Below are 121,896 nucleotides of genomic sequence, written 5' to 3' on the forward strand. Positions count from 1 at the left end.
GGGTTTTGTTCTCTACTATTATTTTTTTGACTATCTCATTTGCATGATGTCCTTTCTCTTCTCTGGTGTTCTTCGAAATTATTTAATGTTTTTCCTATTCCCAAACATACTTTCACAGTTCATTCTGTGGTTATCATAGAAACTACAATGTACAACCTCTAATGATTCAACTTTACTATACATGACATGAATACTTTTATCATTTCTCAAAGAATGCAAGGTCCTTGGAATCTTTTACCCATTTGCAACTTACTAGCAAATTTGTACTATTACTGACATGAATTTAATTCTACAAGACGTTTTATAGTTTCATAGATTTAGTAATTTAGCATTCACTCATATTTGTCACATTTAATTTTCATGGTGCTTTCTGTTACTTTTCATACTTTTATATGAAATCATTTTCATTATGCAGGAATAATTCCTTTTAATATTTCCTTTAGTGCACATCTCCCAATAATAAAACCTCAAATTTCAACAATCTGAACACAATATTTTCAGACATTTTTTAAGGATATTTTTACTAGATAAAATTGACAGCTATGTTCTTCTACACTTTCATATTGTTTGGTCTGCTGAATTTCATAATTTCTGTTAAAAAGTCATAGATCACTCTTGTTGCAACTGAATGTAAGGTATCTTTTTCCCTCTGATAATTTTATTTTTGCATTTTTGTCTTTGTTTTTAAAAGATTTATCAGACTTAGGGAGCTTTTCTTGATATATGTTCTATTCCAGGTATGCTGAACTTCTTGAAACTGTGGGTTGATGTTTTTCATCAATTTTCAAAAATTATTGACACTATCTCTTCAGATGTTGCTGTGCATCACTGTCTATTTCCACTTCTTCTACGACACAAATTATACACATATCAGATCTTTTCTCAATGTGTCATATGCTTACCATTCCTTATGTATTTTACTCTATCTCTCACTCCATGCATTTGCTTGAATATTTTTTTCTGAGCTATCTTTGGGTCCACTAAGCTTTCTTCAGTTATATTTAATTTGTATACTTAATTTTTGTTGGAGTTCTTCAGTTCTATTATTGCATTTCATTCTTTTGAGTACATTCTTATTCTCTCATGAAATTCTTCATCTTGATATAACATAAACATATATATGTATATGTATACATATACATAAACATAATCAGTTATTTTAAAGTCTGTGTCTAGGGCTGGGTATGTGGCTCAGTAGCCTACTTGAGCTTACCTAGCAAGTATGAGGCCCTGGGTTTGATACTCATCACAGAAAAAATAAGAAAATAAAATTTGTGCCAACTTCAATATACAACTATTTTGGGGTTTTTGTATTGTCTGATTTTCCTTTGGTTCCCAATCACTTGGACAGATTTCCTGGTCATTCATAATAAAATGATAGAATTTATGTATGGAGTGTTGTACAAAGAATGTGAAGCAGATTGTAATCTTCCTCCAGTGAGGATTTTCTTTTGTTTCTGTGATGAAGTTGAGCTAAAGGAAAGACCATCTTAATCCTATTTTGGATTGAGATGATTTTAAAGTGGTTTCTTTCATTGCTCTTTCATTCTTCTTGCTCCTAAGAAGTTGCTTTTCAACAATTAAAACAGAAGGTCCTTCTTCCATGAATCTTAAGCTCTACTTTATATCTCTGAAGCCTGAAGAGAGAATTGAAAGTTCACTTCAGTGTTTTTCTTTTTTCCTGTGTGTGTATGTGTGTGTGTCTGCTCCAACTTACACTTCAGCATAAGTCTCAATGGGAAAACTGAGTGAAGATAGTCTCTTCTGCACTTCCCTTTTCTCTGGGATCCTGTCCCCTCATATTCATGCTGCCTTGGTTGCTCTGCAATTACTTCAGAAACATTTTTCCCATTTTACTCAACATTTAGTAAATGTTGAGTAAAATTTACCAGAATTTCAGACTTAAAGAAAATGTTCAAATATGTTACACTGAATAGTCATATACTATACACACAGACCAGATTCTATAAATTAAATTATGATAGACATTATATATCTCTCCATCTATCTATTCTTCTGTCCATCCATCAATTCATCTAATTTTTTTTTAGATTCATTTCGAAATACATTAAGCAAATCAGGACACTTCCCTTTAAATATTTCAGTATGCATTTAGCTAATTAGAGTTCAGTATCATTGAGCAGATATTTTTCATTAGACACAAAATGTATATAAAATGAATTATACAAATCTTAGATGAATATATACTGTTTTGACAAATGTATAAGCTGTATAATCCAGTATTTATCACTCCAGGAAAGTCCCTAATACTTCTTCCCAGTCATTTCTCACTTCCCACCACAGATATAGCTGCTATTTTGATTTTTCACCCAACAGATTAGTTTTTCCTTTTGTAAAATTTTCTAAAAATGGAATAACCTAAAATATATTATTTTGTTTAAGGTTTCTTTAATTCAACATATTTTTTGTAATTCATGGGTATCACTGTCTGTATTGACAGTTTGTTCCTATATCTTGCTAAGGAGCTGCTCCATTTATGAAAAAACAGATTGTTTATTTATTCTCCTTTTGAGGCATACCTAAGCTATTTGTATTCTTTGACTTATTCCTCATCTTAGAGAGAATACATTTCACCAGTACATATTATATCAGTTTTAGGTATTTTGTAGATTCCCTTTATTAGATTGTGAAAGTTCCCTTTGGTTCTTAATTTGCTGTGTGTGTGTGTGTGCATGTGTGTGTGTTTGTCATGAATAGGTGTTGAATATTGTCAAATCTTCCTGAATCTAGTGAAAATATCTTATGGTTTTGCTCCATCAATCTATTAACAGAATGAATTAGGCTGACTGATTTTCAAATGTTAACTGACCCTGAGGAGACAGAACTTACAGGTCTTAAAATATATTATTTTCTTATGTTGCCAAATTATACTTGTCATTACTTTGCTAAGAATTTTCACATCTATAGTTACAAGAGATAGTGCTCTGTAATTTTCTTTCTTTTACCATTTTTATTGGGTGGGGGAGTCCTGCAGTTGCCACCCTTTGGCATTGGGATTATACTAACCATGTATAACAACATGAGAAGTACTTTAAGCCTAATGCTATTTTTTCCTTAATTTTTGATAGAATTCATTGATGAAACCATATTTGTCAAATGTTTAAGAGGTCAGAAAGTTTTGAGGAGCCAGCGCAGGGAACTCTGGCCCGCAGGTTGCTTCAGGGACCAGGACAGGGCAGCCAGGGACTTCCCCATGCAGCAGCCCGGCTCCTTCTGGTGGAAGCGCCTTTCTAGGCTAGCTTCTCGGAGCAGACCGCCCAGTGAGAGCCTTTCTACACAGAGCCAGCCACAAGTCCCCAAGCCAGCAGAGAGCTCAGACCCGCAAACAGCCTCTGGGACCAGGGCAGAGACCTCTCCAGGCGGCCTGGCCCCCACCGGCCGCAGGCTTTTTCCACGGGGCAATCCAAGATGGTGGACTAGAGGGTGACTGCATCTCCAGTCGCTCCAGAACCCAGGATTCAAGAAGGGGAGGCATTAAGAGACTTGGACTAAAACAGAGCCACCGGGTGAGTCTCCCCCATCTGGTGAAGCTCCGCCCGGGCGGCAGGCCCAGATTCGGGTGGCTTATTAGAGTAGGGCAGGGCAGCTAGAGTCTTCCCCAGGCAACCCTGCACACTCCGGCGGTGGGCTTCTCCCACATGGCCAGCTTCTCGGAGCAGGCCCCCCAGGGAGAGCCTTTCCACACAGAGCCAGTTCCAAGCCCTGGAACCAGTAGCGGGCTAGTGGCAGCTTTCATCGGAAGCACTGCGTTATCAAGTTACTCCAAGACTTCAGGCTACTGAAGGCTGGGAGGTGATACACTGGAAAACTACAGGGACACTATAAGCCAATAGAGGAAATCTGCAGTATCACAGAGTTCCACTGACATCTAACCAATATGAGAAAACAAGGGAAGAAAATGTCCCAAACAAACCTAGATACTATATCAATAAAACCCAATGACAGCACAGCAGAAAAATGTCAGAAAGGGAGTTCAGAATGTACATAATTAAAACAATCAGGGAAGCAAACAAGGAGATGAAAGAGCAAATGCAGGCATTGAAGGAGGAGATGAAAGAGCAAATGCAGGCATTAAAGGAGGAGATGGAAGAGCAAATGCAGGCATTAAATGAGCACACCAATCAACAGTTAAAAGAGCAAATATGGGAAGCAAGAGATCATATCAATTAAGAGTTAGAGATACTGAAAAAAAAAAAAAAAAACCAAACAGAAATCCTTGAAATGAAGGAAACAATAAACCAAGTTAAAAATTCCATAGAAAGCATAACCAATAGGATAGAACACCTGGAAGACAGAACACCAGATATTGAAGACAAAATATTTAATCTTGAAAACAAAGTTGACCAAAGAGAAAAGATGGTAAGAAATCATGAACAGAATCTCCAAGAATTATGGGATATCATGAAAAGGCCAAATTTAAGAATTATTGGGATTGAGGAAGGCTTAGAGAAAGAAACCAAAGGAATGAACAATCTATTCAATGAAATAATATCAGAAAATTTCCCAAATCTGAAGAATGAAATGGAAAACCAAGTACAAGAGGCTTATAGGACTCCAAATATACAAAATTACAACAGACCCACACCAAGGCACATTATTATGAAAATACCTAACATACAAAATAAAGACAGAATTTTAAAGGCTGTGAGAGAAAAGAATCAAATTACATTCAGGGGGAAACCAATAAGAATATCAGCAGATTTTTCGATCCAGACCCTAAAAGCTAGAAGGGCCTGGAACAACATTTACCAAGCCCTGAAAGAAAACGGATGCCAACCAAGAATCTTATACCAAGCAAAACTTACTTTCAGATTTGACAATGAAATAAGATCCTTCCATGATAAACAAAAGCTAAAGGAATTTACAAAAAGAAAGCCGGCATTACAGAACATTCTCAGCAAAATATTCCATGAGGAAGAGATGAAAACCAACGATGCAAATCAGCAAGGGAGGAACTAGCCTAAAGGAATAGCCAAATAAAGGAGAAACCAAATCATGTCAAAAAACAAAAATGAGTCAAATGACTGAGAATACAAATCATATCTCAATAATAATCCTGAATGTTAAAGGCCTGAACTCATCAATCAAAAGACATAGACTGGCAGATTGGATTAAAAAGAAAAATCCAACAATATGCTTCCTGCAAGAGACTCATGTCATAGAAAGAGATACCCATAGACTAAAAGTGAAAGGCTGGGAAAAAAACATACCATGCACACGGACACAGCAAAAAAGGTGGAGTATCCATCCTCATTTCAGATAATGTGGACTTCAAGCCAAAACTACTCAGAAGGGATAAAGAAGGACATTACGTACTGCTTAAGGGAAGCATAAATCAGCAAGACATAACAATCACAAATATCTATGCCCTGAACATTGGCTCATCCATGTACGTCAAACAAATCCTTCTCAATTCCAGAAATCAAATAGACCACAACACAATAATACTAGGCGATTTTAACACACCTCTCTCACCACTGGATAGATCTTCCAAACAAAAATTGAATAAAGAAACCATAGATCTTAATAACACAATCAACAATTTAGACTTAACCGACTTATATAGAATATACCATCCAACAAAGAATGAATACACTTTCTTCTCAGCAGCACATGGATCCGTCTCTAAAATAGACCATGTTTTATGCCACAAAACTACTGTTAGCAAATACATGAAGATACTACCTTGTACTCTATAAGTTCATAATGGATTGAAATTAGAAATAAATGACAGAATAAAAAACAGAAACTTCTCCAATACTTGGAGATAAAATAACACACCATTATATGATGAATGGATAACAGAAGACATCAGGAGGGAAATAAAAAAATTCTTAGAAGTAAACGAGAACAAAGACACATCATATCAAAATCTCTGGGACACTATGAAAGCAGTACTTAGAGGAAGATTTACTTCATGGGGCGCATTCAACAAAAGAAGTAGAAATCAACAAATAAACGACTTAACACTACAGCTCAAAGCCCTAGAAAAAGAAGAGCAGACCAACACCAAAAGTAGTAGAAGACAGGAAATAGTTAAAATCAGAGCCGAAATCAATGAAATTGAAACAAAAGAAACAATCGGGAAAATCAACAAAATAAATAGTTGGTTCTTTGAAAAAATAAACAAAATTGATAAACCCTTAGCCACACTAACAAAGAGAAAGAGGGAGAAAGCTCAAATTACTAAAATTCGGAATGAACAAGGAAATATCACAACAGAAACGAGTGAAATACAAAATATAATTAGAAGCTATTTTGAAAATCTATACTCCAACAAAACAGAAAACCTCGAAGACATCAACAAGTTTCTAGAGACATATGAATTACCTAAACTGAACGAGGAGGACATACACAACTTAAATAAATCAATTTCAAGAATGAAATAGAAGAGGTCATCAAAAGCCTCAAAGAAAAGAAAAGGTCAAAGCAAAGTCCGGGACCAGATGGGTTCTCAGCCGAGTTCTATAAAACCTTTAAAGAAGAGCTCATTCCAATACTTCTCAAAGTATTCCATGAAATAGAAGAGGAGGAAACCCTCCCAAACTCATTCTATGAAGCCATTATCACTCTGATACCTAAACCAGACAGAGACACATCGAGGAAAGAAAATTTCAGACCAATATCCTTAATGAACATTGATTCAAAAATTCTCAAAATTTTAGCAAATCGCATACAAAAATATATTAAAAAGATAGATCAAGTGGGTTTTATCCCAGGGATGCAAGGTTGGTTCAACATCCGAAAATCAATAAATGTCATTCACCATATCAACAGACTAAAAGTTAAGAATCATATGATTATTTCAATACATGCAGAAAAAGCATTCGATAAAATACAGCATCCCTTCATGCTCAAAACACTAGAAAAAATTGGGGTAGTGGGAACATTCCTTAACATTTTAAAGGCCATCTACGCTAAGCCCATGGCCAATAACATTCTAAATGGTGAAAAACTGAAAGCATTCCCCCTAAAAACTGGAACAAGGCAGGGATGCCCTCTTTCACCACTTCTATTCAACATCGTTCTTGAGACTCTAGCCAGAGCAATTAGACAAACCAAAGAAATTAAAGGGATACGAATTGGAAAAGAAGAACTCAAACTATCCCTGTTTGTTGATGACATGATTATATATTTAGAGGAACCTGGAAATTCCACCAGAAAACTCTTAGAACTCATAAGTGAATTCAGTAAAGTAGCAGGTTACAAGATCAATGCTCATAAATCCAATGCATTTTTATACATAAGTGATGAATCTTCAGAAAGAGAAATTAGAAAAACTTACCCCATTCACAATAGCATTGAAAAAAATAAAATACTTGGGAATCAATCTAACCAAAGAAGTGAAAGACCTCTACAATGAGAACTACAGAACACTAAAGAAAGAAATTAAAGAAAACCTTAGAAGATGGAAAGATCTCCCATGTTCTTGGATAGGAAGAATTAATATTGTCAAAATGGCCATACTACCTAAAGTGCTATACAGATGCAATGCAATTCCAATTAAAATCCCAATGATGTACCTCACAGAAATAGAGCAAGCAATCATGAAATTCCTCTGGAAGAATAGAAACCCAGAATAGCTAAAGCAATCCTCAGTAGAAAGAGCGAAGCAGGGGGTATCGCAATACCAGATCTTCAACTCTACTACAAAGCAATAGTAACAAAAACGGCATGGTATTGGTACCAAAATAGACAGGTAGATCAATGGTACAGAATAGAGGGCATGGACACAAACCCAAATAAATACAATTTTCTCATACTAGATAAAGGTGCCAAAAATATGCAATGGAGAAAAGACAGTCTCTTCAACAAATGGTGCTGGGAAAACTGGAAAACCATATGCAACAGAATGAAATTAAACCCCTATCTCTCACCCTGCACAAAACTCAACTCAAAATGGATCAAGGACCTCGGAATCAGACCAGAGACCCTGCATCTTATAGAAGAAAAAGTAGGTCCAAACCTTCAACTTGTTGGCTTAGGATAAGACTTCCTTAACAGGACTCCCATAGCACAAGAAATAAAAGCAAGAATCAACAACTGGGATAGATTCAAACTAAAAAGCTTTCTCTCAGCAAAGGAAACTATCAGTAATGTGAAGAGAGAACCTACAGAGTGGAAGAATATCTTTGCCACTCATACTTCAGATAGAGCACTAATTTCCAGAATCTATAAAGAACTCAAAAAACTCTACACCAAGAATACAAATAATCCAATCAACAAGAGGGCTAAGGAAATGAACAGACACTTCACAGAAGAAGATGTACAAGCAATCAACAGATATATGAAAAAATGTTCAACATCTCTAGTAATAAGAGAAATGCAAATCAAAACTACCTTAAGATTTCATCTCACCCCAATTAGAATGGCGATTATCAAGAACACAAGCAACAATAGGTGTTGGCGAGGATGTGGGGAAAAAGGTACACTCATACATTGCTGGTGGGGTTGCAAATAAGTGCAGCCACTCTGGAAAGCAGTATGGATATTCCTCAGAAAGCTTGGAATGGAACCACCATTTGATCCAGCTATCCCACTCCTTGGCCTATACCCAAAGGACTTAAAATCAGCATACTACAGAGATACAGCCACATCAATGTTCATAGCTGCTCAATTACCATAGCCAGATTGGGGAACCAACCTAGATGCCCTTCAGTTGATGAATGGATAAAGAAACTGTGGCATATATATATACAATGGAATATTACTCCACCATGAAGAATGATAAAATTATGGCATTTGCAGGCAAATGGATGAAATTGGAGAATATCATGCTAAGTGAGATAAGCCAATCTCAAAAAACTAAAGGACGAATGATCTCGCTGGTAAGTGGATGAGGACATATAATGGGGGGTAGGAGGGGTTAGCGTTAGGGTTAGGGTTAGGTTTAGGGTTAGGGATAAGGAGGGTGGTAAGAATGGAGGAAGGAAGGACTGTATAGAGGGAAAAGAGGGGTGGGAGGGGTGGGGGGGAGGGAAAAATAACAGAATGAATCAATCAACATTGCCCTATGTAAATTTATGATTTTTCATAAAAAAAATGGAAAAAAATGAAGAATATGCAATAGAGACCATAGTCAGCTTGCAACACTTTAAAAAAAGAAGTATAAGTACTGATGGAGATGTAGATATATATATATAGATAGATAGATAGATAGATAGATAGATAGATAGATAGATAGATAGATATGCATGTGTGTTCTGGTATGCATATGCGTACTGGTACCTAGTCTTATAATCATCATCATTATTATTTACTATCATCTGTGAATAAAGTCCCTACCTACTAACATTCCTTCCTGAGCTAAGAGATTAAGGTTCTATGGGACCCCAGCTTGGGTACTCTTCTTTGCTTGGACATTATTTGCATTCTGAACGCGGCCACACGTACAGTATGCTCTTAGGCAGAGACAGGAGCATAACTGACTGGTAAATATAGAACATTGGAGGAGCTGGATGCATGGGGTATGACTGTCTTATGTGCTCTTGTGCATTGGGGGTAATAGTGGTATAAAAGCCAATTTAATTTGAACTCAGTTTTCTTTACCCTCAAGAACTAATACCTCTATTTAGGGTTTCATAGGAACTCTGGACACAGCTTTTTCTTTCTTTTAAGAGGATTTTTTTTTTTTTTTTTTTTTTTTTTTGGTACCAGGGTTTGGACAGAACTCAGGGGCACTTGACCACTGAGCCACTTCCCCAGCCCTATTTTGTATTTTATTTAGAGACAGGGTCTCATTGAGTTGCTTAGAGCCTCACTTTTGTTGAGGGTGGCTCTGAACTCCAGATCCTCCTGCCTCAGCCTCCAGAGCTACTGGAATTACAGGTGTGTGCCACTTTACCTGGCAAGGTGACTTTTTTTTATTGGTTCTTTTTAGTGATACATGACAGAATTCATTTTGATATAGTTATACAAGCATGGAATACATTCTATTCTAATGAGGACCCATTCTTGGGGATGTACATGATGGATCTTTAAAGACTCAGTGATTGGGACTGGGGAGATAGCTCAGTCGGTAGAGTTCTTGCCTTGCAAGCACAAGGCCCTGGGTTTGATCCCCAGCACTCAAAAAAAAAAAAAAAAAAAAACCACTCAGTGATTCATTTTCTTTCTTCAGTGTTCATGGACCACTGGAATGGAGAGAAGACTCTATTTAAAGAGAAGTGGATGAACTTCCTTGCTACCCACCCACCCCAACCACTTTTTACTTGACCTCTCAGAGGAAGTAAGTGTTGATCTCAGGGCCAGGAGGATGGTGAAGTGAACTTTTGCAGGACCCGTGGCCTCAGATTCTAAGAAGGGGTGTGCAGAAGGTTGCTCAGAGTGTGTGGCCCTGTGCAGAGCTACCCTGGAAGGGCTCCTAACAAAGAGAAAGGAGTCTGGGCTCCCATCCTTCTTTGTCTTAAATCCCTGGCAAGGCTTTACCATTAGATGGCTGTATGACTGCCCCTCACTCCAATAAGGGTGAGACTGTGAATGGAGGGATGGCACTATGGCCATTCCATGTCCCTAAGAGGTGAGCCCTAAAAGGACTTCCACACCCAGAGGAAGGAGCTGTGTGCAGTAAATAGCACTGGTTTTCTACTCAGCCAGTCATCTGTGAACTTACACGCTGTGTCCTTTCTCCAGCAGGCTTCACTCCCCTGACTCCTGGACAGTGATGGACAGGGCACAGGAGCCATGGGAATCAGCAGGGAAACGTGTTGTGCTTTGTATGGAGAAGCAGTTTGAGTCACAATCCCAAAAGACATATTCCTAATGCCCATAATCTCCAAATGTCGAAAGTCCCAAAGACCAAATCTCTAAATTCTAAAATTTCTAGACTCTAAAAAAATCCCAAAATATTGAAACTTCAAAAATATAATTCTGAAAAAAATGTACAAAATTCTTTGAAAGACATTTATTTATATTTTTAAAGGGGGATTGTCTGATATCCCCCTTTATGACATATGACAGAACACTTCACAGGTCACTTTCCACAATAAAATAGGCAATACAAACATGCTTTTGCAAGCATACACACTCAAGTATACTAACAATAGTCATTCTGATATAAGCAGGCAATCCATATTCATACAGAAATAAGTCACAAAGTTATATATACAAATGCACATCACTATTTTAATAATCATGTGAGCTCAGCTTTATAACTGGTCATGTGAAATATTGTGTGGGACAAACTAATTCTTTTACTAAGATGGAACAAAAACCTCAATGGATTGACACTGTAGATAGTCACCCGAAAAACTTAGATCTAACAAATGCAGATGTACAAAAATGACATCTCCTCAGTTACTAAGGAAGTTTGAATGTTTTTAAAGGGGGATGTACAATGCTGACACTCAATGTCAACGCTGTGATAATCCCCTCCCCAGAATTTGACTTTCTACTCCTCTTATAACCTCTCCTCCAATGGGAATTTATATTCTCAGGAAGTCAGCTTTCAGTATCTTAATATTCAAGACTTTAATTTCTCAGAATTGTGATTCTAGAGATTTTTTTTTTTTTTTTTTGTGGTGCTGGGGATTGAACCCAGGGCCTTGCACTCGCAAGGCAAGCACTCTACCAACTGAGCTATATCCCCAGCCCTCTACAGATTTTAGACATTAGGAATTTCACACTTTAGAAATTTTATTTTTCACAATTTCAACATTTCAGCATTATGATCAGCTCTGTAAAGAAGTCACCTGGTTGTGTCTTGTAAACAGTGGGGGATTTCATTCACAGATATCACTCTGGGGCTATTGGAGAAAGAGGAGAGCAGATAATATGAACACCCAACTGTGTTCAGATTAGTGTGTTCTTTATTTTCTTATTTATATTCCTTGTTATAAAACAAAATCCTTTCCACAGTGTCAAAACCAAAGAACTGAATAGCTCAGCAATGTCTCCTTGCTCACAAAGCAGTAACAAGGCTGGTTCTCAATTCTGTCTCCCAGTCTCTAGGTAAGTAATAATTCTTGGAATTACGTTGTCTTATCAGAATTGCTGTTTTCTTAGAGCATCAATTTAAGCCTGAAGTTCCACCTTCAAACTTCCATGCTCCTCCTAAGCATTCAAGATGTTCTTGAGCATAGATCCTTGCCCAGGTAAAGAAAGCCACAGTGAAAAGACTACTAGATTGGGGATTTGGAAACCAGCCTTGGACTCCACCAATTTAATCGTCAGGCACTGGTCTTTTACTGAGGCTACCAGACCAAGGTGCTCAGAGTTTACAGTGATCCAAAGCACCTGCATGTTTTGAAACATCCACACTGACCCTATTTTCTCCATTCATCTTTACATTTGGTGATGTCTAAAAGCAACTGTGAAGGGCTCCAGACTCAGGTGGTTTGTGAGTGGACAAGGCTTAGTAGAGGAATAGAAGGATTGGTCCCACTTGACATTTGTAAAACTGAACCTGAAATGCTGGCATCTGTGATGAGATGAGAGTCTATGAAGTATTTTATTGCCCAAAGATGGAATTAATGGCAATGCCATATCTATGTCAAACACACATAATAAAACTTTATGGTTCTTCCCCATGAAATATTTTGTTTATGTCACATGGGTCTGATCTAATGTTTTTTTTCTTTCTCTTCCCTCCCCATCCCCCACCCTTTCCCTGCCCTCTTTGTCTCCTGAGGCCTATTCCCTCTGGAAATGCATTAGTTACCTAGGAAACCTTAATGTCATTTTTTTATGAGTGGAGTTTGGTGCAGCATAAAGTTAATTTATGGGGCGGTTTAGAAATTCATGTCATGACTGGTGAAACAGGAGACTTTATTAGGACTTCTATATCCACCTGTGTGGTAGGCATACATACCTTTACTCTGTCATGACGAGTAATTTCTTGAAACATAATTATGAATATGCATTCTATTTCACAAAATGAGTTGATTCATCATTGTTCAATGTAATTCATTATATTGTTCAATGTAAGCCCTAGAACATAATTAGCAATAACAACAGAGCATAATATACCAGGCAATCTGCTAACAGTAGAAGTATATGGTGGAATTTCCTTTGGAATGAGAGGTGTTTCTGTCTCAGAGGCAGGGAATGAATAAGATGAGATTCTGAAATCCTTCAACTCTGTCTCTCATGCTCTTTGAAGTTCACATTAGGGTATTAAATAAATTCTAAATAAGTCTACCACTTCATTTGGCTAATTTCTTGCTGTCTTTGTCCAGAGGGAGGAATATACATCCATGAAGTTATACTGATTAAATGTAGATGGCAAACAAAAAACAAATGGGCCACTGCAGAGTCAAGCTTCTGAGATCACCTGATAGTGAGGTGGCAGTATGAGGGCCGTCAGACTGGGAACGGGTGTTATCATTATACTAGGTAGTGTGATTTTAAATTAATCACTTCATTTAGTCTTCATAGCAATCTTATGATATTGGCATTATTTTTATCAATTCCAGATAGGTTCTGACAAGTTAAGGAACCTGTCCAAAGACACAGCTACTAGATACATGCAGCATGAATCTTAGATTTGTTTGTCTGCAAAACCAACTCTTGATGAATTTTATTCCTGATCTGTTATTATGTTTTCTGGATCCATGTTGGATTGTTTTGCCTATTTTTCCCCCTATTACCCCGAGGAAAGTCACTGGAAGGCTGGGGACTCAGTTTCCTTAATTTTTAAATGCAGGGTGGGGACAGGGAGGCTAACAGAATTTCACCTCTAATATCCCTGCTCTGTTAGAGAGATCGAGGCTGGTCCTTTGAGCAAAAGCTGTGCTTTCTTAGGATGACAGAGATTTTAGAGAAGACCTGGGATTGCTGAATAAACTCAGACAAGTCCCTCAGTTTCCATGGACAACTGATTTCACTTTGTGGTGGGGAGGAGCGAGCGGGGGGAGTCTCACACGTGATTCCAGAGATTTAAAAAGAGTTCTAATTGGCGTGATAGCTGGTTTGACCATTGATTAATAATTCTGTAGTTAGTATGGAGGCAGTAAGGGGTGGGCGGTCAGGAATTTTCTAAGTGATAGGAGTCAAGGTAGCATGAAGCAACCTTCCCTGACCCTTAAACTCCCATTTCTAGTGCAAACACCTTTTGCATTTACTTTAATTGTTTCAGAAATGTAGACTTTCTGGCTCCATAAGCTCCAGCAGCTGTCTGGGTGAGTGGGGGTGGGGATGGTTGGGGTAGGGCAAAAGAAAACAGAGTAGCTGCAGTCATTCTGGGAAAGCTCTCTATAGCGCCCTCCAGCAGCAGAAGATGCAATTTGCAAACATTTTAGGATCAGTGAAGGTGTGGAGAAATTTCATAGGATACGGGAAAAAGCAATGGAAGAGGACAGACATTCAGGCTTACTACATGATCAGGGGAAGGGGAGGGGTAGAATCCATGCATGGTTATAGAGGAAAAGGTCCTTGGAAGCCATTTGGTCCAATTCTTTCATTTCCTGGGTAAATATGCCACAATGAATTAACCACATACTGCTGCTTCATGAGATCCCCTCCTCCACCCTATGCTGAGCCCTCTCAACCCCAGACCTGCACACAGACCACTGAACTAAAACAGAGTAGGTAGTTGCAGTTTTTCACAAGGTAAAGCCCTAATTCATTCTAACATTTCCATTTTATTTCTGTTCAGTGTTTCAACCACAGAGTGGCGCTATTGCAAAAGATAAGGGTGGGCCGAAGGCACACTCTAGATATTTGCAAGAGGAGTTTTAAAGGGGTCTTTCAAGAGCTAGATCTGGTTCCTGCTCTCACAAACCTCTTTTAGAAATCAGGGCATTAGACTCAATATAGCAGAGAGAAAAAGAGTCCAACAACCTAAAAATACAGTCAACAGATGGGTGGCCAAGGCCATGACTAGAGTCAGCTAGGAGAAAGGCAATTACCTAGCTAATCAAAAAAGAGCTACTCTGGATGGGCTTCCACTCCCAGGGCTGTCCATGGTGCATGATCTCCCCAGCTTCCCTCTAATTCTGCTGTTCCATTTAGCTGTCCATACCACTCCCATCTTTCTATAAAAAAGAAAAGCCTCTTTGTAGAAACAGAGATACTTAGAAGTCACTGTGTTTTTCACTTCCAAAATAGCTCTGCATTGCATTAATAGTCTTTTGTCTTTAAATACACCTTCTTATTTATTTTTCCACCCCCCCACCCTCTTTTATCACCTTGCTACATTCTGCTCTTGAAAATCAAAAGTAAGACCTAAGGGTCAGCCTTTAGCCTGCTATAGAGAACGAAGAAGAGGTAGCCTTGAACTCTGAAGTGGAAAGAAATACAGGAAAGGAAAAAGCAGGTTGCCTGTTCAAGGAAACCAGTCCTCTGGTGAAAAGGGCATCTTTCACTCTCTGCTCCTGCCTGAGTCTTTCACTCTTCGTCTCTCCTTCTTTAGTCCATTCCTCCATCTCCCCGCGAAAGACACCACACATATTTGGCAAGATTAAGGTGTCACCTCTCATATTACAAGGACTGTTGATTGCACACACCGAGACAGACCCAACAGCTTCCCAGAGAAGGGAAACATTGCAAACTCCTCTTGAGATTGCCTGGGTCCTGGCAAAGGGACGCGACCAACTAGTACAAGGCATCTGCAGAACAAATCCAAATCTAAAACTCACTGCTGCTTTTTCTTCTTTTCTTCTGATTTTTTTTTTTTTTTTTTTTTTTTTTTTTCATATTTAAGCTTGCCCCTCTTCCCCTCCTCCCTCCAGACTGCCAGTGACCGGGGAGCTGCTGGCTGATCAGCCCTCACGTGTACTTAACCCATTCCTCACTGTAATAGGAGCCAAGCATTTCTTTTTCTCCTTGCAATCCAGAATCCCAGCCCACCTGGAGCTTGAGAAAAGAGCCACTGCCGCTGAAACTGGGGCCTGAACCCCTCCTTTGATAACAGCAAGAAGGAAGGTCCAAGACCAGGCAGTGGGGGAGGGCAAGGAGAACGGCCAGAGGGGAGGCAGAAAACCAGAACGCCACTGAACACCCAATTTGAACCTTTATGGTGTTGTGTGGAGGGGTGGAAGAAAAAACCTTCCTTCCTGACCAGGAGGAAGACATTGGTAATTTGGCACATGGAGAGCCACTGAAGGAGGATCCTATCCTTCCTTCCCAGGCATTGCGGGGGAGGTGAAGCCCCTGGGCCTTGGTGGGCGCTTCTGGGCGAATTCGATGTGGCAACCCCCATCAGCCAGGATAATGATGAGGCAGGTACAATCTATCTAATACGTAGCCTCCAAACGCCCTCTCCTTTCCCGCCTCCCTTCCAATCTACTCCTCAGCTTCTCTCTGTTTTAGGCTCAGCCTCAACTAATAGATGCGGTAGGAGTGTGTCCTGGTGTTTGACCAAACTCAGACAATAACCAGGAATTGTGAATTTCTAACCTGAACCCTCGCTGAAATACAGAGTGCATTGCTTATAAGTCGCCTCGAACAGTAGGGCAGAAGATGTGATACTAATTCCCCTCCCCCAAAACCGTGAGTCAAAGGTCCTGGCAAGAGGTGAGGGGAGGAGTGGCTGAGATGGAAGGGAGGAAGTAGTGGGGAGTTTGGAGATGAGGTCCACCACGCAAGAATCCAGGGAGGGGGCAAAAGAGCAAAACCCTACTTCCAGGCTCTCCATTCCTCTTTGGCCCCTGGGTAATATTTTCTCCCATTTCTCTCCGACGACTAAAGTGCAAACACAAGATGAATTACCTTGGCCAATTGAGAGAGAATAAGCTCGGAACAAGTGGGGTCTAGTGAATTACTACTATTATCTCCAAACAAGAGAAGCTGTCCCCTCCCTCCGATTTTTCCTCAAGTGAATCTACCGGTGGGGAAGTGAGCGTCGCTACTTTTGGGAAGTCTGCAAGAGGTTTGTTTGTTGCTTGCCTTTTCTGCTTCCCGCGCTGTTCCCGCGTGCAGAATGGTGGTGCTGGGCGGGTGCTCAGCTTCAGGGCCCGATCCTAGTTTGGAAAGAAGGGGCTTATAAGTTGGAGGTTGAATGAAATGGGAGGCTCCGATCCATCCCCCTCTTTCTTCCACACTCGCGCGCCTGCGCGCGCGGAAACACACACAGACACGCAGACACACACACACACACACACACACACACACACACACACACACACACACACAGCCGCCCCCCACTTGGTCGCTCTGACCCCCTCCCCCATACCTCTCGAACTTAACCTCCCTTGACTGCCTGCACAGCGCCCTGGGTGCTGGTCGCCAGCAGTGGCGAGTTGCGGGGGAGCAACTGTCCTTGGGCTTATTCGTGTAGTTGGGTGGGGGAGGAGTGACGGGTGGGCTTGGTAGGGGGTGGGGAGAGATCTGGAGTTGGAAGGGTCTGAGGTTTGGAGGAGGAGTTTATGGTTCAGACCCAACCCGCCAGAGCAAAGGGGCAAGAAAGGCCCTTCAACCTTGTAAAGAATATCCGAAAGACCGAAAAGAAAATTTTCAAGAAAAAAAAAAAAAAAAGGCTGAAGTATTAACATGTAAAATATAGTAATAAGTCGAATGTTTCGCTTTTTTCCTGGATCGCTAAGAGAGAAATCAAGGGTAGTAGGTACTGAAGAATACTACTAATTTGGAAGTTCTTTTTGTTTTGTTTTGTTTTAAGAGGGACTTGGAAAAATGACATGGTCCTCGCACTTGTAGCGGGAGCGAAATCGGAGGGCGCTGGGGCGCGGGCCTGGGAGGCGCACGGCAAGCGGGACGCGGGGGCGGACACCGCGGCGCGCAAGGGGTTAAGGCGCTGAGCGCGGAGCCATCTGGCCGGGTTGGCTGGTTATAACCGCGCAGATTATGTTCACGGGACTCAGAGTTGAAGGCTCCTCTCCTTACCGAGCAGCTCCGCGCACCGCCCTGAGAGAGAGCCCGGCGCAACTTTCTTCCCCTCTTCTTTCTTTCTCTGGTTTTCCCCCTGCTGGGTAGTGGCTGCGGCGGGGTGGGGGAGACTTTGAATGACCCAGCTCACGTCTACCTTTCTCTTCATGTCGACGTCCCTGGAAATAGTCACACGGATGCCATGGTTACTTCTGCCACGGTAAGGGGAGGCGGAGGGCACGTTGGGTGGGCAGGTCCGGGAGTGGGTGGGGGGACACGTGTGTGGGGATTTTCCAGTGGGCCAACGCGGGGGGCCCCTAACTCTGCACCCAGCCCCACCCCCATCCTACCGCAAACACTTACTTTCTCTGGCTTGAGCCTCCCCCAAAGTTTGCGCTGGGATCTGCCCAGGCCGAGGCGCAACCACAGCCACCCCACTACACACACACGCACACACACACGTACGCACACGGGTACCCCTCTCCACCTCCTCCTTCCACTCATCCCTTGGCTGCCCAAGAAACCTCCCTCAGTCTGGGAAAGTGATCAGTTTTAAGGAACCTGACTTCAAAAACGGGGGAGAGGAGGCGAGGGGAAATGGGGACCACGGAAGGGCAGGAAAGGGATTCGGCAGGACCCCCCAACATCTCCAACCTACCCATATTCTCCTCGGAGAAGGCTCCCAGCACATCCTATAACAAAAGCCGGTAGCAGGCAGACCCGGCCCGAAAGAGACGAAGGTACCACGACAGCTCCCCCCGCCCCCGGCACGCTCCCTGCACCCTGCTAGCCACCAAGCGGGGTTTTCCGAAGGCCCAACCACCGCGCTGGCCAGGGCGTGGAGTGGGGGCACGGGGACGCAGAGCTCAAAACCTGGACTGCCCCTTCCCAGTTTGCGGAGTTGGGACTCAGCGCCCCGCACCGCCTACCTGTGTTGGAGTCCCCAGAAAGCTTTTCTCCAAAACGAGCCCTGGGCTCATCTTATTCAGCTCCCACTCAGTGGCTACCGAACCCCAGTTCTTTGCGCAGATGTTGAAGTTCCCGCTCTGCCTGCACATATGGGACCCTGCCAGGGTACGGTGGGTACCAAGACTCGGCCATTTCTGGCCACCTCGCAATTTGTCGGAGCGGGTTCTAGAAACTCGAGCGCCGCGGTGGGAAAGCTAGGAGGTTGGGGATCCTTGGAGCTAGGTCGGAGTTAAAAGAACCTACAAGGGACCAAACTACTCCGTTGTCCCCAGAGCTCTATTGGCTGGATTCTCCCAATGAAATTTGGCACGCTTGAGAACTGAAGGTGCGGAAAAGAAGGGGTGGGGTGGTCGAGGGGCTGGAATGGGGACGGGGACTCTGCTTGTTGCTCTCAAGCGCGAGTGGGTGCTGGTCCAGGAGGCGCTGCTTTTTGCGGGAATTTGCTGCTTTCCTCATCTGCGCTTCAGATGCACCTCACTGAGACCCCTGCGCGGAACAGTGTGGGCACTGTTGACTAGAAAGGGTCCCTCTCATTGAAATTGAACCGTGGTTGGGATTCTTTTTGAGAGAAACACCCAAAAAACCGCTTGATCTCGACCTCTGGCAGCGGGTGGCAGGTTCAGAGTCGGCGTGGAGGCAGCTTCTAGGGCGCAGCCCCAGTGAGCGCCGGATCGGAGCTGGAGACTGTGCGCCAGTCGACTTGTTTATGTGTGAGAAGAGGTGGGGGCGGGGGCCTGGTGGGGGAGGGGAGGGAGCCTATAAGGAGTGGGTGTTACTCCAGGAGTCTGATGTTTGTAACTTGGCCCATTACAGAATGTGCTGGAGAACCTGCATTTTTAGTAAAGAGATGCCCTCTCCCACTCTGTAAAAGCGTGTAAAGAGCCAGCGAGGAAAAGTATGTAAATGCACTCAGGAAGGAAGACACTTGTGACATAGAGGGAACTTTTCAATCGGTTCTGTTTTCACAACATTCTGAAATTCTCCAGCTTAACAGCCTGCCCCACTCCTGTCGCAGCTCTTCCCAGACGTGCTGCACAAAGAAAGTTCAGAGGTAGAATTCCCGGATAAAAATCCAACTGTTTGTGCCTGGAGCTCAAACAAACAGACGTGGGTATGGCGTTTGGAGCCGAGGGGAAGAGGAAAAGAAAAGTGGGTTCCTGTAAACAGTATGGAAGGAAACTGGAAAGTCTTTGGGCCTTTTTGCTTGGGAAAGCATGTAAGATCTTGTGTTGGTGAGGTTGAATTTGGACTTGGAGGATTTGGTTCTGGGTTTCCCCAAGTCCCTCTGCTGTATGGGGTGGTACTCCGTCCTACTCTGCAGGGACTTGGAGGTGTGTGTTAGGGGCAGGGTCTCATGAATGGGCATCTGTGTGCATAGTGGGAGATGAGAGCTTGTGGGGACATAGGTGCTGATAATTAGAAATCCGTGCCTACAAAGAGTGTCAGAGCTGGAGGAGAGGTGCAGTGTGCTGAGGACAGATGGCTTGTGCATGCCTGCACAGACACACAGAGTGGGTGTGGTGTGGGAGGGTGGCTGTGTGCGGTGCTTGAAAGGTGGACTTGTGTGGAAGAATGGATGCCTGACGATTACAAAAGGGATGTGGGGGGTGTTATTTGAGGAGAGGAAAGTGTGAACTTTATGAGCCTGGGGTGTGGAATTTGGCTGCCATGTCATTGGGAAACGTGGGGGATAGGCAAGTATGGGCTCAGACACTCTTGATGGAGAAACTAGGCATTGAAGGGAAGGATGCTGGGTTGGTCTTTGCTTTTTCCTTCTCGCTGCCTACCAGAGAAGGGAATTGGAGGTTTAGAATGAGTGACATATATTTAAGGGAAAAAGTGTGTTTTGGCACAGGGTGGGGAACAGAAAGGGATATGTATACAGGACTAGACTGAATGGAGGAATATGTTTTACATGCACTGTAGTAGGTTTACATGTTGAATAATGTCCTATAATAGCTTTCTTATTTAATAGGGGCATTCACTATCACCAATTAATATTGATTATCAATGAAGATTAATGGGATGCCTATTGGATGTTCAGGCCACTTCTGGGTACTGAGGCATGGCAAACTGCCCTGGAAAAAATTCCTTCTCAGGGCCCAACTGGCTGCTGCGTTTTTCCAGGAATGGAGAGAACTCTGTTCTTGTCAAGATTTCTTCAAGGTCTATAATTCAGTTTCTAGAGATCTTTGTGGATCATGGGGACAAAAGAAGAGCTGGCTGGAAATATATCTGAAGCTTTGTAAGAAGGGGCATACGACAAAGGATGAAATATACTTTTATGGGTTGGGAGAGAACTGGTGGATACCAGTATTTCTTGTCCTGATCCATTTGAAGATTTGAGTTTCTGAATATTTAGTGCCTCCTTGGGAATAGGAACAAGTCTTGATACTTGGAGAGGAATGAAGTGGTGCTCAGGAATGATGTGGGTATGAAGTATTTGTTCATCTTTGATGTTTAAAGCTAACGTGTGTGTTGGGGGGTTGTGTGCGCTTGCTCATGCCCACCTACAAGCACATGCAAGCTGAGGACTAAAGTAAAGGAACTTGGAGAAAAATCACCAGGAGGATGGAGGGATACATATATTGATTCTTGTAAAGGAGTTCAACGCATATTCTTGCAGAAATTCTGTGTATATGGGGAAGAGTGAAAATTGTCTTAGATGCTCAGATTGTATCTTAAGTGATAAAAGATATAGATAAAAGAGAAGCTATATGCTTTGGGGGATGAGGGGAAGTGTGAAGCTCAGTTGGGGGTCATACATTGCCATAACTGATGAGGTAACTGGGCCGAGGAAGGGGGAAGAGTATGCACATATTTGCCTTCCTAGACCAAATAATAAGGACCCTCATGTTTTTAGGTGCTGATCATGTGAGGGCAACTTTATTTGACTCATGGTATTTTTTACTCCATGCAATTATAGCTGAGATGTTTTGGGGTTCCATCTTATCTTTTAGGGAAATTCATCTCTGAAAGACAGTTGTTACAGGGTTTGACCATTGGTCAGAAGATCTAGTGGCAGATATTTCAGAGGATAGTGTGGTGGACTCTCTGCTGGGAATGCTGTGATTTTAGTCCAGTTTTGCCGCTTTGGAACTTTCCTACTTTGAAAAGCTTTTCTCTTATCTCTAACTCTCCATTTCTCTTTTTGTTGAATGGCAATGTTGATAATGACTCAGTGAGAAGGCAAGTTCACGCCCCTTTTCTCCCATCAAAACTTGATGTGTTTTGTTGTACAAAGCTGTACAGAGATGAAATCTAATTGGACCCATGTGCTAGCATTTTGTAAGTCGTTGTGAAAATGGATGCTTTACCTCTTCCCTTTAACAATGCAAGTCCATAGTCCTGATGGCCACTGCATTTCTCTTAGTCACTGAGTGTGTAAACAAAGATTTCTTTGAGTGCCTCCGTTACTTATTTTCTAACTTGGAGGCCACCAAACCTAGATTTTAGTTGATGGAAAACTGCAATGTCTTCAGTCTATTCAAAAGAAGGAATCATCTACTAATCCAGAGACAGACATTTTCCTAGTTTTGTTTTTTAACATCAGCTATGCAGATCACAATGCCAAAACAAATGTGAATTTGAGAACAGAGAAATAGTAATTGTCCTTGGCACAGCCACCATTTGAATAAAAGAGAAGCAAAGTCCAGTCATCCTGGGTTACTATCAAGGTCTGTTTTTCTCTAGACTATCAGTCCTTGGCAGGCAAGAGCTGCCTGGAAAGATGCAGGCCTGGGCTTTGGATTTGTGAAATACTCATGCAAGTTGGGTACAGCCACTTTCCCTGGAGACAAGATGGAGTCACAGAGGCACTGAAACCTCTTAGTCCTCCCAGAAGTTAGCACATGCTGTCAACTCCTGGCTCCAAGTCAAGGCTCCCATCCTTGAGTTCGGTGGCCATAAATAGTCAGGAGCTAAGCTATTTCCATGAGGCACTAAACCAATTCTGTTGCTTTTCTTGGCGAGATTGGACCAATTAAGTTGATTGGAAGAGGTCACTGCTGATGGGTCTCACATTCCCCAAGCGGGACAGACCAGCAGAGTTTAATTACATAACATTTCCCATCTCTGCAATTCCACTCGCAGATGTATCAGATGTTCAGATTTCTCATCTTCCCCTCCATCCAGGATGCCTAATTGAGCAGGCGGCTTCTGCTGCAGGCTTCCCCAGACCTTTTCCTGAGCAGTTACAGGGTTCCCACCCCAAACAGAGGGAATGTAAATCCATGTGCTGGCTGGAAGTGAGGGAAGGGATTCCGCCTGACACAGAGAACCTAAAACCCACTACCCTGCTTCCAGATCTCTCCAGCTGCTGTTGCACTCTTTAATGAGGCAGACAGTTTCTGACGTTGGGGATATTGAACTAATGACCGTTGCTAGGATTTGGGCTTTAGTTTTATTTAAAATTGATTTTGTTGGAGAAGGACCAGATCTACTGCAGACAAGTCTAAGACCTGTGTGGTGCTGTTGATAAGGTCTGTAGATGTACTTTGTGCATGGACAGGCATGGGCAGAGGAAGGAGAGACCGTGTGTGTGCGCGCGCGCGCCCGTTTGTGCCCCCACCACACACACACACACACACTGAGGGACACGTGATCCCAGGAACTGCCCTGCATGGGCATGAGGCATTTGTTGGGTGACAGGTATGGCACCTGTTTTATATTGGATTGCTACCATATTGCTTCTTGCAGGAAGGCCAGCTCATGGAAAATTTGGATACAGCCTCTTTGAGATCATTTATATATGGGGATTGTGAACTTTTAAATACAAGGCCAGTGTCAATACTACCTCCTTCTTGCCTGGACAGAGTTATGTTAAGATCAAGTCTGCAGAGGAGATTAAAAAAAAAAAAAAAAAAAGCTTTTTGAGGGCTTACTTCTGAATCTGTGGGAGCACACATAGATGGCCCAAGAGCTTTATTTTTTGTTGTCATTGATGATTTTCCCTGAAGCAGTCTTTCATTTTACCTCAAAAATACCAAGGGACTAAAGATTGCAAGTGCTCCTGTGTGTTCAGGATGCATTTGCTGCTCATACCCTGTTCTGTGCCCTAGTCTTCTTCATGATGTTGGGAACCACTAAGGTCTGGCTGGGACTCTGGGTGTCCTCAGAGGACAAGCCTCTCTGACTATGACTGCAGTTTAGCTGGAGGTTAGATTTTGAAGTGAAGTTGGGTGTGATCTGTTGTGATTGCTCATTATGTAGCAACATCTCCAGAGAAGATATTTGCCAAGCCCCAAATCTTATGAATTTGTTCACTCGGGGATTTTTGAAAGAAGTAAGGATCTTGAGCATGCTAAGGCCAGAACTTCTGGAGTCACAGCTCATAAGTGATCTCAGAAACTTCCAGGACAAGGTGACCTTAAGCAACAGGAGGCCTGCAGATGTAGAGGTGGAGCACCAGTCTGGGGACTAAGCTCTGTCACTAATTAGTTCTGTCCAAGCTGGAATTTCCCTACCCAAAAGTAAAAGGCTTCAATTAGGAGATCTCGAAATCCAATTCCAGCTCCACCATTCTAGGATTCTGTGTAGCCTCTTCCGGATTAATCAGTGCTCATATGCCTCACTTGGAGTGTGCCTTGGCATACTCTTCATTGAGCTCCTGTTTTTATCTTTGAGGAATGGATAAAGGCAGAAAGGCAGTTGAGAATTTGCTGGAATGTTTTGTTTTGGCCAAGATTATTCAGGACATTGCATAGCCTTCACAGTATGCAATGTGCAGAGCTGAAAGGGGTTAGCTTTTTGGCTTTCTGGTACACCTGGTGTTAATGATTCAGCTTCCACTCAAATATCTTTTGGTGACAGTGTTTCTGACCAAGATAAGCATACACCTTTAAGATGGCATGATTATGGTGATGATGATAGTGAATATTTGAGTACTTACTGGATACCAGGCATTATTACAAATATTACATGGCATTATCTCAATGCCCCAAATAATCCCATTTACAGGTGGGCATACTGAGGTGATGTGAGGTTAAGGGATACGTCCCTAGTCTCACAACTGAGTATACATATGCTGTCTTTCTTTCCTGAAATCTCCCAGCTGGGTTCTGTTTTTTACATTCTGTGATGTCATCCAGATGGGCCTGCTTCGATAGCCTTCTGCAAAGGTTGTCACCAGACAGGGTAACCTGCTCTACCAAAGGTTCCTTTCATGTGCAAGACAAATGTTTAGGTTTTCTAGCCACCTGCTGGCAAGCATGTGTCAGATCTGTCTTAGCTTCCATCAACCCTCCCCTTTACTTCCCCTTCTGTTGACAAGGGAATTTGCCCTTCCAGAATGTGGGTATTGATTTAAGCCACAATTGCCTCCTTGTAAACTCTATAAGATGGGAGCTGAACATCTGGTTTTGATCCACACGCCCACAAGAGGTGGTAGGTCCTAGCGTTCTTGAGCCCTTGGATGAAGATCGCACAGGATCTAAGTACAAGAGAATGTGAATGGAGAGAGAGAATTCAGAAAATGGTTTCCTTGATGGGCTAGGGAAATCACACCATTTAGACTGGGGCCAAAGTTAAATTGACTCCTTACTGGGTGGTTGCAGGGCAGGGGTTTCTGCAAAGGACTGATTCCTAGGCTGTGTTTGATACAGATCAGAGCAGCTGTAGAGTCCTCCAGTCCTGGCATTTGCTGTGCATGCCGTTTTCTGGGTAGTACCAGAAGTAGGGAAACCAAAAGTATGACTGAGGTTCTTTCTTCCTGGACTAATATTCCCACTGCCACTTACATCAAGATAATTAATGAAAGATGATTATGTTCTTCTAGTTAACTATTTGCATTATGCAAATAAATATGGAACACTGACTTAACTGTTAAATTTTTAGATTATAGATACTCAAAAAAAATTTACTTCATTTAAAAATTTGACATGTAGGGTGATACTTTTTTTTTTCCCTTAGACTGATAACCTTGTTTGTTTTGTTTTTTTAATGATAGCCACATCTGGGCCATTTCCCACACCTCCCTCTATACTAGTTTAAATCCCCAGTATTTAAAAATATTCTCCCCTTCTGGCTCCAAGTGTTCCCTTGGGGGGATATGTTTGAAGTTCTCTGTCTGGGATCACTTCCATCCTGTGCCTGGCAGACCTGCTCCTGATGCTTCATAAGGAACTTACATGGAATTCAAGAGGAAGATACAGCTCTCAAACTCACCTGATTTACAACAGGTGTGTCCCGTGGTTGGTAGGGAGCCCAGGCCACTTGACACCCAGTTGATTGCTTTGTCACACTTCCCCCTACAGAGGACTCAGACTAGCTCTGTGACTCTGAGCAGATCACTTTCCTTCCATGGGCCTCCATCCAAAAGAGTTGGATTCACTAATTGGTCAAAAGGACCCTTTGGCTTTGTGACCATTCAGAAGTCCTATGATTCTACTGCTCCACCCACCTCCATGGCCCATGCCTGGAATTTCCAGGTATTTCTGCTGGCCTGGAAGACTTGCGTATAGAAATGTGAAGGGAGTGGAGGAGGAAATTAAGTTATGTGATGCCAGATAAGTTATTGAACATATGGATGAGTGCATGTTTATAAAGTGCTGAAGAAGCAAGCTTGCCAGGTTTGTGGCGGATCTTGGATGGGGGAGTTGGGAGCATGGAGAGAGGTTTATGTGGGATAAAATTGTCTGTGGGTAGCTGAATTTGTAAGCTAGATCAGGAGCACAAACTATGAGCAGGGAGACCAGATTCCACTTCTAACTCTACCAGAGACTAACTGCACTTGGGGGACATCTTTAAGCCATACCGTCTTCCACTTTCTTCTCTATTAAATGAGAACATTAAGAGTTACTGCCTTAGATGATTGCCGACATCTTTCTTGCCATCTCATTAAATTGTGGGAATCAAGGGCTTGTAGAAAATCTGGATAGATTGGATTGAGAAGGGGATAACTTCAAATGACTTCATGTACAGAGAAAAAAAATGTCCTGCTTGCAAAATGATAGGAGTGATCAAAATAGGTGTGTATTCTTGAATTTGAGATGGCATTGAAGGATATATTGTGTATGTTGTGTTTGGAATGCTTATCTCTCCATCTTCACCAGTGATATTAAAATCATCCTTTATATCTTTTCTTAACCATTACTTTCTTTGGGAAGCCCCCCTGCACTCCCAAAGAGAACCTAGGATGCCTTCCCAGCCCCTCTGTGTAATACCACTTAGCAGCCCTGTTTTATTTGCATTCCTATCTTCTCACTAGAATATGAGCTCTGCAAAGAAAGGGATCTGTTCTTTTCATCTTTTTATCCCCCAACACTTGGACTAGTGGCTGCCACACAAATGAGTGGGTGAATAGATAAAGGAGGGGCAAGTGAGTTCCTATTATACAGCAGTAATAGGAAAGCTCCAGGGACAGGGCTCGGGAGGTGCACCCTGCTAAGAGTCAAAACTGTTTTTCTCTGTATCTCTTTTTTGGTCTGTTCCAAGGCTGAGGTGGTAATATATCACTGCCTGCTCTCAGGAAAAGCATGTTCTTGCTCTGTTTTGAGACCTCTCTCCCCATGTCTTAACCTGCCTAATTCTGTGAATTGGGTATCATTGTACATGCATTGGAGTAAATCCCTCTTAGACCTCAGAAACAGCTTTAAAACATATGTGTAAAGATGATTCAGTAATTGTCCTGTTGGTGGCCCTGTGCTAGACATTGGAGAAGATGCAAAGATGAATGAAACACTGGCCTCAAGGTCCTTAGCTGGTAGGGAGACAGGTCAGTTGTGCTCCCAGGCAGGAAAGGTGAGCACTTCTGCATGACAGTGCTTTTAGTATTCTTGGATTTCCAGGGCCAGGTCAGTGTCAGGGTGATGGATATTCAGAGCCCATTGTGTGATGAGCCTTTGGTTCCTCTTAAGGAAAGTTGGGGACAGATGTGTGCTGTGCAGATGCTGGGGCTTGGAGGACATAGAGGGGTGGCAGCTCATGGGGCACTTTTCAGAAGTGTCCCTGCTCATGATTGCAGTAGCACAGGTGGGGGAAGCTGAGTCCATCACCGGGCACTGCTGCTCCCTCCTGTCTCCCTACAGAGTGTATTAGCTCTGTGACCACTTCTGACACAGGGACAGACTGCCATCTACTGTCCACTTCTGTCCTCTGAGTCCCTCCTGTTCAGGGAGCTCCTTCTCATTTTTTTTTCAACATCCTCTTTTTAATAAGTCCAGACACCAAGGGGAAATAGATATTAGGTCCTCATTTAGTAGTTTCTTTAGAATTTAAAAAGCATAGCACATCTGTTATATGGTTTTCTTATCTATTTAACGAAAGTGTTATTTCGAAGAGACCCCTGGGCCTCTCCTGAGTTCTAAACATGCTAGAAACCACGTGGATCTAGAAAACCAAGAGGAAAGGCAAGACCCTACCTTCAGTGGCTTTGCAGTCTCCTTGGGAGTATGGAGAAGCAGACAGTAGGATGTGGCAGTTTACAGTTGATCAGTGCAGATGAGTGACAGGGACCACAGCGACTTTGGAAGTTTGAAGGAAGGTCTTGTAGGCTAGAGTGACTGGGAAAGACAAGTGTGGGCACCTTGACCTCAGTGTTTGGGAAGAGGCTACTGAAAGTTTTGTGATACCTACTATAGGTTCCGAACTGGGAGTAGGGGACCTGGAGGGCCTGGGATCTAAGGACCTGGTGCTCCTTCTCTCCAGAAGGAGGCTATTCTTGACCTCTAGGGCCTTCCCATCCCTCACCTTGCATCCTGTACCACACTTTCTTGCAGTGAGAGGTGCTTCCTGGTTTCCAGCTTATCAGGGAGCAGGGAAGCCATTTGGATCCCATACAGGGAGGGTCTTTGGATGTGCAGACCCTCGGATGACCACCCTGCGTGCAGTGAGAGAGAGAGAGAGGGTCTCCCCAGGGGAATTTCAGGAGTTGTTCAAACATGAGAGGTTGAAACATTTCATGCAGTGTGTGTGTGCTCCTTCCTCTATATCCTTTCTATACTTTTCTTCTAAGAATACATCTTCATGGTGATGGAGGTCAAAGAGAGCTCCCCTAAAATAAGTCCCATTGCTATCCTGACCAAGTTGAAGATTTCTTCATGTTAGAATTTATTCTGCCATTTTTTTTGAGTATCTGAGACTTTTCATCATTGCAAAAAGATTGTTTTTTAACAGTGTTTTTCCTCTTTTTACATACGTGTGTAAGTGTGCGCACGTGCGAGAGAGAGAGAGAGAACATTGAGGTGTATTAGCAAGTCAAGGAAAGCAAGTTGAATTTGGGTTGGATTACTGGTTGAGAGACCTTATCTCATTACTATAATCCTCTGATATTTTCTTTTCCTTTTTGGTTCTTTTATGAATCAGGAAACATCTTTCCAGTCCCTCTACCTTTGATGTTTACATATCCTTTGAGGACTACTGTATAAAGTTTCCATCTGTGTGCAGAAAGCCTCCTGAGTTCTTCAGGGGACCATTTGACAGAGGAATGGTCAGAGGGTCAGATTTTTTGACTAAAAGGGGGAAAAAAATGCAAAGGGGTTGCAGAAGGATTCCAGGTGTCCATCATGCGCCTTCCTGTGCTGTGATGATTTCTGTGACTTGTGGAGGAGTCACAGGGTCTGTGTTAAAGATGAGGAAATTCGCCCAGATCTACTGATATGGAGGGAGATAATCAGTTTCCAGTGATATACATAGAGCCAACAGCCCAAAAAAAAACTGGAAAATTTTCTGATGCTCTATAATTCCATTCATGATCTTTGATGAAAGCAGGAGAGATGAGGAAGTGAGAATTCCAGGTAGAGGAAACCTCATGGGAGGAAATCCCTTGTGAGAAGCAGCAGGAACTGAGCTAACTGCAGGAAGTCCAGATAGATGCTGCCCAGACACAGTAGCATGGGGTCACGTGCCTGCAGGAGCTTCCTTTTTACCCCAAGGGCAAAGGGAACTGAGAAAGCCTTGGAGTCAGCATGGGAAGGACACAGTCACACCCATGAGTTTAGAAGAATCCCCCCCTCCCCGCCCCTGGCTGCAATATGGAAAATGGCTCTTAATAAATAGCTATTCAATGAAAGGAAGAATGACTAATGGTGGGATAGACAGAAGAGTGAATGAATGAGTGCACAACTGGATGAAATGGAAAAAGAAAGAGAGAGAGAGAATAGTGTTCCTGATTGATCTCTCCTACTCTGACCAGTGCTGGCTCTAGAGGAGGTTTTGCCAACCCCAGATTTTAAAGCAGCAGTATATTGATTAGGGTGGTTCTGGCTTTGGGGAGACCAGGGATTTATATAGTGACTCTCAGTGCTAAGAACTGAGGATGGTTGGCAGTGGGGGAATCTCCCAACCATTTTCCTTTTATGCGTTTTTATCCTACTTTGATTTCCTTCTGGACCATAAACAAGAAGGCTTTTTGAGTTACCCCCCAGAGAATTTGAAACCATGGCAGTGACCTGCTCCAAAGGAGGCTTCTTATACTGCAAGCATTTTTCTTTTCCTATGCTCACAGTGGAATATGGACAGACACAGAAGTTTCTGGAACATCTGAAGGGCTCCCAGGTTCCTGGACATCAGGTCCACCCATAGATTATTCCTATGGGTTAAAGTCTTTATCACTCTCCCTATGTGTGAATAGTAGCAGTAGTGTAATAGAAGTGTCAAAGTCTCCTAAAAATTACCTAATCCATACAACCTTTTTTTCCAGTAGTACAGCTGTATGGAAAATTTCATGCAAGGTCACGCTGTTTAGTGTATATAAAATGAGTGTATGTGATAGTGTCCATACCATCCATCAGTCTGGGAGGTGGGAAAAAGCTCTTCTTAATATAGTCCAGTGGAGATCAAGGCTCATCTCAAAGGTCTGGTGTCATCTCAAAGGTCTTTGTTCTGGCTTTTCCATTCTCACCTTGCACTTTGAGATTTTTAAACTCTGGCTGACTGTGGTGTGGTTGCTCAACATATTTTTTAGGCCAATTACATTTGAATGTCCAGGTTTGGGAGAGAGATATCTGTAGTTTTAAAGCTCATCAGGTGATTCCACTCTGTAGCACAGGTTGAGAACCACTAGCTTATAGCACTGTAACCTACTCTGCCCCACTCCCTGTCTCTTGGCATCTGTCCCATCCTACTCTTGGTGTACTGTGAAAATCCCTCATTCAGTTAAGGATGTTCAGCTCATTTTGTTATTCTATTCCTACCTATCCAGCGCCTACCTCCAAAATTAGAGACCCAGAGTACAGGTTCTCAGCAGATTCTGAAGTGCCCACCATCCTCCATCTACTAGAGAGAGTGGTAGATGTAAGTGGTGAGGTCATAAGGGAACAAAATACATCATCATCCATAGGGCGTTAATGATGAGTAGATATTTTTATGTGTGTCATCTCAATAGGTCTCTCGACAGCCCACAGAGGCAGGTAACATACCTGGCTGGAGTACACAGTTTGCATAATGCATACCTAATGCAAAATGGCTTGTGACCTCTGAATGATCAGGTTTCCCACAATGGTTCTCCTTGAGAGTTTATATATTAGTCAAATAACTTTCTCTTGGGTTAGCTATGGATGAGGACAGCTGTTTTCTGGCACTGATGGTTCAATGGAAAAGAAAGCACCTATGTCCTCTCCCTATTCCATGGGATCCAGCCCTAAGGTTCAGTTTTAGGGTGGTCCTTCTAAAAGGTCCCCTGGAACATACATCTTAACCAAAAGGCCTCCTTGTTGAGAAATCAGTTGTTCTTATCCTTGCACTTCTCAGGGCCCCACAAGGGCTGGACAGTAGAGGTACAGGGAAAGAGGCTCAGATACAAGACCTGAAACAAGCTATTCCAACCACATACTCTCAAAGTGTAGAGTGGACCGTAGGGAATCATTGCCATCCCTGGGTTCTTCATTAACAGCTCCTAAGATATACTGTGGGTGATATCCAGTCATGTACAGGTCAGTAGTCTAGCTCATATCACTAAGTGTGTGCTTCTGCAAGAGTTTTGGAGTTGGGATTCTATGGACTGCAGTGTGGCATAAGTGTAGTACAGGAACTATCATGAGCCATGCTAACCAGTTGTGAACACTGGATGATGGTCCAAGGGAGCAGGCTGGATGGTGGTGCAGCCATGATCTCAGGTGGGCAGGAGAATAGGGCAGCACCAGGTGAACTGCTCATCACCAACTGAGACGGCTTCTTCAAGAGCAGTGAAAACGAAAGCACAAAGCTTTCTCTCTGTGCATATCATGTAGATGAAACTGAAGTCATTTTTGGCTATGTTTTATCTGCTGCCTTCTTCTCTCCTTAGACATACAGCAGTCACCTTCAGCAATGGCTTTTATTTTTTATAAGCAAGGGACAGTAATGTTTCCAGAAAAAAGGAAAGAAAGCAGCAGATGCATTCATTCTGGATTCTTGATGACTTATTTTGTTTTTTGGAGTTTTATGTAGGACATGTTGACAAGGGATCATGGATTAAATAAAAAGCTGAATATAGTGTTAAGGAATGTTAGATACAATTACTCTTAGATGAGTTAAGAGTGGTCCTCTTCCAATCATCCCCCGTAGGATTCTGTAAAGGAATTAGAGCTAATGGTGAAGGAATCAAAACCTCATTACAGTGAAATATATGGAGAACTAATACTTGATCAAGGAAGTTCTGATTCTGTTCCACTTCTTTTGATTACTGATAGTCACAGCCTCTGGGAGATGCCATTTGCTCTTTTGTAAAATAGGATAATAAACCTTACCTATTTAACTCAATTAATATGGGGGTTCAAATGAGATCATGCATAGGAAAGTGCTTTGCAAATTGTAAGTTACAGATATATGTGATGGTTTAACCTTGTATTGGAATAGCACATTGCTCTGCTTCCCTTAATTCAGGCTGGGAAAATGTTCCCTGACAAGACACCACAGTACCTAAATGCTCCTGAAACATTGAGAATCTTGGGGAAACTTGAGGTGGCACCATAAAAAATTATGGGAAGAAAATTTACAGATGTGACTTGAAAGAACAACAGTGTATTACTCTGTGTTTTCTCATGATGTCATCTAGGACATAAGATTCAGGGAGCTGTGATTTGTAAGGGGCTGCTCATGGCCAGAATGTTAAGATGGGTGTGTGCTGGGCAGGAAACATACTGTCCAGGAAATCTGAGTTTGTTTTAGTGTGGGTTGCCTGCTATATCTTCAGAGTAGGTCCCCTGCATTGTTTCCAGCTGTGCAGTTACATCTGCATCCTGCAAAACAGAACTTCCCTTTCGGCACCATAGTGGATGTGATGGCAAATCTGATAGCTGACCTATCAGATAGTTTCTCCTTTTTAATTTATTATGAAAAACCTCCTTGAAACATCCTTATTCTCATTTTTGTGGGTGCAGTGCTTTATGTCTTAGATGATTAGCTAGTCATATTCCTTTCTGATGGCCCCTTTGATGATTTCCTTGGGTTGGAAGGGTTTTTGGTGGTAGAGTTTGCTGTTTCTTTTCATGAATGCTGGCTTTTTCTGTGATAGGTTCTGCTTATTCTGATCATCAGCTGATTTCTGTGATGTCTTCCTACATACCAAAAAGATGGCTTCTGTGCTCGGCCTTCAGTCTGTGACTTTCTGAATACTTGCCTTCTTTTAGGGATTCCTCAATAGTTCTTGGCCAATGGAAGTCCTTCTTTTTAAGCCTCGGAGGTAATGAATTTAATGTATTTTCTATTGCACATACATATGTGGTCCAGGAGGGGAAGATTTGCAGTGGCTTCTCAGTCTGCCATTTTGAAACAGGAATCTCTTCTAAGATCTTAAGAATGCTCCTATCAAATGAAATGTGAAGATAATGGAGAGAAGAGCTAGACCCTTAGCACACTGTCTGCCCCATAGCAGGGTCTGGCTTTAGAGAGATAAAACTTTCTTTAGCTGTACACTCTTGTAATTTAAAATAGAGGTTCCCTAGCATCAACCTAATTTAAGTGCTGTCTCCACCTTTTCTTGGCTGTGGAACCTGGACAACATCAGTAAGACTCAGTCAATTACTGTAAATGTAAAGTGTGGTGAGCAATAGTGCTCCAGCCTTTACCATCACATTGTTTAGAGTCTTGAATAAGATAGAGAAGGTGATTCTCTTGAGTTAGAACATGGTCAATATTCAATGAATGTCAACTATTACTGTCCCAAGATTATTTGAATATTATTAATTTACTAGGGAAAAATGTAAGATACGATGACATCTTAGAAAATCCAAGAGGGGACTCCAAACAGTCTTTATAAGGGACCAAATTAGAAGCTACAAGATTATCCTTTAACTGCATAATCATGCGGGCTCTGATTTCTGTGTGTCCTCTCTGTCTTTCTCCTCCCAACTCCACTCTCTCCCTCTTCCCAGTTTTCCTTCTAGGCTTCACAACTGACTATCCTGGCAGCCCCAAACTCCAAATCCCTTAAAAGAGATTCGGATTGGCCCAACCTGAGTCCAAAGTTTGCACTAGTTCATTGAGCTGTGTACCATGGAGTCAGCTGGATCATGTCATATAGTCAAAATAACTTCAGTTTCAGAGCCCAGCCTTGCAACAGGGCTGATCTGTTCTCAGAATACAGCCCTGAGACTGAGCTTGTACCTCAAGACTAGCCATTAAAATGATCATTAAATAGTTCTATTGCTGAAAATGGCTATGGGGGCATGTGAGGATTCTCAGGTGATTGTTGATCTTGTTATCTAAAGGAGACTAATCTCTTTGATGGCAGTGTAGGGCAGACCCTCTGCTCTTAGGTGCTGCTGCTCAAGGGAGGGGGCAGTCAACATGATGCAGACGAAACAGGTGACAGATAAGCAGACCGCAAGGAGCAGCCAGTTAGAAAATGGAAAGGTTAATGTGTTCCTGTAGGACTGGTTTCTTGCTGAAACTTAGGGCATGGCCAGGGCCACTTCTGGTCTTTGTATTTGGGTGACAATTCAATTGCGATATTTACCAGAGCACACAAGCATGACATGAATTCTGCATAATAGTTTAGGAAGATGTGATAGCCTCTGAGGTTTGGTAGAGTGGGTCCTAGAATGTGCCTTCCAAGTGAAAGCCAGCCGCTCCAGATGTGCACCTTCTTTATCCATATACAGATCTTAGAATTTTCTCTAGGAAGCTCTCTAGAGAAGTTTCAAACAGTGCATACCTGAAAATCCCCAGTTTCTTTTAATTCCCTGCACTTTCCAAGCCAAACACAAGATTAAAGAATGAAGGTCTCAGGGATGTCCCAACAGTAAGATTCAGAGCCTTGAATCCTAGGTAATTAGATAACCAGTTTCTGATCCAGCATGTTGGTTTTAATGTGGTAATTTTAAAAAATCTGTTCAGGATTTGTTAGCTTATTTGTTTGCATAGTGGGGTCCTGAGCCTGGATATTATGTGTACTAGGTGCCTCATGTTCCCATAGCAACTCTGCAAGACAGACATGATTTCCCCTTTTACTGATGAGGGGGTCACTGACACTCAAAAGGGTTACACCACATGATCAGAAGTTGGAGCTCTCTAACTCTAAAACCTTGGATGCTGCCCCTTAATGCAAAACTGCCTTTTCTTCATTCAGGAGATTTGTCTGTCCAGGTTCTAGTATGTCCTTTTAAAAATGCACAGTCTCACTAGTGAGATTCTCCTTGGAACACCCTTTATCTAAATTATTAGATTAACTGTTTAGTTAACTCCTAAAGGCCTCAAGCTGTATTCTTGCCTTTCCCTTCTCTTTTGTTTCCTACATTCACTGGGACTTTTGCTGATGAACAGTTTTGTGGCTTATGAAAGAAAAGAGTGAAGACACCCAGTACTATGGAAAACTTTCATATTCAAATAACTAAGATGTGGTGGGAGACTCTGCACCTCCTGCAAAGTACATGCTGTCCAAGATCATTGAACATGACCCTCTTATACACATGATATGCTGGAGTTTCCTGCCAGTCGGAGACCTTGCTTTTGTGCATGGTGTTGCAGTACTTAGGATCCCTTGCCTGCCCACCTGTAACAGTGATAGGTGCTGTGCTTCACCAGGAAGTCCAGCACTTACCTGTAGTTTATCACTTGCTACGGCAGGCATGCTCATGTGTCTGTGAATCTGTACACTCTCTATTAGGTCCATCAAGACCTAACACAACATTCAAGCCATGTTGGTTACACTGGACTTGACCCCAAAGCTTCAACAGCCACAAAAGGTCTCAGAATTTGGCAAGATGCTTTTCAGCACTGATGGATCTGTCTTTGTTGAATTTATCTTTGAGGGAGAGTTTGCAGTTGTTTTTAAATCTTTCTTTTTTCCCATGGGAAATTTTAGCTAGATAGCTTTGGAAATGGGTAAAATCCTGATCAGGGCTCCAAAGTCATGACTTTGAGTTTTTGGTCTTTAAGATTTTCTTTTGGCATCAATATTGACATTAGGCAGAGCTTCCCTACTAGGTAATTCTTACATCAGTATCCAGAAAGATTCTTCTTTCTATTGGAAATATTTAGTAAGCTCTTGCCGCATGCCAGACGTTTTTCTGTGGACAGTAGATAGAGTGGCAAACAAGAAAGATTCACCTACCCTCTACCCTCCTGGAGATTGCATGCTGGTGGAGGCCATCCATAAACACAAGTAATCAAGCATATAAATGGAAAGATTAATTAAAAAAATTTCCTATGGGAATTAATGACATAGTGGAAAATAAACCAAGTGATGTGACAGGTAGTGGGATAGATTGTTTTAGATTGGTATAGTCGGGACACAGCCAGAAGGCTTGTGTGGCTGGGACTGATAGGGAGAGGCCAGCAGGCCAGCTAGGTGATGCAGGGCCCTTATGACCATACTCAGAATATATTTGTGTGATGAACTGAGATGTCTGATAGGAAGCCAGGTTTTTTATATTTTCTTCCTTTGAATTGTGATGGAGGTTTTTGATTTGGAGGGGGGCAAGGCATAATATCACCTGATTAACATTTGTAGAAAGTTATTCTGACTGCATTGTCAGAGACAGGCTGTGAAAGCAGTGAGTTAATCAAATGCCAGTACAATAGATAAGAGAGATTGGTGGCCTGGAGTTGGGTGGGAGCAAGGGAGGTTAAGAGGCTAGAGATTTAGGGTCTGTTTGAAAGTAGGGCTGGAAGGACTTGCTGATGGATGAATGGTAGAATGTAGAAGAAAGAAGAATGTCACAGAAGAAACAATCAAAGCCTCCAAAGGAGGAAAGATCTTTGTTCTTGTCTGGCTCCTAAGGCCTTCCAGAAGGAGCTTACTTTCCATGCCTGAGGACCATGTGTGCCATCACCAGGAGCACCAGAGAGGAAAATGTTGGAATGTTCAGTGTGCTTCATTTTTCTAATCTGAAAAAGGAACTCTGCCCACTGACCTAATGGGCATGAACTTTGGTTCATAAAATGCCAATCATCCAGTGACTAGCTTTTGAGTGCCTGATATGGTAAGTATTGTGTTCCGTGCTAATGAGGAATGTGAAAATGTATGTTCCTCACCTCCAAGAACTTAGAGTGCATATAGGGAAATGCACACTTCCAACTTAATAACACTGGAGATAGTGATGACCAGGGCCGTGGGAATGGTACACATAGATGGCTGATGAAGTTCCAAAGATTTCTGATGGGCGATTGATCGACGAGACCCTCGGATCAAGTGAGAAGATTGCAGGGGTAAGGACAACACAAGCAAGGCACAGAGGGGCAGAGTAACGTGGAGTGTGTGGCACCTGACCCACGTGCCCAGAAGAGTTTATGCAGAACATAGGCAGAAGTTACATCTCGGTCATTTTCCACTTCCCCTTCCCTCCCAGGGCATGGTGCTTTGTGGATGAAGGGTCAATATCACCCCCTCATGGCTTCTTTCACTTTTTTCTGTTTTCAGTTTGCATCATTTCCCCTAAGAGCATTCTTCGACTTTGTGGAAACTCCTTTTGGCTCTTCTTTTCTGTTCCTAGTTTAACACTGCTTCGTCTCAAATGTTCTCCTTTAAAGGTGTTAATAATATTGAGATACATCCGTCTTGAAGGATGCATTTGGTATGTGTTTGGCTCTTTTGCTGCCTTCCAATCCCATAAGAGAAAGACTTACCTGGAGTATAGAGGCAGGGCTTCAAAGAAAACCTTGTTTCTGCACTGGAAGGGAACTTAGAGATTCTGTAGGCAGCCCTTTCATCTTGCAGATGTTGAAAGGGAATCTTACAGAGGGAAAGCTCTTGGATAGATATTACATGGTAAGTCCAGATGGAGACAAGTTTAGACCTCTGCCTCCTGACCCTAGTCCAGTGCTCTTTCCATTATCCAGACAACTCATCTAAACCCAAAGTGGCACATCAGAGGAAACATTTATCAAGGGGCAACTGATTTTGTCTAAACAGTACTGAAACTATGTAATAGTTCGTAATAGTTCGGATCTGGACTGCCCCCCAAAGGTTCCTGCACTGAAGGCTTGGTCCCCAATGCAGCAATATTCAGAGGTGGGGCTTTTGGGAAATGATTGGATCATGAGGGCTCTGACTTCATTAGTGGATTAATCCATTGACAGCTGAATGAACTATTCGTTGGTGGTGGAAACTGTAGACAGTGGGGCATGGTTGGAGGAAGTAAGTCCCTGGAGATGTGCCCTAAAAGGGTATTTCTTGTGCCTGGCCCCTCCCCCTCTTTCTGCTTCCTGCTGCTATGAGGTGAGCCACTTTTCTGCCATGCCCTTCTGCCATGATGTTCTGCCTCTCCTCAGGCCCAAGCAATGAAGCCAACCATGAACTGAAACCAAAAGCCAAAATAAATCATTACTCTTCTAAGTCATTTCTCTCATGTATTTGTCAAATAGTGACTTAAAGCTGACTAATGCTAACTATAAACAATTTTACCCAGAAGCATTATAAGTAAGGAAGCTGAAAAAGAAGCAAATGCAGCTCTTGTGGATTCTGTTTAGAATGGTCCTATATCCTCTTCCATTTAATTTCCTCTAACCACCTTAGTTCCTGGCAACAGTGATAACTGCAGTTCACAAAGCACTTAGTGTATGCCATATGCTGTTTCTAAGTTCTTTCATATAATAATGCACTGGACTATACCCATATAAACCAGTACTATTTTATCATCATCATCATTTCCATTTTGTAGATATGGAAACTGAGGTCCAAAAACAGTTCAGTAGTTGTTGAAAACTTGCATAGCTGCTAAAAGGATTTGTACCCAAAATGCATTGGTTCAAAATTTGCTTTCTTTACTATTAGACAGAAATCTCCTTCTCTGAATGACTGGCCTCTTGAAAAGAGGGAACTGCCCCTGCCTTACCTGATCCAGCTCATCAAATAAACAGATATGTGCTCAAGAGCACAAATGAACTACCTTTCTATGATTCTCTCTTTTTAACAGGAGGCTTCTGGAGACTTTGCATGCACTTAATGCAACATTTTTCCAGTACGAACCCCATGAGGGAGATAGTAAAGATTTTCTCAGGATAGTTAACCTTGCCCTTCCCCTTGCTTGATGATGCCATCCACCTGATGTATGATGCATAACATACAGTGCCTGAGACATGAATACCTTGAGATCATTGTTTTTGCTCTGCATTCCCTCTAACTGAAGCAATTTCTTGGTAGGACAATGCAGAACCAACCTTTTGGTGGTGCCTATATTCCAGGCACAGTACCAAGGCTCCACCACATATGTTGTTCAATTTAATCATCATGGCAATGCATTTTACACATGAGGAAACAGCTCAGGAAGCAATTACATGTTATTAAACATCTTGCCCAAGTTCTCCAGGTAGCTTTAAATAAAAGCTGAGATTCTGAACAAGTTTGTTTGATTCTACCATCTTTGTTTCCCTCCCTCTCTCCTCTCCCCTCCTCTCCCTCCCCCTTGTCCTCTGTCACATCTATTAGCCCATTTTAGGATAAAGGTCATCCAAGAGGAAATCCTGAAGGTATTTCACTGAGCAGGATGAAGGTTTATGCTAAATTCACCAAGCTTTATTGGAATTTGATGGGAATGAAGACTATCTTGAAGATATTGGAGCTGTTACATCATTTGAAACTGCCCCTATTGCTTTGTATCTTTGCTTTTACAGTTATAGGAATTTAGGACAACTAGTACTTTTTCTAAAAATAGATACACTTCATATACATTTTCAAATATATTGATGAAATTTTGTTCACAAGTCTTTTTAAGTATCTTTGTATAAATTCTTTAGAATCTGTGATTCCCTTTTTTCACTCACAATATTGTTAATTTGTGCCTTCTATATTTTCATTAATTAGCTTTGCTAAGACCAACTATACCTAATATCAATTGTGTTAGTCATTTATAAAGTCATTTAAAAGAAACAAGTTAAAATTGATTAACTTCCTCTCCAGTGAGTTTTTCTTTCATTAATTCCTGCTCATATGTTTTATTCCTCCTTTTTGATTGATTCATTTTCTATCTTCTTGAGATAAAATTTAGTTAAATGATTTTCAGCTTTTATTCTTTGCTAATATATACATTGAAGACTGTATATTTTCTTTTAATCATGACTTTAGTTGCATTTTTTCATTACATCATATCTCATTAGCATTCAGATAAAAATAGTTTACCTACTTTCCAATTCTTTAACTTACAAGTTATGTAAAAGTAGATTGCATATGTTTGAAGATTTAGGAGTTCTTGATTTCTTAGCTTACCTTGACTACTGTAAAAGAAAATAATCCTTTGCTTTCAACATTTATGTAATTGCCCTGTTGGGTTTTTTAAACCATATTGTCTTCTTAAGAGATTTATTTAGATTACCTTATCTCATTATTAACTTAAATATAAATAACTAGCATATTTGGGTTTTGTTCTCTACTATTATTTTTTTGACTATCTCATTTGCATGATGTCCTTTCTCTTCTCTGGTGTTCTTCGAAATTATTTAATGTTTTTCCTATTCCCAAACATACTTTCACAGTTCATTCTGTGGTTATCATAGAAACTACAATGTACAACCTCTAATGATTCAACTTTACTATACATGACATGAATACTTTTATCATTTCTCAAAGAATGCAAGGTCCTTGGAATCTTTTACCCATTTGCAACTTACTAGCAAATTTGTACTATTACTGACATGAATTTAATTCTACAAGACGTTTTATAGTTTCATAGATTTAGTAATTTAGCATTCACTCATATTTGTCACATTTAATTTTCATGGTGCTTTCTGTTACTTTTCATACTTTTATATGAAATCATTTTCATTATGCAGGAATAATTCCTTTTAATATTTCCTTTAGTGCACATCTCCCAATAATAAAACCTCAAATTTCAACAATCTGAACACAATATTTTCAGACATTTTTTAAGGATATTTTTACTAGATAAAATTGACAGCTATGTTCTTCTACACTTTCATATTGTTTGGTCTGCTGAATTTCATAATTTCTGTTAAAAAGTCATAGATCACTCTTGTTGCAACTGAATGTAAGGTATCTTTTTCCCTCTGATAATTTTATTTTTGCATTTTTGTCTTTGTTTTTAAAAGATTTATCAGACTTAGGGAGCTTTTCTTGATATATGTTCTATTCCAGGTATGCTGAACTTCTTGAAACTGTGGGTTGATGTTTTTCATCAATTTTCAAAAATTATTGACACTATCTCTTCAGATGTTGCTGTGCATCACTGTCTATTTCCACTTCTTCTACGACACAAATTATACACATATCAGATCTTTTCTCAATGTGTCATATGCTTACCATTCCTTATGTATTTTACTCTATCTCTCACTCCATGCATTTGCTTGAATATTTTTTTCTGAGCTATCTTTGGGTCCACTAAGCTTTCTTCAGTTATATTTAATTTGTATACTTAATTTTTGTTGGAGTTCTTCAGTTCTATTATTGCATTTCATTCTTTTGAGTACATTCTTATTCTCTCATGAAATTCTTCATCTTGATATAACATAAACATATATGTATATGTATACATATACATAAACATAATCAGTTATTTTAAAGTCTGTGTCTAGGGCTGGGTATGTGGCTCAGTAGCCTACTTGAGCTTACCTAGCAAGTATGAGGCCCTGGGTTTGATACTCATCACAGAAAAAATAAGAAATAAAATTTGTGCCAACTTCAATATACAACTATTTTGGGGTTTTTGTATTGTCTGATTTTCCTTTGGTTCCCAATCACTTGGACAGATTTCCTGGTCATTCATAATAAAATGATAGAATTTATGTATGGAGTGTTGTACAAAGAATGTGAAGCAGATTGTAATCTTCCTCCAGTGAGGATTTTCTTTTGTTTCTGTGATGAAGTTGAGCTAAAGGAAAGACCATCTCAATCCTATTTTGGATTGAGATGATTTTAAAGTGGTTTCTTTCATTGCTCTTTCATTCTTCTTGCTCCTAAGAAGTTGCTTTTCAACAATTAAAACAGAAGGTCCTTCTTCCATGAATCTTAAGCTCTACTTTATATCTCTGAAGCCTGAAGAGAGAATTGAAAGTTCACTTCAGTGTTTTTCTTTTTTCCTGTGTGTGTATGTGTGTGTGTCTGCTCCAACTTACACTTCAGCATAAGTCTCAATGGGAAAACTGAGTGAAGATAGTCTCTTCTGCACTTCCCTTTTCTCTGGGATCCTGTCCCCTCATATTCATGCTGCCTTGGTTGCTCTGCAATTACTTCAGAAACATTTTTCCCATTTTACTCAACATTTAGTAAATGTTGAGTAAAATTTACCAGAATTTCAGACTTAAAGAAAATGTTCAAATATGTTACACTGAATAGTCATATACTATACACACAGACCAGATTCTATAAATTAAATTATGATAGACATTATATATCTCTCCATCTATCTATTCTTCTGTCCATCCATCAATTCATCTAATTTTTTTTAGATTCATTTCGAAATACATTAAGCAAATCAGGACACTTCCCTTTAAATATTTCAGTATGCATTTAGCTAATTAGAGTTCAGTATCATTGAGCAGATATTTTTCATTAGACACAAAATGTATATAAAATGAATTATACAAATCTTATGAATATATACTGTTTTGACAAATGTATAAGCTGTATAATCCAGTATTTATCACTCCAGGAAAGTCCCTAATACTTCTTCCCAGTCATTTCTCACTTCCCACCACAGATATAGCTGCTATTTTGATTTTTCACCCAACAGATTAGTTTTTCCTTTTGTAAAATTTTCTAAAAATGGAATAACCTAAAATATATTATTTTGTTTAAGGTTTCTTTAATTCAACATATTTTTTGTAATTCATGGGTATCACTGTCTGTATTGACAGTTTGTTCCTATATCTTGCTAAGGAGCTGCTCCATTTATGAAAAAACAGATTGTTTATTTATTCTCCTTTTGAGGCATACCTAAGCTATTTGTATTCTTTGACTTATTCCTCATCTTAGAGAGAATACATTTCACCAGTACATATTATATCAGTTTTAGGTATTTTGTAGATTCCCTTTATTAGATTGTGAAAGTTCCCTTTGGTTCTTAATTTGCTGTGTGTGTGTGTGTGCATGTGTGTGTGTTTGTCATGAATAGGTGTTGAATATTGTCAAATCTTCCTGAATCTAGTGAAAATATCTTATGGTTTTGCTCCATCAATCTATTAACAGAATGAATTAGGCTGACTGATTTTCAAATGTTAACTGACCCTGAGGAGACAGAACTTACAGGTCTTAAAATATATTATTTTCTTATGTTGCCAAATTATACTTGTCATTACTTTGCTAAGAATTTTCACATCTATAGTTACAAGAGATAGTGCTCTGTAATTTTCTTTCTTTTACCATTTTTATTGGGTGGGGGAGTCCTGCAGTTGCCACCCTTTGGCATTGGGATTATACTAACCATGTATAACAACATGAGAAGTACTTTAAGCCTAATGCTATTTTTTCCTTAATTTTTTGATAGAATTCATTGATGAAACCATATTTGTCAAATGTTTAAGAGGTCAGAAAGTTTTTGAGGAGCCAGCGCAGGGAACTCTGGCCCGCAGGTTGCTTCAGGGACCAGGACAGGGCAGCCAGGGACTTCCCCATGCAGCAGCCCGGCTCCTTCTGGTGGAAGCGCCTTTCTAGGCTAGCTTCTCGGAGCAGACCGCCCAGTGAGAGCCTTTCTACACAGAGCCAGCCACAAGTCCCCAAGCCAGCAGAGAGCTCAGACCCGCAAACAGCCTCTGGGACCAGGGCAGAGACCTCTCCAGGCGGCCTGGCCCCCACCGGCCGCAGGCTTTTTCCACGGGGCAATCCAAGATGGTGGACTAGAGGGTGACTGCATCTCCAGTCGCTCCAGAACCCAGGATTCAAGAAGGGGAGGCATTAAGAGACTTGGACTAAAACAGAGCCACCGGGTGAGTCTCCCCCATCTGGTGAAGCTCCGCCCGGGCGGCAGGCCCAGATTCGGGTGGCTTATTAGAGTAGGGCAGGGCAGCTAGAGTCTTCCCCAGGCAACCCTGCACACTCCGGCGGTGGGCTTCTCCCACATGGCCAGCTTCTCGGAGCAGGCCCCCCAGGGAGAGCCTTTCCACACAGAGCCAGTTCCAAGCCCTGGAACCAGTAGCGGGCTAGTGGCAGCTTTCATCGGAAGCACTGCGTTATCAAGTTACTCCAAGACTTCAGGCTACTGAAGGCTGGGAGGTGATACACTGGAAAACTACAGGGACACTATAAGCCAATAGAGGAAATCTGCAGTATCACAGAGTTCCACTGACATCTAACCAATATGAGAAAACAAGGGAAGAAAATGTCCCAAACAAACCTAGATACTATATCAATAAAACCCAATGACAGCACAGCAGAAAAATGTCAGAAAGGGAGTTCAGAATGTACATAATTAAAACAATCAGGGAAGCAAACAAGGAGATGAAAGAGCAAATGCAGGCATTGAAGGAGGAGATGAAAGAGCAAATGCAGGCATTAAAGGAGGAGATGAAAGAGCAAATGCAGGCATTAAATGATCGCACCAATCAACAGTTAAAAGAGCAAATATGGGAAGCAAGAGATCATATCAATTAAGAGTTAGAGATACTGAAAAAAAAAAAAAAAACCAAACAGAAATCCTTGAAATGAAGGAAACAATAAACCAAGTTAAAAATTCCATAGAAAGCATAACCAATAGGATAGAACACCTGGAAGACAGAACACAGATATTGAAGACAAAATATTTAATCTTGAAAACAAAGTTGACCAAAGAGAAAAGATGGTAAGAAATCATGAACAGAATCTCCAAGAATTATGGGATATCATGAAAAGGCCAAATTTAAGAATTATTGGGATTGAGGAAGGCTTAGAGAAAGAAACCAAAGGAATGAACAATCTATTCAATGAAATAATATCAGAAAATTTCCCAAATCTGAAGAATGAAATGGAAAACCAAGTACAAGAGGCTTATAGGACTCCAAATATACAAAATTACAACAGACCCACACCAAGGCACATTATTATGAAAATACCTAACATACAAAAAAGACAGAATTTTAAAGGCTGTGAGAGAAAAAATCAAATTACATTCAGGGGGAAACCAATAAGAATATCAGCAGATTTTTCGATCCAGACCCTAAAAGCTAGAAGGGCCTGGAACAACATTTACCAAGCCCTGAAAGAAAACGATGCCAACCAAGAATCTTATACCAAGCAAAACTTACTTTCAGATTTGACAATGAAATAAGATCCTTCCATGATAAACAAAAGCTAAAGGAATTTACAAAAGAAAGCCGGCATTACAGAACATTCTCAGCAAAATATTCCATGAGGAAGAGATGAAAACCAACGATGCAAATCAGCAAGGGAGGAACTAGCCTAAAGGAATAGCCAAATAAAGGAGAAACCAAATCATGTCAAAAAACAAAAATGAGTCAAATGACTGAGAATACAAATCATATCTCAATAATAATCCTGAATGTTAAAGGCCTGAACTCATCAATCAAAAGACATAGACTGGCAGATTGGATTAAAAAGAAAATCCAACAATATGCTTCCTGCAAGAGACTCATGTCATAGAAAGAGATACCCATAGACTAAAAGTGAAAGGCTGGGAAAAAACATACCATGCACACGGACACAGCAAAAAAGGTGGAGTATCCATCCTCATTTCAGATAATGTGGACTTCAAGCCAAAACTACTCAGAAGGGATAAAGAAGGACATTACGTACTGCTTAAGGGAAGCATAAATCAGCAAGACATAACAATCACAAATATCTATGCCCTGAACATTGGCTCATCCATGTACGTCAAACAAATCCTTCTCAATTCCAGAAATCAAATAGACCACAACACAATAATACTAGGCGATTTAACACACCTCTCTCACCACTGGATAGATCTTCCAAACAAAAATTGAATAAAGAAACCATAGATCTTAATAACACAATCAACAATTTAGACTTAACCGACTTATATAGAATATACCATCCAACAAAGAATGAATACACTTTCTTCTCAGCAGCACATGGATCCGTCTCTAAAATAGACCATGTTTTATGCCACAAAACTACTGTTAGCAAATACATGAAGATACTACCTTGTACTCTATAAGTTCATAATGGATTGAAATTAGAAATAAATGACAGAATAAAAAACAGAAACTTCTCCAATACTTGGAGATAAAATAACACACCATTATATGATGAATGGATAACAGAAGACATCAGGAGGGAAATAAAAAAATTCTTAGAAGTAAACGAGAACAAAGACACATCATATCAAAATCTCTGGGACACTATGAAAGCAGTACTTAGAGGAAGATTTACTTCATGGGGCGCATTCAACAAAAGAAGTAGAAATCAACAAATAAACGACTTAACACTACAGCTCAAAGCCCTAGAAAAAGAAGAGCAGACCAACACCAAAAGTAGTAGAAGACAGGAAATAGTTAAAATCAGAGCCGAAATCAATGAAATTGAGAACAGAAAAACAATCGGGAAAATCAACAAAATAAATAGTTGGTTCTTTGAAAAAATAAACAAAATTGATAAACCCTTAGCCACACTAACAAAGAGAAAGAGGGAGAAAGCTCAAATTACTAAAATTCGGAATGAACAAGGAAATATCACAACAGAAACGAGTGAAATACAAAATATAATTAGAAGCTATTTTGAAAATCTATACTCCAACAAAACAGAAAACCTCGAAGACATCAACAAGTTTCTAGAGACATATGAATTACCTAAACTGAACGAGGAGGACATACACAACTTAAATAAATCAATTTCAAGAATGAAATAGAAGAGGTCATCAAAAGCCTCAAAGAAAAGAAAAGGTCAAAGCAAAGTCCGGGACCAGATGGGTTCTCAGCCGAGTTCTATAAAACCTTTAAAGAAGAGCTCATTCCAATACTTCTCAAAGTATTCCATGAAATAGAAGAGGAGGAAACCCTCCCAAACTCATTCTATGAAGCCATTATCACTCTGATACCTAAACCAGACAGAGACACATCGAGGAAAGAAAATTTCAGACCAATATCCTTAATGAACATTGATTCAAAAATTCTCAAAATTTTAGCAAATCGCATACAAAAATATATTAAAAAGATAGATCAAGTGGGTTTTATCCCAGGGATGCAAGGTTGGTTCAACATCCGAAAATCAATAAATGTCATTCACCATATCAACAGACTAAAAGTTAAGAATCATATGATTATTTCAATACATGCAGAAAAAGCATTCGATAAAATACAGCATCCCTTCATGCTCAAAACACTAGAAAAAATTGGGGTAGTGGGAACATTCCTTAACATTTTAAAGGCCATCTACGCTAAGCCCATGGCCAATAACATTCTAAATGGTGAAAAACTGAAAGCATTCCCCCTAAAAACTGGAACAAGGCAGGGATGCCCTCTTTCACCACTTCTACTCAACATCGTTCTTGAGACTCTAGCCAGAGCAAATAGACAAACCAAAGAAATTAAAGGGATACGAATTGGAAAAGAAGAACTCAAACTATCCCTGTTGTTGATGACATGATTATATTTAGAGGAACCTGGAAATTCCACCAGAAAACTCTTAGAACTCATAAGTGAATTCAGTAAAGTAGCAGGTTACAAGATCAATGCTCATAAATCCAATGCATTTTATACATAAGTGATGAATCTTCAGAAAGAGAAATTAGAAAAACTTACCCCATTCACAATAGCATTGAAAAAAATAAAATACTTGGGAATCAATCTAACCAAAGAAGTGAAAGACCTCTACAATGAGAACTACAGAACACTAAAGAAAGAAATTAAAGAAAACCTTAGAAGATGGAAAGATCTCCCATGTTCTTGGATAGGAAGAATTAATATTGTCAAAATGGCCATACTACCTAAAGTGCTATACAGATGCAAATGCAATTCCAATTAAAATCCCAATGATGTACCTCACAGAAATAGAGCAAGCAATCATGAAATTCCTCTGGAAGAATAGAAACCCAGAATAGCTAAAGCAATCCTCAGTAGAAAGAGCGAAGCAGGGGGTAATCGCAATACCAGATCTTCAACTCTACTACAAAGCAATAGTAACAAAAACGGCATGGTATTGGTACCAAAATAGACAGGTAGATCAATGGTACAGAATAGAGGGCATGGACACAAACCCAAATAAATACAATTTTCTCATACTAGATAAAGGTGCCAAAAATATGCAATGGAGAAAAGACAGTCTCTTCAACAAATGGTGCTGGGAAAACTGGAAAACCATATGCAACAGAATGAAATTAAACCCTATCTCTCACCCTGCACAAAACTCACTCAAAATGGATCAAGGACCTCGGAATCAGACCAGAGACCCTGCATCTTATAGAAGAAAAAGTAGGTCCAAACCTTCAACTTGTTGGCTTAGGAATAGACTTCCTTAACAGGACTCCCATAGCACAAGAAATAAAAGCAAGAATCAACAACTGGGATAGATTCAAACTAAAAAGCTTTCTCTCAGCAAAGGAAACTATCAGTAATGTGAAGAGAGAACCTACAGAGTGGAAGAATATCTTTGCCACTCATACTTCAGATAGAGCACTAATTCCAGAATCTATAAAGAACTCAAAAAACTCTACACCAAGAATACAAATAATCCAATCAACAAGAGGGCTAAGAAAATGAACAGACACTTCACAGAAGAAGATGTACAAGCAATCAACAGATATATGAAAAAATGTTCAACATCTCTAGCAATAAGAGAAATGCAAATCAAAACTACCTTAAGATTTCATCTCACCCCAATTGGAATGGCGATTATCAAGAACACAAGCAACAATAGGTGTTGGCGAGGATGTGGGGAAAAAGGTACACTCATACATTGCTGTGGGGTTGCAAATAAGTGCAGCCACTCTGGAAAGCAGTATGGATATTCCTCAGAAAGCTTGGAATGGAACCACCATTTGATCCAGCTATCCCACTCCTTGGCCTATACCCAAAGGACTTAAAATCAGCATACTACAGAGATACAGCCACATCAATGTTCATAGCTGCTCAATTACCATAGCCAGATTGGGGAACCAACCTAGATGCCCTTCAGTTGATGAATGGATAAAGAAACTGTGGCATATATATATACAATGGAATATTACTCCACCATGAAGAATGATATAAAATTATGGCATTTGCAGGCAAATGGATGAAATTGGAGAATATCATGCTAAGTGAGATAAGCCAATCTCAAAAAACTAAAGGACGAATGATCTCGCTGGTAAGTGGATGAGGACATATAATGGGGGGGTAGGAGGGGTTAGCGTTAGGGTTAGGGTTAGGTTTAGGGTTAGGGATAAGGAGGGTGGTAAGAATGGAGGAAGGAAGGACTGTATAGAGGGAAAAGAGGGGTGGGAGGGGTGGGGGGGAGGGAAAAATAACAGAATGAATCAATCAACATTGCCCTATGTAAATTATGATTTTTCATAAACAAAAATGGAAAAAAATGAAGAATATGCAATAGAGACCATAGTCAGCTTGCAACACTTTAAAAAAGAAGTATAAGTACTGATGGAGATGTAGATATATATATATAGATAGACTAGATAGATAGATAGATAGATAGATAGATAGATAGATAGATATGCATGTGTGTTCTGGTATGCATATGCGTTACTGGTCCCATAGTCTTATAATCATCATCATTATTATTTACTATCATCTGTGAATAAAGGTCCCTACCTACTAACATTCCTTCCTGAGCTAAGAGATTAAGGTTCTATGGACCCCAGCTTGGGTACTCTTCTTTGCTTGGACATTATTTGCATTCTGAACGCGGCCACACGTACAGTATGCCTCTTAGGCAGAGAGACAGGAGCATAACTGACTGGTAAATATAGAACATTGGGAGGAGCTGGATGCATGGGGTATGACTGTCTTATTTGCTCTTGTGCATTGGGGGTAATAGGGTATAAAAGCCAATTTAATTTGAACTCAGTTTTCTTTACCCTCAAGAACTAATACCTCTATTTAGGGTTTCATAGGAACTCTGGACACAGCTTTTTCTTCTTTTAAGAGGATTTTTTTTTTTTTTTTTTTTTTTTTTTGGTACCAGGGTTTGGACAGAACTCAGGGGCACTTGACCACTGAGGCCACTTCCCCAGCCCTATTTTGTATTTTATTTAGAGACGGGTCTCATTGAGTTGCTTAGAGCCTCACTTTTGTTGAGGGTGGCTCTGAACTCCAGATCCTCCTGCCTCAGCCTCCAGAGCTACTAGGAATTACAGGTGTGTGCCACTTTACCTGGCAAGGTGACTTTTTTTATTGGTTCTTTTTAGTGATACATGACAGAATTCATTTTGATATAGTTATACAAGCATGGAATACATTCTATTCTAATGAGGACCCATTCTTGGGGATGTACATGATGGATCTTTAAAGACGCAGTGATTGGGACTGGGGAGATAGCTCAGTCGGTAGAGTTCTTGCCTTGCAAGCACAAGGCCCTGGGTTTGATCCCCAGCACTCAAAAAAAAAAAAAAAAAAAACCACTCAGTGATTCATTTTCTTTCTTCAGTGTTCATGGACCACTGGAATGGAGAGAAGACTCTATTTAAAGAGAAGTGGATGAACTTCCTTGCTACCCACCCACCCCAACCACTTTTTACTTGACCTCTCAGAGGAAGTAAGTGTTGATCTCAGGGCCAGGAGGATGGTGAAGTGAACTTTTGCAGGACCCGTGGCCTCAGATTCTAAGAAGGGGTGTGCAGAAGGTTTGCTCAGAGTGTGTGGCCCTGTGCAGAGCTACCCTGGAAGGGCTCCTAACAAAGAGAAAGGAGTCTGGGCTCCCATCCTTCTTGTCTTAAATCCCTGGCAAGGCTTTACCATTAGATGGCTGTATGACTGCCCCTCACTCCAATAAGGGTGAGACTGTGAATGGAGGGATGGCACTATGGCCATTCCATGTCCCTAAGAGGTGAGCCCTAAAAGGACTTCCACACCCAGAGGAAGGAGCTGTTTGCAGTAAATAGCACTGGTTTTCTACTCAGCCAGTCATCTGTGAACTTACACGCTGTGTCCTTTCTCCAGCAGGCTTCACTCCCCTGACTCCTGGACAGTGATGGACAGGGCACAGGAGCCATGGGAATCAGCAGGGAAACGTGTTGTGCTTTGTATGGAGAAGCAGTTTGAGTCACAATCCCAAAAGACATATTCCTAATGCCATAATCTCCAAATGTCGAAAGTCCCAAAGACCAAATCTCTAAATTCTAAAATTTCTAGACTCTAAAAAAATCCCAAATATTGAAACTTCAAAAATATAATTCTGAAAAAAATGTACAAAATTCTTTGAAAGACATTTATTTATATTTTTAAAGGGGGATTGTCTGATTATCCCCCTTTATGACATATGACAGAACACTTCACAGGTCACTTTCCACAATAAAATAGGCAATACAAACATGCTTTTGCAAGCATACACACTCAAGTATACTAACAATAGTCATTCTGATATAAGCCGGCAATCCAATATTCATACAGAAATAAGTCACAAAGTTATATATACAAATGCACATCACTATTTTAATAATCATGTGAGCTCAGCTTTTATAACTGGTCATGTGAAATATTGTGTGGGACAAACTAATTCTTTACCTAAGATGGAACAAAACCTCAATGGATTGACACTGTAGATAGTTCACCCGAAAAACTTAGATCTAACAAATGCAGATGTACAAAAATGACATCTCCTCAGTTACTAAGGAAGTTTGAATGTTTTTAAGGGGGATGTACAATGCTGACACGCAATGTCAACGCTGTGATAATCCCCTCCCCAGAATTTGACTTTCTACTCCTCTTATAACCTCTCCTCCAATGGGAATTTATATTCTCAGGAAGTCAGCTTTCAGTATCTTAATATTCAAGACTTTAATTTCTCAGAATTGTGATTCTAGAGATTTTTTTTTTTTTTTTTTGTGGTGCTGGGGATTGAACCAGGGCCTTGCACTCGCAAGGCAAGCACTCTACCAACTGAGCTATATCCCCAGCCCTCTACAGATTTTAGACATTAGGAATTTCACACTTTAGAAATTTTATTTTTCACAATTTCAACATTTCAGCATTATGATCAGCTCTGTAAAGAAGTCACCTGGTTGTGTCTTGTAAACAGTGGGGGATTTCATTCACAGATATCACTCTGGGGCTATTGGAGAAAGAGGAGAGCAGATAATATGAACACCCAACTGTGTTCAGATAGTGTGTTCTTTATTTTCTTATTTATATGCCTTGTTATAAAACAAAATCCTTTCCACAGTGTCAAAACCAAAGAACTGAATAGCTCAGCAATGTCTCCTTGCTCACAAAGCAGTAACAAGGCTGGTTCTCAATTCTGTCTCCCAGTCTCTAGGTAAGTAATAATTCTTGGAATTACGTTGTCTTATCAGAATTGCCTGTTTTCTTAGAGCATCAATTTAAGCCTGAAGTTCCACCTTCAAACTTCCATGCTCCTCCTAAGCATTCAAGATGTTCTTGAGCATAGATCCTTGCCCAGGTAAAGAAAGCCACAGTGAAAAGACTACTAGATTGGGGATTTGGAAACCAGCCTTGGACTCCACCAATTTAATCGTCAGGCACTGGTCTTTTACTGAGGCTACCAGACCAAGGTGCTCAGAGTTTACAGTGATCCAAAGCACCTGCATGTTTTGAAACATCCACACTGACCCTATTTTCTCCATTCATCTTTACATTTGGTGATGTCTAAAAGCAACTGTGAAGGGCTCCAGACTCAGGTGGTTTGTGAGTGGACAAGGCTTAGTAGAGGAATAGAAGGATTGGTCCCACTTGACATTTGTAAAACTGAACCTGAAATGCTGGCAATCTGTGATGAGATGAGAGTCTATGAAGTATTTTATTGCCCAAAGATGGAATTAATGGCAATGCCATATCTATGTCAAACACACATAATAAAACTTTATGGTTCTTCCCCATGAAATATTTTGTTTATGTCACATGGGTCTGATCTAATGTTTTTTTTCTTTCTCTTCCCTCCCCATCCCCCACCCTTTCCCTGCCCTCTTTGTCTCCTGAGGCCTATTCCCTCTGGAAATGCATTAGTTACCTAGGAAACCTTAATGTCATTTTTTTATGAGTGGAGTTTGGTTGCAGCATAAAGTTAATTTATGGGGCGGTTTTAGAAATTCATGTCATGACTGGTGAAACAGGAGACTTTATTAGGACTTCTATATCCACCTGTGTGGTAGGCATACATACCTTTACTCTGTCATGACGAGTAATTTCTTGAAACATAATTATGAATATGCATTCTATTTCACAAAATGAGTTGATTCCATCATTGTTCAATGTAATTCATTATATTGTTCAATGTAAGCCCTAGAACATAATTAGCAATAACAACAGAGCATAATATACCAGGCAATCTGCTAACAGTAGAAGTATATGGTGGAATTTCCTTTGAATGAGAGGTGTTTCTGTCTCAGAGGCAGGGAATGAATAAGATGAGATTCTGAAATCCTTCAACTCTGTCTCTCATTGCTCTTTGAAGTTCACATTAGGGTATTAAATAAATTCTAAATAAGTCTACCACCTTCATTGGCTAATTTCTTGCTGTCTTTGTCAGAGGGAGGAATATACATCCATGAAGTTATACTGATTAAATGTAGATGGCAAACAAAAAACAAATGGGCCACTGCAGAGTCAAGCTTCTGAGATCACCTGATAGTGAGGGTGGCAGTATGAGGGCCGTCAGACTGGGAACGGGTGTTATCATTATACTAGGTAGTGTGATTTTAAATTAATCACTTCATTTAGTCTTCATAGCAATCTTATGATATTGGCATTATTTTTATCAATTCCAGATAGGTTCTGACAAGTTAAGGAACCTGTCCAAAGACACAGCTACTAGATACATGCAGCATGAATCTTAGATTTGTTTGTCTGCAAAACCAACTCTTGATGAATTTTATTCCTGATCTGTTATTATGTTTTCTGGATCCATGTTGGATTGTTTTGCCTATTTTTCCCCCTATTACCCCGAGGAAAGTCACTGGAAGGCTGGGGACTCAGTTTCCTTAATTTTAAATGCAGGGTGGGGACAGGGAGGCTAACAGAATTTCACCTCTAATATCCCTGCTCTGTTAGAGAGATCGAGGCTGGTCCTTTGAGCAAAAGCTGTGCTTTCTTAGGATGACAGAGATTTTAGAGAAGACCTGGGATTGCTGAATAAACTCAGACAAGTCCCTCAGTTTCCATGGACAACTGATTCACTTTGTGGTGGGGAGGAGCGAGCGGGGGGAGTCTCACACGTGATTCCAGAGATTTAAAAAGAGTTCTAATTGGCGTGTGATAGCTGGTTGACCATTGATTAATAATTCTGTAGTTAGTATGGAGGCAGTAAGGGGTGGGCGGTCAGGAATTTTCTAAGTGATAGGAGTCAAGGTAGCATGAAGCAACCTTCCCTGACCCTTAAACTCCCATTTCTAGTGCAAACACCTTTTGCATTTACTTTAATTGTTTCAGAAATGTAGACTTTCTGGCTCCATAAGCTCCAGCAGCTGTCTGGGTGAGTGGGGGTGGGGATGGTTGGGGTAGGGCAAAAGAAAACAGAGTAGCTGCAGTCATTCTGGGAAAGCTCTCTATAGCGCCCTCCAGCAGCAGAAGATGCAATTTGCAAACATTTTAGGATCAGTGAAGGTGTGGAGAAATTTCATAGGGATACGGGAAAAAAGCAATGGAAAGAGGACAGACATTCAGGCTTACTACATGATCAGGGGGAAGGGGAGGGGTAGATCCATGCATGGTTATAGAGGAAAAGGTCCTTGGAAGCCATTTTGGTCCAATTCTTTCATTTCCTGGGTAAATATGCCACAATGAATTAACCACATACTGCTGCTTCATGAGATCCCCTCCTCCACCCTATGCTGAGCCCTCTCAACCCCAGACCTGCACACAGACCACTGAACTAAAACAGAGTAGGTAGTTGCAGTTTTTCACAAGGTAAAGCCCTAATTCATTCTAACATTTCCATTTTATTTCTGTTCAGTGTTCAACCACAGAGTGGCGCTATTGCAAAAGATAAGGGTGGGCCGAAGGCACACTCTAGATATTTGCAAGAGGAGTTTTAAAGGGGTCTTTCAAGAGCTAGATCTGGTTCCTGCTCTCACAAACCTCTTTTAGAAATCAGGGCATTAGACTCAATATAGCAGAGAGAAAAAGAGTCCAACAACCTAAAAATACAGTCAACAGATGGGTGGCCAAGGCCATGACTAGAGTCAGCTAGGAGAAAGGCAATTACCTAGCTAATCAAAAAAGAGCTACTCTGGATGGGCTTCCACTCCCAGGGCTGTCCATGGTGCATGATCTCCCCAGCTTCCCTCTATTCTGCTGTTCCATTTAGCTGTCCATACCACTCCCATCTTTCTATAAAAAAGAAAAGCCTCTTGTAGAAACAGAGATACTTAGAAGTCACTGTGTTTTTCACTTCCAAAATAGCTCTGCATTGCATTAATAGTCTTTTGTCTTTAAATACACCTTCTTATTTATTTTTCCACCCCCCCACCCTCTTTTATCACCTTGCTACATTCTGCTCTTGAAAATCAAAAGTAAGACCTAAGGGTCAGCCTTTAGCCTGCTATAGAGAACGAAGAAGAGGTAGCCTTGAACTCTGAAGTGGAAAGAAATCAGGAAAGGAAAAAGCAGGTTGCCTGTTCAAGGAAACCAGTCCTCTGGTGAAAAGGGCATCTTTCACTCTCTGCTCCTGCCTGAGTCTTTCACTCTTCGTCTCTCCTTCTTTAGTCCATTCCTCCATCTCCCCGCGAAAGACACCACACATATTTGGCAAGATTAAGGTGTCACCTCTCATATTACAAGGACTGTTGATTGCACACACCGAGACAGACCCAACAGCTTCCCAGAGAAGGGAAACATTGCAAACTCCTCTTGAGATTGCCTGGGTCCTGGCAAAGGGACGCGACCAACTAGTACAAGGCATCTGCAGAACAAATCCAAATCTAAAACTCACTGCTGCTTTTTCTTCTTTTCTTCTGATTTTTTTTTTTTTTTTTTTTTTCTTATTTAAGCTTGCCCCTCTTCCCCTCCTCCCTCCAGACTGCCAGTGACCGGGGAGCTGCTGGCTGATCAGCCCTCACGTGTACTTAACCCATTCCTCACTGTAATAGGAGCCAAGCATTTCTTTTCTCCTTGCAATCCAGAATCCCAGCCCACCTGGAGCTTGAGAAAAGAGCCACTGCCGCTGAAACTGGGGCCTGAACCCCTCCTTTGATAACAGCAAGAAGGAAGGTCCAAGACCAGGCAGTGGGGGAGGGCAAGGAGAACGGCCAGAGGGGAGGCAGAAAACCAGAACGCCACTGAACACCCAATTTGAACCTTTATGGTGTTGTGTGGAGGGGTGGAAGAAAAAACCTTCCTTCCTGACCAGGAGGAAGACATTGGTAATTTGGCACATGGAGAGCCACTGAAGGAGGATCCTATCCTTCCTTCCCAGGCATTGCGGGGGAGGTGAAGCCCCTGGGCCTTGGTGGGCGCTTCTGGGCGAATTCGATGTGGCAACCCCCATCAGCCAGGATAATGATGAGGCAGGTACAATCTATCTAATACGTAGCCTCCAAACGCCCTCTCCTTTCCCGCCTCCCTTCCAATCTACTCCTCAGCTTCTCTCTGTTTTAGGCTCAGCCTCAACTAATAGATGCGGTAGGAGTGTGTCCTGGTGTTTGACCAAACTCAGACAATAACCAGGAATTGTGAATTTCTAACCTGAACCCTCGCTGAAATACAGAGTGCATTGCTTATAAGTCGCCTCGAACAGTAGGGCAGAAGATGTGATACTAATTCCCCTCCCCCAAAACCGTGAGTCAAAGGTCCTGGCAAGAGGTGAGGGAGGGAGGAGTGGCTGAGATGGAAGGGAGGAAGTAGTGGGGAGTTTGGAGATGAGGTCCACCACGCAAGAATCCAGGGAGGGGGCAAAAGAGCAAAACCCTACTTCCAGGCTCTCCATTCCTCTTTGGCCCCTGGGTAATATTTTCTCCCATTTCTCTCCGACGACTAAAGTGCAAACACAAGATGAATTACCTTGGCCAATTGAGAGAGAATAAGCTCGGAACAAGTGGGGTCTAGTGAATTACTACTATTATCTCCAAACAAGAGAAGCTGTCCCCTCCCTCCGATTTTTCCTCAAGTGAATCTACCGGTGGGGAAGTGAGCGTCGCTACTTTTGGGAAGTCTGCAAGAGGTTTGTTTGTTGCTTGCCTTTTCTGCTTCCCGCGCTGTTCCCGCGTGCAGAATGGTGGTGCTGGGCGGGTGCTCAGCTTCAGGGCCCGATCCTAGTTTGGAAAGAAGGGGCTTATAAGTTGGAGGTTGAATGAAATGGGAGGCTCCGATCCATCCCCCTCTTTTTCCACACTCGCGCGCCTGCGCGCGCGGAAACACACACAGACACGCAGACACACACACACACACACACACACCACACACACACACACACACACACACAGCCGCCCCCCACTTGGTCGCTCTGACCCCCTCCCCCATACCTCTCGAACTTAACCTCCCTTGACTGCCTGCACAGCGCCCTGGGTGCTGGTCGCCAGCAGTGGCGAGTTGCGGGGGAGCAACTGTCCTTGGGCTCGTGTAGTGGGTGGGGGAGGAGTGACGGGTGGGCGGGGGGGGGGGGGGGGAGAGATCTGGAGTTGGAAGGGTCTGAGGTTTGGAGGAGGAGTTTATGGTTCAGACCCAACCCGCCAGAGCAAAGGGGCAAGAAAGGCCCTTCAACCTTGTAAAGAATATCCGAAAGACCGAAAAGAAAATTTTCAAGAAAAAAAAAAAAAAAAAGGCTGAAGTATTAACATGTAAATATAGTAATAAGTCGAATGTTTCGCTTTTTTCCTGGATCGCTAAGAGAGAAATCAAGGGTAGTAGGTACTGAAGAATACTACTAATTTGGAAGTTCTTTTTGTTTTGTTTTGTTTTAAGAGGGACTTGGAAAAATGACATGGTCCTCGCACTTGTAGCGGGAGCGAAATCGGAGGGCGCTGGGGCGCGGGCCTGGGAGGCGCACGGCAAGCGGGACGCGGGGGCGGACACCGCGGCGCGCAAGGGGTTAAGGCGCTGAGCGCGGAGCCATCTGGCCGGGTTGGCTGGTTATAACCGCGCAGATTATGTTCACGGGACTCAGAGTTGAAGGCTCCTCTCCTTACCGAGCAGCTCCGCGCACCGCCCTGAGAGAGAGCCCGGCGCAACTTTCTTCCCCTCTTCTTTCTTTCTCTGGTTTTCCCCCTGCTGGGTAGTGGCTGCGGCGGGGTGGGGGAGACTTTGAATGACCCAGCTCACGTCTACCTTTCTCTTCATGTCGACGTCCCTGGAAATAGTCACACGGATGCCATGGTTACTTCTGCCACGGTAAGGGGAGGCGGAGGGCACGTTGGGTGGGCAGGTCCGGGAGTGGGTGGGGGGACACGTGTGTGGGGATTTTCCAGTGGGCCAACGCGGGGGGCCCCTAACTCTGCACCCAGCCCCACCCCCATCCTACCGCAAACACTACTTTCTCTGGCTTGAGCCTCCCCCAAAGTTTGCGCTGGGATCTGCCCAGGCCGAGGCGCAACCACAGCCACCCCACTACACACACACGCACACACACACGTACGCACACGGGTACCCCTCTCCACCTCCTCCTTCCACTCATCCCTTGGCTGCCCAAGAAACCTCCCTCATGGGAAAGTGATCAGTTTTAAGGAACCTGACTTCAAAAACGGGGGAGAGGAGGCGAGGGGAAATGGGGACCACGGAAGGGCAGGAAAGGGATTCGGCAGGACCCCCCAACATCTCCAACCTACCCATATTCTCCTCGGAGAAGGCTCCCAGCACATCCTATAACAAAAGCCGGTAGCAGGCAGACCCGGCCCGAAAGAGACGAAGGTACCACGACAGCTCCCCCGCCCCCGGCACGCTCCCTGCACCCTGCTAGCCACCAAGCGGGGTTTTCCGAAGGCCCAACCACCGCGCTGGCCAGGGCGTGGAGTGGGGGCACGGGGACGCAGAGCTCAAAACCTGGACTGCCCCTTCCCAGTTTGCGGAGTTGGGACTCAGCGCCCCGCACCGCCTACCTGTGTTGGAGTCCCCAGAAAGCTTTTCTCCAAAACGAGCCCTGGGCTCATTTATTCAGCTCCCACTCAGTGGCTACCGAACCCTCAGTTCTTTGCGCAGATGTTTGAAGTTCCCGCTCTGCCTGCACATATGGGACCCCTGCCAGGGTACGGTGGGGGTACCAAGACTCGGCCATTTCTGGCCACCTCGCAATTTGTCGGAGCGGGTTCTAGAAACTCGAGCGCCGCGGTGGGAAAGCTAGGAGGTTGGGGATCCTTGGAGCTAGGTCGGAGTTAAAAGAACCTACAAGGGACCCAAAACTACTCCGTTGTCCCCAGAGCTCTATGGCTGGATTCTCCCAATGAAATTTGGCACGCTTGAGAACTGAAGGTGCGGAAAAGAAGGGGTTGGGGTGGTCGAGGGGCTGGAATGGGGACGGGGGACTCTGCTTGTTGCTCTCAGCGCGAGTGGGTGCTGGTCCAGGAGGCGCTGCTTTTTGCTGGGGAATTTGCTGCTTTCCTCATCTGCGCTTCAGATGCACCTCACTGAGACCCCTGCGCGGAACAGTGTGGGCACTGTTGACTAGAAAGGGTCCCCTCTCATTGAAATTGAACCGTGGTTGGGATTCTTTTTGAGAGAAACACCCAAAAAAACCGCTGATCCGACCTCTGGCAGCGGGTGGCAGGCTTCAGAGTCGGCGTGGAGGCAGCTTCTAGGGCGCAGCCCAGTGAGCGCCGGATCGGAGCTGGAGACTGTGCGCCAGTCGACTTGTTTATGTGTTGAGAAGAGGTGGGGGCGGTGGCCTGGTGGGGGAGGGGAGGGAGCCTATAAGGAGTGGGTGTTACTCCAGGAGTCTGATGTTTGTAACTTGGCCCATTACAGAATGTGCTGGAGAACCTGCATTTTTAGTAAGAGATGCCCTCTCCCACTCTGTAAAAGCGTGTAAAGAGCCAGCGAGGAAAAGTATGTAAATGCACTCAGGAAGGAAGACACTTGTGACATAGAGGGAACTTTTCAATCGGTTCTGTTTTCACAACATTCTGAAATTCTCCAGCTTAACAGCCTGCCCCACTCCTGTCGCAGCTCTTCCCAGACGTGCTGCACAAAGAAGTTCAGAGGTAGAATTCCCGGATAAAAATCCAACTGTTTGTGCCTGGAGCTCAAACAAACAGACGTGGGTATGGCGTTTGGAGCCGAGGGGAAGAGGAAAAGAAAAAGTGGGTTCCTGTAAACAGTATGGAAGGAAACTGGAAAGTCTTTGGGCCTTTTTGCTTGGGAAAGCATGTAAGATCTTGTGTTGGTGAGGTTGAATTTGGACTTGGAGGATTTGGTTCTGGGTTTCCCCAAGTCCCTCTGCTGTATGGGGTGGTACTCCGTCCTACTCTGCAGGGACTTGGAGGTGTGTGTTAGGGGCAGGGTCTCATGAATGGGCATCTGTGTGCATAGTGGGAGATGAGAGCTTGTGGGGACATAGGTGCTGATAATTAGAAATCCGTGCCTACAAAGAGTGTCAGAGCTGGAGGAGAGGTGCAGTGTGCTGAGGACAGATGGCTTGTGCATGCCTGCACAGACACACAGAGTGGGTGTGGTGTGGGAGGGTGGCTGTGTGCGGTGCTTGAAAGGTGGACTTGTGTGGAAGAATGGATGCCTGACGATTACAAAAGGGATGTGGGGGGTGTTATTTGAGGAGAGGAAAGTGTGAACTTTATGAGCCTGGGGTGTGGAATTTGGCTGCCATGTCATTGGGAAACGTGGGGGATAGGCAAGTATGGGCTCAGACACTCTTGATGGAGAAACTAGGCATTGAAGGGAAGGATGCTGGGTTGGTCTTTGCTTTTTCCTTCTCGCTGCCTACCAGAGAAGGGAATTGGAGGTTTAGAATGAGTGACATATATTTAAGGGAAAAAGTGTGTTTTGGCACAGGGTGGGGAACAGAAAGGGATATGTATACAGGACTAGACTGAATGGAGGAATATGTTTTACATGCACTGTAGTAGGTTTACATGTTGAATAATGTCCTATAATAGCTTTCTTATTTAATAGGGGCATTCACTATCACCAATTAATATTGATTATCAATGAAGATTAATGGGATGCCTATTGGATGTTCAGGCCACTTCTGGGTACTGAGGCATGGCAAACTGCCCTGGAAAAAATTCCTTCTCAGGGCCCAACTGGCTGCTGCGTTTTTCCAGGAATGGAGAGAACTCTGTTCTTGTCAAGATTTCTTCAAGGTCTATAATTCAGTTTCTAGAGATCTTTGTGGATCATGGGGACAAAAGAAGAGCTGGCTGGAAATATATCTGAGCTTTGTAAGAAGGGGCATACGACAAAGGATGAAATATACTTTTATGGGTTGGGAGAGAACTGGTGGATACCAGTATTTCTTGTCCTGATCCATTTGAAGATTTGAGTTTCTGAATATTTAGTGCCTCCTTGGGAATAGGAACAAGTCTTGATACTTGGAGAGGAATGAAGTGGTGCTCAGGATGATGTGGGTATGAAGTATTTGTTCATCTTGATGTTTAAAGCTAACGTGTGTGTTGGGGGGTTGTGTGCGCTTGCTCATGCCCACCTACAAGCACATGCAAGCTGAGGACTAAAGTAAGGAACTTGGAGAAAAATCACCAGGAGGATGGAGGGATACATATATTGATTCTTGTAAAGGAGTTCAACGCATATTCTTGCAGAAATTCTGTGTATATGGGGAAGAGTGAAATTGTCTTAGATGCTCAGATTGTATCTTAAGTGATAAAAGATATAGATAAAGAGAAGCTATATGCTTTGGGGGATGAGGGGAAGTGTGAAGCTCAGTTGGGGGTCATACATTGCCATAACTGATGAGGTAACTGGGCCGAGGAAGGGGGAAGAGTATGCACATATTTGCCTTCCTAGACCAAATAATAAGGACCCTCATGTTTTAGGTGCTGATCATGTGAGGGCAACTTTATTTGACTCATGGTATTTTTTACTCCATGCAATTATAGCTGAGATGTTTTGGGGTTCCATCTTATCTTTTAGGGAAATTCATCTCTGAAAGACAGTTGTTACAGGGTTTGACCATTGGTCAGAAGATCTAGTGGCAGATATTTCAGAGGATAGTGTGGTGGACTCTCTGCTGGGAATGCTGTGATTTTAGTCCAGTTTTGCCGCTTTGGAACTTTCCTACTTTGAAAAGCTTTTCTCTTATCTCTAACTCTCCATTTCTCTTTTTGTTGAATGGCAATGTTGATAATGACTCAGTGAGAAGGCAAGTTCACGCCCCTTTTCTCCCATCAAAACTTGATGTGTTTTGTTGTACAAAGCTGTACAGAGATGAAATCTAATTGGACCCATGTGCTAGCATTTTGTAAGTCGTTGTGAAAATGGATGCTTTACCTCTTCCCTTTAACAATGCAAGTCCATAGTCCTGATGGCCACTGCATTTCTCTTAGTCACTGAGTGTGTAAACAAAGATTTCTTTGAGTGCCTCCGTTTACTTATTTTCTAACTTGGAGGCCACCAAACCTAGATTTTAGTTGATGGAAAACTGCAATGTCTTCAGTCTATTCAAAAGAAGGAATCATCTACTAATCCAGAGACAGACATTTTCCTAGTTTTGTTTTTTAACATCAGCTATGCAGATCACAATGCCAAAACAAATGTGAATTTGAGAACAGAGAAATAGTAATTGTCCTTGGCACAGCCACCATTTGAATAAAGAGAAGCAAAGTCCAGTCATCCTGGGTTACTATCAAGGTCTGTTTTTCTCTAGACTATCAGTCCTTGGCAGGCAAGAGCTGCCTGGAAAGATGCAGGCCTGGGCTTTGGATTTGTGAAATACTCATGCAAGTTGGGTACAGCCACTTTCCCTGGAGACAAGATGGAGTCACAGAGGCACTGAAACCTCTTAGTCCTCCCAGAAGTTAGCACATGCTGTCAACTCCTGGCTCCAAGTCAAGGCTCCCATCCTTGAGTTCGGTGGCCATAAATAGTCAGGAGCTAAGCTATTTCCATGAGGCACTAAAACCAATTCTGTGCTTTTCTTGGCGAGATTGGACCAATTAAGTTGATTGGAAGAGGTCACTGCTGATGGGTCTCACATTCCCCAAGCGGGACAGACCAGCAGAGTTTAATTACATAACATTTCCCATCTCTGCAATTCCACTCGCAGATGTATCAGATGTTCAGATTTCTCATCTTCCCCTCCATCCAGGATGCCTAATTGAGCAGGCGGCTTCTGCTGCAGGCTTCCCCAGACCTTTTCCTGAGCAGTTACAGGGTTCCCACCCCAAACAGAGGGAATGTAAATCCATGTGCTGGCTGGAAGTGAGGGAAGGGATTCCGCCTGACACAGAGAACCTAAAACCCACTACCCTGCTTCCAGATCTCTCCAGCTGCTGTTGCACTCTTTAATGAGGCAGACAGTTTCTGACGTGGGGATATTGAACTAATGACCGTTGCTAGGATTTGGGCTTTAGTTTTATTTAAATTGATTTGTTGGAGAAGGACCAGATCTACTGCAGACAAGTCTAAGACCTGTGTGGTGCTGTTGATAAGGTCTGTAGATGTACTTTGTGCATGGACAGGCATGGGCAGAGGAAGGAGAGACCGTGTGTGTGCGCGCGCAGCGCCCGTTGTGCCCCCACCACACACACACACACACACTGAGGGACACGTGATCCCAGGAACTGCCCTGCATGGGCATGAGGCATTTGTTGGGTGACAGGTATGGCACCCTGTTTTATATTGGATTGCTACCATATTGCTTCTTGCAGGAAGGCCAGCTCATGGAAAATTTGGATACAGCCTCTTTGAGATCATTTAATATATGGGGATTGTGAACTTTTAATACAAGGCCAGTGTCAATACTACCTCCTTCTTGCCTGGACAGAGTATGTTAAGATCAAGTCTGCAGAGGAATTAAAAAAAAAAAAAAAAAAAGCTTTTTGAGGGCTTACTTCTGAATCTGTGGGAGCACACATAGATGGCCCAAGAGCTTTATTTTTTGTTGTCATTGATGATTTTCCCTGAAGCAGTCTTTCATTTTACCTCAAAAATACCAAGGGACTAAAGATTGCAAGTGCTCCTGTGTGTTCAGGATGCATTTGCTGCTCATACCCTGTTCTGTGCCCTAGTCTTCTTCATGATGTTGGGAACCACTAAGGTCTGGCTGGGACTCTGGGTGTCCTCAGAGGACAAGCCTCTCTGACTATGACTGCAGTTTAGCTGGAGGTTAGATTTTGAAGTGAAGTTGGGTGTGATCTGTTGTTGATTGCTCATTATGTAGCAACATCTCCAGAGAAGATATTTGCCAAGCCCCAAATCTATGAATTTGTTCACATCGGGGATTTTTGAAAGAAGTAAGGATCTTGAGCATGCTAAGGCCAGAACTTCTGGAGTCACAGCTCATAAGTGATCTCAGAAACTTCCAGGACAAGGTGACCTTAAGCAACAGGAGGCCTGCAGATGTAGAGGTGGAGCACCAGTCTGGGGACTAAGCTCTGTCACTAATTAGTTCGTGTCCAAGCTGGAATTTCCCTACCCAAAAGTAAAAGGGCTTCAATTAGGAGATCTCGAAATCCAATTCCAGCTCCACCATTCTAGGATTCTGTGTAGCCTCTTCCGGATTAATCAGTGCTCATATGCCTCACTTGGAGTGTGCCTTGGCATACTCTTCATTGAGCTCCTGTTTTTATCTTTGAGGAATGGATAAAGGCAGAAAGGCAGTTGAGAATTTGCTGGAATGTTTTGTTTTGGCCAAGATTATTCAGGACATTGCATAGCCTTCACAGTATGCAATGTGCAGAGCTGAAAGGGGTTAGCTTTTTGGCTTTCTGGTACACCTGGTGTTAATGATTCAGCTTCCACTCAAATATCTTTTTGGTGGACAGTGTTTCTGACCAAGATACGCATACACCTTAAGATGGATGATTATGGTGATGATGATAGTGAATATTTGAGTACTTACTGGATACCAGGCATTATTACAAATATTACATGGCATTATCTCAATGCCCCAATAATCCCATTTACAGGTGGGCATACTGAGGTGATGTGAGGTTAAGGGATACGTCCCTAGTCTCACAACTGAGTATACATATGCTGTCTTTCTTTCCTGAAATCTCCCAGCTGGGTTCTGTTTTTTACATTCTGTGATGTCATCCAGTGGGCCTGCTTCGATAGCCTTCTGCAAAGGTTGTCACCAGACAGGTAACCTGCTCTACCAAAGGTTCCTTTCATGTGCAAGACAAATGTTTAGGTTTTTCTAGCCACCTGCTGGCAAGCATGTGTCAGATCTGTCTTAGCTTCCATCAACCCTCCCTTTACTTCCCCTTCTGTTGACAAGGGAATTTGCCCTTCCAGAATGTGGGTATTGATTTAAGCCACAATTGCCTCCTTGTAAACTCTATAAGATGGGAGCTGAACATCTGGTTTTGATCCACACGCCCACAAGAGGTGGTAGGTCCTAGCGTTCTTGAGCCCTTGGATGAAGATCGCACAGGATCTAAGTACAAGAGAATGTGAATGGAGAGAGAGAATTCAGAAAATGGTTTCCTTGATGGGCTAGGGAAATCCACCACCATTTAGACTGGGGCCAAAGTTAAATTGACTCCTTACTGGGTGGTTGCAGGGCAGGGGTTTCTGCAAAGGACTGATTCCTAGGCTGTGTTTGATACAGATCAGAGCAGCTGTAGAGTCCTCCAGTCCTGGCATTTGCTGTGCATGCCGTTTTCTGGGTAGTACCAGAAGTAGGGAAACCAAAAGTATGACTGAGGTTCTTTCTTCCTGGACTAATATTCCCACTGCCACTTACATCAAGATAATTAATGAAGATGATTATGTTCTTCTAGTTAACTATTTGCATTATGCAAATAAATATGGAACACTGACTTAACTGTTAAATTTTTAGATTATAGATACTCAAAAAAAATTTACTTCATTTAAAAATTTGACATGTAGGGTGATACTTTTTTTTTTCCCTTAGACTGATAACCTTGTTTGTTTTGTTTTTTTTAATGATAGCCACATCTGGGCCATTTCCCACACCTCCCTCTATACTAGTTTAAATCCCCAGTATTTAAAAATATTCTCCCCTTCTGGCTCCCAAGTGTTCCCTTGGGGGGATATGTTTGAAGTTCTCTGTCTGGGATCACTTCCATCCTGTGCCTGGCAGACCTGCTCCTGATGCTTCATAAGGAACTTACATGGAATTCAAGAGGAAGATACAGCTCTCAAACTCACCTGATTTACAACAGGTGTGTCCCGTGGTTGGTAGGGAGCCCAGGCCACTTGACACCCAGTTGATTGCTTTGTCACACTTCCCCCTACAGAGGACTCAGACTAGCTCTGTGACTCTGAGCAGATCACTTTCCTTCCATGGGCCTCCATCCAAAAGAGTTGGATTCACTAATTGGTCAAAAGGACCCTTTGGCTTTGTGACCATTCAGAAGTCCTATGATTCTTACTGCTCCACCCACCTCCATGGCCCATGCCTGGAATTTCCAGGTATTTCTGCTGGCCTGGAAGACTTGCGTATAGAAATGTGAAGGGAGTGGAGGAGGAAATTAAGTTATGTGATGCCAGATAAGTTATTGAACATATGGATGAGTGCATGTTTATAAAGTGCTGAAGAAGCAAGCTTGCCAGGTTGTGGCGGATCTTGGATGGGGGAGTTGGGAGCATGGAGAGAGGTTTATGTGGGATAAAATTGGTCCTGTGGGTAGCTGAATTTGTAAGCTAGATCAGGAGCACAAACTATGAGCAGGGAGACCAGATTCCCACTTCTAACTCTACCAGAGACTAACTGCACTTGGGGGACATCTTTAAGCCATACCGTCTTCCACTTTCTTCTCTATTAAATGAGAACATTAAGAGTTACTGCCTTAGATGATTGCCGACATCTTTCTTGCCATCTCATTAAATTGTGGGAATCAAGGGCTTGTAGAAAATCTGGATAGATTGGATTGAGAAGGGGATAACTTCAAATGACTTCATGTACAGAGAAAAAAAATGTCCTGCTTGCAAAATGATAGGAGTGATCAAAATAGGTGTGTATTCTTGAATTTGAGATGGCATTGAAGGATATATTGTGTATGTTGTGTTTGGAATGCTTATCTCTCCATCTTCACCAGTGATATTAAAATCATCCTTTATATCTTTCTTAACCATTACTTTCTTTGGGAAGCCCCCCTGCACTCCCAAAGAGAACCTAGGATGCCTTCCCAGCCCCTCTGTGTAATACCACTTAGCAGCCCTGTTTTATTTGCATTCCTATCTTCTCACTAGAATATGAGCTCTGCAAAGAAAGGGATCTGTTCTTTCATCTTTTTATCCCCCAACACTTGGACTAGTGGCTGCCACACAAATGAGTGGGTGAATAGATAAAGGAGGGGCAAGTGAGTTCCTATTATACAGCAGTAATAGGAAAGCTCCAGGGACAGGGCTCGGGAGGTGCACCCTGCTAAGAGTCAAAACTGTTTTCTCTGTATCTCTTTTTTGGTCTGTTCCAAGGCTGAGGTGGTAAATATTCACTGCCTGCTCTCAGGAAAAGCATGTTCTTGCTCTGTTTTGAGACCTCTCTCCCCATGTCTTAACCTGCCTAATTCTGTGAATTGGGTATCATTGTACATGCATTGGAGTAATCCCTCTTTAGACACTCAGAAAACAGCTTAAAACATATGTGTAAAGATGATTCAGTAATTGTCCTGTTGGTGGCCCTGTGCTAGACATTGGAGAAGATGCAAAGATGAATGAAACACTGGCCTCAAGGTCTTAGCTGGTAGGGAGACAGGTCAGTTGTGCTCCCAGGCAGGAAAGGTGAGCACTTCTGCATGACAGTGCTTTTAGTATTCTTGGATTTCCAGGGCCAGGTCAGTGTCAGGGTGATGGATATTCAGAGCCCATTGTGTGATGAGCCTTTGGTTCCTCTTAAGGAAAGTTGGGGACAGATGTGTGCTGTGCAGATGCTGGGGCTTGGAGGACATAGAGGGGTGGCAGCTCATGGGGCACTTTTCAGAAGTGTCCCTGCTCATGATTGCAGTAGCACAGGTGGGGGAAGCTGAGTCCATCACCGGGCACTGCTGCTCCCTCCTGTCTCCCTACAGAGTGTATTAGCTCTGTGACCACTTCTGACACAGGGACAGACTGCCATCTACTGTCCACTTCTGTCCTCTGAGTCCCTCCTGTTCAGGGAGCTCCTTCTCATTTTTTTTTCAACATCCTCTTTTTATAAGTCCAGACACCAAGGGGAAATAGATATTAGGTCCTCATTTAGTAGTTTCTTTAGAATTTAAAAAGCATAGCACATCTGTTATATGGTTTTCTTATCTATTTAACGAAAGTGTTATTTCGAAGAGACCCCTGGGCCTCTCCTGAGTTCTAAACATGCTAGAAACCACGTGGATCTAGAAAACCAAGAGGAAAGGCAAGACCCTACCTTCAGTGGCTTTGCAGTCTCCTTGGGAGTATGGAGAAGCAGACAGTAGGATGTGGCAGTTTACAGTTGATCAGTGCAGATGAGTGACAGGGACCACAGCGACTTTGGAAGTTTGAAGGAAGGTCTTGTAGGCTAGAGTGACTGGGAAAGACAAGTGTGGGCACCTTGACCTCAGTGTTTGGGAAGAGGCTACTGAAAGTTTTGTGATACCTACTATAGGTTCCGAACTGGGAGTAGGGACCTGGAGGGCCTGGGATCTAAGGACCTGGTGCTCCTTCTCTCCAGAAGGAGGCTATTCTTGACCTCTAGGGGCCTTCCCATCCCTCACCTTGCATCCTGTACCACACTTTCTTGCAGTGAGAGGTGCTTCCTGGTTTCCAGCTTATCAGGGAGCAGGGAAGCCATTTGGATCCCATACAGGGAGGGTCTTTGGATTGTGCAGACCCTCGGATGACCACCCTGCGTGCAGTGAGAGAGAGAGAGAGGGTCTCCCCAGGGGAATTTCAGGAGTTGTTCAAACATGAGAGGTTGAAACATTTCATGCAGTGGTGTGTGTGCTCCTTCCTCTATATCCTTTCTATACTTTTCTTCTAAGAATACATCTTCATGGTGATGGAGGTCAAAGAGAGCTCCCCTAAAATAAGTCCCATTGCTATCCTGACCAAGTTGAAGATTTCTTCATGTTAGAATTTATTCTGCCATTTTTTTTGAGTATCTGAGACTTTTCATCATTGCAAAAGATTGTTTTTTACAGTGTTTTTCCTCTTTTTACATACGTGTGTAAGTGTGCGCACGTGCGAGAGAGAGAGAGAGAACATTGAGGTGTATTAGCAAGTCAAGGAAAGCAAGTTGAATTTGGGTTGGATTACTGGTTGAGAGACCTTATCTCATTACTATAATCCTCTGATATTTTCTTTTCCTTTTTGGTTCTTTTATGAATCAGGAAACATCTTTCCAGTCCCTCTACCTTTGATGTTTACATATCCTTTGAGGACTACTGTATAAAGTTTCCATCTGTGTGCAGAAAGCCTCCTGAGTTCTTCAGGGGACCATTTGACAGAGGAATGGTCAGAGGGTCAGATTTTTTGACTAAAAGGGGGAAAAAAATGCAAAGGGGTTGCAGAAGGATTCCAGGTGTCCATCATGCGCCTTCCTGTGCTGTGATGATTTCTGTGACTTGTGGAGGAGTCACAGGGTCTGTGTTAAAGATGAGGAAATTCGCCCAGATCTACTGATATGGAGGGAGATAATCAGTTTCCAGTGATATACATAGAGCCAACAGCCCAAAAAAAAACTGGAAAATTTTCTGATGCTCTATAATTCCATTCATGATCTTTGATGAAAGCAGGAGAGATGAGGAAGTGAGAATTCCAGGTAGAGGAAACCTCATGGGAGGAAATCCCTTGTGAGAAGCAGCAGGAACTGAGCTAACTGCAGGAAGTCCAGATAGATGCTGCCCAGACACAGTAGCATGGGGTCACGTGCCTGCAGGAGCTTCCTTTTTACCCCAAGGGCAAAGGGAACTGAGAAAGCCTTGGAGTCAGCATGGGAAGGACACAGTCACACCCATGAGTTTAGAAGAATCCCCCCCTCCCCGCCCCTGGCTGCAATATGGAAAATGGCTCTTAATAAATAGCTATTCAATGAAAGGAAGAATGACTAATGGTGGGATAGACAGAAGAGTGAATGAATGAGTGCACAACTGGATGAAATGGAAAAAGAAAGAGAGAGAGAGAATAGTGTTCCTGATTGATCTCTCCTACTCTGACCAGTGCTGGCTCTAGAGGAGGTTTTGCCAACCCCAGATTTTAAAGCAGCAGTATATTGATTAGGGTGGTTCTGGCTTTGGGGAGACCAGGGATTTATATAGTGACTCTCAGTGCTAAGAACTGAGGATGGTTGGCAGTGGGGGAATCTCCCAACCATTTTCCTTTATGCGTTTTTATCCTACTTTGATTTCCTTCTGGACCATAAACAAGAAGGCTTTTGAGTTACCCCCCAGAGAATTTGAAACCATGGCAGTGACCTGCTCCAAAGGAGGCTTCTTATACTGCAAGCATTTTTCTTTTCCTATGCTCACAGTGGAATATGGACAGACACAGAAGTTTCTGGAACATCTGAAGGGCTCCCAGGTTCCTGGACATCAGGTCCACCCATAGATTATTCCTATGGGTTAAAGTCTTTATCACTCTCCCTATGTGTGAATAGTAGCAGTAGTGTAATAGAAGTGTCAAAGTCTCCTAAAAATTACCTAATCCATACAACCTTTTTTTCCAGTAGTACAGCTGTATGGAAAATTTCATGCAAGGTCCCGCTGTTTAGTGTATATAAAATGAGTGTATGTGATAGTGTCCATACCATCCATCAGTCTGGGAGGTGGGAAAAAGCTCTTCTTAATATAGTCCAGTGGAGATCAAGGCTCATCTCAAAGGTCTGGTGTCATCTCAAAGGTCTTTGTTCTGGCTTTTCCATTCTCACCTTGCACTTTGAGATTTTTAAACTCTGGCTGACTGTGGTGTGGTTGCTCAACATATTTTTTAGGCCAATTACATTTGAATGTCCAGGTTTGGGAGAGAGATATCTGTAGTTTTTAAAGCTCATCAGGTGATTCCACTCTGTAGCACAGGTTGAGAACCACTAGCTTATAGCACTGTAACCTACTCTGCCCCACTCCCTGTCTCTTGGCATCTGTCCCATCCTACTCTTGGTGTACTGTGAAAATCCCTCATTCAGTTAAGGATGTTCAGCTCATTTTGTTATTCTATTCCTACCTATCCAGCGCCTACCTCCAAAATTAGAGACCCAGAGTACAGGTTCTCAGCAGATTCTGAAGTGCCCACCATCCTCCATCTACTAGAGAGAGTGGTAGATGTAAGTGGTGAGGTCATAAGGGAACAAAATACATCATCATCCATAGGGCGTTAATGATGAGTAGATATTTTTATGTGTGTCATCTCAATAGGTCTCTCGACAGCCCACAGAGGCAGGTAACATACCTGGCTGGAGTACACAGTTTGCATAATGCATACCTAATGCAAAATGGCTTGTGACCTCTGAATGATCAGGTTTCCCACAATGGTTCTCCTTGAGAGTTTATATATTAGTCAAATAACTTTCTCTTGGGTTAGCTATGGATGAGGACAGCTGTTTTTCTGGCACTGATGGTTCAATGGAAAAGAAAGCACCTATGTCCTCTCCCTATTCCATGGGATCCAGCCCTAAGGTTCAGTTTTAGGGTGGTCCTTCTAAAAGGTCCCCTGGAACATACATCTTAACCAAAAGGCCTCCTTGTTGAGAAATCAGTTGTTCTTATCCTTGCACTTCTCAGGGCCCCACAAGGGCTGGACAGTAGAGGTACAGGGAAAGAGGCTCAGATACAAGACCTGAAACAAGCTATTCCAACCACATACTCTCAAAGTGTAGAGTGGACCGTAGGGAATCATTGCCATCCCTGGGTTCTTCATTAACAGCTCCTAAGATATACTGTGGGTGATATCCAGTCATGTACAGGTCAGTAGTCTAGCTCATATCACTAAGTGTGTGCTTCTGCAAGAGTTTTGGAGTTGGATTCTATGGACTGCAGTGTGGCATAAGTGTAGTACAGGAACTATCATGAGCCATGCTAACCAGTTGTGAACACTGGATGATGGTCCAAGGGAGCAGGCTGGATGGTGGTGCAGCCATGATCTCAGGTGGGCAGGAGAATAGGGCAGCACCAGGTGAACTGCTCATCACCAACTGAGACGGCTTCTTCAAGAGCAGTGAAAACGAAAGCACAAAGCTTTCTCTCTGTGCATATCATGTAGATGAAACTGAAGTCATTTTTGGCTATGTTTTATCTGCTGCCTTCTTCTCTCCTTAGACATACAGCAGTCACCTTCAGCAATGGCTTTTATTTTTTATAAGCAAGGGACAGTAATGTTTCCAGAAAAAAGGAAAGAAAGCAGCAGATGCATTCATTCTGGATTCTTGATGACTTATTTTGTTTTTTGGAGTTTTATGTAGGACATGTTGACAAGGGATCATGGATTAAATAAAAAGCTGAATATAGTGTTAAGGAATGTTAGATACAATTACTCTTAGATGAGTTAAGAGTGGTCCTCTTCCAATCATCCCCCGTAGGATTCTGTAAAGGAATTAGAGCTAATGGTGAAGGAATCAAAACCTCATTACAGTGAAATATATGGAGAACTAATACTTGATCAAGGAAGTTCTGATTCTGTTCCACTTCTTTTGATTACTGATAGTCACAGCCTCTGGGAGATGCCATTTGCTCTTTTGTAAAATAGGATAATAAACCTTACCTATTTAACTCAATTAATATGGGGGTTCAAATGAGATCATGCATAGGAAAGTGCTTTGCAAATTGTAAGTTACAGATATATGTGATGGTTTAACCTTGTATTGGAATAGCACATTGCTCTGCTTCCCTTAATTCAGGCTGGGAAAATGTTCCCTGACAAGACACCACAGTACCTAAATGCTCCTGAAACATTGAGAATCTTGGGGAAACTTGAGGTGGCACCATAAAAAATTATGGGAAGAAAATTTACAGATGTGACTTGAAAGAACAACAGTGTATTACTCTGTGTTTCTCATGATGTCATCTAGGACATAAGATTCAGGGAGCTGTGATTTGTAAGGGGCTGCTCATGGCCAGAATGTTAAGATGGGTGTGTGCTGGGCAGGAAACATACTGTCCAGGAAATCTGAGTTTGTTTTAGTGTGGGTTGCCTGCTATATCTTCAGAGTAGGTCCCCTGCATTGTTTCCAGCTGTGCAGTTACATCTGCATCCTGCAAAACAGAACTTCCCTTTCGGCACCATAGTGGATGTGATGGCAAATCTGATAGCTGACCTATCAGATAGTTTCTCCTTTTTAATTTTATTATGAAAAACCTCCTTGAAACATCCTTATTCTCATTTTTGTGGGTGCAGTGCTTTATGTCTTAGATGATTAGCTAGTCATATTCCTTTCTGATGGCCCCTTTGATGATTTCCTTGGGTTGGAAGGGTTTTGGTGGTAGAGTTTGCTGTTTCTTTTCATGAATGCTGGCTTTTCTGTGATAGGTTCTGCTTATTCTGATCATCAGCTGATTTTCTGTGATGTCTTCCTACATACCAAAAAGATGGCTTCTGTGCTCGGCCTTCAGTCTGTGACTTTCTGAATACTTGCCTTCTTTTAGGGATTCCTCAATAGTTCTTGGCCAATGGAAGTCCTTCTTTTTAAGCCTCGGAAGGAATGAATTTAATGTATTTTCTATTGCACATACATATGTGGTCCAGGAGGGGAAGATTTGCAGTGGCTTCTCAGTCTGCCATTTTGAAACAGGAATCTCTTCTAAGATCTTAAGAATGCTCCTATCAAATGAAATGTGAAGATAATGGAGAGAAGAGCTAGACCCCTTAGCACACTGTCTGCCCCATAGCAGGGTCTGGCTTTAGAGAGATAAAACTTTCTTTAGCTGTACACTCTTGTAATTTAAAATAGAGGTTCCCTAGCATCAACCTAATTTAAGTGCTGTCTCCACCTTTTCTTGGCTGTGGAACCTGGACAACATCAGTAAGACTCAGTCAATTACTGTAAATGTAAAGTGTGGTGAGCAATAGTGCTCCAGCCTTTACCATCACATTGTTTAGAGTCTTGAATAAGATAGAGAAGGTGATTCTCTTGAGTTTAGAACATGGTCAATATTCAATGAATGTCAACTATTACTGTCCCAAGATTATTTGAATATTATTAATTTACTAGGGAAAAATGTAAGATACGATGACATCTTAGAAAATCCAAGAGGGGACTCCAAACAGTCTTTATAAGGGACCAAATTAGAAGCTACAAGATTATCCTTTAACTGCATAATCATGCGGGCTCTGATTTCTGTGTGTCCTCTCTGTCTTTCTCCTCCCAACTCCACTCTCTCCCTCTTCCCAGTTTTCCTTCTAGGCTTCACAACTGACTATCCTGGCAGCCCCAAACTCCAAATCCCTTAAAAGAGATTCGGATTGGCCCAACCTGAGTCCAAAGTTTGCACTAGTTCATTGAGCTGTGTACCATGGAGTCAGCTGGATCATGTCATATAGTCAAAATAACTTCAGTTTCAGAGCCCAGCCTTGCAACAGGGCTGATCTGTTCTCAGAATACAGCCTGAGACTGAGCTTGTACCTCAAGACTAGCCATTAAAATGATCATTAAATAGTTCTATTGCTGAAAATGGCTATGGGGGCATGTGAGGATTCTCAGGTGATTGTTGATCTTGTTAATCTAAAGGAGACTAATCTCTTTGATGGCAGTGTAGGGCAGACCCTCTGCTTCTTAGGTGCTGCTGCTCAAGGGAGGGGGCAGTCAACATGATGCAGACGAAACAGGTGACAGATAAGCAGACCGCAAGGAGCAGCCAGTTAGAAAATGGAAAGGTTAATGTGTTCCTGTAGGACTGGTTCTTGCTGAAACTTAGGGCATGGCCAGGGCCACTTCTGGTCTTTGTATTTGGGTGACAATTCAATTGCGATATTTACCAGAGCACACAAGCATGACATGAATTCTGCATAATAGTTTAGGAAGATGTGATAGCCTCTGAGGTTTGGTAGAGTGGGTCCTAGAATGTGCCTTCCAAGTGAAAGCCAGCCGCTCCAGATGTGCACCTTCTTTATCCATATACAGATCTTAGAATTTTCTCTAGGAAGCTCTCTAGAGAAGTTCAAACAGTGCATACCTGAAATCCCCAGTTTCTTTTAATTCCCTGCACTTTCCAAGCCAAACACAAGATTAAAGAATGAAGGTCTCAGGGATGTCCCAACAGTAAGATTCAGAGCCTTGAATCCTAGGTAATTAGATAACCAGTTTCTGATCCAGCATGTTGGTTTTAATGTGGTAATTTTAAAAAATCTGTTCAGGATTTGTTAGCTTATTTGTTTGCATAGTGGGTCCTGAGCCTGGATATTATGTGTACTAGGTGCCTCATGTTCCCATAGCAACTCTGCAAGACAGACATGATTTCCCCTTTTACTGATGAGGGGGTCACTGACACTCAAAAGGGTTACACCACATGATCAGAAGTTGGAGCTCTCTAACTCTAAACCTTGGATGCTGCCCTTAATGCAAAACTGCCTTTTCTTCATTCAGGAGATTTGTCTGTCCAGGTTCTAGTATGTCCTTTTAAAAATGCACAGTCTCACTAGTGAGATTCTCCTTGGAACACCCTTTATCTAAATTATTAGATTAACTGTTTAGTTAACTCCTAAAGGCCTCAAGCTGTATTCTTGCCTTTCCCTTCTCTTTTGTTTCCTACATTCACTGGGACTTTTGCTGATGAACAGTTTTGTGGCTTATGAAAGAAAAGAGTGAAGACACCCAGTACTATGGAAAACTTTCATATTCAAATAACTAAGATGTGGTGGGAGACTCTGCACCTCCTGCAAAGTACATGCTGTCCAAGATCATTGAACATGACCCTCTTTATACACATGATATGCTGGAGTTTCCTGCCAGTCGGAGACCTTGCTTTTGTGCATGGTGTTGCAGTACTTAGGATCCCTTGCCTGCCCACCTGTAACAGTGATAGGTGCTGTGCTTCACCAGGAAGTCCAGCACTTACCTGTAGTTTATCACTTGCTACGGCAGGCATGCTCATGTGTCTGTGAATCTGTACACTCTCTATTAGGTCCATCAAGACCTAACACAACATTCAAGCCATGTTGGTTACACTGGACTTGACCCCAAAGCTTCAACAGCCACAAAAGGTCTCAGAATTTGGCAAGATGCTTTTCAGCACTGATGGATCTGTCTTTGTTGAATTTATCTTTGAGGGAGAGTTTGCAGTTGTTTTTAAAATCTTTCTTTTTTCCCATGGGAAATTTTAGCTAGATAGCTTTGGAAATGGGTAAAATCCTGATCAGGGCTCCAAAGTCATGACTTTGAGTTTTTGGTCTTTAAGATTTTCTTTTGGCATCAATATTGACATTAGGCAGAGCTTCCCTACTAGGTAATTCTTACATCAGTATCCAGAAAGATTCTTCTTTCTATTGGAAATATTTAGTAAGCTCTTGCCGCATGCCAGACGTTTTTCTGTGGACAGTAGATAGAGTGGCAAACAAGAAAGATTCACCTACCCTCTACCCTCCTGGAGATTGCATGCTGGTGGAGGCCATCCATAAACACAAGTAATCAAGCATATAAATGGAAAGATTAATTAAAAAAATTTCCTATGGGAATTAATGACATAGTGGAAAATAAACCAAGTGATGTGACAGGTAGTGGGATAGATTGTTTTAGATTGGTATAGTCGGGACACAGCCAGAAGGCTTGTGTGGCTGGGACTGATAGGGAGAGAGGCCAGCAGGCCAGCTAGGTGATGCAGGGCCCTTATGACCATACTCAGAATATATTTGTGTGATGAACTGAGATGTCTGATAGGAAGCCAGGTTTTTTATATTTTTCTTCCTTTGAATTGTGATGGGAGGTTTTTGATTTGGAGGGGGGCAAGGCATAATATCACCTGATTAACATTTGTAGAAAGTTATTCTGACTGCATTGTCAGAGACAGGCTGTGAAAGCAGTGAGTTAATCAAATGCCAGTACAATAGATAAGAGAGATTGGTGGCCTGGAGTTGGGTGGGAGCAAGGGAGAGGTTAAGAGGCTAGAGATTTAGGGTCTGTTTGAAAGTAGGGCTGGAAGGACTTGCTGATGGATGAATGGTAGAATGTAGAAGAAAGAAGAATGTCACAGAAGAAACAATCAAAGCCTCCAAAGGAGGAAAGATCTTTGTTCTTGTCTGGCTCCTAAGGCCTTCCAGAAGGAGCTTACTTTCCATGCCTGAGGACCATGTGTGCCATCACCAGGAGCACCAGAGAGGAAAATGTTGGAATGTTCAGTGTGCTTCATTTTTCTAATCTGAAAAAGGAACTCTGCCCACTGACCTAATGGGCATGAACTTTGGTTCATAAAATGCCAATCATCCAGTGACTAGCTTTTGAGTGCCTGATATGGTAAGGTATTGTGTTCCGTGCTAATGAGGAATGTGAAAATGTATGTTCCTCACCTCCAAGAACTTAGAGTGCATATAGGGAAATGCACACTTCCAACTTAATAACACTGGAGATAGTGATGACCAGGGCCGTGGGAATGGTACACATAGATGGCTGATGAAGTTCCAAAGATTTCTGATGGGCGATTGATCGACGAGACCCTCGGATCAAGTGAGAAGATTGCAGGGGTAAGGACAACACAAGCAGAGGCACAGAGGGGCAGAGTAACGTGGAGTGTGTGGCACCTGACCCACGTGCCCAGAAGAGTTTATGCAGAACATAGGCAGAAGTTACATCTCGGTCATTTTCCACTTCCCCTTCCCTCCCAGGGCATGGTGCTTTGTGGATGAAGGGTCAATATCACCCCCTCATGGCTTCTTTCACTTTTTTCTGTTTTCAGTTTGCATCATTTCCCCTAAGAGCATTCTTCGACTTTTGTGGAAACTCCTTTTGGCTCTTCTTTTCTGTTCCTAGTTTAACACTGCTTCGTCTCAAATGTTCTCCTTTAAAGGTTGTAATATTTGAGATACATCCGTCTTGAAGGATGCATTTGGTATGTGTTTTGCTCTTTTGCTGCCTTCCCAATCCCATAAGAGAAAGACTTACCTGGAGTATAGGCAGGGCTTCAAAGAAAACCTTGTTTCCAACTCCCAGGTTTACAGAGTTCTGCCAAAGTCAGCCCTATGAGGAAGGGGAAAACCACTCATGAGCTTTCCTTCTTGGTGTCTAGTGCAAACAAATCATCTAGCCCCTTCAGGGTCCACCAGTTATCACCTACTGGTTTGGAAACCCCAGGATAATTTGATTTAAGCCTCTCACTAAGTTATTTAAAACATTCTTGCACATGTATTTGTTTGCACGTGCACATACAAATACATATGTGTATCTCTTTGTGCCTTTTCCTATCTTCTGATGAGTTATTTTCCAGAAAGCTGGGACTCAATTCTTATAAGATGTGATTTCTGGAAGGCTTTTGCCTCTGCCCAGCCAGGGTGCCATTTCTTTCCTCCCTGGAGAATCATTGACTGTTGGCCCAGTGGCAGGGCAAGGATCAGATTTGCCCTTGTATTCTGGGTCCCTGAAGCCTGGGGTGGGCCTGCAATCCACCTCCAACAGGCTTTGAGAGAACCTCATCCAATCTCATGATTCCTAAATGGCCCCAGAAGTGTGTAGACTCAGAGGAGCAGCGGTTTGGTTATCTAGCCACCCTTGGAAACATGGCAGAGGAAATGATGAAATAGCATCCTTGCATTTGAAACCTAATCTCACGTCTTTTGCTAAACTCCATCCTGGAGTGGGACATACCAAAGGAGCAGATAGTACTTTTATTAAGTGATAGAAGTAATGGGGGATTCTTCTTACTTCTTGTGAAGTTAGATAAACCCTGGAGTAAAAACAATTTTGCTCTCAATTTTAGCCATTAAAAAACTCAAGACTCTGCAGCATGATGGTTGGTTTAATTTTCCTCTTCACTTTGCTTCCATGATTTCTGAATGGTTGCAGCCATTTCTTATAATCTCCCTATGTCATCATACAGACAAGAAGAATGAATTTAGCTTTTGCGATGTTTAAAGAATAGTAATGGTTAATCATTGTTGAACTTGGAACTGTGCTCAGTGCTGTAATTGTGAGCTTTTGAATCCTCACAGTACTCCATCACTTCATCCCATTTTGCAGATAAGGCAGCTGAGGTTTCCACAGATTTTTCTACATTGCACCTGAGATCACCTGAGAAATCATGTATTTTAATTGTTTGTCTAATGTATGATCTGTTCTCCCCCTTGTAATGTAAATTCCATGAGGGCAGGGCTTTTTGTGTATCCTTGCTTCACTGCTACATCTCCTGCCCCTGGAATACTTCATGGCACACAGCAGTGCTGAATGACCAAGCAACTTGCCCAACATTACATGGCTAAGAAGTCGTGGCAAACTTAGTGTCACTCTTTACTGATTCTGGAATCCTGGTGGTTCTAACCACTATCTCACACTGACTTTGTTTATTTAAAAATAATTTCTCTTCTCCTTTTCCACCCCTCCCTACAGTGCCTCTACTAGCTGTAGTAAATGGCAGTACCCTTCTGCATGGTGGGCTCGTCCTATTCTGCCTCGTTAGCACTGTCCTTAAATTTTCAGGCATAGATCATGTGTTTAGTTCTTCAGTTAGAGACACAGAACATTGCCTCCTTAATTCATGAGTTTGGCTTTTCCCAGCTTAAGATTAAGACCAAAGAAATCTCATAGAACTGTTTGGGGCTGCTAGGATTTCCTCCATTCTTGCACTCAGATAGAGAAAAGAGGAAAAGATGACCCCTCAACTTTGGGGTCACATTGTTTTGACTTCCAGAAGTAATTATAACAAACAGAATTGTTTTCTGATTGTGCAATAAGTATTATATGTTCAATGTACAGAATTAGGAAAATGTTAAAAAGAAAACAGTTACCAGAAATTCCATCAACATCATAGTTGTTCCATCAGCATCCTTCACAGTTCTTTTTCTTTCTTGTGTGTGTGTGTATACATATTTCCCTTTTTCAAAAAGGGGCTCATCATCCTGTATAAATAAATTTTACCTGGCATTTTCCACATAATATTGCATTGTGTTTGTTTCCCCATGCATTTAAATATTCTTGTATAAGGTGCTATCCCCATAATATTCCATCCTGTCCCACAGTTTAACCTTTTCATTACTGAGGCACATTTTCTTCTTGGTCACAGTTTTTATATTGCAGTTACCATCCTTGACGTATTCTTTTATATATACATATATGGTTATCCTCTTAAAAGGGACTTCTAGAAGTTAGCTTTCTGGGATTAAGAATGTCAGCATTTTAAAGAAAGGCGGTGATTCCCAAAAGCTTCCACATTGTAGAGTGGGAGAACCTGAGTTAGAGGTTATCACAGGACAGCAGGGAGACCCCAGGCGCCCCTACCTGGGGCAGCCCAGTGAAGAACACTGTGCATTATGGGAAAGGCCATCAACCCCCCCCCCCATACTCTGTTATCTTTTGTTGTTGTTCCATCTTGATCTTCGAGGTTTATGTGCTTTCTTGATCTAAATTTTGTGATTATTCTCCTCCTGTCTTCTTCCCTCACCATCCCCAACCTTGCAGCTAAGTGCACATTTTACATGGAGAGGACTTGGGGCAGGAGCCAGGCTGCCTGACCTTCAAATACGTCTGGATCCCTTACCAGAGTGGTGCCTGTGAAGAGGATGCTTATGCATCTGTTGTCCTCAATTTCCCCATCTGTAAAGTGGGGGTAGTAGCATAACTGCCTTATAGGATTGCATGAGGATTAAATGATTATACATAGAACAGTGAGGCACATAGGAAACATTTAATAAATGATGGTTTATTAAAGTTTTAAAGAATAAATTAAAAACAGATGATGAGTATTAGTACTATACACATTCACATTGTTTTGACTTCTAAAGTCTCTTGCAAGTGTGTTTGGCCCTATGGTGTGCATGTGATTTCCTGACAACGTTTTTTCCAGCCCCCGATACCCGCTTTCTTCCCTTTGGGGTTTTCCTGTCCTTCTTTCTCCCTTTCCCTGGGAAGCTGGCTGTTGTACAGAGTGTGGGCTTTTCTCTGGCTTCCAGATCTGCCCACATGTGCTCGCTTCTCTTTCCCAGCCCTCTTGGACTCTCTCCCCTTATCAGTTTATTTGTTCCATTTAGGAAGAACTGGAGCCTGGCCGGCAGCCTTTCCCATTGGCTTTATCTGTGTGCTGCATTGTAAAACTGTTCTCTCTGTTACTTAGAAATCTCTTTGATCCATGTTTAGCTGTATTTGTTCTCCTAGCAGATGTTTTGGGTGGTTAGAGGATTTCCTTCTCCCATTTGCCTAGTCTCATGCCCACTTGTTTGGGATCTCTTCCCCAGCTGACCACTGACCAGGGCCATCTGTCAAGAATGTCTCCAGGCCCAATAGCATCAGGAGCAGTCTGGCAACCAAGACTTTTTGAAATGGCTTACTTAGAGGGCAGGGGAGGAAGATGTTGGAGAACCCTGCAGGGTACAGTTGAAGTTTCCTAGACAGATCCCAGGAGCTCTTCTGCTCCAAGGTAAACAGGATTTAGCTTGTACTTTGTGACATGTTAACAAAAACTCAGCCTTGCATGGTGTATTGCAGGCCGTAGAGGGAGGCCCTAAGCAATTTCAGAAAGCTGGGAGGACCTTTGGGAGTTAGGATGTGGATGAGATTCTTGGGGCTACCATAACAGGGTACCATGCATAGGGTGACTTAAGGCAATAGGGATTTATTGTTCTGGAGACTGGAAGTCCAAAATCAAGGTGTGGACAGGGTCATGCTCAGTGTGAAGTCACTCAGGAAGCACTTGCCCCTGCTGTTCTGGTGGTGTGTGGTAGACCCTGTAGATCCAGTCCTGATGTCCTCCATCTTCACGTGGCCTATTTCCTATGTCTTCACCTGCTCTTCCCCCTATGTCAGTCTGCCCCTGCATTTATAAGGACACCCATCTTATTGGATTGAGGTCCACCCTAAGGCCTTCGCTTTAACCTTATTTCCTCATAAGTGGCAGTCTAAGGCACTGGGGGTTAAGACTCCAGAAGATCTATTTTGGGGAACACAATTCAATGCATAACATGAAGGAAAGACCCTGAGGATCTATAGCCCATGAAGTGCAGGTGTAAATATGCAGGAGGAAGAGGTGTGGCAGGAGCCCCTGCAGAGCAGCATTTATCTACCCCAGCAACAGCAATGCCCAGAGAGTAAGGTGTCTCGCCTTCCTTGGCTGAGTTCAACCTTTTAAACTTCCAACCCGGCTCCTGGTGTTCTCTCCCAGTAATTCAGGAGCTTGAGAGCCACGAAGAAAAAGCAGAGCAGTCTACTGGCAAAGAATAAAGGGTGTTGGGAAGCAAAGGGTCGAAGTAAGTATGGAAGGAATGGAGAGAGCAGGAACAAGCCCTGAGCAGAGCAGCAGATTGGGGGAAGGGTTCGAGATTCTCTGCAGCTGCAAGTTCTCATCTCAGCCCTGCCTCTGGGCTTCCTGTCTTAGGTCTAGGCACTTAATCGCTCTAGACCACCTTTTCTCCATGGGGGAGATTGGGAGGTAGATGGTGCTCTCTAGGATTCCCTTCCTGGACAGAACAGAATTCTCAGTTGGAGCCTAATGTGTGAAGCAAATGGGAGCCCTGGCCGGGCCCCCTGCAGAGAGCCCAGCCCCGCCTTCCTATGGAAATATCTTCAAGCTGGGACACAGAGGCTGCCCTGCCCGTGGGGGTCACACAGCATGCATCCGGTGCCTGCTAGTGCTTCTTTAAATTGCTCCCACTGCTCCCCTTCAAGCTTCTGTCTCTCCCCACATGGGAGCCTGCTACTCCTTTCCGTGACTCCCATTACTCTTTGACTGCACACAGCTGTCTTCGATCGCTGTCAGCTCTGAGAGGCTATGCCAAGCTTCTTGAACGCAGCCCCAGACTGCCTGGGTAATATACTGTGTGTCAGCTGTGAGGTGAGAGAAAGATGCCTTCAAGTCAGGACTGGGGACAGAAGTACCAGCCTGGACCCTGCTTAGACTCTGGGAGGGCTGCCCTTCAAAGTATAAAAGGATCTTTGCTGCCAGGTCACCTGTCTGCCCTACCACAGTACCATAGACATGCACCTAGACTTGCATTTTGCAAGCTTGCTGTCAATTTCTCAAACACACACACACACACACACACACACACACATCCTTTATTTGATATGCCTCCAGCCCTGTCCATGCCATCTGGGTTAGCCTACCTGTACCCTTAGAGTGAGAGGCAAAGTCTTGTTGTACCTTGTTTGTACAGATGATGAGGAAAGGGGGGTAGGCGTGGCTCAGTAAAGTTATTGTCTTGCTCAGAGTACTCAGCAGCTACACTGGGAACATTCTGTTGATTTATAGATGCTGACTTGCAAATAAGTTGTCTTTGTCCACCTTTTGACTGAATCCTCTTTTGTGGTTGACAGGGACCAAGAGACTTGAAGGATATGCTGGAAGAAGGGTCAGGAATAAGGATTAGGGTTTAGAATCAGGCAGTCCACAGGGTCTAGGAGAGCAGGACCAACTCTGGAAAGCTGGAAGTAATGAAGCCCACCCTCTCCCCCAGACTGGATAGACCTTATTGCTGTGTGAACCTGGAGGATAACCAAAGGGTGTGTCCTCCTGAGGAGAGGCAAGTGGTTCTGTGTCCATGACTTCTTTCTCCAAGTGCCCTGGGAATTCTGCAGTCAGTAACAAAACTTCAGTCATCAACTAGAATTGAATTTTCCTTAGGAGGGACACTGGTCATTTAAGATGGGACAGCTCTTAGTGGTGCAGAATGTACCGCCAGCTTTAAATACCAGGAGCATCAGCTCTCTTCAGTCACCATGACAACCAGGAACACCTGCACACACTTCCAAATGCCTTGAGTCAAACAATACCAATCTGAAGATCATAGAGGTCAGTATCAATTGATGAATGAAAAATTGAAAGAAGAGTAGCCTACCTGTTTGATTTTGCTACGTCCTTGAACTTCATTTTCTCACCCTCAAAACTGACTGAACACCAGAAGCTGTGCATTCTTCTGCCCTGGGTGGAACTTCACCACCATTATTTACTCATCCCCTGCTTGGAGTCAACTGCACCTAATCATTTGAGGCAGGGCTGAAACTGGCTTCTTACAGGATAGAAGTGGTTTGCATTCTGAGTGCATTCCTGGCTGTGTGCTCTAGGGGCTCACAGCAACCTCCCCTCTTCCCCTGGCAAGGTTCCTGGGGTCCAGGCTCTGGCACGAATCTGCCGAGTGTCTGGCTGTTGGAGGGGAGGTTTGTGTAAGATTCCCTTCCTGTAGCTCTGTGTTTGTGAAATGACAAGGACCAGATTCAGTGTCTGAGCTCTAATATTTGCCAAGACTTTTACCAGGTTTCCTGGAATAGACAGGGAAACAGAGTGAGCTCCCTCAGGTCAAGTGATTGGAGCTTGAGTTGACCCAATGTCCCTAAATGACTGCTCTGTTATCAGCACAAAGGTGCTCCATGCAGCCCTCAGTAACTGGTCCAGGAGAGATGACTGAAGGAGAGACTGCAGAGTAACCTTCCATCTCCACCACCCATCCACAGGGCAGCAGATCTGTGCCTGGTTTTGCTCATTGACAAGAGGGGCAAAATAATCGCCTCCATCCTTTTCTTACACAGGTATAGAATGAGAACAAAGGAGCAATCTCTGCAGTGTTTTGAAATTTAGAAGAATCAACAACTGTTTAATTCCTGGTATTTTAGGAGCTGAGACACACATGGTCAGAAGTTAGATGTTAGCCTAATGCTGTCATTGTGAGGAAGTCCAGGGGACCTGTTGTGGTGCCCCTGATGTTTCTCTGTGCCTCTGCCTGTTGGGGCTCCCTCCATTGCAGCTCCTACCTTGATGCTTCTCCTCTTGATGTGTCTCCTATTTGCATCAAGACTTCCTTCATGGAGACTCAATTTCCACTTTTCCTGTTTGGTGCTGAAACGTACTGAAATCTGCCTTCCACCATCGACACAGTGCGGACCCTTCTCTAACCTCATCCTGCTTGTCCTTTGGGCTTGTCCTTCCTAGGATGTCTTATTTCTCAAGATTCTTTCTCTTCTTGGGATAGTTCCACCATCCTGGTTTTCCTGCTACTCTGCACTGTTTCTTCCCACTTGATCTAGGTGACTTTCTCCTTTATATGACCTGGGTTCCCTTCTGTATATGCTCATGGCCAATTTCCAAGCTTCCATGCAGTGTCTTATGTCTATATGAGGCAGGCTTCCAAGGCCACATGTACTTTCAGTTCAGCTACACACTCACCTATCCAGCTGCCCCATAGATCCTCCTACCAAGTGAAAAACTCAGGGTGCCCCAAACAGAACAGGGGCTCTCTTTGTGTCCCAAACCTTTCCATCTCCAGTGGATCACCTCCATTGTTTCCCATCTTAATAAGTGGAACCACCTGGTCTGGTCCTATATGTGGTCCAGTCAGAAGCTTGGGAGTCGTCCTCAACTGGTCTCTTTCTCATTCTCCATAGTCAGGCAACCCCAAATCCTTATAACCCCAATCTCCAAGATACCTCCTGAGTTTGTCCAGGTGTCCCCATTGCCTAATCAAAACCACCTTTATCTCTTATCATTCTCCACATTTTGCAGAGCTAATTGGGTCATTTTCTACTTGAAATCTTACAGTGCCTCTTCAGTATCTTTTGGTCCCTAACATGAGTTTCAAGACTATTCATGATCTCCTCCTTCCCCTTCCTCCTTCCCTTCCCCCACTCCCTTTCAGCTATACTGAATTGGATTGTTTCCAGAATACACAGTGCTCCTTCTTGTCTTGGAGCCTAAGCACATTTGTTCCCACTACCTGGCCATTCCCCCTATTTGCCCCCCAGGCCTCTTTTGCTGACTCTTACCTGCTTCAGCTGGCATTTTGACCATCCCCTGTCTTGTGCTACGACCCCCTGCCACATGCTCCGGTGGCATGCTGCTGCCTCCGTAACACACTGCATTTGTTACTGTCACAACTGCTTGAACACCCTTCTCACTTGATGCTGGACTTCTTGCGGGCAGGAAGAATTCCCTCTTGTCCACAGCAGGATTCCTAACCACACCCAGCAGTGGTGCCTGGCTCACTGTAAATTGTCAATAAATAATTGTTGAATGAATGGATCAGTGAATGAGAGGTGTTTTTCTAGCAGACACCTGGAATAAGATAAAAGACCAGGGCTAGGATTAAGGAAAAACCTTCCCCAGGGTGGCATTATGAATTCCCAGAACAAGTGACTAACCTTCGTATGCTTTGGCAAACATTTATTCCATGCTACACAGCCAGGCAAGAAGTTGAATGAGGTTTAATCCCTTCCCACAAGGAGCTTATTCCTTCTTTGAAAGTCCTTTAAACAAACTCTGAAATGATTTTGGCAGGTAGACAAATTAGTCCTTGTTTCTCTGTGACTGACGATGTTGAAAAAGGGGACCCCCCCCACACACACCCATGCACACATGTACACACTGACAGAATCCATGTTCACCCATGGTGACACTCCCTGCCCTGCTATTTTACAAGACAGTCACCCAACTCTTCTGTTGGGGTTCTTGGCATGCCATGGAAAATCCTATTAGCAGAAGATCTAGGAGTCAAATTCAACTCTGATGATGAAATTTGTAGATTCTCCTCTATTCACTGACTGGATTTCCTTTATGTCCCCATTTCTCAATTAATGAGCACCACTCTGGCACTCTCCTTCCTTCTAAAGTTGACACCAAACTTGGCTCCCCAGAAAGTGCTTTTTCTGTGCTTAGAGTTCATCTTCTCTTCCTAATCTGAATCTCCAGTGGGATGAGGTCAGAGGATGGAGGCTGGCCACACCCCTACTCCTTGACCCTGATAAAGTTTTCTGGAAACCCCTAAGCCCAGAGGAGTCAGTTCATGGTGAAGGAGTGTCTCAGAAGAGACCTTGGGAAGCTCAAGGCTCAGGGCCTGTCTCCAGGTCCCCAGTTCAGGACACATCTGTCCTTCACTCTCAAAGATGTTGCTGTTCCACCCCTGCTATGGTGACACACTGCACTGCCTCTCCTTCACAGTCCTGCAAAATGCTATTTCCTGAATTTTATAAGTGATTCCATCATCTTCTGGGCTGTTTCTGTATTTGTTATCTTTAGGGAAGAACTTGCGTGTTGGATCATTGCCTGGCTGTGAAATTTCATTTCCATTTCTTTACACCTGCAGTTGCAATAAGAGAGAGGAAAGACCAGAGCTCAGCACACATCCCAGTCCCAGGCCCAGTTATCGAGGTGCTTGGGCTGTGGTTTCCCAGGGGTCTGTGGCCCCAGAGCAGCTTTCATCACAGGCATTTGGAGGGCTGCATTTCTTCAGCAGCCTTTTCTTTTGGGGTCTCTGGTCTCCTATTCCTCCTCCTCAGGCCTATGAGGTCTGTGCACTTGATGCATACCTTTAAGTCTGACATTAAAAAAAAAAAAAATGCTTGATTAGCCATTCCATATGCACATTCTAATTTGCAATATGTCCTAAAGGGCCAGCATAGCCTCTTGCCATTTCCTTTTTCCTGAACCCACTTCATCACCCTTCCTGCCCTGGGACCTCACAGAGGCAGAACTAGTTCCATTTCATTCTTTTACCCCCACAAAGCCAGTCATCCAAGGGATCCCTCCTTTTTCCTGTGCTCCTTTCTAGCTATTGCTTGGCATATAGTAAATGCGCATTTAACAGTCATTGCCTTCCCAGGGACAACAACAAAAAAATGGCTAGGTCACTAACAGACCCCTCCTACCCCAGATTTAATCTCATTGTTCACAATACACTGGATCAGAACCAGCAGCTCTGTAGGAGTGCATTTCTTTGCCTCAATACCAGGCCCCAGAGAGCATTTGATTCCTTGGCAGAGAGGTATAGGCTTAATTAATTTTTCTCTTTTCTTCTTTGAACCTCTTGGAACACACACACACGTACTCACATTCATGCACAATTGGGTGTACAAGAATTTTAATGGCAGGTGGTGTTAGCAGTTCTTTTCCTCCTGATACAGACCAGGGTTTTTCCATCTGGACTTTCTAGCAAGACCTAGGAATATTGACTTTCTAACCACTTGGATTTGGGTGGAGCGAGCAGAATGGGAATCAGGGAGAAGGTTCAGGGGGGAAATCTGCTTATGTATAAATCACATGTGAAGGGGGTTTTGAAGTCATTATTGTTTCAGGATGTGTGAACTGTAATTATTTTTTAAGGTCTTGATTTGCCCAATGAGTATTTCCCAGGGTTGCTGCTCCAAGCATGACGTCTTTGCTGTCAGGGGGTCCAGCCTGTTCTGATACACGTTTAATCACTTTAAAGGGGGCCCAGAGTAGGATCTGGTTTCTCCAGGCTCTCAGTCCTGCATGTGGTCAGTCCTGCATGTAGCATGACATCCAAATGACTTCAATGATTCAGACAGTAGAGTTGAAATGAAGAGGAGACGTTTACCCTCTCTGCATGAGGCAGTAAATTATTTTTGGACTGCATTGGGCTATTGGTCATTAAACTTGCTTTTTGCGATCCTCAGCTTCCTGCTCAAAGCAAGCAGCACTGCTTTGCCTGAGCTCTGAAAGTGACATCTTGGCTGCCTTTTCTCTTCCTCTTAACCCTCTAGTCTAGTCCCATCTCCACTGCCCACCTCCCGTGACCCTGCACACCCTATTCCCCTTCACTCCACTCTCCATCGTCCATCAGCTGCAGCCCATGGTCAGTAATGGTCACTCCAGGGAATGGTTCAGGCATCACATAAAGTATGTCCCCTCTGAGTTGTGAGAATATTTTTCATCTCTGAAGGGACTTTCTGGTTAATGAGGAAGGTTAATCTAGGGCAGCCTACACGAAGACGCCCTTAGAAGGGAACTCTGTGCCCATAAGCCACGCTGATCCAAGACTTGTTTGGGGAGGAGGGCTAGACATTTAAAGAGAAATGTGAAGAACTCGGAAGATGTGGGGAATGAAAATCAAGAGACTGTTGAACATATTTGGAGGGTAATGTGTATGGGGAAATTTTTAGAGACATAATAAAAAATTGGATCTGTGATAAAGATCTAATTTGCAACAGGGCAGCCCTGTTCACAGGATTGACATGTAAATGCAGCATTTATCCCATTTCCACTCCTTTGCCCATAGGAGACATCACAATCGTAGCACTCTGACACATCTTCGTGCATAGCAGACATCACTAATCAATCACTACTTCAAATCGCAGAGGTTCAAATCTTTTAATGCTTAACACAGATCCCTAGGTTGCCATATACCAATCAATTTGCTTTGGAACTTGGACTGAAATCCATTTGCCACCTCTAGTTTAATAGAAGGAACACTGGGTTTAGAGTTAGAATACCCAAATTCAAGTCACTAATTTTAATAATGACCATTGAACCTATGTTTGCTCCTCTATAATAAAACAACACTTATCCCAGAAGCCTGAGGTAAGAGTTAAGTAAGATAATATATAACATGTAAGAAAATGCATGTGATGGTGCCTATAACTGCCCCTGGCATGTTGTACCCAGTCAGCAAATAATAGCAAAATATGAATCCAAGGTGCCACAGGCCCATCATGCCAATGCCTCCCACCCCACAGGTAGAACAATAGATAGTGAGCCTTTCACCCTTGCTTCTTTTAATGTCCTAAGTGAAGACAGATGGAGAACAGCTGGGCCCTCTAATTCTCCCTCACTTTAACTTTACATTCTTAAGACTTATTTAAATCTTTTTCCTGAACTAATATAATGCTCCCTTGTTACCCTGGGAGGGCAGTGTTAACACCCACATGTTATGACGTGATTGCTGGTCTTTAGGTGCACAGCACGGGTGTTCGTGCAGAGCTGTGTGCTACACCAGGCTGCTTTAGCACTCTGGCTGTCCAGAGCATCTTCACTGTGACAGAGGAGAACAATTACTGATTGTTTTTTCAACTCATTTTCATAATGTGTCTCTTGGCAGAGACAATAGAGAACTGCGTGGGTAGAAGGACAGGCTTCTTTGGAAGAGTTTCCACTGTACTTCATTTTGGTCCAATATCTGAAGAGTAGAGAGAGGTCTGCTGGGCATCTCCAGGGTGGGAGATTGGCGCTGGACCCTGGAAAGAGGGAACAGGTATTTTGAGAACTGTAACCCCAGGGAACATTCCTTGCAAATCAAAATTATTGCAATCATAAATTCACACAGCCTGAGATACAGTGATTTCAAAAGGCCTTTCTCAGGTTAAATATATAGTACACTTCACCCTGAAAATCAGCTCTCATTCTGTCCGACTGTTTTGTACAAAAAGGGGCAAAGTGAATAGACCTCTTCCATGTGTCTTCAAATTCTGAGTTTGCCATGTTCATCCTTAAATCTAAGGTAATCCAGCGGGTATCGTCTCCTTCCCTCTGGAGTGAAAGAGGCAGGAACCAGATGATGGCATCAGATTGAGAGGTGGTTTAAATAAATATATGCATATCAGTCACCTAAATGTGTGCTGGATGATGGGGGTATATTGATAGGTGCCCTTATGCAGCTTAGAAACAGTCTTGAGGTAGAAACAGATTAAGGACAAGGCAAAATAGAAGAGCTACAAAAGAGATCATCAGGATGCTTGGGAGTGGGGAGGCAGATGACAAAGGTAGCATTTGTAGCTCTGGAGCTTTGCCTGTAGATGAATAGGCAGAGATGGTTGAGGTTGCCGGTAGGGGAGTGAGAGACAGAAGAAACGATGAGAGGGAGAAGGAGCCCTGAAAAGTGTGGACTGTTATGAAGGTGGATTTATCTAAAGGACATGGCCTAAAGTAAAGGACTTTTCCTCATGTTGGATTTTTAGAGGAGGAATTCCGCTACTTAAAAGCACTAGAAAGATTGTGCTGTGGTCTCTTGGCAGGTCTGCAGAATGCTTGGATAACCGCACAGGTGGTTCGGTCTCCTTTCTGTTATGTCACACTATTGGAATGCTTTACTGTGTGACTTTAGTCAAGCACCTGCCCATCTCTGTGCTTCAGTTTTCTCTCTGAAAAATTAGAAGGTTGAATTAACCCATTTTATGCCTATAATTTTGTGATAACAATGAAAAGGTGATAGAAGCATAATTTTAAAAATACTTAATTTGTATGCTCTTTGAAAAGGGACTGGGGAAAGGGTGCTATGCCGATTCTGGGTTTGACCTAAACTATGCTCTTTCTGCTTTTCTGCTAGAATAGTCCAGCATTCTTGGCATATAACTCCTTGCCGTGGGGTTCAGATGGACAGTACAGCTGCTCCTCCCCAGGTAGGAGGCCCCAACAGATACTCTATTGCAGGAACCAACTTGGAATCTCAGCTTAGTTTGGCAGCAAAATTTTGACCTGTTCCTGGATGAAGCACCAGTGCTGGGATTGTGTAGGAGAGAGATTCCTGCCAATCTCAAGACAGTTAGGCATGGAGCATTGGCTCCAGATCTGATTTTTACTAGATTCATTGGAAGATTATTTCAGATTATAAATTCCTGAGCCCCTTTCCTTAAAAATGGTGAATCAGTGAGGCTGGGTGTCGTTGAGAATCTGTAATGTTAACCTCTCCAGGAGACTATAGGTGCAGGGGCTGAGAGGAAGAAAAGAAGCTCTGACCTAAAGCTCAGATATAAAGAAGAATCTCTGTTGTCATTACTCAAAATGACCACATTCTAGCTTGCTTCCATTTTTATGAGCTTATATGAATTCATTATTATATGACTAAATTATTATTATATGAATTTATTGAGTGTCCTATGTGTTAAATGTAGGTGTCTAAATTCCAGGATGAGAGAGGAGATGAAGAATATAAGCTAGACCTTGTCAAGATCTTTACTTCCAAGCACCTAGAACATTTAGAGCCTCATTAGGAGGGCAAGTCATCCACCTGTGACATGAAGTAATCATTTCCATCCTCATGACTCTCTTTAGCTCATTCAAGACACATTTCATCACTTGAGACTGAGAAGAGCCACTGAAGATGGATGGACCAAGGGTTGCTACCTTTATCCAGATGTGGAGACTGGGCTCAGAGAGACACATTCATATGTCCAAGCTTACATCCCCTGCTCAGTTCAGGGCTGCTCCCTATTTCACACTAAGTGAAAAGCACCCCTTTCCATTCCAGGGTAGTGGACTGTGCAGTTGGGAACAGACAATATGGGCTGGGAACCTTGGGGACAGCTTCATGGAGAGCCAGGTTCAAGACAGCAGAGAACTCTGGCCTCGTGGTCTGTACCCATGAACTAGGCAGGTGACACAGCTTTGATCTGGACTGGTTTCTGCAGCCGAGAAGGACAGCTTCTCATATGTCCATTCATAAGGTAGTGGCACCCTCACAACAGGTGTTGTGTCATTTTATCTACACAGTGTTGACACCAGACAGAGATAAGGCAGAGCTTATTCCCTAGAAGTGTACCAGTGGGAAAACTGATGTAGAAGGCAGGACATTTTCCTAAATGAAAGGATCTACTATTTATTGAATGCTACCATGTGCCAGGCAGCAGGTGCACTCGGCACATACCAGGAAACACCTCACTTGTTCCTGGTAACAGTGTGACTGTATGACTGGGAATGCTGGGACTGGGAAATTAAGTGACCGATTCACATTCAAACTGCTAGTTGATGGCAGAGTTTGCCTTTGAGATCCTCTGGCTTCTCACTCCTGCTTTGTGCTGCTCACCTGGTCGAACTGGGCCTCCTGAGTCCCAGGCCAGTGACTCCACTAACCTCCCCAATGAAGGGAGTCACAGAAGCAGCAGGTGCAGCAAAGGCTTGTGGATCTCACACCAGCATCTGTGTCTGCCTAATAGGAGCCACGCAGCAGGAGTAGCTATTTAGGGAACATTTATCCTAGAAACTTCTCTTTTTAGCCCCCTGTCAAAACTCAGAACTGACAGGGATTGCTCAAGACCACCCAAATGTAGGTGACAAAACTGGAGGCTGAAAGCAGGTCCCCAGACTCTCGTCCAGCCTCATGCCCTGCATGCCTCCACACTGTTGAAGAACCTCCAGGCCATGGTGGCCCTGGAAGGGATCCATGGGTATCACATGGCTTGGGTGGTCATCTCCAGGCTGAGCCACCTCAAGCTGGTCTCAGGCACAGGTGTGCACCAGAGCTTTAAAGAGAATCCTTGATCTTCCTCCATGCCTTGGAAAGTGGGGTCATGCCACAGTCTGTTACCTTTCAATACCAAGTTTAAGAAGTTCTTCCTGAATGGCAGATCCAGCTTTATCTGCTGTGCTCACGGCGAGATACACTCTGGGAAGAGCAGCTGTGGTATTCTGCTTCAGTGCAGTCCACAGAGTGGAAATGGAACTAGGGTCTGTCCTGTCTTTGTACTGTTGAGTTCTAAAACCATCCTGCAAGGATAATGCTAGAAGAATGTCGTGCCAGCCCCAGGGGTGTCTTTATGACAAGTTCTTGTTCCCTCATAATTCTTCTGACAAATTCTCCTTTTGATCCAGACTTTCCTAGGCATCGATTCATTCCAGAAGTGTCATGTGTGTGAACACATACATGCTCAAGTGAGTAGAACAGCAGAGGGGAGAAGAGGGGGAAATGGGAACTCTAAATCTGCTCAAATGTGGTTAAAAAAAAATACATCCAGAAAGTACTGCCTACTCACCAAAATACTATTTTCTATGTGCTTTCTTTTTTTTTTTTTTTTTTCGTCTTCTTTCCTGAGTAGTTTCCTGTTCAAACTTGAAAATGGAAATTCCTCCACTTATAAAATGTACAGGCAAGTAATGCTGTAGGTTGGGTTTTCCCTGGAGGACTGACAGCCATCTGCCCTGTGAATATAGAACATGAACTCTCAGTACCAGTGGGTTTTTGTTTATGGGAGGAGGGGAGAGAACAGCAAGAACCTGACAGCCGTAGAAATTCTTCATGCTCTTGAAGGTGGAGACATGCCACACTCTGTTTTTGGATCACCGGGAAGGAAATTTAAGAGGTGTTCCTAGGATTTGGTTTCTGTCACCTTTAGCTGACCTTTATCTCTGAACTTCCCCCAACTCAGGAATGAGAATGATGGCATTGCATTAAAACAGAAGTGATCTCCCAAATTTAGATGCCTCCATGCCTAGGAGGAAGGAGTCTTCATTGTTTTGGGTGCTCTTTCTCTGTATTTGACTTACCTGTTCCCAGGACAAGCTCCCAAGGGTGTCTTCTATTAATTGATCGATTGATTGAGGGTGACAAAGTTGATCTCATAAAAACAACCAACATCTGAAAAGAATAAAAAAATAAACTTTTATGTTTGTTTAATTGTAGGCATAAAACCCAGTTTCGATTCAACTATAAACTGTCTATGTGACATTGGGCGGCTCACTGAAGCTCCTTGGGTTTCAGTTTCTTTAGTTGTAAAAATGAAAATTGAGCGGTTCATTGATGTTCAAATTTCTTCTGATTGCTAAAAATCCTTTTCCTCTGTAATGACTTTTTTAAATGCCACCATATTTCAAGTCATGTGTTTGGTGAGGTCTCCCAAGTGAACATGACCTTGTGCTCTACTGGAGTTGCCTTTGGTCAGTCTATGGTCACTTGGAGCCTCAAGTGGCTTTGACTTAAAAGGATGGAATTCCGAATTTGCTATTTTCTTCTGCAAGTGATTGGCCGAATGCCAGGCTCTTCTGTCTCCCTTCTCACACCCCTCCTCAAATGGTTGTGTCTAAAGAGATTCTTCTGTTGCACCCTGCTAGACCTGTCCATTAATCTTGTTGCTTTCAAACCTACACATGATGAACATCCATTCTTGAATTCCGACAGTTAGAGATGAGGTATGTTTCACTATTGAGTCACCAAATCAAAGTGAATTTATTTGTCAGTGTGCAGCAACAGAGGGATAAACAGACCAATCCCTCTTAGTGGCCTTTCCTGCTCCCTTCCTCCCTTCCTCCCTGGATGTTTCTTTGTCCATCGCCATCCCCCCTGGCTTCATCATGCTCTGTACCTCGGACACCCTTGGACACAGGCAAAGAATCAGTTTCACGCCACTTTCCCAAAAGCAGCCATAAAGCCATCATGCTGTTTCATGTCCCGCCTTCCCACCACGCCAGCCCCTCCACCCGCCAGGCTTTTCCTCTGATGAGATTTCCTCTCTGAAGGAGTATTTTGATCCTATTCTCTGTTCCCAAACAAATTCCCCTGGTCCTTTAAATCTGGTTTCAATCAACATAATCACAGTCTGTTCAGTCATATCAACTCTACCTTGATTTGGTTGCGGAATTCATGCAAAGTCCTCCACTGTTTTATATATACACGCTTAAGTACACGTATATGTATATATATGACATATAATATATGTGCATTACATGGCAAAAGAGAGAGGCATTTTCCATCACACCTGTAATTGCCTTTTATTTCTCTCCAAAGCAATATCTTAATGCAGACCCTTTAAACTGGATTCACTTTGAGAGCCCTAGGGGCTCTTTTTACTTTTGAGATCGCCTACCTAATTCTGAGTCAAAAATCTAGTTATAAACTGGGGCAGACTTCTTCTGTGTCCTGTCAGAAATCTCATCCAAGGAACAAAGTTACATCTCCACATGAGCCACACCTCCCCAGTGCCATATAGTGTCTCCTCTTAAGTATTTATTCTTATCCTTTTATAAGTCCATTCTCTTCTTTGGAAGAAAAGATGAAGCAGCCCAGGGGAAACTCTGATACATGGAGACCATAGGTAACAATATGGATTTGAACTCAGAAGGGGTATTTAGTGGTAGATCTCAGCACACTTATTGCCTGAATTCTACCAGCTTTGTAATTTTGCTGTCCTGGTTGTGCCAGGACATAGGAAAGTGCTATTCTGAGTGATAGAGAAGGTTTCCCCCAACACCAGTCAGCAGAGTCATTAAGCCATCCATCACCCTGTAGAACAGAGAAGTCAATTGAATTGTTGAACTTGCTTTGTAAATCTGTTAACAGAAAATTCTGGCAAGTTGTGGGTTTTAACTGCCAGAGCCGGGCACTTATTAAAGATACAAATTTTTGTGAATTCAAAACAACTTTACTTCATCAAAACTGAAGTGTGGAAGAATCAGAGCCTTATGTGTAAGAGTCATTTGCTCAAACATCCTGCAGCCAGGGGCAGGTGGGAGATGACAGCAAAGAACTTAGATGCAGGGCTCCTTCTGTGGAAGGAGGTGGCAGGTGGCACACATGGAGGAGAGCAAACTGCACAGGAACCATCTTTGGGGACCTTGATCACCATGTTGGGGTCTGTGGACATTCTCTAGGGTACAGTGATAGTCCTATAGTGCACATCACTTAACTGCCTGCTGTGTATAAACATGGAGGTTTATAGTTGACATGGAACTAACCCTGCCTGACTAATAAGGCAAAATGTAGAAACACCAGCCAATCCTTCCTTGAAGGTCATGAATCTTGTCAAATATGTCTTTCCTTCACATTTCAAAATAATATAAAAGTAATTTTGAACCATGCATTTTCTTAACATTTAATATTTTCCATTTTGAGATAAATTTAGACTCATGACCTCCATCATTTTTCTGGTGAACCATGTCTTTAGTGTGACAAAGAAAAAAGAATGAGAGGGACTCCATTTCTCTTCTGTGTGGTTATTCTGCATCTTGAGAGAGGCTTCTAGTATAGAGCTTGTCATGGGGAGGAAGGATAGTCAGGATTCTTCCCCTTCTGTGACATGAGGACAGGAGTTCTCTCTTATCTCCACTGAGAGCAGGAAGCTGGATTAGCTGCCATAAGCTCCGGGCAGGAATGTCTAGTACATCCAAGTTTCATAGCAGGAAAACACCCCCTCTCCCCGAAGATTAATTCTTGAGTCGTGTGTGGCGGTCTGGATGCCAAGGCAGAAACAGGGACATCTGTGTCCCTGGGGCATTCCACCCGGAGTCCCAGCTGTAACCTGAGTGAACCATTTGTGTAGTTCCTGTTGCTAAATCTCCCTGCCACCTCATCTTCCCATGGTCACAGGGCAGGGAACTGGGTCCTCCTCTTCATTTCCTGTCCCTGGACGAATGTGCTCTCTGCCTTCTCCCAGGTCTGGAGGACCGGAGATGGCCATAAATGGTATTGAGCACCATCCTTCCTTCCCCTCTGCTTGCTCGCCCATACCTGTCAGTGTAGCTGTAAGATCACCAGGCAGAGTCCTCCCCTCACTGCCACGTCCAGGTGTGTGTGCCACACATGCCACCCAGCCTTGGCTTCTCTACTTTAAAATACTGATCACAAGATGACTCCAAAGCCCAGACAATTTCTGATAAAGTCTATTATTTCAAAATACAAAATGTATGTGAATATGAGCCACTGATATTCACAGGAGCTAGGCATGCTGTCAACACCTGCTCTGGTTTCCCTGCTTCCCCCACCCTTCCTTTTGGCAGCATGTTTTAATTCATGTTCCTCTATTCCTGGCCTCCTCTCCTCTCCCCTGTTACCAGATCTTGCAATAAACATTTTCAATAGTTTATTTATCCACAGTGTAATTTGTGTTGAGAAATACGGACTCACTGGCTTTTAGGCCTTTCTAGCACCAGAAATTCCTCTGGCTTTTATAGACTGTTTCATGGGCTATTAATGGGGAACAGTTGGCCTTTGGAAACAACAACCCATAAGAGGTAGGAACACCTGGGTTTGTTTCCCCTCTGCTGTTCACCAGCGAGAGACCTCAGAAACACCACTTTCCCATTGAGCCTCAGTTTCCTCATCTGTCACACAGAAGCACTATGAGTTTAGAAAACTCTAAGGTAATAATATACTGAAATGTATAAAGTAAAGCTAAAGTATGGAATCATGATCATGTCAGTACCCTGTGGTGCCCAAGAGTGATATTTCAGTAAGATTTTGGGTAGATGGTGGGAAAATCACCAGTACACAGGGCATGGACTACTGAGGGGAGTTATGGCCCTTACCAGGAGCTATCAGGCAGATCAGTTTATAATGGCATCTTTCTGTGTTCATGCTTTTAGAATGCTCTTCTTTGGCCACAAGGAAAAGGAGTCTGGGTGAAGAACAGTGAGAATTTCCATGAAAAGGCTTGGAGGGAGCAGAGGACTTCTGGAGAGAGTCTTCACTTGGGTAGCCAGAGATAGATTTCTGGATCTTTGAAAAATTCAGGGACAGACTTTCTGGTGGGAAGTCTCTGCTTCCTGGGGAAGAGTAGAGCAAGCTTCAGGCTCCCTGGGCATCTTCTGTCTTGGTGGGTGGTGGGAGGGCTGGAAGAGACAGGAGAATCTGATCCCCAGCACAGTACGTAATCCCTGCAAGTCTGATGCAGAGGCACATTATGCACAAGACTGAAAACAGACCAGGGGCCCTGAGACCTTTGTCTGCATATTGTTAGTTTTCACCAGGTTTCATTTTAATAAATGTGACACCTGGGATCCTGGTCAGGAAAGCATCACCTAGCTAGAATTATTTGACTAATGAGCAGGTTGCCATCTGTACATAATCAGACTCTACAAAAGATCTGGTTCTTAAAAATGTATTAATGGCAATAATTTGAAATTTATATACTTGAATTTACCCTTGTGTGATGGGTAAGAATCCCATACCTCTGTTAAGTGAAGAGAGGTGGGGGTCGGTGTGGAGGGAAAGCATGACCAGGCACTTCATGAGTATTTAGGAATAAAACAAGGATCAGAGGATGGCAGGTTGAATCCTAGCTCTGTCACTTACTAGCTGTTTGTCATTGGACAAGTCATGTGACCTTCCTGAGACTCAGTTTTCTTAAATTTAAAACAAAGAAGAAATTTGTCTTTATGGTATTTTGGGGGGATACTATAATGATCAACTCAAAAATATATAGAACAAAGTAAAATGTCAGGAATGACTAGTTATGCCATTTGGGCCACCAAATGCCACCAGCCATCACTTACACTGTTTTCCTCTTTCTGGATCAGATCTCCTGTCCCTATAGTTGGGACCTCCCCAGAGGTGGGAAGAGGCTGAGTGACAAAGAGATTTCAAAGCTGGCTTCATCACCATTGCCAGTCCCTTTTCTTATTCAGTCCTGTCTTCTCTGCTGGGCTCAGTGTTCCTGGGAGGGTGACAGTAAGGTAGGAAGCTATGCAGTGGAGAATGTCAGGGTCAGAGACCATGTCTATCAAAAAGTAACTTCAGAGCTGGCCTTTATAAATTCTGCTCTAGAGAACCACTGACCACAAATTTCTGTTGATGCATGGATAAATTTCTCCCCAGAGCAGTTAGTTATTCAGTGATTTTGTGAGGGGGGGTAGTTCTCTAAATTCTTTTTTGGGGAAAAGACTAGAGAAAACCGTCTCTGTTTTACTTGCAAGCTATATTTATTTTCTCAAAGGGTCCCAGCAGCAGAACTCCTATACGTATTATTAGTCCAAAAACAGTTCCTTTTCCTTGTTAAGTGATCTTCCTAAAAACATCTTCCCCATCCTCAGACCTGAGCCTGTGCCTCAGACTGCTGTCCTCTCATTCTGTCACTGTGAAGAAGTCAATCCTTTCTTCCCATTGACATGTCCACCCAGCCTTCCCTAGATCCTCATACAGCTCCTGGGGAGTGATTTCTTTACAGTCTACACACATAATTGTACAGTTCCTATAGTGTGAAACACTATTAGGCACTTAGACTTCAGAGATGGATGAGATGTGGGTGCTGCTCTCAGGAACTTGAAATTCAGTCATTAGGTAGAGCTACACTGAGTTCCCTGACCTGGTAGAAGACCCTCCCAGGGCCTGGCCCTACCTTGGACTCTGCTTCCCAGCTGTGACTAAGGGGCATTTGGGCCCAATACTAGTCTTCTCAGGTCCCCTTTTGATATAGTTTAGATCTGGAATGTCCCCCAACCACCACCATGTGTTAAAGGCTTGGTCTCCAGGTTGTGCCGTTGGAAGGTGGTAGAACCTTTAAGAGGTGTGGGACCCAATGGGAGGTTTTAGCCTATTGGGGGTGCCCTGAAAGAGAATTGTGGAATGTAGGTCTCTTGCTTTCTCTCTTACTTGGCTTCCCAGTTGCCATGATGTTTTAGTCAGCTTTTTCGCTGCTAAGACTGAAAGACCTGACAGAGAACAATTTTAGAGGAGGAAAAATTTATTTGGGGGCTCATGGTTTCAGAGGTCTCATTCCTCAGGGCTCGAGGTGAAGCAGAACATCATGGCAGAAGAGTGTGGTGGAGGGAAGCAGCCCACATGATGATCAGAAAGCAGAGAGTCTACTCTCCAGATACAAATACATACCCCAAAGGCATGCCCCCACTGACCCACCTTCCCAGCCACACCCTATCTGCCTACAGCTACCACTCAGTTAATCTTATCAGGGGATTAATCCACTGGTAGGGTTAAGGCTTTCATAACCCAATAATTTCTCCTCTGAACCTTCTTGCATTGTCTCAAACATGAGCTTTTGAGGGACACTTCACATCCAAACCATAACACATGAGGTGAGCAGCTCCTCCACCATGCTCTCCTGCCATGATGCACTGCTTCCACATAGGCCCAAAAGCAATGGACCAACCAACCATGGACTGAAAACTCCAAAAAGAAGGCCTGAATAAACATTTCTTCTTGTTAGTTTGATCATCTCAAGTATTTTGTTATAAAGGAAAGCTGAATTGATACATTTTAGGTGTTGGTTCCCACTTGCTTTTATTTGCAGTTCCTCTGTTCTTGTGCCATCTCTTCGATCCCCAGGAATTTCAATATTCCTTATCTTATGCCAGAGTATGGCCAGGAAGTCTTGTTGAAGGAATCATGGTCTAGCAGGGGGAGTGTAAGAGAGAGGAGACTCAGATTCAGAAGGGCTTTTGTGCAGATTCCTTCCTACATTAGTGTAGACACCTTCCTCTGTGCATGAGAAAGCTGCCTTGCTCCTTGCTTCTCCTTCCCAAAGTGAGGCAGCCATGCTGCCCTGAATGCATCTTAGTTCTTCCTTTACTGTTGCAGACATGCAATTTTGTAGGCGAGATCTCCTATGTCCATCCCCCATCTCCCAGGACAGCCAGAAACTCCTTTTCCCACCCTTCCCCTCACATACACATCCTCAACTCAGTCCCTTTCTGATTCACCCCAACCACTTCATCTCTCTTGACTCTGAATAGAGGTGCAGCCATCCCATAACAAGAGCCTTTGGAATAGAGTGAGCATGAAATTTATTATCCAAAGTGTAGCACCCTTGAGAGTGAGAGGGAGTGCTAACAATAATAATGCCAGGACAAAAACATCAATGGTCATGTTCCTTAAGAGCTTCTTTTATCCCTTTGATCTAGCAAATTGGAGTCTAGGAATCTTTTATTGAGTTCTGCTATGAACCCATAATCAGTGTAGTGCTGAGATTATCAAAGTGCATACAAAGAGAGCTCACAGTTAAGCAGGGGAGATAGATAAGCAAAAGGATGGTTTTAAAGAATGTGATAAGTGCTGAGGGGAAGTCTTTCTCAGGGGGGTAATATGTGAGCAGGGTCAGATGGATAGAGAAGTTAGGGAAGGAGAAGAAAGGGAACTTGAGGCACAGGGGGCAGTCAGGGAAATTCTCAGAGGTGAGAGCACACACAGTGTGTTGGAAGAGTTGAAGTCTCTCACTGTGACTGTGTGTATGGTGTGAGAGGACAACTGGCAAGACATGAAGCTGGGAAGAGAGATCCAACCACGAGCCTCATGCCTTGCCAAAGAGGTTTAGCTTCATCTTGAAGGTTGCAAAGAAGAAGAGAAATGTCTCCAGCTGAGGAGTAACCTCATTTGACTTAACTTTAGAAAGACCATTCCATTCCAGTGTGCAGAATAAATGATGGAGAAGCGGGGAGATGGCTATGTAAGTCTCAGAAACCCCTCAAGAGTCTGTTGATGTAATCTAGGCAAGAGGAGCAAGGGCTATAGAGGAAAGAGGGATGGATTTTGAGAACTAGGAAGAGGCAGAATCAACTTAACTGAAGGATCAATTTGGTATGGGGGAAAGGGAAGAGAGAGGACTCAAGCATGATCTCTGGTGCTATCCTTTCCAGAGAAAATATGGAGGAGGAGCAGGGTTTGGGGGAAGATGGTGACTTCAGCTTTGGATATCTGCTCTTGAGATGTCTCCAAAGCTTCCAAGTGGAGACGTCCTTGATCTCCAGGCTTGTAGTCAGGCAGAGACTTGTGCTCAGGTGTGGTTGTGGAAGTTATCCACACATGAGCAGGGTGAAGGAGACTGCGTTCATCACCACAGAAGAGAAGGAAACTGAGTGTTGGGAAACCACATGAAACATGTGAGAAGGTTAGTACTGGCAGGGGCAGGAGGATAACTGAGGGGAGGTGTCACAGCAGCTGGAGAAAGAGGTCAGACTGTCCAGAAGTCCAAGACAGAAAGAAAACAGCACCTAATATGAGCTCAGTGGGTCAGGGCCAGGGGCGGCATGTGTGTGTGTGTGGGGGGGGGAGTCGTTCATTAGGGACTTGGTGCTTGTGGTGATGATGTGAAGGGACCATGCTTCCTGTTCACAAGTGGTCACTGATGGATGTAGCACTCTCTTCTGATGCCTGACTGGAATCGAATAATTGTAACTACAGGATTTTTTAAATTTTCTTTTTCCAAGTTTGACAACACTGGAACATCATGTAGTACGGAGGAGAACCCTGTAGAGGGACAGGCTGAAGATACAACTGGGATGGGAGCCCTGATGGCGATGGTGAAGGGAAGGCTTCTGAGGAAGTGGGAGGGAACAGGTCCCAGAGCATAAGTGTAGAACCAATGGAGGTGGGGACAGAGTGACAAGGACGACTGCTACTCAGAGGAAGTTAGGGCTGTATATGTCCAGGGTGACCACACAACCTGGCTGACCTAGGGCAGTCCAGCTGCTGGGCATTTGTTATTCCAATAAAGTTATTAAGTGTCCCCCTTCGATACTGAGCAAGGGCTTGCTGCCTGATGTGCATAGAAGCCAATACAGGCAGATCGAGATTTTGCAAAAGAGCTTATATGAAGGCTGACTGATAAGGAGACAGGAGGCATGCTCCAATCTGTCTCCCCATCAGTTGGTAGTAAGGGAATATAGAGTGCTGATTGGTTGTAATAGGAAGTCTTGGTGGAATAGCCCACACCAGTTACTGGGTTCACAGAGACCTTGCAGATGCATCACAATTCTGGCCTCTGTTATTCTGGTCTGCCAGTGGCTGTTGACTGGATCACTTCTAATCTAGATGAGTGAGGGTCTTATTCTTTAGGTTCTGCTCAAGGAAGACTTTGGTTCAGCTGGATTTTAAAGTTCATTTTAGTTTAGGTTCTGAGGTCTCATGCCTGAAAAACATTTTGCATAATAGCTGGTAGGAATAGGAAATTTGCAGTTTTATGTCTTGGTTTCACTCATTTTCAAAAGTGTACTACTGGTTTGGATGATGAAGTATCTGGTCACCTTAGTTTTATACATTTAAATAGGTCTGTGATTGGAAACTTTTTTTTTTTTTTTTTTTTTTTTTTTCCGGTGCTGGGGATCGAACCCAGGGCCTTGTGCTTGCAAGGCAAGCACTCTACCGACTGAGCTATCTCCCCAGCCCTGTGATTGGAAACTTGAAGGAGTTCCTGCCTGAGAGACTGCACTCTGTTTTTGTTTGTTTTGTTTTGTTTTGGCAAGACTTTTCATATTCTGGTATATGAGGTTTAAGCAGACAAAAATTCTTTAAGAAGAATAGAAGGAAGACCTGACATAGGAAAAGCAACAATAACAAATTGTTGGTCTGCAGTAAGGACTGAGCTGATCCTGAGAACAGAAATTTGTTTGATACCAAATAATACATTCGCTGTACTTTCCCCTCTGTGCTGAGTGTGTGTGGGCTTGGAGAAGAGGTGTTTGAATTGATCTGAGGATGGGAGTGTGCAGGGCAGATGCGACCAGGGCATAAGGGATTGGCTGAAGTGAGGGACCATGAAAATAACTCGTACACATGGTAAGGTTTGTACAGGAAGAGAGTTATTGCAGCATTGTGTATGAGAGTGAAGAATGGGCAATCATAGATGTTGAACAAGAGGGGGTGTCATCCTGTAACTTATGACACCTTGTTATGACACCTTGTTAATAACCATCAAAATTTTGTTTAGGTAGAATTTTAATATGATGAGTGACTGCTTAGATTGTATTATTACATGAAATAAAGTTATAGAATGACATGTATTAAACAATGTCATCTGTGTAATGCATAGAAAAGCTTAGCGTGTGTTTTAAAAAGGCTGGACATGAGTATTTCTTACAGATACTTGGAGGAACTGGTAGACTTCTTTATCAATTTTTGTGTTTTTAAAGTGCTTTGTGTTCTTTAATATGCTCACATTACTTTTATACTAAGGAAAAATAATCTCTCAGGAGAATGTATTTAAGGTAAAAAACGCTTCGAATATAGAAAAGATTTATGCAGTCACTGTTTAGTTTGATTACTTAGAAAACCATTGTAAGATGTTTTCCTCTCCTTGTCCCCAGGATGGAGAACATCAGTGCAGGGTCTGGAGAGCATGGGGTTTGGTACCAGACATGCCTGGATTTGAATCCCAGTCCTGATAACGTTGTAGCTATAGTCAGGGCACAGAGGCTTCAGGCAAGCTCTCTTGGGCTTGGTTTCCTCATTTAGCAAATAGAATAGTACACATTCCCAGTCTTTTCTTTACAACTCTGAAACTCTCAGGAAGCTTCGACAACTCAGTAATTTCTACAGGTTATAGCAAATTCATCAAGCTGCAAAATCTGACCAAGTTGACACTTTTATAAGAGATTGTGGACTATAGGACCTACCTCATAGGGTGATTGTTGAATCAAATCAGATTGTGATTGTAGAATTCTTAACACAGTTCCTGGCAGAGGGTAAGTACTCATGTTAGCTATCATCATTATTAATGTTATAAGTATTCTGGAGCTTTCACCGTGGTGATTTCTCTTCCTTATGTTTCTCCTTCCTTCCTTCCTTCCTTCCTTCCTTCCTTCCTTCCTTCCTTCCTTCCTTCCTTCCTTCCGAGGATCAAACACAGGGCCTCAATCATGCTAGGCAAACACTCTACCACTGGGCCACATCCCCAGCCCGCTTATGTTTCTTATTGGGATGTTTGAGAAGACTAAAGTGTCAAATATTATGGGAATTTAGTATGGCATTGTTTAGGAGAGGGGTGGAAAACTGGGAACTTGCATCAGGAAAGTCTCCTACCTCTTTTCTTCTTCCAGATTTCTAGTCTTCTGAGGAATTAGAGAGAATAATGCACATCAACAGGGCACCCAGGTAGTTGAAGAGCTAACAGAAGACTATGTCTTACTCCCTAGGTGAAGGCTTTAATCTCAAAGCATATGTGCTCATGATGGAAGTATAATGTATTTACAGTGTAGTTGCTCCACATTTATGGTGTGCTTTGCTTTTATCTAAAATTAGTTCAGTATATAATTCTTCGAAGAATGATTATATACTGCTTTCAGTAGAAATTCACAATAAGATTTTTTATTTTAAACTCTATAATATCTTTAAAATATAATTCAACTCAAGATTGCATTCGGCCTTTTTGGAGGCATTAATAGGGCACAGACTGCAGTCCACCTGCACGGCCATAATGATTACTTCTTCTTTTTCTTGGAGGAATCCAGGCGTCATAAATTCTGTTATCGTGGCATTAGCCAACTACATTATTAACATCACCAAGGGGAATTAAAATGTATCATGTTATAGGATCAAAAGTTCTACATTCTGAATCAATGCCAGTAATAAAAAGGATTTCCAGACCCTTCAATGAAACCACAGGCAGCAGCAATTCCTTCCCCACCAGCCACATGACTCGCTCCAAACTGGGGTGGAGGTCACTAGCTTTCTCACAGTCCATGGCCCTGTCCCACCTTCTGTGGTGGAATGTGTTGCCTTCACAATGTGAACATAGTATCACAGACCCTCAGATCTGGAAGAAACTCTTCTGAGGTTTCCTGTGGTTGATTCAGTTAATCTGCTTATTTAAACTGCATGCCTGGAAATTCACAATAGTGGTCTTTGTAATAAACCAAATAGATATCCCTGAAACAGATGGATCTAACATTTTGCCCATTGGTCCAGTGGCAGAACTAGTCTGTTGGCTGCAAATTTCTGCCTACTAGAAAGGCTCAGCCTTCTTCCACTTTTAATTCATCAGGTCCTTGTTGGCCCCATGAGCTCCATGCCCATTATGGTGTCAGGGCACATTCCCGCACATCCTTGGATTCCAACTTATCCTTCATGTTAATCCATTCATTAGCACCAAATTGCCGGGATCTTTGCCAAACCCATCAGCGTAATTGGGATTTCAGAAGTCAGACCCCCAATTACATTAACTCGGTTGTCTCATTAGCCCCCATGCATCATCCAAACCCATCATCAAACAGTTTTCCTTCATTATTGTTGCCATTTTCTTAATGCAGGTATTGTTGAGTAGGATTGTTTTGAACACCCACTTTTGCTCAACTTTTGTTTGATCTCCAGAATACAGTAAATCTGCAGACTAAACAGAGCCAAGATTGAGGGCCCAGGAGGGAGGATTAGGTGAAGCTGGGATTCTAAATTTCAGTTAGAATCAGAGAGAAATGGATAGACAATTTGGACTAAAAACAGGCAAAGGACATATTTTTGTGGTTCAGCTTTGGAAAGAAATGATTCACTTTGTATAAACTGGCGCTTCATAGATAACTGGGAGAAGACAGAAAAAATGCAACCTGCATTTTGTAGATACGGGGGCCTTCCGCCTGAGTGCAGCAGCTAGATAAAGGACCCTCAGTTCTTCAGTCATCACAGGCATGTGTTTTGTCCTTGTGGACTTTAGGACTTTGATACTATAGGGAGGTATCTTTTAGGAAAAGATAGAGGCTTAGGAATCAGAAAGCTGGGGTTCTGGTTGTAGTTTTACCTCTAGCTGTGACAGCTTTTAACCCATCACACACTACTCTATGCCCTGGATTTCTCGGCTTTAAAATAGCAACGCCCTCTCTTTATAGTTCTCGTTACTTCTTCTCTTCCCAAAAGCTACAGACAGTGGGATGTAAGTTCTAAATTATACGCAACACAGTACAGGTGTTCAATCTGTCATTCTTCCATCAAGAGAGAGAGTTGATGGTTCTTCCATGTATATCCCAGGTGTGTCTCTGACTGAGACCTGTGTGTCTTCTTGGAAATACTTGATACTCTCAGTCTGGCCCCTGGGGGCCTCCAATTTGACCCACTTCCTCTGGCCTTCTTTTGTAAGGTTGAGGGGTTGCCTCCTGCCCATTTCAGAGTGCCCTCTACTTGATCCCCGGAGCATTCCTAGGAATCTGAAACCTTTAAGGACCTTTGCTTCTCAAGAAGAGAAATTAAAAGTGATTGTCAGGCTCCCTTGACTAATTTGAAGTCATCTCCAGCTGTTGCAGCTCCATCCCTCCAAAGCTCCATCCCTCCAAAGGTGCTGAAGCCCACCTTCATCTGCTTTTTGGGAAACCACCAAAACTAGTGTGAGACTATGCTCTGCATTGATCTCAAACTGTCAAGCTCAATCACCAAAAAACGAAATGTATGAGAAAGGTGGGAGGGATGGGATGGTGGTGCCTGGGTTAGGGGGTCCGGCTCAGAGAGGCAGAATATTGGTTTGCATCCACAAAGGGAGCATTGGAAGTTGTGTTGGAAAATTCTCTTTAGCCTTTATTTACCATGGTGGGTAGCCTCAGGAGGAGGGGGGTTGCCCAGTGGGAAAGGGAGACAATAGAATGCTGTGTTGCCTTGCTATAAAAGCATGCTCTAAGCAAATAACGTGGCAAGCTCAGTCAGAGCACTGCTCAATTAGCCCCAGTACTTAAAGGAGGGTCTCCCTGCAGCTGTCAGCGGAGGGCGGGTGGGAGCAGAGGCTGGCCCACTCTGGGGCACTGGGAGGCAAACCTGCAGGAATCCTGAATGGGAGCTGACCTGGGAGGGGGACAGCAAAGGGTCCTCCTGCCTGATACCAGTCCTTGCCTCTTGGACAAAGGGCCCCAAAGGGGGTTTGGGGAAAACTCCTTTGGAGAGAGGCAGTGTGGGCAGACCGTGGAGTAAATGATCAGAAAAGTGAGTGCAAACATCTCTTGCAGAGAGTGACCGACATATGGAACATGTTATCCAGAAGGGTTACAGGCTGGAGGAGTTCCTAGGGTTTTTCAGGGGGTGGGGTGGGGGAGGGGGAGCCTTCAGAAACTCAAGGAGCTTTCTAAACAAAAGGAATTTGAGAAGGGTTGGAGAAATAATGAGAAATGCAAACTTGACCCAGAGTTTCTTTCTATCTCCCGGGCTTTTCTCCTGCCTGTCCTTACATGTTTCCTGTTCCTAGGACCCAGGAAGGCCACTAGAACCAGGTGCTTTGCTCAGAGTAGGCAGCACCCATGACCTGGGGGGTAAGAAGGACCCCAGAGCCAGCACACTCCTTTCTGCTCAAGAGGACCATAGCCTGGCTTTCGACCCCTGAGAATAGGCCCACTGCTGGCACTGGAATGAGTTCAGGTGGTTTACTCCATTCCCTCACTTTGTACAAGAGCAAACTGATGCCTGCTGGGAAGTGGCAGAAAGACTCACCCAAGAACTTGCTATGATCACATGGGATGCTGGGAGGAGACCCCAGTTTCCTATCCCTTCCACCAGCGGATCTTCTCCCCTTCATACATGCTTCTGCTAACACCCAACACACCATGCACAAACACACCACTCGGACACCCAGATACACAGGCACACACCCTGCACATACACACATCCTGATGCCATCCACCACACTGCTGCACACACTTAGACATGCACACAAACATGTAGGCACACACTTTCACACTCTTCTTTGTTACTTGCAGTCAGACCTGTTAGGGTTACAGAAGCTCAACTGGGTTTCACCTTGACAGGACCAAGGAAGTTCCATGTTCTTTGTGGTTCCAGCTTCAAGTAGTTAAGAGTGCACTGGTAATGATCTTAGAGATACATTTTAGATCCATCATCCAGGAATTTGATTGGACCCTTCTGAACAAATTTCATAAAATGCCTTTATTAACACCAAAAGTCAGCACCTCTAATTCCCAGTAGTTTTTTTTAGCTAAGGTTGTTTGCCTCTCTTATGCACTATAACAAACCACCCCAAAACTTAACTTAGGAAAACAACTATTTTATCATTTCTCTTTATTTCATGGATCAGGAATTTGGGTAGAAGTGGGCTGGGTGATTTTTCCGTGACATGTAGCCATGACAGAGTTAATGTGGTGACATTCATCTGGAAGATAGACTAATCTGGATCATCCAGGTCAGTTTCACTTGCAGCACTACTGCCTCATCAGGGATGGCCAAAAGACTAGACTTGTCTTGGCCTGTCCAGGGAACCCTCTCCAACTCAGTGGCCTCTGAACCCTTAGACCCACGTGGTGGCACAGAGTTCTGAGGACAAGTCCAAAGACACAGAACCTTTATGATTTATGATCTAGTCTTAGAAATTACATAACACTGACTTTGCTATACCATATTGGTCAAAACAATCATGAGTCTGCCCTGATGCAAAGGGGTGATCTCTTGGGCTTGAAAATGCTGCTAAGGTCCTAACCTTTTCATGGTATAGTGTTGTCACATGCATGTGTGCCCTGGCCTCCTAGGGGCTTCCTCAAGGAAGCCCTTTTGGCAGATGTTTCTTCCTTCCATTTGTACTTGAAGGTATTGTTCTATGTGAGGCTCTGGATAAGCAGGTTAGGGCTGGTTCTCTGTAAAATTGGGTTCTAGTTCTAGATCTGCTCTCATTTCTTGTTTCATTTTGGCAAGTCACTTTTCCTCTATACTCTTCTTGTTATACAAGAATCCTAGTAGATTATGATTCCAGTTCCTTATCTCCAAAACTCCAAAGGGACAAAGAGAAACAGAGAGGACTGGAAAATGAGACTGGTAATAGGAATGGTTTAGTCTGGTGAAGAAATGACTCAGGATTGGCACAGAGTAATAGAAGCATGGGGTATTTATTCCAGCTAGAGAAAACCTTTGAAATTCTTCAGTTCAAGGATTCTAAACCTAGGATCAATGAGCTGCTGGGTTGGGCATTAGGAAGTCCATGAACCATAGTGAAATTTTTTGCAAATTTTTTTTCTTCATGTGTTCTTGAGTATTTTTAGCAGAAAGATCTTTAGCTTCGATCCCATTCTAAAACGGATCAACAATTCCAAAACAATGAAGTCCACCAGCATCATGTTATGTGGTTCTTAACCAGGAGTGGTAAGATGTCCCCAGTGGTATTTAGAAAATTGCAGTTCTTTTCTTTCTTTCTTTCTTTCTTCTTTTTTTTTTTTTTTTTTTTTTTTTTTTTTTGGTTGTCACCATGACTGGAGAACATGATGGACTTATAGTAGGTGAGAACCTGAGTTACTCACATATGGGGCACAACTGAATAAAAACCTGTCCTGCCCAAAATACCAGTGACACCCTTGTGGGAGAAATGTTGCTCTCAGATTTAAGACCCCCTGATAAGCAATTATTCTCCTCCAGACACAAAGCTTGTCAGTGGAAGAGTTGGTTTAATGAATAAACCAAGCAGGAGATTTGCTAGATGTTCACATTATTCTGGATGTCCTCATCAACTACAAAGATTGCAGCCTGTGAAACCAGAGTCAGAACTGTCTCACCTTCAACACTCTGGCCAATTTTTGAAAAGAATTCTCGGATTCTTGGTTGTCTTTGCCATCAAATGAGGGAAGAAGAAAGGAAAAATTTTACATTTGAGAAATGAAAACTCAAGTAAAGGAGCCCACTAACCACATGTTGAATAAATAAACTTCTCAGCCACTATGAATCAGTGATGGCAGTCTTGGACTGGGCAGTGTCCTCTTTACATTTCTTAGGACCTGTTCTGAATGTATTTCTCTAGAAAATGAAAGAAGCATTGGTACCAGCAGGGTGTTCACTGCTGAGTGTGCTGCAAGGAAGAGACAGATGCCTTGGATGACAATGAATTGGGAAGTTATATCACATTGACTACAAGTTTCTGGCTGTGGGGGTCTCACCGACGGGTTTGAATCCTGACTCTGCTTCTCCATTGATGTGTGAACCTGGGCAAAATTACTTAATCCCTCTGAGCCTCAGTTTCCTCGGCTGCAAAGTGGGGATAATAATTGTATCTGTGAGGATTAGCTGAGATAATCCACGTTAAGTGTTCCACAAAGTCTAGCATATGGTGAGGCTCAGTGAACATTAGCCTTTCTTACAAGGGATCATTAGGACTTGTGTCTGTGATTAGAGGCAGCTTTGGGTTTAGAGTGTTTATGCCAAAATTGCTTTCAGAGGAGCAGCTCTGGGTTGGTTTTTAGTCTTGCCCCACTGCCCAGAAAGTCACTAGACTACTTGAAATTGGAGTCTGTGTTTATTAAGCACCTGCCACAAACTCTTAATTTGGATGAAAGATTGGTTTTCTCTTGTGTGTACATCTCAGCATTACTATATGAGTGGGTGAGAATGGACTTAGAAAATCACCAGATAAACCTCTATTCTGCTTTAGTTTCCAGTCTGTAAAAGTGTTCAGGTGAATAGTATGGTGGCCTACGCCTGTAATCCCAGTGGCTCAGGAGGCTGAGACAGGAGGCTCATGAGTTCAAGGCCAGCCTCAGCAAAAACGAGGCGCTAGCAACTCAGTGAGACCCTTTCTCTGAATAAAATACAAAATAGGACTGGGGAGGTGGCTCAGTGGTCGAGTGCCCCTGAGTTCAATCCCTGATACCCCCCAACAAAAAAAAAAGTGTTCAGGTGAATAATGGTGGCCATGGCGAGTGGACAGAGAGATGCCTAGCAGAGTGAAAGATAGTTGTGGCCCCCATGGTCTTCTGACAGAATGGTCTTCTGACAGCATTGTTTCCTGGACAGAGTGTCCAAACCTGTGCTTCAGTGAGCCAGTGCTCATCCTAGTGGAAGGAGGCTCTCTGGGCAGTGAGTGGACCGTGTAAAGGGCTATATTTGACACAGGCCTGATCATTGAGCACAAAGGAGAAAGCCACAGGAGGACTGCAGCCAAGTCCTCTTGGGCCAGGCCAGTATGGTTTGTTGATCCCGTCCACGCTGCTGCTGTCATGGTTGATGCAAAGAGAATGCCAGCTGCAGCGGTCTTGGTTTGGAAGAGGCAACCAGAGAGTGGATTGAATAGAAGTCCTACTTTGGGGGTTCCCTTAGCTTCCAACTCTTGAGACATAGCAGCTTTTTTATTCTGCCATTTTGAAACTCATTCTTGGCTAAGTAGACAAGATAGATACTTCAGCAGCAGCAGCATTTTCATCCTTATTCTAAGTCTTAAAAAAATCAATTACTCAGTTGCCTACCTTGTGATAGTATTACTTAAGTTGTCTAGCATTTTTCAGGCAAGGTATATGCTGCTTGACACAAGAACCCAACACAAGAGGCATACATTTAAAATAAACAGGTGGACTTGGGGTGGTTATTTTCTGGAGCCAGAGTTATTTTTTAATGCCCACTGTATCCAGTAGTCGGTGCATGTGAAGCAATTTTCCCTGGTGTGTTTTCACCGGTAGAGAATGGAAATAACCCAGATGCAGAAAATAACCCCAAATCAGAATGTCTGAGAACATGAAATGATACTATTTGAAAATAGGCTGACTATAACCCATCCATCCTCATACCAGGAGTATCAGACGTGTGTAATTGTGTGTGTGTGTGTGTGTGTGTGTGTATACAAGCCCATGCATGCAACCCTGTGTGCACAGTGGTAGATGAATGTGAATGCCCCACACAAATAAAACTAAATATACTAAATAATACCATTATGGCCAGTAGCTGGATTGACTCAGATTTTCTCTGCAGTCCTTCCTAGTCCACCCCTCTGGCCATGTTAGTGGTATGCAAAGGATCAAGTAAATCCTAGTTTCTTGGGGCTCCTGTCGGCATACCAAGCTCCTTTCAGATCTCTCTGCCAAGATGGGGCTAAGCCCAGGGACTCCTTGGCCTGGGGAGAGAGTGCACTACCTTCCTCCCTGGAGCTGCCGGTGCACATTGTTTTGACATGTGCCATACCTTCCATCGCTCGCTGCCTTGGGGCCAGAGTTGGGTATGCTTTGAACAATGTAAAAATTCCTCTTCCAGCAGCTGTACAGAGTAAACTCAACAGCTTTCCACCTCCATCTCAGTACATTCAGTTGTCTTCAGGAATATAGGCTCCTTCTCTACCATTTAGGGGTCCCTATTTATTGTACGGCTTCCTTTCTAAGAGAGGTGAGTCAACCCTCCGAGGCCCTCTATTTTATTTCATTTCATCCTGGAATGTGCCATCTCAGTTGAACACATGCCCTGCGTCTGCTGGGAAACCGACATACCCTGAACTTTGAGGATCTTGTCCTGTTTCTGGCCCTGTCAATCAGTTTCTGAACCATGAGTTTCAAGAGTTACATTTTAACACTGCCAGGGGAATGAAAGTGGATAGGAATCTACTTCCCTGGCACTGCTCTCCCTTGTTTGATGCAGACCTGCCTGGTGCCCAGGGATCTCAAATGAGTTCTCGCCAAATATAGGCAGAGAGCGCAGCTGATTGCTTTTGGTGTTCTGTAAATTTAGAGCATGCTGGTCTGCATCTTTTGGCAGCAGTCACTGACCTGCTTTCCGATCATGACTCTGTTCCTTGCCCTCCCTTTGGGTTTGTCTTCTTTGTGCTTCATGAGACAGGAAGTGTCAGGGCATACCCCACCATCACGGTGTGCTCAGAGTGAATGAAATGAAAACACGTAGAACTGGAGGGGAAGAGGGCGCTGTGGAAACCACACGGCTCCATTCATGTGAGTTCATTTCACATTTACTCCTTGTCGCAATTCCAAGCCTCTCCCTCCCTTCATCTTTTACAAGCACTTCCCTCCCTTGTTGGTTTTGGATGCATCTTGCTCCCAGTGAGTTGACCTGCATGTTTCCAGTTTGAATCGAACCATGCTATTTCCAGGTTGCCAACCCCCACGGGTGCTGGAGCCTAATTGGTCTGTTCTCACTGGTGTTTGTAGCACCTTCCCTCTGGGCGTCATCTGTGCATTTTAATTAATCTGCCACTTTTCCCTCTCTCTACTTCCGGATCATTAATAAAGCGATTAACCCAAACCAGACCAACCCCCGATGGAGGCTCCACCAAGATCAATCTCTCTCTCCCAGTTCCCAGCCTTGTCATGGGTCAGAACATCTTCATGTGGCCCCACTGGCTAATTTTGAGGCCTCAGGACCTGTGATCAGAATGAAGCCAATGTGAATTAATTTGGCAATTAAGATTTGGGGAACAGCTCAGCTGGTCTTTTATAAGGTCTTAGTTTAATATTTCCACTACATTCCTTTCCTTTTGGTCATTCTGCTTTAAATCTATTGCTTTCCCACCTCTCTCCCTTTGCTCTCCCCGAGCAAGATATTAGGGTTATCCGGCAGGATGTAGTCTTTGCAACCCTTAGCATTAGTCAGAGACAGTGTCACAGCCATAGAAATTCTCCAGAGAATTGAGCCCTTCTGGATGCAGCTGAACAGTATCCTCTTTGACCCCAACCAGAGGACACAGTTGCCTCCAGAGGATGTGACTGTACAAGAAATAATGAAATCTCCTGAATTTGCATATTCAAAATTTGGCAAATTAAAAACTGCTTTCACATTTGATCTCATGATTCCTCTCAGAAAAATTAAAACAGATCCTTTCTGCCTTTGTAAGTCACCCAGGTTTCCAGGGCTGGCCATAGACCCAAGACATGGGTTGGTACATCCAAGAGCTTAGTCCCATACAACATGTGACTTCTTCAAGGATGGTGACCTCCAGAGGTACCACTTTGGAGAGTATCAGGCCCAGGAGGGACAAGGGTCAACCAAATTGTGTTTACTTTCATGAGCGATGCTTTCATATTGAATATGGGGAGGAGAAATGCAAGTGGTAGCCTCAGATTCCTAGAAACTCTGCTTAGGACTGGAGATTTGTGGGGTGGCTCTCAACCTGCTGAATGGCAGCTGTCCTGGCTCCCTGGGTCCAGCTTGGAATTTGAACTTCCTCTGGAAATAAATTCTGTAGAACGAGAGCAGAGAAGACAAACATAGCATAATATAATCATTAAGAACATGAACTCTCTAGCACCAGACTACTCAAATCCTCATCCTGCTGCTTACTAGCTACTTATGTAACTTGGATGCCCCAGTTGCCCCCATATGAAATGGAATATGTAAAAAGGCCTACTTCAGTGAGGTTGCGATCAGCATTAGAGATTTCATGTGCACCAGTGCTCATTCTAACCAGGCACCCACAGCATTTTCTTTCTTGATCTCATTCTAACCAGGATAAACATTTACTGCATACATGTGCAGCAAAAGGGGTCTATGGGCCCATGGTCAGGAGTGGGTGCTCCTGTGTAGGGAGGCTAGCTCTGCACAGGTGAATTGGAACCCAAAGGTGCATCCCCATCTCCGCACATGTCATTACAGACACAGATTGCCTTGGGCTCAGATCTTGTACCACTCTCTACTTCAGCTTCCTTTTCCATTTCAGCTGCTTCGTGGATACCCAGAAACCCTCTGTGTGTATTGTAAACTGAGCCAAAAAGGAGGAATCAGAAATTGCTCTCTTTTGAGTATTTTGAGGGATGGTGAAACCTTGTAGGAATGTTGCTCTGGGGACTGAGAAAACACCATATGTGGGAAAGCATTTCTAAGCGAGGAAAACAGCATGTGCATGTTGGTCGGAATCTTGGAAAACTCTGAGCAGGGGAAATGGGCACTAGGGAGAGTATAGGAAGGGGGTTTTACTGAGGTCTTTAACAGGTCTTTTTCTAATTATAGCCAAGAAGAGCCTGGGGACCCATGGCCTGCTTCAGAGCCAGGGCCTGTATTTTCTTTGGGTAAAGAAGGCAGAGTTGATTGGCTTCCAAACCCAGGCTTGGCAGGAGCCCATGCAGGCCCGTGAGCAGTGCCTTGGGCAGGTCTCAGTCCTCACAGGCACTCATTCAGTAAGCAGACATCGAAACTCCGCAGGGTGTGCAGCCCTGTGCTGGGCATCAGGGATCTGTGGGTGAAAATAGATAATGGTCTCTGTCATCTAGGAGGAGACACACTGGCCATACTAATACAGTAGGATAATTGCTTACATGGGGGTTTCTACAAAGGACTGTGAGCAGTAGAAGTCCCCTTGGACAGAACTGCTGTGCCTTGCCTGGGTTGAACCGCTACTGCCTGTTTCCATTTCCCACTCTAAGGAAACAGTCCCCAGGAAAATCCCACTCCAGGAGATGGGCTGGGAAATGAAGGTCTTAGTGATCAAAAAGAGACCAGATCAGCCTCCTCTTACTCCCAGCAGGCTCAGAAGCCTCACTTCACGCTTTCCTACACTTATCCTTAATTTCTCCATTCTCTGTGCTTCGAGTTCATCATACTTTTCTTCTCCCACAACCAGTGTGGCTGGTCTGAGATCCGATCACTTGTGAGCAATGGCATTTGAAAGAAAGCCTCGTGGAGACCATCCTGGTTTAGATTGCTGTCAGCCAGATGTAGAGAAAGAAATTCTCCAGATGCTTGGTCCTGCACATGCACATACAGCAAGGGCCCCTTCCTGTTGCAAACTCAGGTTCATGTTCAAGTTAACATTTCTAATGTACTTGCTATGTGCTGGTACTGTCCTAAGTGCTTTCATAGAAAATTCATTATTTACTCCTCATAGTAACCTGATCATGCACAAGCAACATGATTTTTTTGAGCCTAAGAACCCAGTATCCGCTATCACTCTCTCATTAATTAGCAATCTGACTTCACCATCACTCCAGATCTCAGTTTCCATATCAGTAAAAATGAGGAGGTTGTCTAGATTCCTTTCCAACTTCAAACTTGTGTGTTTTAGGAAGTCCTGTCAGCAACATTATTGGGCTTGCTCTCTATGAAAAAAAAAAAAAAAAAAAAAAAGCATCTAATAGCAGATAATCAAGATGGAGTCCACAAGAAGCCTGTGGGGTTTGATGCAGCCTTGAAAATAATTTAGAAACACTTACCAGCCTGTATATGATGTGTTCCCACTGCTTATTCCAAAGTATCATGGCAAGGTTTTAGATCTGATGGTAAGAAAGAGTATGGATACAGAATTGGGTAGGGCCCACACTAATGCTAATTGGGTAATACCCACACTACATAATGCTTTAGGGGATGCCTCAGTGGCCATGTGGAGAATGGCTGAGAGCAGGCAAAGGAGGCATCGTTGCTACTGTTGAGGATCTTGGGGGAACTTTACAGAAAAGTCAGCTTATAAAGAATGAGTATAATTTCAACAAGAGAGGTCATCAAAGTGGATAAGGTAAAGAGAACAGTGTGTGCATGTACATTGTAAAGCTTATTTAGATAGCAAGAAATAGTGATTTGAGGTTGGAGCATGGGGCATGTGAGCCCAATGATTCTACAATACAAAAGGGAGGTCAGACCCAGAGTGCAGAGAACCTCCCACTTCCCTTTTTCTTCTTTAAACTGTAGTTTGGGTTTTTCTTATCTAGAGTTGCTATAGTTTGGATCTGGATTGTCCCCCAAAGGCCATGTGTTAAAGGCTTGAGCCCCAGCTTGATGTATTGGGGAGGTGATGTTAGTGGAAAGTCTTTAGGTCACTGGGAGTGTTGGCTTTGAAGATTTCGGGACCCCCAGTCTCTTTCTTTTTTTTTTTTCTCCTGGCTTTAAGTGATTTTGGTCTACCTTGTGCTACCACACCAGGATATGCCACCATAGGCCCAAAGTAATATAGCTAAAATATCGTAGACAGAAGTCTCTAAAACCATGGACCAGAATAAGCCTTTCCTCTCTATAAGTTGATTATCTCAGGTATTTGTTATAGTAATAGAAAGCTGACTCACAAAAAATAAAGGCATTAGATTAGAAGTTCTTTTTATCCATCCCTCCCATCGCCTTGTTTTGTTTTCTATAAACAGGTACCTTACAGTAGCTGGGTTTTAGCAAAATTAAAAAAAAATTTTTTTGATAGACTTTCAGTTCCAAATGACTTAATACGGCTGTATTCTTTGTGGGGGAGGGCGGGTGGTGATTTTAGTGGCATATAACCCATGCTTTTGTGTGTTCAAGTTCCATTTTGTTGGACCTGAAAAATCAGAGGAAATAATACTTTTCCACAGAGCATATTAATTATCCTGTGGGAACCATTTTCCTGGGATAATACAATTCCTTAAGCATTCTCTAGGGGTGGGTAGTTGTGCTAGAATCCTTCTCTTAGCTTTGACCTTGACAGAGTCAGCTGTCCAGAGAGTGGTTCCCAGAGAAGGAAGATGGTTCCCTTATCACAGAGGCAGGCCAGGAGCCAGGAGGAGGAAGTTCCAATATAGTGTTTGCAAAATTGCTGGCCTTTGGGAACAAGAGAGCAAGCAGAATTTCAGACAGACCAGGAAGGAGGCCATGTCTGTGATGTGGTAGCAGGCTCAGACATTGGTGTTGTGAAGCAGGACAAGAACTCTTTCTCATGTCACCTTTGTTTATTTCCTCTCTATTTTCCCACTGGACTTTGTGAAGTCTTTCTGAAAATACCAAAGGTGAACCAAGAGACGAGTTTTTATTTTCCATGTTTAGACAGAATGTTTAAAAGTGATGTACCCCTGAGGTCAGTGAGGTGGAAGCAATGATAATTAAAGAATGAATACCTCAAGGTGGGTGTAGGTGGTGGGAACCAGATGAGGAACACTAGTTCAGCTACCCCCTTCACCTGAGAATCTCCTTCCACTGCGAACCCTCGGAAGGTCTGGGCTTTGCTCCAGTGAGGGAGAGACTAGCAAGGAAGGTGTCTGGAGATCAGCTCTAGAAGTCCACAAGGACTCAACAGGAGCCCTGTGTTGAGACTCCACTATGGCAACAGAAAGAGAACACTGATAGATTCAAGTGCCTTTTAAACAAGGAGATAGTAGAATTAGAAATAGAACCACTCAAGCAAACACTTTGGAATGGAAATTTTCAAAAATCCACAGGAGGAGAAATGAACCAAGGGTGACTTACTATTCAGGGCAAGGCTAGTCGGTTAAATTGAACTGGTTTTTGCTACATTTCCTTCTTCTTCAGGCTGCGCCTTTGCAGGGCTGCCGTTCTGAGAAGAGAGTCTCTGGGGGCTGATCAGATCAGCTGAGTGGCCTGGTGATACATGTTCATCTGAGAGCTTAGCAGAATGCTCTGAAACTCAGGCTCTATTGCAGCGTGGGTAGTGACTCTGCCTGTTCATTTACAAGAGCAGGAGAACAGACTTTACCAGGTTTGGCCTGGCCAGGGGGTTGGGCCCATCTCTGATCTCATAATATAGAGGCAACTGACCCAATCCCTGCTTCGGTGTGTTCCTTTGAAGGTCTCAGGGCCTGGGGTTGGGGAGTCATAGAATTATGTCTTTTGAGAAAATGATAAGGCTCTGCTGCTGATAAAGGAATGTAACTACACATTTATATTTCTCAGGTTTAAAGTCTTCAGAATCTGCCAAGGTAGAGCTGACTTTCCAGGCTCAAGGGATGTTTAAAGAAGTGGCAGGACGTCGTGCATGCACAGCAGAAGGCTACAGGACAGTGCAGACACTGAATGCAAAGGCAGTCTGTGCTGCCTGTCTAGGAGAGCCATCAGTCAGAAGATCTGGTGTGCATTCCCCAGTGTTTCCCAGGGGTGGGGGAAAGAGCCCCTTCCGAATGCCCAGGAGTTCTGTGGCTTACCTGGGATGGTGGTGCCCTCTCTCTTTTTCCCACTCTGGGATTCTCAGCCTCAGGTGGCTGGTGCCAGAAGGACATGGACTCAGCTGCCGCAGCCTGCCTTTAACACCCGTTGTTTCCTTTTCAGATCTTACAGGTGAACAAGGTGATGTCCATCTTGTTTTATGTGATATTTCTCGCTTATCTCCGTGGCATCCAAGGTAACAACATGGATCAAAGGAATTTGCCGGAAGACTCGCTCAACTCCCTGATTATTAAGCTGATCCAGGCAGATATTTTGAAAAACAAGCTCTCCAAGCAGATGGTGGACGTTAAAGAAAATTACCAGAGCGTCCTGCCGAAAGCAGAGGCTGCCCGAGAGCCCGAGCAGGGAGAACCTGCCAGGTCAGAATTCCAGCCAATGATTGCAACGGACACCGAATTGCTGCGACAACAGAGACGCTACAGTTCCCCCCGAGTCCTGCTAAGCGACAGTACCCCCTTGGAGCCCCCTCCCTTGTATCTCATGGAGGATTATGTGGGCAACCCCGTGGTGGCCAACAGAACGTCACGGCGGAAACGGTATGCAGAGCATAAGAGTCACCGAGGGGAGTACTCAGTGTGTGACAGTGAGAGTCTGTGGGTGACCGACAAGTCGTCGGCCATCGACATTCGGGGACACCAGGTCACAGTGCTGGGGGAGATCAAAACCGGCAACTCTCCCGTCAAACAATATTTTTATGAAACAAGGTGTAAAGAAGCCAGGCCAGTCAAGAACGGTTGCAGGGGCATCGATGATAAACACTGGAACTCTCAGTGCAAAACGTCCCAAACCTACGTCCGAGCACTGACTTCAGAAAACAACAAACTCATAGGCTGGCGCTGGATACGAATAGACACTTCCTGTGTGTGTGCCTTGTCGAGAAAAATCGGAAGAACATGAATTGGCATCTCTCCCCATATATAAATTATTACTTTAAATTATATGATATGCATGTAGCATATAAATGTTTATATTGTTTTTATATATTATAAGTTGACCTTTATTTATTAAACTTCAGCAACCCTACAGTATATAAGCTTTTTTCTCAATAAAGTCAGTGTGCTTGCCTCCCCCCAGGCCTCTCCCATCTGTTAATCTTGTTTTGTGATCTGGCTCTCAGGAGCCTTTCTGTAAAATCTGTGTACACCAGTACTTTGCATTCAGTATTGTCAAGGCCATGACTGTCGCTTTAGTAAACTTGTTAAAATCAGATGATGTCAGCGTTGTGTATAAACACAGTGATATCCCCCTTCTGGTGTATTCCATGTTGGATTAATTAATTAAAAGAACTGTTATGGCCTCCATTGAAATTATACCCTGTAGCTTTGAGCTTATTAACATTTCATCCTGGCCAGCAAGCACACCATCAAGTACTTACTTGCTTTTCTCTACTCTTGGTCTTGCCAATTAGAATTATGATTTGTGCCAATAACAACGAACCTGGCAATATAAGTTTTGGAAGTTTCTTTTCAGCACATTTGTTGTTTGGGGGTTGTTTAAGGGTTGGATTTTTTTTTTTTTTTTTTGGCTTTGGTTTTGTTTTGCTTTTGGTAAGTGGTTTTCATCCTTTTAGGCACATAGGAAAAAATTTCTAGCTCTTCATAACAGGATAATTTTTTGTGTGTGATGCTGGGGATCAAACCGTAACAGAATAATTATATGGCTACCCAGAAGCAAACTGAAATGGCTCATGAATAATCTATACCCAGAAAATAAATTTTCTCATTGCAGACTCTCTTGGCCCCTGGCCTCCCCCACTGATCTGTGAGTGGTTGGAAAATGCTCTGGCTTTGGAGTCAGACTTTAGTTCAATTTCCAGCTCCTCCCCTCTGACCTGATCAACCCCGTGAGCCTGGGTTTCCTGGGGTCAGAATCTGATGGGGATTCTGGCCTACCTCCCAGGAAACCTGATAGGCCGGTTAAGTACCTGCTCTGAACTTTCTCACATGGAGTAGGTGTTGGAGAGTTCCTTCCTTTCCCTACCTATTTTTTCTTTCCTCTGTATTATGTTCAACCTTTACATTATTGTTGATTGATTCACCACTTTGAGATATAAAAGGTCCAAATGGAAGAGACCTTCTTGGTGCCCACTGGGTCTCCACAGAGGTCGACAATAGACAAGAGATCACTGTGGTGATGGCCTCCCCTATCTTGTCCATGCAGGCCTGAGGGGACACCATTGGTGACCTCCTAAGCAGTTTGTTGATGCCTTGTCAGATTGAGAAGCAGTTGGAACTCTTGGGGCTGGAG

At 43.1% G+C, this 121,896-nt stretch overlaps 1 protein-coding gene and 2 long non-coding RNA genes across 9 annotated transcripts; 1 reads left to right on the forward strand and 2 right to left on the reverse strand.

Annotated features, from left to right (window-relative positions):
• Positions 1–12,684: 12,684 nt before the first annotated feature.
• LOC306662068 lies at positions 12,685–17,995 on the reverse strand. Its single transcript, XR_013764052.1, has 3 exons — positions 17,800–17,995; positions 16,846–16,919; positions 12,685–14,993 (listed from the first exon to the last, which is right to left on the reverse strand). It is a non-coding gene; the product is annotated as an uncharacterized lncRNA (long non-coding RNA).
• Positions 17,996–18,112: 117 nt separating this feature from the next.
• NTF3 (neurotrophin 3) lies at positions 18,113–121,211 on the forward strand. 6 transcript variants are annotated; one of them, XM_079141546.1, is made up of 4 exons: positions 58,182–58,437; positions 81,448–81,629; positions 82,371–82,455; positions 119,752–121,211. In XM_079141546.1, exon 4 carries the CDS (start codon positions 119,773–119,775, stop codon positions 120,544–120,546), a length of 774 nt encoding a protein of 257 aa, XP_078997672.1. In that variant the 5' UTR covers positions 58,182–58,437; positions 81,448–81,629; positions 82,371–82,455; positions 119,752–119,772; the 3' UTR covers positions 120,547–121,211. The 6 variants fall into 6 exon arrangements, with proteins under 6 accessions (XP_078997674.1, XP_078997673.1, XP_078997672.1 ...); XM_079141548.1 differs by lacking the exons at positions 58,182–58,437; positions 81,448–81,629; positions 82,371–82,455 and adding an exon at positions 18,113–19,075; XM_079141547.1 differs by lacking the exons at positions 58,182–58,437; positions 81,448–81,629; positions 82,371–82,455 and adding an exon at positions 20,729–20,995.
• LOC306662066 lies at positions 110,261–119,700 on the reverse strand. 2 transcript variants are annotated; one of them, XR_013764050.1, is made up of 4 exons: positions 119,628–119,700; positions 118,649–119,147; positions 116,949–117,008; positions 110,261–116,834 (listed from the first exon to the last, which is right to left on the reverse strand). It is a non-coding gene; the product is annotated as an uncharacterized lncRNA (long non-coding RNA). The 2 variants fall into 2 exon arrangements; XR_013764051.1 differs by lacking the exon at positions 119,628–119,700 and having other exon boundaries at positions 118,649–119,345.
• Positions 121,212–121,896: the final 685 nt, after the last annotated feature.

Source organism: Sciurus vulgaris (genome assembly GCF_902686455.1).
Source record: "Sciurus vulgaris genome assembly, chromosome: 5".
Taxonomy (NCBI): Eukaryota; Metazoa; Chordata; class Mammalia; order Rodentia; family Sciuridae; genus Sciurus; species Sciurus vulgaris.